Source organism: Petaurus breviceps, unplaced genomic scaffold (genome assembly GCF_028583685.1).
Source record: "Petaurus breviceps papuanus isolate PSGF00001 unplaced genomic scaffold, PetGlider_PUasm1.0 216, whole genome shotgun sequence".
Taxonomy (NCBI): Eukaryota; Metazoa; Chordata; class Mammalia; order Diprotodontia; family Petauridae; genus Petaurus; species Petaurus breviceps.
The window spans coordinates 8,980,209-9,120,559 of record NW_027185867.1 but is presented as its reverse complement, the minus strand read 5'-3'; the positions used below and the strand labels follow the sequence as shown (position 1 = coordinate 9,120,559).

General features: G+C 40.5%; 3 protein-coding genes across 14 annotated transcripts in view; 2 read left to right on the top strand and 1 right to left on the bottom strand.

Annotated features, from left to right (window-relative positions):
- Positions 1-21,974, top strand: part of LOC138165827 (maestro heat-like repeat-containing protein family member 1) — a 79,910-nt gene extending 57,936 nt beyond the window's left edge. The window contains exons 34-40 of the mRNA XM_069094175.1: positions 527-667; positions 2,730-2,903; positions 9,781-9,939; positions 10,297-10,419; positions 11,285-11,390; positions 11,942-12,007; positions 21,297-21,974. Coding sequence (XP_068950276.1) covers positions 527-667; positions 2,730-2,903; positions 9,781-9,939; positions 10,297-10,419; positions 11,285-11,390; positions 11,942-12,007; positions 21,297-21,694 — 1,167 coding nt within the window. The 3' untranslated portion in view covers positions 21,695-21,974. The remainder of the gene's footprint in view (positions 1-526; positions 668-2,729; positions 2,904-9,780; positions 9,940-10,296; positions 10,420-11,284; positions 11,391-11,941; positions 12,008-21,296) is intronic.
- A 1,002-nt stretch (positions 21,975-22,976) lies between these two features.
- On the top strand, positions 22,977-99,781 carry DDX11 (DEAD/H-box helicase 11). 9 transcript variants are annotated; one of them, XM_069094376.1, is made up of 28 exons: positions 22,977-23,127; positions 29,236-29,380; positions 29,949-30,194; positions 30,784-30,870; positions 31,596-31,750; positions 35,120-35,168; positions 41,787-41,894; positions 42,188-42,275; positions 45,256-45,461; positions 46,474-46,626; positions 49,109-49,155; positions 49,535-49,614; positions 50,058-50,102; positions 50,204-50,271; positions 54,272-54,310; positions 54,674-54,788; positions 54,910-55,044; positions 55,641-55,753; positions 56,313-56,385; positions 56,815-56,918; positions 58,044-58,193; positions 58,691-58,759; positions 58,979-59,079; positions 59,632-59,716; positions 60,167-60,230; positions 60,445-60,599; positions 95,656-95,688; positions 95,744-99,781. In XM_069094376.1, exons 2-27 carry the CDS (start codon positions 29,240-29,242, stop codon positions 95,662-95,664), a joined length of 2,685 nt encoding a protein of 894 aa, XP_068950477.1. In that variant the 5' UTR covers positions 22,977-23,127; positions 29,236-29,239; the 3' UTR covers positions 95,665-95,688; positions 95,744-99,781. The 9 variants fall into 9 exon arrangements, with proteins under 9 accessions (XP_068950477.1, XP_068950475.1, XP_068950476.1 ...); XM_069094374.1 differs by having other exon boundaries at positions 95,653-95,688; XM_069094375.1 differs by having other exon boundaries at positions 95,656-99,781.
- WASHC1 (WASH complex subunit 1) lies at positions 61,782-77,029 on the bottom strand. 4 transcript variants are annotated; one of them, XM_069094379.1, is made up of 11 exons: positions 76,675-77,029; positions 75,003-75,156; positions 66,287-66,398; positions 65,893-66,039; positions 65,422-65,558; positions 65,082-65,214; positions 64,601-64,802; positions 64,363-64,524; positions 63,761-63,919; positions 62,312-62,380; positions 61,782-62,171 (listed from the first exon to the last, which is right to left on the bottom strand). In XM_069094379.1, exons 1-11 carry the CDS (start codon positions 77,012-77,014, stop codon positions 62,032-62,034), a joined length of 1,755 nt encoding a protein of 584 aa, XP_068950480.1. In that variant the 5' UTR covers positions 77,015-77,029; the 3' UTR covers positions 61,782-62,031. The 4 variants fall into 4 exon arrangements, with proteins under 4 accessions (XP_068950480.1, XP_068950481.1, XP_068950483.1 ...); XM_069094380.1 differs by having other exon boundaries at positions 63,761-63,916; XM_069094382.1 differs by lacking the exon at positions 76,675-77,029 and adding an exon at positions 76,330-76,634.
- Positions 99,782-140,351: the final 40,570 nt, after the last annotated feature.

The window sequence follows — 140,351 nt, the reverse complement described above, 5'->3', positions numbered from 1 at the left end:
TTGTTTGTTCAGGTAAAAGGCAGAGAGGATGGGCTGGGGTGGGGGAGAGGAGGGAGAGACAATCTGGTCTTTTGTGGGGGAAACTTTGGTCCCAGAATCTGGGAAGGTCTTCATGACCACCTGGCTCCTTAGTACCATTTTCTGACCTAAACATGGGCTCTACCCTTACCTTGCTCTCTGACTTGTTACTAAGCTAGGATCCCATATGTTCTCATTTCAACATTTTGGTTCCATTCTCTCAAGGTGTTCCTTGTCCTTTTATTTCTTGTACCCGTTTCCCATTTCTCTACACAGACCCTAGTAAAACTAGATTTCCTGTTTCTTGGTTGCAGGGGGAGGGAAGGAAAAGGGAATTAGGATATCTACATGGAGGTTCCCTTCTCCTGAACTTCAGGAGTATAGCTTGAGGAGGCAGGGGAAAGGGACATACAATTCCAATCTGAATACCGAGCCAGAGACATGGTTGTGCTTAATTATTACTGTCTTCTCCCTCTCACTCCCATCCCCACCTGTTTTTCTTTCACAGCTCCTCTGGCACCGGTCAGTGGCCCAGACCTTGGGAGAAAACTTTCTGAGTCATCTAGTCAAGTGGGTCCATGAACCCAATCCCATCATGAAAGAAATTGGACTCCGGGGAATAAGTAACCTGGCACTGCACCCAGGGCAGGTGAGAAGAGAGGGTGGCAGCAGAGGAGATTCATTTTAAGGAGACTTCCCAGCTGTAAAAGCTTCTAGGTATGGAGTGGAAACAGAGCTACAAGTGGGAAGTGTCAATGGCATATGTGGGTATGATTCCCAATGACTGAGTAAAAGAGTCTGGATTAGGGTTTGGGGAACTCTGTTACTTAACCACTAGATAAAGAGTAAGTCAGTCTCCAGAAGGTGGAATCTAGTGGAAAAGGCAATTAGTAGGCCTTAGTTCTGAGTACAGCTCTTCTATTAACTAGTTGTATGAATTGTAGACACCAGGATATTATAGTAAAAACACTAGATTTGGAGTCAAGAGACTTGGGTCCAAATCCTGACTCTGACACTCACTACCCAAATGACCTTGGGTAAGTAATTTCTATTCTTTGGACCTCTGTTTCTCCATCTGTAAATGAGAGAATAAAATTAGATGAACTCTAAAGTTATTTTTTTATGATCTTAGAATCATCTCAGTTGCTTCATCCATAAAATAAGGGAATTGGAGTTGAGAAACTCTAAGATCCCTTCCAGGCCTACATGGTATGATTCTATGACTAATAATTAATTCCTAGTCCTTAAAAGGTCCATTTCTCTACTGCCATGACTCTTAACCTTTCAGGCTCCAAGTTTCCAGGTTCATTGTACAACATCTTCCATTCTTTATCTTATACATTCAGTTCTCAACTTTTTCATGGGTAAGGTTCCTAGAAAATGGCACAAAAGTAAAAAATATAAATGTTGATAACATTGAACCTATGGGAAAGAGGAGATTTGGTTCCCACAACCAACAAAAACTGTAATCTTTTGTTATAGATTGCTAAAAATATACTTTGATGCATGCAGTTCTTTACAACAAAACATAAAGCTGATAATGTGAACTTTTCTAACACAGTAACCATGAAATAGACCATAAAATGCAATACACAAAATAAAACTGGTGACATGCAAGACATTTTTTTCTCGCTAGTAATTCCTTGGAATTTTGTGTCATTTTGTGCTAGCATTTCAATAAAAAAAATATTTAAAAACCCATTGAATTTCAGACAAAATTCACTTTTCATAACACATGAAATCTATAGTACTCTAAATGTTGTTATTACTATATCATTTCGGTTGTGCCCTACTCTTGACCCCATTTGAGATGTTTTTGGCAAGGATACTGGAGTGATTTTTCATTTCCTTCTCCAGCTGATTTTACAAATGAGGAACTGAGGCAAATAGGGTAAAGTGACTTGTCCACCAGGGTTACACAGCTAGTAAAGGTCTGAGGCTGGATTTAAACTTAGATCCTTCTGATTCCATGACCTGGTGCTTTATCTACTGCACCACCCAGCTGTCCCTAGTACCATATCTACTGTACAGCAAATAAAATTCTTAAAATTAAAACATTTTTCAGCCTGAATCTTGCCTTCCACTGTATCAAATGGCAATGTATTATATACTATACTTCTGTAAATCTTTCTGCCTCGGCTGCCCTGTGAAAACCAAGGGAGAAGTTGCTGGGATTTTAGTAACTATTGTTGGAACATGCTGAGACTGTTGAGGTCTTGATATTACCTTAGAGCCCAAAGAGCTCACACTATGCTTTGAGGGCATAATTGTAACACAAAATGAGTTTTAATAAAGGTAAACAATGAAAATAGGAAACAAATGCACAGGAACTCTTCACAAGGGTAGGGTGCGCAAGACCAGCCTAGCAGGATACCAGCCATCCCACAAATTTATATGTATCACACTTCCCATTTTTTTCTCTCCACTCTCCATAGGGTTAATAGTTGGCAACAGGAAATTGAAAATGAGGTTACTAATAAAATCATGTAAATTCTTGAAATTATAAAAGTTAAATCCCAGAATTTTGCAAACTAGCTGTATTAATGAATCCTAAACTGTTGAACTCTTGTAGTCTATCACTTTCTCCAGCATCTAGTTGTTTTTGAGCTTCTACTAGTTCACTCTGAATTTTCTTCCTTGCAATCCCTGCTGCTGCTCTTGGAGAAGCCTATTCTCTTAGCAAATCATAACCTCTGTACTTTTCCTTCCAGGAAGGGACCCTTGCATCTCTACTTCCAGTCATTCAGAGCTTCCTGAAAGAGGAGGAGTTGGTGGCAGTGCAGGCAGTGAAGGGCCTACGCAACATCATTTGTTATACACAAGGAATTGTAATCCAGAGGGCCTTTTGCAGCATCTCCAATCAACTCCGACCCCTCATCAATGATGTATGTGTAACAGTTGTAGACTGTGTGACAAAGGACAAAGACGCCCACATATAACAAGAAATCATAGCTAGATTTGGAATGCCCCACTCCATAGCCAAGGGACACTAGAGTTCCATCTTTGTGGGAGTTAAGAGGATAGCTATGGCAGGGCATTCACTCCCTTACTCTCCTACCCTCAAGAGAAATATAGGACTTGAAATTATATCCCTTTTTCACATATAAGATGTTTGTAGTCTAGAGGTATGATCATTACTGGGGGTTTAGGATAAAAGCCACTTTGGTCACTAAGGGCAGGGAAAGTAATTCCACTCTAGACTTAGAGGGTAATTTTATCTCACCTGGTTTAACTTCTCCTTCCACCATATGCTTGTTACAGATAAGATAATCACAAAGAGAGAGAAAAAGTATTTATCAAAAGAAGCAGTATAATAGTTATTGGGGAAGTCATGCAGATTAGTTTGAACAATAGAATACACAAGAGTCAGAAGACTAGAAGAGAGATGAAATCTCAACTCAATGGGAGAAAATACCCAATAATATATTATTTTAAAAATGTTTTTATATCTCTTTTTTAAACATCATTGTAGTTTCCCCCAGGGTCTCTCACTCTTCTTCTCCCACAGAGCCCTTTCATATAACAAGTAGAATTTTTAAAAGACGAAAAAGAGGGAAAAATCAGCATAATTGATCAAAAAAGTCGAAAATATGTGCAGCATACAACGCTGTGGAGGTGAACCTCCCTCCTCTACAAAGCAGTAGGGTGGGAGTGGTTTCTCACAGCTGTTGTTTTGAGTTATGCCTATTCTTTATAATTTGGCAATATGTATTTTAGATTTTTTTTGGAGTATGTGATTATTCTGTCCATATTCATTGTTATAGTAATTGTATATTGTTTTCTTGGCTCTGCTTACTTCACTCTGCATCAGTTTATGTAGATCTTTCTGTTCCTGTATGTATTCATCACAGTTTTCATTTATTATATCACAGAAATATTCATTAAATGCATATATCACATTTTCTTTACCCATTCCCTGACCAATGGATATCTACTTTATTTCTAATTCTTTGCTATCACAAAAAAATGTTGTAAATATATTGGTGTATAGGGGGACTTTTTTCTTATCACAGGTTTCCTTGAAACATAATCATAGTAATGGAATCTCTGGGTCAAAGAATGTGGGCATTTTCGTCACTTTATTTGCGTAATTCCAAATTGCTCTCCAATATAGTTGTACTGATTCACCAATGTATTAATGGGCCTATCTTCCTAAAATCCATCTAACATTGATTATTGCCATTTTTCTAGTCATCTTTAACAATTTGCTAGATGTGAGGTCCATATTTTTTCATTAATGCTGAAGTTCAGATTTGAAGGACAGAAAATCTTGAGTTGCAGCCTGAGTTCCTTTGCTCCTTAGAATATATTATACCATTCCCTCCTGTGGTTTCTGTTGTATGCATAACAGTCTTCTATAATTTGAATTTACTTTTCTTTATATTTGAAGATATTTTTCCTGGTTACTTGCAGAATTTATTGTTTGTCAGTGGAATTGTTGAATCTAATTACTATGTATCTTGGAGTTTTCAGCATAGTTTTATTTTCTGGAGGCAATTTGTGATTTTTTTCAATTGGCAGTTTGTTTTCTATGTTCAGAGATTCTGGGCAGTTAAAAATTTATTTTTGCTCTTTTTTTCTTTTTGGAGGGGGGAAGGTAGGGCAATTGGGGTTAAGTGACTTGCCCAAGGTCACATGGCTAGTTTTGTGTTAAGTGTCTGAGGTTGGATTTGAACTCAACTCCTCCTGACTACAGGCCAGTGCTCTATTCCCTGCACCACCTAGCTGCCCCTAAATTTTTTTTATTGCGTTACAATGTTCAGGTTTCTTTATGCAATGTATTCTTTTGGGAGGCCTTGAATGGTCTCTAAGCATTCTGTCTTTAGATTAATCTATTTAGTTTGTATGGAGGTCATATTTTCTGGTAATGTTATTTCTTTTGCTTTTCTTCTTTCTAAATTTATTTGACCTATCATCCCCTTTAAAAAAATTACTCAGCACACTCCAGAAATCTATTTTTTAAATGATTTTTTAAAATTTGCATAATTTCAAAAAACATAATATACATATTTTTAAATGACACATCTTAAATGTAATAATTTATTGTAAATAAAGTTTTTCTACATTCGAATTTTGATGACACATTATTGTGTCATGTAACTGTATAGTATCATATTGTAAACAAGTTATTACATACACATATTCCTACTGATGCATCCTGGACTTCCTGATAATGCATGACATGCTCACAAGGTCTTGTTAAAACCTGTCAGTGGACTTGACCACTGATCAGTTATAACTTACATTTTGTGTGTTTATTTGGAAAATGATGTAATCACTACAACTTTAACTCTGTTACACAACAGAGTTAAACACGTGAAACACATACAAATGGTTTTTCAAAATTTTCTTCTCTTCTTTCCTTATGCTTCCACTACCCCCTTATTTTTATTCAATGTCCCCCAATTGCACCTGAGGCTACTACCACCCTCCTAAATTGTTTCAGTGCTCCTCAGGGGGCTATATCACCCATTTTGGGAACATGTGTATCTAGACTGCCTTTTACTTCAGTATTTGCATTTCCAATCAGTTATTTTCTCTTTTGTTTCTCTGATTAGACTTGACACTCAAGATTCATTTTTTTTCCTACCAGTTATTCTTGTTGTGCATACCATAAATATCATAAGTATTTCACAATATTTATTCCTGTGTTAAATCATTTAGAAACATCCTGCTTTGGTTCTAGGCTATCTGGGGAATCTACAGAGTCCTCAGTCTCATCATGTGTTGATTTATTTTCCTTTATTTTGTAATATTTATTCATTGATGTCTGGCCTCTTTCATCTTATCTGGAGGTCATATGCTCTTCTATTAGTAATATATTCTATATTGGTTTATTTGCTTATGGTCAAGGTCTTTAATGGAAGTTTTTTCTTCCTGACATTATTGGAAATTTTAATATTAAAAAATATTCCCCCCTATTGCTCACTTTCTGACTTCTTCCCTTTTGATGGTGGTTTCCCTGGGAGTTGGTCCTCAAAATCACTTCAGCCTTCTACTATGTTTGGAAATTCATATTTCACAAGCCTAAGTTTATTCCCTAAGACTTCTTGGGGAATGGAACTGGCCTCAACAGGATGCTGGATTCTTTCCCTCAAGTTTAGTGGGGTGACACAGCCATTTATATGTTGTGTCCCAGTTTCCTCCGTTACTCAGTTCTCTGGCTGAGTTCTGTTGTAGCACAGAACACTGGGGTTCTGCTGTTCTATCTAGCCTGAGCAAGCTTCTGTCTTTTAACTTTCCATAGTTCCAGTTGGTTGGGTAGTTGGTTGTTGGTGGTGGTAAAGTTGAGTTCTGTTGCAAGCCCAAGGGTAGGTATGTGTGACTGGATCATGGTGGGAAGTGGATAAAGGGGTACTGAGAGAACTAGTTATGGGATAGAGAATTGCTTTCTCTGTTGTTAGTTCATTGAATAGTTATTTTAGGTTCTTGGTGTCCTAGACTATAAAGAAAGCTGAAATTGCTTTATCTCTTCTGAATAATCCCTATTTTGGAGAAGTTTGAGAGATTATGAGGGTCAGAACAAACGTCTAGTCCTTCATCCTGTTGGTCACATAACCTTAAAGTTCACCCAAGTAATCCACTCTTAATCTTTGGGCAAATAGGCACTAGGAATCCAAGGACATTTTGAGGTACCATCTCCTTTCCACATGTCTTTGGCTCCAGGAGTCTCCTATCTACCAAACAAAATCTATGCCTTGCTTTGCTTTTTGCTCCATCTTTCTCTGATACTTCTCAGAAAGCTCTCATCCAATCAGGAGTCACATCTCCCTACACCTCCACAGAATCACAAGGCTGTCCTGTAGTGGAATGTCCTGGCTTTTTTTAGTGCAGGTAGGTGGGGGAAGGGTAACATATATATGAGTCTGAGGCCCCAGGTTGGGTCAGGAGCACTGGGGGACTAGGGACTGCAGACTGGCCCTGGGAACTGAATGGGGCTTCTAGGTTAGTCTCCAGACCATGGCAAATAAAGGGCTAAAGTTGGAGGCAAAGAACTAAGGAGGCTTGACTGGAAAGGCTAGGATGGACACAGGTAAGTAGAAGAGAAATTAAGTCTAGGAGAACTGGGTAGAGTGTGCCCCAATCCCCTTGCCCCTAACACAAGGTCCACATATACTTGAAGCTTCTTATTTCATATATTTAGAGCTGGAAGTGACTTTAGGGGTCATTTAGCTCAACTCCCACCTCATTTTACAGAGAAGACTCGGGATTTGAGAAATTAAGTGATTTGCCCAAGATTAGTAAGTAACAAAGGCAGGCTTTGTTGTAGTAATTGTTAAAAATTCAATTAGAAATAGAATAGATGCCAATTGAACAGGGAATGGGTAAAGAAAACGTGATATGTGAATTCAATGAATATTTTTGTGATGTAATAAATAACAGATGTGATGGCTACAGAGAGGAATGGAAAGCTCTACATGAACTGATGCAGAGTGAAGTGAGCAGAGCCCAGGAAACACTATACACAATTAACTACAACAATGAAAAATTCAGGTCCTCTGACTCTAAAGCATGTGTTTTTCCCCCAGTGCATCATGCATGTGAGTGAGGGGAGGGGAGGAGGTGACAGAGGAAGAGGCTACTTCCTGACCTACTATCCCTGGGGCTAATCTAATTTGGGAATAGAAATCCTGATCCTAGGAAAGTTTCTCCTGCAAGGGCAACTTGGAGTGACCTGGATTTGCCTTTTCATTTTTATAGCTCTACCCCTGCGGAGGGAGAGCATGGGGTTATGATAAAGGCATGGTCAAGGCACTGGAAGGAAGAGGGAGGTATCAGTAGAGAGGAAAGAATACTTGCAAGAGACACCCTTGGATGGATCATGTCACCCCTGTGGGCCTTGTTTTTTTTTTTTTTACCTGTAAGTCACTAGGGTGGAACTAGATGATCTCCTAGGTTTTTTCCTAGCTCTCGGAATTTGAGGGGTTTAGGTTGGGGATGAGGCAGCTAGGTGGCACAGTAGAGTGTCACAGTAGAGTGTCAGGCCTAGAGTCAGGAAGACCTGAGCTAAAATCTGGCTTCAGATACTTACTGGCTGTGTAACCCTGGTGGGCAAATCACTTAACCCTGTTTGCCTCAGTTTCCTCATCTTTAAAACTAGCTAGAGAAGGAAATGGTAAACTAGTCTAGTATCTTTGCCAATCTGACTCTCATGAAGAGTGAAAATGATGGAACAACAACAAAAAGGAGAGAGTGGGGAAAAGTCCCCAAATCCCTAATCAGAATTTTTTAGGCCACGGCTATGTACCCCATGTTCATTCCCCTTCATTAACTCTGTCATGTTCATATAATTATAATACATAATTATATATTATATTATATTATATTACATTACATTATATTATATTATACTATATTATATTACATAACATTACATTACATTATATTATATTATATTATATATGACTATATGTAATATATGATTTTACAATTGTAATATAATTAAAGAGATAATTAAAAAAACTAATTTATTTGTAAGTTAAAGAGGCAGCTAGGTGGCACAGTGGATAAAAATGCTGGATTTAGAGTTAGGAAGACCTGAGTTCAAAATCTGCTTCAGGTGCTTTGTGACCCTCTCCCAGCCACAATTTCCTCATCTGTAAAATGGGGATAAAAATAAAATCTCTCACAAGGTTCTTGTGTGAATCGGAGAAAAATAACAAGTACAGTGCTTTGCAAACCTTAAAGTACTATATAAATGCTGGCTATTATCATTACTATTATTATTAAGTTGTACCGTATTCTTTATTTAGTAACATAGAAAAGTACTACATTATTTATAAATCTTTCTCTCTAGGAACTCAATAGGTGACCTTCCCCTACACCAAACCTTTTGGGCAGCTTTCAAACTCCCAAGTCATACTATGAAACCCTTCATTCCTTTGTTCTCAAGAAAATGTAATAGAATTAAATCTTTGTGAGGTTTAAGATTTAAACAACAGTGGTACAATTAGATTAGTGTTATAAACTTAAATCAAACATGCAACTTAAGGTTGAGAACCCTGGGCTCACTAATAAGTGGTTAATGGAGCAGCTGCTGGCATTCAGGGAAACAATTCCTGGTTCAGTCACCTATTAGTCTTGTGAACTCTGGCAAGATACCTTTCATTCCCTCCTCTGTAAGTGGGGATGATAATACACACATTTATAAACCATAAAGCTTATGTTTAGTATAAGCTTAGGCTAATAATAATAGTAAAACATATTCAATATGCTCAGTGTTGTTGTAGGCCCTTGATCATAGATTAAGAGCTAAGAGAGCTGCCTTAGAGACCATCTATTAATCCCCCTACTTGGTCTAAGACAGTATCTAAGGCAAACTGACAGCATTATGTAGAGTAAAATATAGAGTGCTGACATTTGTTATCAAATGAAGAGAATACTACTGACCCACCAAGACAGCAAGAGACACACTCCAAATAGTCGTAGTATGTTTATTTCCTATTTACTGATCCATTCCCTGTTATTCTCTCTCCTTTGTGAGTATGTAGCCACTTACAGCTAGATGACTGAGCAAGGTTAAAGATAGTCTGTAGCTAATAGTCCCTAAGGGAACTGAGACCATTTGCCCTATGCTCTAATTAACTGAATAATTAGCCATAGAAATATTGAATACATGGGTAATGTTCACTATTTGCATTATATACACATGACAGGGACCAGTATATTTTTGAGGGATAGCTGTGAGAGTTTTGTACCTGCATGGGGCAGGGCCATAGGGAACCATCACCTGGACATTTCCATTCTGTTACTCAATGGCAGGAGAGGGACCAGGTACGGATTTCAGCCACCTCTGCCCTTAGCCACATGCTACATCAAATCTACAAGTTCAGGCCAGGCACTAAAACCCGAAAGGAGCTCTATAGTTTCCTGGTCCCACTACTGATCAGCATTCAAGATAATAACCTGGAGGTGAACAAGGTAAGTTTGATCTTTCCTCTTTTGGACTACAGGCCACTGTGCCCTTCTTTCCCTGTTCCTGACTGTGGAAAAGTCAAAGGTGTCTGGCTTGGCTATTTATCTCATGCTATGACATGAGACATGGCTATGTATATATGACACTATACTCAAGGCCTACACCCATCACATCCAGCTTTACCTCAGTGCCCATAGCCTTTATAAAGTCCTTTATACTTAGTGCTCTGAAGCTTTTGCTCCATTATCCCCTTTTGTTCCAAGTTCTTTGACCTACTGCCTTAGCTATGAAGGAATATGGGCGGGGCGGGGGGGAGGTTTCCTTTGGAAAGTATTTTTCTATCTCCTTTTTCTATCTCACAGGTCTGTGGAAGGGCCTTGACTGAATGGGCTATTGGGATTGGCTGGACATCACTCAAACATACATTCCAAAATACAGTCATAACTGACCATGTTAAGATACTGGAAGAAACATGCAAATGCCTGGTGAGTAAAAAAGTCCCTTAGAAACCATAGTTACTGTACTGGACTCTGAGATATACTAGGATAGGAGAAATAGGGAAAGAGATGGCATGTAGGGGATAAAGCCCCCCCCCCAAATACCATTTTGTTTAGTCCTATGCTCTTCAAAGTTCTATTATTCCATTCCTCCACTTCTTAACTTCCCATCCTCCATTATCCATAAACTTTGGGTTCATAGAAGTTCATGGCCTATAATGTAGCTGGTCCTTCAGTGTTAGCTCCTGAGCTTCCTCAGCTTGTAGACCCTGATTATAAAGGTCAGACAGTGTTGTATTAAGTGTATAGGTAGCAGTATGGCAGAGGTCACCTGGGAATGGTATCCAGAGAATCAGGCACTAACTAGAAGTCACTAAACTGGGGACTAGGGACTTATATTTACCAGAAGTCAAGAGCATACAAGAGAGCAGGAAGTCAGGTATTAGATAATGTTTGGAAGAACAGGCAAGTATTAGCAATCTGGGAAAACAAAGACTAGAAGTCTTATGGTCAGGTAAGGCTGAGGGAAGCATTTAGAACCCAGAGTCTTGAATACAGGTAAATGGATTGAAGTACCAGTAATCAAAACATGAGAATGTGAATTTAATATTAAGAGGAAGTATGACAGAGCCAAGAGCTTCTAATGTACTTCTTGCCAAGGTAGCCCCAGTTTCAAGGTATGAGTGAGCATTGGCTTAAAGGTATGAGTAGTAGGTGAGGAATAGGAAAACCAATGTTGGTTGGTTCTTGTGTTGATTGGAGAAAAGAAGACAGGACTGTGGTCACAGATAAATTTTGAAAAGCAGCTTCCCCTGCAGATCAGGGTCAGCATCAATTCTTGCTGCTTCCACAGGTTGGCACAAATCAAAACTATTTGGTGGGAAAGTTACTGTTCCAGAGTTTTGGCTTCCTGAAGAGCCCACGGCCCTTCATTAGAGCTGCAGCAATCACGTTCATAGGTAAAGCCAACTTACTTTCTTGGACTCCACTTTCCAGAACTTTTCTCTGCCACCCCTCCTTTCCTTTATCCTGTTTCCTTCTGCAATGTGAATAATAGAGAACAGTATTATGGTTTGGTTGACCTCATCTTTTCCTGGATTTTTCCCAATTTACAAAAATCATCCTATTTCCAGGAAAACTTGACCTTCAACTTTCTCATCTGCAAAATAAGGATTGTAGGATTATAGATACAAATCTGAAAGTGATCTTCAGAGGTCATCTTCTTCACTTTTCAACAAATATTGAGCTTGATGGTCTTTAAAGGCCTCTCCCACTATAACCTCCTGTGAATGAATGCCCATGAATCTAAATGTCTTACATCATGCCTTTTCTTTAGGGAGTTGTAGGGAGGAACAGTCTTTTAGTTAGACCACTGAAATTTTGGCTTCTGAACATCTCTCAGGCATCTTCCTTGCTGATTGTTTTGAATTTTTCACAGGGTATAAGGGAAGGGGCAGATGGGTGGGGCAAGTACAGGAGCAATTTTGGTTTGCTTTTGCTTTATTTTTAGGGCAAACTGTTATGAAGCTAAATGTGAACGAAATACATGAAGATGATGTGCAGCTGTTACTGAATGGTGAGACGTGCCAAAGTGATCTAGAATTGTTAGCCTGGGGGCTGCGTAGAACAGATATTGTCTGTGACTTGTCAGAGTAACAACTCACATTTCTATATCACTTTATAATTGATCAAGTTTTTCCCTTACCATCCCTCCTATGAGAAACAAAGCACAAGCTGTATTACCCTGATTTTACAGATGAGGACACCGATACTAATACGGGTGACATGACAGTTGTGTCATCACCAGGAGGGGTCTTTGGCCTCCATTTCACCACTCTTTTCACTACATCACAGTTTTTTCCAGGGTAGAAAGAGAGATAGAAAAAATAACTCAAGCAAATATTTTAAATGTCTTCCCACAGCAATATTAAAAAGATTTGGCAAAGCATGGATGCTCCATAGATACCACTGACTAATTGATAGGAATTAGATGCAAATTGTTATTTCAAATCTTATTAGCTCATGAAACTTGAATTTTGCTCCTAGGTCTCTCTACATGAAAATCAAATAATTCTGGAGCTGGAAAGGGATTCTAGGACTTCTCTAGTCCAGTCTTAGTCTCCTCCTGTCATTTTATAGATGAAAGAAATGATGTCCAAAGAGGTCTAGCAGCTAGTAAGCAACTAAAACCCAAGTCTTATGACTCCCAGGTTAGGGATTTTTCCTATTGCATCTAACTACAGAGAGTCTGTCAGTCAACTCATATTTAATAAGTACCTACTATGTGCCAGCCACTATGCTAAGCATGAGGGATACTGTTGTGCAGAGAATAAGAGTGAGCTGAGACTTGGGTTCAAGGTAAATTTCGGTGTGGATTTATTGATTAAGCACATGACTGCCTGGAGAATAAACTCAAATAAGGCAGCCCCGAATTGGGGTACACACAGTGCTTATAAAGGCTAAAACCACACAAACCACTATTGGGGAGGGGAGCTAGCATAAGCAATGACGTACAGAAGCCAAGAATTGCCATTGGTTAGATCTATAGCTCAAGGCTAATGATTCGAGGGAACAAGGGTGCAACTTTTCTTGGAAGGGGGCGTCCCTCCCAGAACAGGGTGGAGGGTCATTGGGTAATGGGGACAGGCTAGGATCATGTTCTGAGTACAGGGTGGTCTCTTCTTAAGATAAACTTTAGATAAACTTGTACCATAACCCCAGGACTGATCCTTGTATATAGAGATGATATACAGAATGCTAATTCAGGAAGTAGGGGGTTAGGGGACTACGCCTTGGGAAATACCCAAGACTATGTCTTAAGCTGTTTCAAGCTATTACAGGGTGTAGGATAGAGACAAAGACAAATATAAAGGGGCTTAATTATGGGCTCCAAATTAGGTGTCATGTGATTTGGGTTTGGGCACAACAATACGAAGAAAGGCAAAAAAACAGCGTCTGTTCACAGGGAGCTCCCGGTCTAATGAAGGAGATCCCATGCCAACAAGAGATATATCCAGGATACCATGGGTAAGCAAGATATATACAGGATAAATTGGAGACAATCTCAGAGGGAAGGTACTAAGATGAAGAAGGTACTAAGATTAAAATTTCTTAGAGCAGGTAGACTTTAGTTGAGACTTGAAGGAAGCCAGTGAAGTGAAGAAGATAGAGAAGAGAGGAGAGAGAGTTCAGGGTGCCCAGAGTCAGGAGATGAAGTGTCATGTGCCAGGAACAACAGAGATGCCAGTGTTACTGGATCACAGAGCAAAGGGAGGGAGTATGGGAAGACTAGAAAGGTAGGAGAGGGCCAGGTTACAAAGGCCTTTAAAAGCCAAACAAAAGATTTGTATATACTCCCTTCAGGTAGGAGGGAGTCACTAGAGTCTATTGAATAGGGAGAAGGCATGGTCATATCTGAGCTTTAAGATCTTTTTGACAACTGAGAAGAGAAGAGAACTGGAGTGGGGAGAGACTTTAGACAGAGAGACCAACCAGTAGCCTATTCCAAAAGTCCAGGCATGTTATGATCAGGGCCTGTAACAGGGTGGTAGCTGTGATAGAGGAGAGAAGGGTTGTATACAAAAGATGTTGTAAAACTGAGGTGTCAAAGACACCAACCAGGGCTGCATCAGACCCACAATACTACCAAGTTCCAAGATTAAAATGTAATTGAGAAGTATTTAACAAAATAAATATACAACAAAACATAGATAACACTCCAAGTTCCAAGATTAAAATGTAATTGGGAGGTATTTAACAAAATAAGTATATGTATATATGTAATATAATATTATAATATAATACAACATAAATATTTAACAAAATAAAACAGAGAAAACACTTTAAAACTAAGTCAATATGCAGCTTACAGGGATCTTTATAAACAACTTAGTGGCTTCCTGTTTCTATTTGATTTTGACACCACGGCTTAAGTGCTCTAGCCCCACACTGTGTTCCTGTAAAGAGATGACAACTTCTAGCTGCTAGAGAAGAGAAATTCCTCTGGCATCCTCCATGTCTTCTGCCTCGGTGATGGAATTCATGGATGCCTGGTGTTCAAAGCCTTTCAGAACCTAGCCCTGTACTACCTTTGTAGTCTTCTTATACCTTCCTCCACAATGAGTACTCTCCTATCCATTGACACTGGCCTTCTTTTGGCTATTCCACGAACACGATATTCCATATCTTGGTTCTAGCTATTTTCTCGGGCTGTCCTCCATCCCTCCTCTGCTCTGACTACTGATATCCCTGGCTTCCTTTAAGTTACAACTAAAATCCCACATTCTACAGGAAGCCTTTCCTAACCCTTCTTAATTCCTATGTTTTCTTTCTCAATTATTTCTTCATTTATCTTGCATATTGCTTGCTTTGTATATATTTATTTGCAAGTTGTCTTTCCTGTTAGATTTTAAACTCCTTGAGGGCAAGGAATTTTTCCTCTTTTTATATGCCCAGTTCTTAGTACAGTGCCTGGCACATAGTAGGCACTCAATAAATGCTTAGTGTTTGACTGATTAATGAAGGGAGAGAGTGGAGAAAGAGCTTTACAGCAGGTCTTTAGCTTTCTCTGGCTCTTCAGCTTTCTCTGGTTCTACTAGGGGGTAAACCTCACACCTGTGTTGTAAAGTTAGAATAGACAGAACTTGTGCTTCAGACCCTATGTAGTCTAGCCATACTATTCCTGAACTTATCATGATGTTTTCTAATCCTATCTATCTGCACAGGCTGTATCCTGTGCCTGAAATGCATTCCCTCTTCATCTCTGCCTTTCAGAATCCTTATCTTCCTCCAAGGCTCTCCCATCTGGTGCTTGTGCCTCTGGGAAGCCTTTTCTGCATCCTCCTCACCATAAGTATTCTCTCCCTCCTCTGGAAAGACTATTTAAATCACACTGACCTTTCTTCTAGGAAATCCTGTAGAGTTTACTGCATAACCTATACATTTTGGGACTTCATAATACATTGCCTTATATTAGTTCTTAACTTTTTCATTTGCATTTATCTCATCTTCCTCTGAAAACCACATATGACTCAACTGCAAGGACCAAACCATGAAAGTGGGGTGTGGGAAACAGTGTTGGAATTGGAGTGAGGAGACCTGGGTTACCTCATTCTGACGTTTTCTGGCTGGGTGACCATGAGCAAATCACTTTATCTCCTTTCTTTGTCTGTAAACTGGAAATAATAATATGGATACTGTCTTCTTCAGACAGTTGTTATAGAGAAATTGCTTTTCTTTTTAAAATTTTAAAACACTACAATAAAACTGTTACCTTTCATTTTTTAAACTTTTGCCCTTAAGTGTCTACATAGTGATGAGTACTTAGTGATTGCTGTAAAGGTAGTTACGAGCTTGATTGTGAAGGGCCTGAAATGCCAGGCTAAGTTATTTATTTTTTTTATTATATCCTAGAGGCAACAGAGGACCATTGAAAGTTTTAGGAGAAAAATAACATGTTCAAACTTGTGCCTTTGGAAGGTTGTTTTGGCAGGCAGCTATTTGAAGAATAGTAGATTGGGGAAGCTGTGGGGTTAACTAATGGAGACTGGAGGTGGGAACATAGGTAACAGATTATTAAGATCTGCACTAGATTAGTGGGTACTCCAATGGCAAGAAAGGGAAGGATGCAAGAGATGTTATGGTATAAAGAATTTATAGGACTGGTTGGATTGGGAGAAGGGATAACAAAGAGGGAAAATGGGAAAATTATTTAGGTTTCCAACTTGGATGGCTGGGAGGACAGTGGTACCATCAAAGAAACAGTGAAATTGATGATGAGCAGGAGTCAGAGGGAAGCTTCCACCTTCTCACAAGTTGAATTGGAAGTTTCACCAGGATGTTCAGGTGGAAATGTCCAGTGGGACATTTGTGAGCCTAGACTCCAGGGAAGAGATTAGGCATGTATGTGCAGATTTGGGTGTCATTCATATAGATGTATTGATTGAATTTATAGAAACAGATGAAATCACCAAGCAAGAAAGTGTAGAAAGAAGAGCAGAAGGTATAGAAAGAAAAAGAAGCCTGGAGACATTCTCGAGTTAGGAGGTGAGAGAAAAAAGATGAAACAGTAAAGGAGATAGAGAAGGAGTTATCAGTCAGGAAAAAAGAGACAGGAGAGAGCAGTATCATAATAAACCAAGGTATCTAGGAGTAGGGGGATGACCTAGAGTAGTGGAAAGCCCTCTGGATTCTCCTGTAATAAGGTGTCTGGGAATTCATCTTGCCTTCCCCATTGGACCTTAAGGAAACTTTGGAGTTAGAGGATTGTGGTTGCTGCTATCTGTTGGCTAGTTGAATTAAGAAGTGATTTAGCCTTTCTAGGCCTCAGTTTCTTCATCTATAAAATGAAGGGGTTGAATTAAATATTCTCTAAGGTCTTTTCCAGCCCCCAAATCTTACGATCCTTCTCAGGAAAGAGATTCTGTCCTCTCTAGCAATATCTAACAAACCTTGGAGTTAGGAAATTTTGCATTTCTAATCTAGTCCTTCCCAATGTAGTTAGTCAGTCAATCAATAAGCATTTATTAAGCACTTAATATGTACCAGGAACTGTACTAAGTGTTGGCTATACAAAGAAAGGCAAAAGCTATTCTTGCTCTCAAGATAACTTATAAATAAAAAAGCACATACAAGATATAGAGAGAGTAGATAAAAGGTAATTGCAGAGGGGAAAACCACTAGCAGCTGCTGGGGGGGAGTTGCTGCAAAAGGTAGATTTTACATGAGACCTGAAGGAAGCCAGGGAAACAAAGAGGCAGAGGTGAGGATGAAAAGAATTTCAGATATGGGGGAAGTTGTTGTTGTTATTATTGTTGAGTTGTGTTCAACTTTTCATGACCCAATGGACTATAGCACACCAGGCCCTTCTATCCTCCACTATGTTTCAAAGTCTGCCGAATTTATGTTTCTTGTTTCCATGACACTATCTATCCATGTCATCCTCTGCCATCCTCTTTTCCTTTTGTCTTCAATCTTTCCCAACACCAGAGGCTTTTCCAGGGAGTCCCATCTTCTAATTATGGTGGTTAAAGTATTTAAGCTTCAGTTTCAATATTTGACCTTCTATAGTGAATAGCCTGAATTAATTTACTTAAGTATTGACTGATTTGATTTGCTTGTTATCCAAGGGACTCAGAAATCTTCTCCAGTACTACAATTCAAAAGTGTCAATTCAGCAGTGCTCAACTTTCTTCATAGTCCAAATTTTACAGTCATACATTACTACTGAAAAAACCAAAGCTTTGACTATATGGACCTTTGTCAGAAAGATAGTTTTTCCGTTTTTTAGTATGCTGTCCAGATTTGCTATAGCTTTCCTTCTAAGGAGCAAGAATCTTTTAATTTTATGGCTGCAGTAACCATCTGTGGTGATGTTTGAATCAAGAATATAAAATCTGACACTGCTTCCATTTCTTCCCCCTCTATTTGCTAGGGAAAGACATGACCAGTTTTAAAGGTCTTGGTTGCTTTTTTATGTTGTTTCAAGCTAGCTTTTACACTGTCTTCTTTCACCCTCATCAAGAGGCTTAAGTCCTCTTTACTTTCTGCCATCAACGTGGTATTATCTGAACATCTGAGATTGTTGGTTTTTCTCCTGACAACTTTAATTCTGGCTTTTGATTCCTCTAGCATGACATTTTGCATGATGTACTCTGCATATTTTAAAATAATAAGGCAACAGGCATATTGTCATACTCATAGCCCCATCATACTCCTTTTCCAATAGTTCCAACTGTTGTTTCTTGACCCATATAGGTTCATCAGGAGACAAATAAGATGATCTGACACTTCTATCTCTTTAAGGATTTGCCACATTTTGTTATTATCCTCACAGTCAGAGGCTTTGGTATAGTCAATGAAGCAGGAGATGTTTTTCTGGCATTCCCTTGCTTTCTCCATAACCCAGCAAATGTTGGCTATTTGGTCTCTAGTTCTTCTGCCTCTTTAAAAACCAGCCTGATTTTTTGGTAATTCTTGGTTTACATATTTCTGAAGCCTAGTTTGCAGAATCTTAATCTTAATATTAACATAGCTGGTGTGTGAAATGAGTGTGATTGTTCAGTATTTCGAGTTTTCCTTGGCATTGCCTATCTTTAGGAAGGGGATGCAAACTGATCTTTTCTAATCCAGTAGCCACTGTTGAGTTTTCCAAATTTGCTGACATATTGAATTCAGCATTTAAAGTATCATCTTTTAGGATTTTAAATAGCTCAACTGGAATTCTGTCACTTCCACTAGCCTTATTAATATCAATGCTTCGTAAGGCCCATTTGACTTCATTCTCTAGGAGGTATGGCTCTAGATCAGTAACCAGGTCATTGTGGTTATATGGTGATATTAAGATCTTTCTTGTATAGAGCTTTTGTGTATTCTTGCCACTTCTTTTTAATCTCTTTTACTTTTGTTAAGTCTCTACCAGTTTTGTCTTTTATCATGCCCATTTTTTTTTTGTGTGTAAAATGTTCCCTTGATATCTCTAATTTTTTTGAAGAGATCTCTGGTTTTTCCCATTCTATGGTTTTCTTCTATTTCTTTGCATTGCTCATTTAAGAAAACTTTCTTATCTCTCCTTGATATTCTCTGGAATTCTGAACTTAGTTGGGTATATCTTTCCCTTTCTTCTTTCCTTTTACTTTCTTTCTTCAGCTATTTGTAAAGCCTCATTAGACAAGCTTTTTGCTTTTTTACTTTTTCTTTGGAATGTTTTTTGTTACTGCATACTGTACAATATTATGAACTTCTATCCATGGTTCTTCAGATACTCTATCTATAAGATTTAATTCCTTAAAACTATTCATCCCTCCACTTCATATTCATAAGGGATGCTATAGAGTTTATTTCTATATGATCTGATGGTTTTCCATAGTTTCTTTAATTGAAGTCTGAATTTTGCAATAAGAAGCTCATGATCTGTGCCACAATCAATTCCAGGTCTTGTTTTAACTGACTGTATAGAGCTTCTCCACCTTTGGCAGCAAAGCATATAATCAATCTGATTTCTATATTGAACATCTGGTGATGTCCACATGTAGAGTTGCCTTTTGGGCTGTTGAAAAAGAGTGCTATGACTAGCAAGTAATATTGACAAAACTCTTATTAGTTTCTGCCCTGCTTCATTTTGTATTCCAAGGTCAAACTTGTCTGTTATTCCAATTATCTTTTGATTTCCTACTTTAGCATTCCAATCTCCTGTGATAAATGTGACATCTTTTTTGGGTGTTATTTCTAGAAGATGTTATAGATCTTCATAGAACCAATCCATTTTGGCCTCTTCAGCATCAGTGACTGGAGCATAGACTTGTATTACTGTGATATTAAATGGTTTGTCCTGGGTTTGAACAGATATTATTCAGTCATTTTTGAGATTGTACTCCAGTACTGCTTTCTTCACCCCTTTATTGACTATGATCAGCTACAGTTGGATACACTGAAACTTGACTCGAGCATAGTGATGTCATTTTGGTCCTCTTTGAGAATGAAGGACAATAACCAACCATTGACTATGAGGGCTACTGCATTTCTTCTAAGGGATTCACCCATTCCTGTCCATTTAAATTCACTGACACCCAAGATGTTGATGTTTCATCTTTCCATCTCCTTTTTGACCACATCTAGCTTACCTTGGTTCATAGATCTTATATTCTAGGCTCCTATGCAATATTGGTCTTTACAGCATCAGATTTTCCTTTCATTGCCAGATACATCCATAGCTGAGCTTCCTTTTGGCTTTGGCCCAACTTCTTCATTAGTACTAGAGTTACTTGTAGTTGTTCTCCATTCTTCCCCACTTTCGGATCTGAAGGGCTTATCTTCTGATGTTATCTCTTTTATCATTTCAGTATTGTCCATGGGTTTTTCTTGGCAAAGGTACTGGAGTAGTTTGCCATTTCCTTCTCTAGTGGATCACCGTTTTTTTTTTTTATCACTTTTTGTCAGATCTCTCCATTGTGACCTGTCCTTGGGTAACCCTGCATGGGATAGCTCACAGTTTCATTGCCCTGTGTAAGCCCCTCCTCCATGAGAAGGCAGTGGTCCAGGCAGGGCAGACATGGGGGATATCACAAAGATGAGAGTTTGGTGGTATTTGTGTGGGACATTAAATAGGCTGGTGTAGTTGTATTATAGTGTATGAAAGGCCATAAAATGTAAGAAACCTGGAAAAGTAAGGAGGGGTCAGATTATGAAAAGCTTTAAATGGCAAACAGGGGGGTTTCTATTTGGAGCCATTGGAATTTAAGTTGGGAGAATGCAATGTGTTCAGACATAGGCTTTAGAAAAATCACTTTAGTAGTTAAGTGGAAGGTGTATTGGAGTGGGTTAAGATTTAAGGCAAGAAGTTAAAAGGCTATTGCATTGGTTTAGATGAGAGCTACAGAGGGCCTGAAATTGGTGGCTGTGTGAGTAGAGAAGTAGACATAATTGAGAGATTTTGTGAAGGTAGAAATGACAGAATTTGGCAATGGATTGTATATGTAGTATGAATGAGGAATTGAAGATGATAACAAGTTTGGGAGACTGGGGGCCTGGGAGGGTTTGGTAACCCAGAGACTTCATAGGGAAATTCGTAAGAGAGAGGATTTTGTGGGAAGAGATGACAAATTCTGTTTAGGCTATTTCCCTTTTGTGTTCACATGCAGATGAAGAACATGCTATGTAGACTTTGACAGTGATTGAAGACCACTGTTAAGTCCTCATGAGGTTCTTTTTATCTTGTCAGGCTCCTTGCAACTTTTCCTCAGAGACTTTACATTTAAATGTTATGCAGTAATGATATAAGAACAGTAGAAGAAGGAATGGTAGGGTTCAGGAAGATAGTCCTTAGGACAACAAAGTTTTCCCCAACCATCACTTTCTTCTGTTTTCAGCCCTTCAAGATCTAAAGAATGATCCTGTGGATTCTATACAGGGTTTGGTCTCCATCACAATCAAGAAAATGGAAACAGCTTATGTGAAGAGTTCAATCAGTTCTGGGCTACAGCTGAGGCATAATTTTAGTGTCCCTGGTTTTGGTACCAAGAAGCGGCTCTTTAAGAGCATAAAATCCAGGGATGAAAGCAAAAAGAGCGTATCAAACTGGTCTAAGCTTTGCCATTGGCAACTATTGTCCATTTGTCGCAGTTCTGAAGATAGCACAAGGCAAGGGGATTCCCCAAGAACTCTTCAAAAGTTTCCCAGAAGAATACTTCCCCAAAAATATCTCATGAACACAAAAGATTTGGATAAGTCTCTGTACCAAGTCCAGAAAGAGCTCAAAATCTCCTGAGCCTTGATCCCTTGTTTTTGGAGTTTGGGACTGGCCTTTTTTCCAGCTGTTTGCTCTGCAGCTGGAGGTTTGTTATAGATATTTCTTCCTGGTTTTGTACAAATGAATGTACCCATACCCAGCATCCTCTTCCTTTCCTTCTTCTCCCTAATTCCCCCACACTCCAGGGTTAAGAAGAAATCCTAAAGGATATGGTTCTGGCCTCCAGGAAATACTGTTGTCTATTCTACCCTTCATTTCAGAGCTTCTGGTTCCCTGTATAACTTTTGTCAATAAAACTTCTTTCCATTTTGAGACAAGGTGGCATTCATCTCACAGTTTTTATTGGCGGTGGGGAGGAAGGATGGAAGGAGGGAAGATATTTGTATGTAACTTCCCAACCAGGAACAGTTCAAAGTTTTACATCTCAAGCAGGAGACTTAATTGTCTTTTTTCACTTTTCTTCAAACATGAACATTTTTGTCTTAATCTTCCTTTCGCTGCTACATTTGTCCAATGACTAGCTGGACTCAGGACCTCCTTTCTCTTACTACCCATTCTCTCCTTAATTCCGTAAGAGTTCTGTAACTCTTAACTGCCAAATTCCCAGAAACCTTTAGTGGCTAAGCAAAGAAACAAAGACGAATAAGTGAATGACTGATTGCCTGGATGAAAAAATAAAAAAACAGGACCTCCCCCCACCCCAGCTTCTTATCCTGAACATCAAACTAACATTTCCTGCCTTATCAGTTATACTTTTTCTATATTAAGAGGTAGTAAGGTTGATGCAGAGTCAAGTGAGCAGAACCAGGAGAGTATTGTACGCGGTAACAGTCAACATTGTGAGACGATCAACCATGAATAATTTTAGAAAGTTTTCTCATCAATTACAATGTTCCAAGGCAGTTCCAAAAGGCTCGTGATGGAAAATGCTATCCACATCCAGAGGAAGAACTATGGAGTGTGAATGCAATCAAAGCATACTATTTTCACTTTATTTTTCCCCCTTTCACCCTGTTTCTTTCACGACATGATTAATGTGGAAATGTTTTATATGATTGCACGTATATAACATCTAATGGTTTATCATCTTAGGGGGGGAGAGGTGGAGGAGGGAACTCAAAACTTTTACAAAATGAACATTAGAATTTGTCCTTACATGTAATTGGGAAAAATAAAATACTATTTTTAAAAACGTGGGATCAGAAATCTGCGTAAAAGCAGCATTCGCGTGTTCTTAAGTACTTCTCTGTCAGAATAAGCATGAGCAGTACGCGCATGCGCAAAGTCCTGGAAACACACGAGGGTGGGGGCGGCGTACCCGCTCTTTAGCCGCCTCTCCTTTCGCGGTGGGGATTAGCTCCGCCGTGGAGGCGTTCGTGCGTACGTGAGGACGTAGTTACGTCCCGCCTGAGGCCGGCGCTATCCGAGGGAAGCGGCGGTTTCAAAACGAGGTAAGCTTGGCTGATGCAGGCACCGGCTTCAGCGGAAAGGGAGAAAGCTAGGCGAGCACCGACCAAAGTTGAGGCTCGGAATCGAAAAAGAGCGTGGGTGGAGTGGGACTAAGAAGAAAACGAAGCCTTTCACCCGCATTGGCGGAAGTGGGCGGGGACAAGAAGGGTCGTGTGGCAGACCCGGATGAGGGGGCCGGGCGGAAGACCCGGATGAGGGGGCCGAAAGAGCGACCCTTCGTAGAGGGTGTAGATCCCGAGTTTTGGAATAGCGCAGTTCGCTTTGACTAATTATGGAGACATCTAGTTTTTCGCAGATGGAAAGATTGAGGCCCAGAGGACTCGGGAATTAACTTGCCCAAAGTCATAGGTGCCGTAGTGGATTGTGCTGGATCTGGAGTCATGAGAGACCCCAGTAACTTTACCAGCCACGTGACCTCGGGCAAGTCACACATTGCGCCTTCAGGTGACTTTCTGAAAATTGGGTAGAATAACGCGGTTGTGGGCAGTTGTGAGGAGACCTTAAAAACGCCAAATAAGTGCTCAGTTTTGGGGGCCCCTCCCTTTTTTGAGGTGAGCACGGAGTTACAGAAATACACATTCTCATTTAGCCTTATATGCTCAGTGGTAGAACCCAGAGCCTCTCAGCGTCAAACGGAAGTCCCTTCATCACAGAACGGTGTATGGATGCCCGTTGTTAATCCTGCCCCGGTCACGCTGCCAGGTTGATACCCGTAAAGACTCGGCATTCCCCGTGCCGCACCAGGGCTCCCCAGACCGCAGTGATTCGGTTAAAACGCACGTTCTTGTCTTTGGCCTTTTGAAGCCCTTCACAGTCTGACTCTTTCCAAGCTGAATGGACGTTGCAATCCCTCTGTACGATTGTTCCAGCTGCTACCTCTGCCATTGCAGACTCTGCTCCTTTGAAACCCTTAGTTTCCACCAAGGCTTAAGCTTCAGGAAGCCTTTCCTAGTTACTCCCGTTGTTAGTCTTCGATTGCTCCCAATATATGCTTTACTTGATATGCATTTTTAAATTGCTTATTTATGGATATGTTGTAGCCTCCTGGCAGGATCTGAGCTCCTTGAGAACAAGGATTTTGTCTTTGCAAAGGGCCTGACTTAGGTGCTTAATCAGTGCTTATTATCTGTTTTACAGGAGCTATTTCTTATTCATGCATGCCCATCATTTGTTTTGGAGGTGATTTTTAAAATTCAAGGATAGAACTTTACACTTATCCTAACTGAATTTCATCTTACTAGATTAGACATGAAACTTTAGGCTTCTGCCAGAACCTAAGAAGACCTTGACACTACCCTTCAACTTGTTTAGCAATGCCTTCTAGCTTTGTGTCATCTTGAGATTTGACAAGTATACCATTTATGGCTCCATCTAAGGCATTGATTAAAAATATTAAACAGTACAGGGCCAAGAACAAGATCCTCCAATTCCACCTAAAAGGTACTCCTGTTTAGCCCAGAAATCTCCATCCTAACGACAGGCTTGACATGAAAGAGTTAAGTGCTTTGCTAAATCCTCAGCATTCTAGCCTCAAAACATTCCCCTGATTTACTACCCTGTCAGAAAAGTAAATGAGGTGATTTTGGAATTTCTTTCCTCCTTTTTTTTTCTTCCACCCCTCTTCTGTTATCCTTTATTTGACCTAAATCCACTCTACTAAACTATTCTATTTTTTTTTTTAAGTTTTATTGGTGTGTTTTGATTTTACATTACAGACATTTATAGTTGTTTTCATTTACATTATTGTCGTCATCTTGTAAATCGTTCTGCTTCTGAGTATTTCACTCTCCATCAATACATACAAATCTACCTGGGTTCCTCAGAATTTGTCATGTCTTACGGTAAAATAATATTCTACCATGTTTATGTAGTATAGCCTTTCCCCTGTTAGTGTGCACTCAACAAATATTTTTGTGCATATGGTCCCTTTCCTTCCATTTCTTGGGGTATCTGCATAGTACTGCTTTTAAAAAAGGAGAATTAATGAAAAATTATTTATTGTATTTACAGTTGGTTCCATGTTGTGCTAAGTGCTAGGGATACAGATAGAAAGTCAAGTTACTCCCAGCTGTCAAAGAGCTCACTTTCTAATGGGAGAAACAGCACAAAAAGGAGAGTTCAGCTGTAGGGTAGTCAGTCAGCAAGCATGTATTAAGTACTTCTTATGTTCCAGGCCACTGTAAAGATGGAAAGACTGAGTGGACCTTAGGTATACTAGCAAGACGGATGGTGATGCATTTTCTTTACTATCATGTCCCACTGAAAAAGTCATGTATATTTCTAAATTTGAAAACTTTATTTTCTGGATCTTATTTAGTTGTGCTCACTGAGGTGGCTACTGCAGTACCTACAGACTAACAACTGGGGTAAGTAGGAAAGGCTTCCTGAAGTTTAACTACCTTCAGTAGTTACTGAAGGGGATATAGAGGTGTTCCTCTGGACTATAGCTGTAAGAGAGTGGATTGTAGTAGAGAGAGAGAGAACCCTGGAAGCAGGGTTCATGATCTGGGGGGACCTGCTATTTCTGGGGTCCTAAGGCCAGGGACTGCCTAGTACATACTGCCTTCCTGTCTCTCCTTTAGCACACATTTCTGCTTTGGCTAGGTATTGATTTCTTCAACAATCATTTTTTCATTTCAATCCACAACCATTTTTAAAGAACATCTTATGTGTGACAAGGCACTGGTAAACACTAAGAAAAGTTGGAAATGGTTCTTGCTGTCTAAGAGCTTACACTTTAATGGGGGAAATTACATATATAAATAAGTTTATATAAGATACATTCAGAGGAAATAGGTATAAGGCTATCATAAGAAAGGGAAGCAAAGGGGACCAGGAAAGGCTGCCTGTAGAAGGTAGAGTTTAAGCTGCTTTTGTTGTTGTTTTTTGTAGGCAGTCAGGCTTAACTGTCTTGCCCAGGTTCATATAGCTAGTAAGTATCTGAGGCTAGATTTGAACTCAGGTCCTCCTGACTGCAGGGCTGGTACTCTATCCCTCAAGTCACATTGCTACCCTTAAGCTGTCTTTTAAAGTTTTTTTATTCTGAATTTGATAAATATCAATAAACATTATGATTTCCTCAAAGAACAAAAAAATTGTATATGATTGTAAATTTCTATTATGTGCAGCTTGTAATAAAGGCATGTTACATTTAATATGGTAGTTCCAGCATTACCCTTTATAGGGGTTGTTCCTGCTCCTTCTCTTCCTATTCATTTAATGTATGAGATTCAAATTAGATACGTTTTTTCTAAAGCTAATTGCTTTAGGATTGTATGAGTGTAAAAACCTGTTTTTGTTTTTTTTTTGCCGGGCAGTCGGGGTTAAGTAACTTGCCCAGGGTCACACAGCTAGTGTTGTGTGTGTGTGTGTGTGTGTGTGTGTGTGTGTGTGTGTGTGTTAAGTGGCCAAGGCTGGAACTGAACTCAGGTCCTCCCGACTCTGGGGCAGGTGCTTTACTCACTGAGCCACCTAGCTGCCCCATACCTGTTGTTTTTAATGAATTTGTATTCAGTGATTTTGTATGAAGTATAGCCACATGTGCTAAAGGAAGGTCAAGTGATTGTTAGTCCCTTGCTTAGGGCAAGAACAAGTTTATACTAAGTAATAGAAAATGCTATTCTGTATTTACTGTCCATGTAAGCTTCTTAGATGTGTAAGTTGTTAGATTTTTAGTTTTGGTTTATAAAACCATAAAAATATATCGTTTATAAAGAATGATAGTATTCATTTGTTTTTCTGGAGTGTTAAGTGAACGCTTTAAAGTTTTCATTGACCAATATTTTGTGGTTTGACAAGGAGCTCTATTTCTGGTTGTCCTGGACCAGAAATACTTCTGTCCACAAGTATTTCTCTTCTCTTTCCCTATTGTATGTATGTATATCGTATGTACCTCCAGGTACAGTAGTTTAAGTTGTTTTGTGAAGGAAATGGGTAGCTTTTATTTCCTCTTTATCTTTTCATTTTCCAAAAAATCATGACTTAAAAGTTTGTTGATATCCAATTAAAACAATTCTATATGTGAAAACTTCGGTCTGCCTTGAGACTTTATAAACAATTATTTGAACACACCCAAAGACAATTACTAAAATATATCCTGGTCTGTGTATTTAGGCATTTGTATGGCTAGGCATTTGGGAATATTTAAATGCACCTGAAAGAAATTCTGTTCTCCTATGTAGTAGTTCCCTATTACCTCCAGGACAAAATATGTAATTTAGAACTATCATCTTTACTTTGCCTTTTGTTGTTCTTAATTAAAAAAACAAACAACATTTGGAAGCCAGTTGCATACATTCTAATTCTCACAGGGAAACAGACTAATCTTGTTGCTTCCCTAAAGGGAAGTTTACTATGTTATTTAAAAATTAAGATTTTTATATCTTTAGCACATTATGTTTTTTTATCATATTTCTCTCTCCCTTCCCCTCCCCCCCCGATGATATATATTATCCTCAGATCATTCAGAAAGAATGAAATACTTTAAGGACCTAATCTTTTACATGAATATACATCTATGTATATATGTATATCTGTCTGTCTGTCTGTCTATCTATTTAAACTATTAGTAAGGGGATGGCAAGCCTAAAAGCTGATTCTCTTAGTTGCATAGATTAGGAAGTTGAAACAAATAGGGGCCACAAATTCAGAGTAAAAATAAAAACAGTAATGTCCTTTATACTTGCATTCCATTATAGTTATTCAGAGATGTGTGAGTATTATAACAAGATTCATTATTAAAAAAAAAACTTTATAGTTCACCTTTAATAGTTGTCAAGATTTGCTATGAAAGGAAGGAAAGATATAGTTGTAACAATAGTGCGACTTTCTTCAGAATGGAGCTTTTAAGCACAGACTGATTTATCATAGATATAATTCCCTTAGCTCTAATTTCAAGTAAAAGTCATAAAAACCTTTTAAAACAATCATCATACAACAGAATGCCATATTATTCACAGGTTATCATAGCCAGGCATAGGATTAACCAGATGAGAAAGTTTCTTGTTCAGAAAAGAAATAGAATGGTGTGGAAACTGATTCATGAGGATCCTGCGATTAGTTTTATAAGGCCTTCTTCTTAACCTCAGTTATTTAGATCCTCCAGTAATCTTTCTCAGATAACACTTCCTTTGTGTGATTCATGGCATTTCCCCTGAATGGTAGAATACTGGATTAATAATAATAGTTATACCTTACTTCATTCAGAGCAAATCAAATTACAGTACCGAGGGATTTTGCTTCATACAGCATATTTCACTAATCACAGTTTAGGACAGGATACAGTTCTTTTTTTTTTTTCCAATATCATTTAACAATAAATAAAAACATTTATCCTCAATACTTACTAAGTACCTAAAAGGATTTTCCAAAAAATTTCATTCAATATCTTTCTTTTATAATTTAACCACATCCTAGCGGAAAAATCTAACACTAGAAGTTAAGAATTATCATATTCTGGAGCTCCAGACAATCAGTGTGATCTGTGATAGTTCACTCAAAACCTAGAACAGCACTGGCCACTGTAAGCCTTCAGATTCCTAAATCCATATCTTAAGTTATTACATGTTAACTCCCAAGACAAAAATAAAATCTTTAAAACTGAAGTCTGTCAATACCAAGTTGGCTCAAAAATGTAACAAAGATCAGAGAAAATGTTTAATTTACCATCTTGCTGCTCATGTGACCCAGAAGCCCTTTATGTTATCTAAAATGCTTCTTCTAATAACCCTTCAAGGTAGGTGTTACTCAGGTAGCATTGAAATCATCAAAGAGCCTTCTTTTTAGGGTCTGCCCTTGGCTGCATGTTATCACAGTGGTCATCAGCAGATGTATGTGGAATGCCAGCAGCTTTTCCCACAAGACTTCTTTCATCTGCCTGTTTGTCTCCACTAGTTGTTCTTCTCACCCTACTTCAGAATTTTGCCACCATGAGAGTTTTACCAAGCATTGCCTGAGACTTCAAAAATTTTACATTGTAAGTAGAGTTAGGTAGTCTATAAGGAAGCTACCCTTAGGGACTGCTCTATAGATCATTGCCTTTTTCTTATTTCATGCGAAATTAACTCCAAGTAATGACTTATCTTTTTAAGGAATATGGCAGATCAGATCCAGGAAGGAAACATACATTTCCCTTTCCCCTACACTCCTTACTCTATCCAGAAGGACTTCATGGCAGAACTATACCGTGTTTTGGAGGCTGGAAAGATTGGAATATTTGAGAGTCCAACTGGCACCGTAAGTATGAACTTAAAAGGACTAAGAAGGAATCTGGGAGGGAATATGGCTATTGAAGCTTGGAGAAAGAATTGCTTGATTCTTCTATTTGCTCTTTCATTTTGATTATCAAAATAAAAATAAAAAACCAAAGGACTATAACATGAAATATCAGTTAGTGTCTTCTGTGACAGAATACCCCTCTGTTTTGATAACTGTATTTTCCAGTGGTTTTCATAGTTTGAGTTTAGGCAAAGTTGTTTGCCTCTGTTTCTTTTTTCACTCTTACAGCTGTGAACATGGGCACAGGCCCATGAAGTAAAAAATTTATTCTTTGGGCAAGCATGATCTTGGATGAAATTCAGATTTGTGAATCATAGCACTGAGAATCTTTGTCTAGAATTCTTATGCTTTTTTCAGCATTGTTAATGATGCTGGGATGCATATAAGAAAGATTGGACTTTATAGGCTACTAAAAATATTTTGTAACAAAACTTTCAACTAGAACTTTCAAGCCTTCATTAAAGGGGAGAAAAGCTGGAAGGGGGTTTTGCCGTCTCTTCCTAAAATTTAATTTTTCTCTCTTTAGGGTAAATCCTTAAGTCTCATTTGTGGGGCCCTTTCTTGGCTCCGTGACTTTGAGCAGAAGAAGCAGCAAGAAGAAGCTCGTCTTCTGGATACAGGAATTTCCCTACCAGATCACTTGGAAGAATCTTCACCTCACGTGTCTACTAGGCAGGGGGCTCCAGATACCTCAAAGCCTGCTGGGGACCCTGATTGGATTGCCCAGTTTGTGCAAAAGAAAGAAGAAAAGGATATGATAGACAGACTGAGGGTAAGAAATTTGGGGATAGGAAGAAAAGTGAACACTAACGAAGGTATCGTTAGAATGGAATTACTCTAGGCCAGAAAGGATTTCATCTTAGTCTTTAGTTTTGTCTGTTGGCTCCAAGACCTAGGTTTTAGTTGATCCTTTTTTGAATTCATAATACTTCTTAGCTCTCCCATCCTCTGCCATTAATTAACTATAATTCTCCATTGCTGTGATTTGTAGGGTAGTTGTCACTGAATAGTAGCACATGGTCTTTTTCCAGGTAAGATTTTAATAGTGCCCCATCTGGGAAATGATCTATCCATTTTCCTTGGCAGCGTGACTCATCGGCCATAACCTTAATTAAGGAGTAAATCAATTAAGAGGATATGGTTGGGGAGAGCAAATGCTGGTAGTTCTTATCATGGATAGCAGAGCTAGAGCTTTGAGAGGTTCAGGAAAGAGTTATATCAGTCTAGCAATTCCAAGTATATATCCGAAGAGATAGAGGAGGAGAGAGAGCTTCTTGTGAAGATGACAATGACAAGCTCACAGAGAAAGGCCAAATGTAAGACTCTATAGGAGCTTCTGTTAGACTTTTCTTATTCTTCAGGATGAACAGATCAAGAGGAAGAAGCGAGAGGAGCGTCTCCAACAGATGTGCCACAATTCACAGTTAAAATATGCAGCCAAAAGAATGGTGAGTTTAACATCTTGAAATGGCTTAACTCTAGGATTTTGACCTTGTGACTTGTGGGAACTGTATATTTTGTTAAGTGGGAGTGGCCAAGATATCAGCTGCTTTCTCATGTCTAAATTGCTGGGTGGTTTACAATCAAAGACACTGCCTTCTCCTGACAAGACTTAGATGGAACTCTTTGTGGGCATTCAATAGAAATCTATCAGTATTTGGGGTGGCACTGGCCCTGGAGTCAGGAGGACCTGAGTTCAAATTGGGCCTCAGACACTTAACACTTACTAGCTGTGTGACCTTGGGCAAGTCACTTAACCCCAATTGCCCTGCCTTCCCCTCTCTAAAAGGCAAAAAAAGAAAAGAAAAGAAATCTGTCAGTATTTGACAACTAGTGGCTAAAACTTGCCCTCAGAACAATAGATTCCCTTTGTCCCTGCTAGAAGGTTGTCCTTCCCTCTGTATGTCACACAGGTGTGTTGCTGTATTCCTAGCAGAGACTATATAGAGTCATCACAGTGGGATAATGGGACCTGTTTCAAGGGACACATAGATTTTGACTTTGGTACCCAGCCATACCAGAGGCAGAATAGAATTTAAAGAGCTAAAAAAAAAATAAAACCAGAGCCAGAATGCTAAAACCAAACCCCAAATGCCAAGACTGATTGAGTTAGTGGAAGAATGAACTTCTCTCTTATTGCTGAAGGTTCCTTCCTCTAATACTTATGATGCAGAGACAAGAAGAAGAAGAGATGGAGCGCCTGTTACGCCTCAGCAAGGAGATGCTAGCAGCAGCAGGGAGTACACAGCCAGAGGAAGAACTTGGCAGGGAAGAAGAGCTGGTTCTTGCTGAATATGACAGTGATGAGGAGAAAAAAACAGTCAGTGGGTAAGATACTGTTCCCTCACCTTCAATTACTTGTTACTCATAGGAACTAGGCACTCATAGGGCCCCAGCTCTTTTAACTCTCATCTGACCTTTGTCTTTTAGCTCCTTCTTCAACTCTTATGGATATTGGGACAAGTAGCTACCAATGCTGTCTCGAAGAAAAAAAAAATTATATTTCCTTCCAGTTTATTTTCTTATCCATCTTTTCTTTGTTCCCTGCCACATACTTTACAAAGAAGAAGGAAAGTGGTGAAGGAGAAGGAATGTGATTATAAAATTAGCAATCTATAATTGAATCTGTTCCCATGCCATTATCCCTTCTCTCTTCACTACCTCTGAGGTAGAAATTTGCATTGTGTCTAGCTCCAGCTCAAACATCCCTGTTATATACCCTTCTCTGCCCGCCCCCAAACCCCACCATTGTCCCTTCATGTTTTCCTGTTGAGTTTTCTATATTTCTACACCAAACACTGCATGTTCAACCCTCCTTTGTCCAGTTCAGATTAAAGTGAATTTCATATGACTCTTGCCTCTCCCCTTTCCTCCTTGTATAGTCTTTTTTTTGTTTACTCCCATTCTGTGAGAGGGTAGGTTCAACCCCTTCTCCTTTCTCCCCTAGTGTGTTCTTTCCCTCCTTCCATTTCTTAAAACCAGCAAAACCAAGAGAAAAAAAAAAAACCTTTAGGCCCTGTGGTAGTCTTTAGCTCTCTCTCTGACCCTTGAAAACATTGGAGTTATGAAAGGGACATTTGTCTCTTCTCCCCCAATTATGAATAAAAAGCACTATTAATTGCTTATCATATGCAAAGCATTGCACTGACTACTGGGGAAATGTATAAAAAAGCAAGACAATCCCTTATTTCAAATGACTCACATTAGGATTCAGGCAGTTAAGTCAACATTTAGTCTCTTCCAATTAGTCATGTATTTACTTTTCTGTGTTTCTCTTGGCTTCTGTGTGTGCACTTCATTGTTTGCTTAGTTCTGATCTTATTAGGAATGTTTGAAAGACCTCTCATCTCTTAAAGGTTCATATTTTCTCTGTAGGATTATATTAAGTCGTATAGGTCAAGTTTATCCTTGATGTTTTGTAATATGATATGCCTTTTCTTTATTTCTATGCTTTCTCATTTGGTGATCTCATCAGCTTTCATTGGTTCAGTTACCATCTCTCCATAGATAATGCCCAGATCTATCTGTCTAGCTGTAGTCTCTTTACTGAACTCTTGTCCTGCTCTCACTGACTACCTGTTAAACATGTTGAATTTGTAGACTTCAAACTCATCATGTTCAAAACAGAGTTCACTGTCACTGTCAGTGAGACTTCCATCATCTCCCCTCCTTCCATATCCAGTCAGTTGCCACATTTTGTAGTTTCTCTAAAACTTCTCTCTAATGCATCCTCTCATTTTTTATTCACACAGCCACCAGCCACATTCAGGCCTTTATCATCACCAACTTATACTACTATAGAAGCCTTACAGTGGATTCCCTGCCTCCAGTCTCCCCACTCCATTTTGTCCTTCATATGGCTGCCATGTGAGATCTTGGAGAGCAGGGACTAGTTTTGCATAGTGGTTGGTGCTTAATAAATGCTCATAGAGTCTTCTGTGTGGTTTGAGTCCCAGACTATTGGGTAAAGCCAGAATAATAGTCCATTAGTGTCTATGACATCAGTTTTACAAATGGCTACATTTTCACTAGCCCTGAACAATTTTATCATTGCTATGAGGTTAAGGCTAATTTCTTTAATTCTGTTCTTTGTTTAACTCCTATCTAAAGTGATTATAAAAGGAATTTTTACTTAATAGCTCATACTTATACAGGATTTTATAGTTTATACAGAGTACTTTCCTTACAACAGCTTTATGACATTAATAGTAGAAGTGTTATTCCCATTTTAGAGATGAAGAAACTGAAGCTATAGTCACATGACTAGTAATTGTCAGAGCCAGGGTTTATGACTCCCAAGCCCAATGTTGATGCTGTACAGTGTACCCACTACTTGTGTCAGAGAATTTTCTTTTAATGACCAATGTGTGGAATGACATACAGTGAAGTTTTCCCATTCTGAATATCATATATACATTCTTATTACTTCCTTGTATTTTGTAACCAAGTTCAGTATTGTTTCCCCATATATATGTAAGTCATTGTATATTTCAAGGTAATGTAAGAGCTATTGAGTGTTAATACAATTGATTGGATTAACTATTGAGACCAAATTAGAGGTGTTTCTAGATTGGGGAGTGTGGGGAAAGGAATGGTAGTGTGAAAGGTAACAAAGGGTTAAGTTTCTACAGAACTGCAAGAATTGCTGAACAAGACTACTGATAAAAAGTAACAGGCAGTAGCCTAGTATCCTTGGGAGGAAGTTGAGTTCCTGGTCCTTGGGGGAGTTGAGGCAGTAGCATTGGAAGGGAGTTGAGTTCCCAGAGAACTCCTAGATAATACTAAAATGAAACGATGTAGAACGGAAGGAACTGACAGCCACAGGTGGATTTGACCAATCAGGGAACAGGCAGTGGCCTTGGGGCACCCTTGCCCAGATAAGGATGTATCTAGGTTAGACTGAAGGGGGCACAGTATTCTGAGGTTGTTACTGCGCTTGCGTAGTGGACCTCATGTATTATGTATGTTATGTAATAAGATTAGAGCCTCATTAGTAATAATTAGGTTAATGTTTGGGAGGGGCGTGTAACCTTTGCGTATTTAACCCAGCTTTGGCTTCTGTACCTCGGCCTCCTCTCTCTGGGTGTTGTCCCAGAGACTGGACTGCCTGCTTCTTGTGAGATTCTAATAAATCTTTCTACCTTCATTTTGAGAGTTCTCCAAGTAGTCAGTTTGGGTTAGGGTCTCTGTATCCCACATACCAAGAATACAGTTGTGCTCTGAGGAAACATTGAGAGGGTTTTTACTTCCTCATTGATTGGGATAACTAAAGTGAATAGGAATGTTGTTTATTCTCAAGGTCCAAAGAATTGAACCTAAGTATATTTTAACTTCCAGTTTAGGAGGTAGATTATGCCCTACACCTTTGTACAAAGTGTCACAGTATTTTCTCATTTTCATTTTTTTCCAATGCTGAGGTGTGGAGGTCAAATTTAGTGAAAAAAATTGAAGTTTGTCTACCTTGGTGTGCTTCTTAATCAGAACAGAGTTGTTCCCTGATGGGTCCTTTGTATTATAAAGTGTATTTTTACCTCCTTTCACCCAGTACTTAGCCAGCTGACTTTGTCTTCTGAAGCAGAGTTGCACCTACATTTTCCCTCCTTAGGCCTTTCTAATGTCCATCTAGGCAAACCTGGGTTTTATCAAGGAAAGAATATTTCACTCTTTTTGTGTATATTTTTTCCCTCTGTTATTCAGAGCTTATGAAGAGGATGATGAAAACCTGGAAGAGGAACATGTAACCAAGGTGAGACCCAGTTACATCTTGGAGATTTTTTTGTAAGTAGTATTGATTCCCAGCACCCAACTGGGAAGATTTTATTGCTCTCTTTTGTTTTTACATTACTTTCATTTCCCATTATATCCATCCCCTACTCAGAGAGCCAACCACTATAAGAAAAATATATGAGAGGATAAACAATATGTTAAACAGAATGGACCAACATATCAACTGACACAGTCTGTTCAAGGGTCTATACTTAGTGCTTCCCATTCCTCCAAAAAAGGCAGAGAGGTATATTTTTATTTCAGTTAACAAGCATTTATTTTCTCTTTTTCCCAGTGCTTCTTGCCTTTCCCCCCCAACCCATTGTAAGAAAGAAAAATAAAACCCTTATAACAAATATGATACATAGTCAAGCAAAACAGATTTTCACTCTGGCTCTGTCCAAAAATGTATATATCATTTTGAATTTTGAGTCCGTCACACATCTCTGTCAGGAATTCAGTAGCATTCTATATTGGTCCTCTGGAATAATGTTTAGTCATTTCTTTTCCTTTGTGTATCCCATTACCTTTATGTGCCACAGTTTGTTTTGTTATTGGACATCTACTTTCTTTCTAGTTCTTTACTACTGCAAAAAAATGTTGCTAAAAATATTTTTGTTACACCTGGCCGTGTAACCTTGAGCAAGTTACTTAACCCCAATTGCTTAGGGGTGGCCAGGTGGCGCAGTGAGTAAGAGATCTGGCCCCAAAGTTGGGAGACCTGGGATCGAATCTGGGCTCAGATACTTAGCACCACACCCAGAAATAACTGGCTGTGTAACCTTGAGCAAGTTACTTAACCCCAGTTGCTTTAAAAAAAATTTTTTTTGTTTATATGGGGACATTCTTTCTGTTTTTTACTCCTTGGCCTACCTAGTAGTAGGCTCTCTGGGTCAGTTTAGTCTCTTTTCTTTCATAATTCCATGGTTGGACCAATTCAGAGTTCCACCAGCAGTGTGTTTCCACAGCTCCTCCAACAATGATTTTGTCATCTTCACCAGTTTTCTGTATGTGAGTTCAAACCTCGGAGTTGTTTTGATTTGCATTTCCCTTATTTTCATATGGTTATTAATAATTATAGTTCTTTTCAGAACTTTTTGTTCCTATCCTTATTCTTTGTTCTTATCCTTCGAACTACTTATCTCTTTAAGGCAGGTCTCTTGGGTTTTTATTTTTGTGTTAATGCACTATTAGACATTCTTACTCCCATTTTACATATAAATATAACAAGTCTGAGACAGGTGAAATGACTTGCTCTTTCTGAGGTAAGATTCAGATTCTGGACTTTTGACTTCAAGTCTGACACTATTCACTGCTTACTCTTGATATTTGATCTGAATATTTTTTCCCGTTACATTATTTCCCTTCTTATCAGAGTTGCATGTCACAGTTCTTATCATAGTTTGTTCATGCAAAAGAGCTTCAATTTCATGTAGTTGAAATTAACTTGTATTTTTTTGTGATTGCTTCTTTTGTTTGATTAGCATTCTTCCCCCTAAGCTATAATTGTGGAAGGTAACTGTTCCTTCTTACTTTTTATTGTGTGACCCTTAATATTCAGATAGTGTTTGAAATGTCCAAAATCTTATACAGTGGAACAGATGAATGGAACAGAATTATGGTTCTCACAAGAAGGGGATGCCCCATGCTGAAATGCACGAACCTGCTGATACAAGTAGAGCAAGCCTTTAGAGGGTTAACTTATCAAATGTCTCTCCCTTCCAGGTCGGGATTGGTTCAGACCCTTCCAGGTTACAGTCTCCCATATATTCCCATTACACAGTGCTCCTTCTCCTGTTCATGGGGTGCGTGTTTGAATAATGAGGCTCAAATTCTCTGTCGGGTGTGTCAGTTAATATACATGAAGTTTATTAAGCAAGTGGAGTTAAGGAAACACTGTGACCTAATCTTCACCCTGTGATTTAGCAAGTCTCCTGGTAAGGCAGGACCTTGAATGTTTCTTTTTCTAGGACTTTCTCCTAATTGTATGACTACTAGATTTTTTTTTTTTAAAGCAGTCGGGGTTAAGTAACTTGCTCAAGGTTACACGGCCAGTTATTTCTGGGTGTGGTGCTGAGTATCTGAGTCCAGATTTGATCCAAGTCATCCCGACACTGGAGCCGGTGCTCTTACTCACTGAGCCACCTGGCTGCCGCTAAGCAACTGGGGTTAAGTAACTTGCTCACGGTTACATGGCCAGGTGTTTCTGGGTGGGTGCTAAGTGTCTGAGCCTGGGATTCGATCTCCAGGTCTTCTCAACACTGGAGCCAGTGCTCTTACTCGCTGTGCTACCTGGCTGCCCCTAGATGTTTCTTTTTATGGAGGTCAAACTTTATCTCTTTCTAACAGATAGCATATCTGTTTTGAACATAATTATTGTGGCATATGTTAGTCTAAATCTAATTTCTTTCAGATTATTTTTCAATTTTTTATTAGTCTTTGTTAGATAGGAAGTCCTTGAACTTTAGGCTAAATTATAAAGGATCTTATGTGTCAAACAAAGGATTGTATTTTTGATCCTAGAGGTAATAGGGAACCACTGGAATTTATTGAATAAAGGGAGTGATGTCACATCTGTGCTTTAGGAAAATCACTTTGATATCCGATTCTAGCATGGCTACAAGTGGAGAAAGATATAAGACAAGGAGACTGACCTGAGAGCTATTACAATAGTCCTGGTGTGAAGTGATGAGAGCTTATATCATTATGACAGCTATGTGAGTAGAGATAATGGGACATGGATTAGAGATTTTTTTGAAGATAATGATAAGACTTGACAACAGATATCATATCCTTGAGTAAAAAGTCAAGGATGACACTGGAGGTGTGAGCTTCAGGGACTGGGAAAATAGTGATACTTTTTTTTTTGCTTTTTGGAGGGGGGAAGGTAGGGCAATTGGGGGTAAGTGACTTGCCCAAGATCATATGGTAGTAAGTGTTAATTAAGTGTCTGAGGCTAGATTTGAACTCAGGTCCTCCTGACTCCAGGGCTGGTGCTCTATTCACTGTGCCACCTAGCTTCCGCCCTAATAGTGATACTTTCAACACTGATGGCTAAGTTAGGAAGACAGAAAGGTGGGGCACTGGGAAGAGGAGATAATAGTTTTGTTTTGGTCATGTTGAATTACAGATGTCCAAGAGGCAGTCAGTGATGTGTAACTGTAGCTCAGGAAAGAGACTCCTGCTGGATAAAAAAATCTGGGAATTATTTCCATAGAGATGATAATTGTACCCATTGGAGCTGCTGACATTACCAAGTGAGAGAGCAGAAAAGATCCAAGATAGAACCTTGGGGGACACACTCGGTTAATGCATAAGAACAAAAGGGATATAGTGAGAGTAATACAAGGTTGTGATTTGGAAAAGTATAAATGATGGGTCAGGAGATTTGAACATAAAAGTGTAGAGTTGAATTGATTTACTAAGGGAAGGAAACCAATGCAGGGATGATGGTTTGGGAAAGATTTGAAAGATGAAGGGAAATTGGAGGTCATGTTGAGGAAGAAGGACAAGATTAGGGGGCATAATTCATTCACTTTTTATATTTTTAATCATTGTTCTTTCTTTTTACATTATTGTAATCACTGTATATTATTTTCCTTGATCTGTTTACTTCACCTTACAGAATTTATAAGTCTTTCTGTTTGTCTCTTTAATATCCAAAATTCTTTTTGCACAGTAATATTTACTCACATTTATGTATCACAGTTTAGCCATTCTTTAGTCAATGGCTGTCTAGTTTGTTTCTAATTTTTTGTTAATGCAAAAAATGCTACTATAAACATTTTCATATATATTTGGTTCTCACATGAGATTTTTTTTGTGACATGACATTTACAATCAGGTCACATACTCATTTTGAGCTTTTTGTGGTACATTGTGTAAGGTGTTGTTCTAATCTAAACCCAATTTCTGCATTCCAGATTGCTTTTCAGTTTTCCCAGATATTCTTGTCATATGGGCTGTTTTTCCTCAAGAGTTTTTGTTTTGGTGTTATTAACACTGAATTACTTATAATTGTTTCTGATTTTTTTTTTATCCTGACCATTGATCTGTTTTTCTATAAATGGTGCCAAATAGTTTTGGTGATCACTGCTTTATAATAAAATTTGAGGTCTGAAATCACTATTCTCCATCATGCTTACTTTTTCTTTGATATTTTCCTTGAATTTTTTGTTCTTCTAAATGAATTTTGTTATTATTTTGTCTCTTTAGGAAGGGTCCTTTTGGTAATTTGATTGTAATAGTACAAAATCTCTTCATTTAGATAGTATTATGTGACTTAAGATGTTTTTATTAGGATTAGCTACATTCTTTTCTTTTCTTTTCTTTTTTTTTTGCATTTTGGAGGGCAATTGGGGTTAAGTAACTTGCCCAACGTCACACGGCTAGTTTTTGTGTGTGTGTGTGTGTGTGTGTTCAGTGTCTGAGGCCAGATCCAAACTCAGGTCCTCCTGACTCCAGGGCTGTCACTCTACTCACTGCGCCACCTAGCCACCCCTACATTATTTTCTTAATGTTAAACATCACAAGTTGATCAGAGTAAATATTTTTTTTTTTGATATATTGCTGTAGTCTTTTTGTGAAGATTTTATTTAAATTTTTGAATTGGTATTTTTTATCTATATTTGTCTCATAAAGGAAGTTTTGTAAAGTGTTTTCTTGTTCAGTTTCTAAGAATGAATTGTGGAATATGGGTGTTAATTGTTCTTTGAAAGTTTTGTAGAGTTTACCTGTAAATTCATCTAGATCAGGGTTTTTCCTGCCTTTTGTAGTTCCTTCAGTAGCTTAGTTTTATTATATGGCACATACTAAGCACTTACTAAATGCTTGGCTTTTTCTGAAATTGGATTGTTTTGAGATTTTAATTTCATGTTCTGCTAATTTGGGTATGTTATACATTTTGAATTCTCAGTTTTGTTAGCGTATAGTGATGTATTATAGGTTCTTTATCAGAACACGATTTTTATTTCTTCTCTCGTTTTTTTTTTTGCTAATTTTTTTTCTTGTTAATTTTTAAAATTTTGTTAATTTGATTTTCTTCCTTCGTCTTCTTTTAATTAGGTTAGTCAAAAGTTTATTTTTTGGTGAGTTTTTTTTTGTTAGTCTTAAAAAACAGTAAGTTTTAAGTTTTGCTTATTAATGCCATAATCATTTTTGTTTCCAGTTTATGTCTTTTTTTCCTGCAGGTTTTTTTTTTATTTGCTTTTTGGAGGGAGAAGGCAGGCAATTGGGGTTAAGTGACTTGCCCAAGGTCACACTGTTAGTAAGTGTTAAGTGTCTGAGGCTGGGTTTGAACTCAGGTCCTCCAGACTCCAGGGCCAGTACTCCATTCGCTGCACCCCTTAGCCTCCCCTTTTCTGCAGTTTTAAAGATTTCTTCTTTTGGGGGCAGCCAGGTGGGGCAGTAAGTCAGAGCACCAGTCCCAGAATCGGGATGACCTGAGATCGAATCCGGGCTCACTTAGCACCACACCCAGAAATAACTGCCCGTGTAACCTTGAGCAAGTTACTCAACTCCAATTGCTTTAAAAAAAAAAAAGATTTCCTCTTTTGTTCCTGTTTTGGGTTTGTCCATAGGTTAATTTTTCTAATTTTTAAAATTGAATATTTAGTTCATTAATCCTTTCTTTTCTGATTTGATAATGCATGTTCCCAGATATAATATTTCCTCTGAGGACTTGTTTAACTTCTTTTACTGAGACTTTCTAAAATCTCAGAGATTTTGTTTTCTAATATCCTTATTATTCTTTTTCGCATAGTTATTGTTGCTGTGGTTTTTTTCTTTGATCCATTCATGTCAGTATTTATTTAGGTCTGTATCTTTTGCTTATGTTTCCTAGTATCAATTACTGTTTTTATTATGTCTTTAAAGGATGTGTTTAGTACGTTTGCTTTTTAAAATTCATTTTAAATTTCTGCTGGGTCTGAATGCTGAATTTAGGGAAATTTGTATTCTCATTAAAAGTGGCAGAGTGACTTTTTGCTAAAGGTTTTTATAGAATTGTAGGATCAAAGATTTAGTGTTAGAAGGACCTTTGTCGTTCAGTTGTTTCTATTATGTATGATTCTTCATGACCACATTTGGGGTTTTCTTGGAAAAGATACCGTAATGGTTTGCCATATCCTTCTCCAGTTCATTTTACAGATGAGGAAACTAGGCAAACAGGGTTAAGTGACTTGCCCAGGGTCACATGACTAGTAACTGTCTGAGGCCAGATTTGAACTCAGGAATATGAGTTTTCCTGACTTCAAGCCCAGTACTCTATCCACTGCACCATCTAGCAGCCCAGAAGGACCTTTGAAAATTATCTGATTGAACCCCTTCACTTTACAGATGTAGAAATTGAGGTACTAAAAGGTCAAATAACTGCTCAGCATTGCTTAGTAGTAAGTAGCAGATCAGAGTTTCAAGCGCAGGCCCTTCAACTCTTCAGCCGTTGCTCTTCCTATGGCATAATGCACCTTCTTTGTGGGCAGGTCCTTTCCTTTTTTATTCCTTTATATATCCAGGCTCCCTGCTTTATGTTTTAATTATTGAAAAATTTGCTTGTCGTGTCACAGCCAGTTCTTTGAAATTCATCCTTCTCTCCAATTAGATTTATTACTGCAGCCGAACACATTCTCAGCTGATGCAGTTTGTGCATGAGGTACAGAAGAGCCCCTTTGGTAAAGAGACTCGACTTATCTCCCTCGGTTCACGGCAGGTGGGTGAGAGCTGAGACATTGGCGTTCATTGTTTTACAGTACATTGTTGCTTGACCTTTGACAAGTAATCTCTCTCCTAGAATCTTATCTGCCACCCAATTCACTGTGGGAATTAGGGCCTGAGCTTTAAGAGAAAGTTATGTGAAATTAAGAAATTGACTTTTGGTATTTTCTGCACCTTTCTCAGATACCCAGTGACTCTCTCAGGTTTGAGAGTCCTTCATTCAGTCCTTTCTGCCAAAGAATATATGAGTCCTTATGAGTGATGTTTACCTTTGCTTCTGTCTTGTAGAGCCTTTGTGTAAATGAAGAAGTAAAACGCCTGGGGTCAGTCCACCTCATCAATGACCGCTGTTTGGAGATGCAGAAAAACAAGCATGGTAGTGCCTCCTGTGACCTATGGGATAAGACATGATATAGATAAAATACTTTGCAAACAGGACTGTGATTGAAACTAGAAAAAGAGATAGAGATGAGCAGATAACTTAAGGAATGAAGAAGAAGGTGTGTGGCAAGGTTGGTCTGGGAATTCTAGGAACAGCAACAAAAGAGCCCTAATAGAAATATGGTGGGGCACCTGGGTGGTGCAACCAGTGGTACGCCAGCCCAGGAGTAAGGACGACCTCCGTTCAAATTCAGTCCCAGACACTTGGCACTTACTAGCTGTGTGACCCTGGGAAAGTAAGTCACTTATCCCCTATTGCCTCCCAGTCTCCCCCTACCTCCTATGAACCTCCCACCCCATAACCCCCCCTTCCCAAAAAAAAAAAAAAGGGAAATATGGCCAGATAACATCCCTTCTCCTATACTGGTCATCCCTGGGTACCATTGAACATCCTCTCTAGGAAAATGTGTCTGGGTGGGTCCAAGTCAACAAAAATTTATTAAATGCTTACTGCATGCCAAGCACTATGCTACATGTTGGAGATTCAAAGAAATAAAAAACAAACAAACAGTCCTTGTCTCAGGGAATTCACATTCTAATGGTGGGAGATGGCATGAAGATAACTAGGCATATACAGTATAAATACAGAATAGCTTTGAATTAATCTAGCAGCTGGAGGGATTGGGAAAAGCCTCCTGCCAAAAGTGGGATTTGAATTGAATTTTGAAGGAAGCCAGGGAAATTAAGAGGTAAAGGTGAGGGGACAAAACATTCCAGACATGGGGGGAAATCAAAGCAAAGGTAGAAGACAAGAGGTAGAGTTTATTTGAGAGGTGCATTCAGGAACTGTAAGTAGGCCAGTGTTGCTGAATTGTAGATTATGTGAAGGGAAATAAGGTAGGAAGGGGCCAGGTTATAAACAGCTTTAAATACCCAACAGGACTTTATGTTTGATCCTGTAGATAATAGGGAGCCACTGGAGCTCTTTGAGCAGGGGGCTGAAGTTGTCAGACATGTGCTTTAGGAAAGAGTCATCGTGGCCGCTGGGTGGATGATGGATTGGAATGAGGAGAGATTTGACACAGGAGACTAGTTTAAAAGGCTATTGCAGTAGCCCAGGTGAGATGTGATGAGGGCCTGAAGTAGGGTTGTGGCCATTTGAAGGGAGAGAAGTAGATACAAATGAGAGACATGGTGACAGAATTTTGGGGAGAAAGTTAATGAGTTCTGTTCGGGCCATGTTGAGTTTGAGATGCTTATGAGAATCCAGTTTGAGATGTCTGAGGAACCATTGGAAATGTGTGACTAGTTCAGCAGAGAGACTAAGGCTGGGAGATGCAGCTCTGGGAATTATCTGCCTAGAAATGATCATTGGACCCATAGATGCTGATAAGATTGCCAATTGAGATAGTATAGAATAAAAAGAAAATGAGGCACAGGACAGAGCCATGGGGGACATTAGTGATATGTAGGCACGAGATGAAGAATCAGCAAAGAAGATGAAGGAGAGGTAGGAGTAGCGAGAGAACAAAATCCTGGAAACCTAGAGAGGAGAGAGTATCCAGGAGAATAGAGTGACCACAGTGTCACATGCTAGTGACATCAAGGAGGGATGAAGAGTGAGAAAGATAAGACATAGATAGATTTTTGGGAACTGCAAAGGAGGGAATTTGTTTGGTTTAATTACAGGCAGTTCTTGCTTTACATAAATTTGTATTGCAAATTCAACTTTATGTAAATAATTCTGAAAGAAATCCACATTCAAAAAAAACCCCTGAGTTAACTTTACTATACAGTACTGTGTGTTTTCTCTCCACTCCTACCCCTCAGCTCAGTGCTTTGCAGCTTCTCAAACACTCCTCACCCCCCCCCAAAAACCCTAAAAAACCCCACCCTCCAAGTGAATGCAAAAGAACAAGCATAAGAGAAGACTACCACTAATACCACCAGCTGGATCTGGGCTTGGCTTGAGACATCTGGCAGGTCCCGAGAGAGAAGACCTTTGCCCTCCTCTGCCCACCTGCCCATGTGTCTGGCCACTGTATCTTGTCTTCCTGTCTCTGCACTTTGGTACCATGTAGCTTATCCTGGACCACTCATGGCACTTATACTTCCTGTCTGTTTCCATGTCCAGCCCCCAATGTGGCTGCTCCCCCCATAATCCTTGTCGTATTCTTGTTTCTCTGTCCCTGGCCCCCCTCCTTCCACAGGCAAATGCACAGCCCCTTTCCTGTCTCGTTTCCTCCTTCTCTCCCCTCCCCATTTCTGTGGGCAAATTAGAATTATATAAAAATTATTTTACATAGAGTTCTGCAAAAGTCTGCTTATCACTTTGTGTAGACATCTGTAGAATGGTCCACTTCTGTAAAGTGAGAGCTATCTGGATACACATTTGTTAAAAGGGCTTTCTTTTTTCTAGTGGGAGTGGAGAGGAAGGATTGGGAACGGGTAGAGTTACAGAAAAAAAAGAAAAGAGAGGGTCATTGAGGAAGCTTTAAAAAAAATGTAGAGAAAGAAACAGAAGCATTGCCTGAAAGAAACACAGACAAGCCAATAGCTTTGGAAGCTACAGATTGAATTTATCACGTACTTAAAAAACAAGCTGTAGAGAAAGGAGATCTACATTTTCTTTAACAGCTCTCTTTTTCTGTTTTCCCTCATGTATGAAAATGCTTATTTTGTTTGGTACTTGTTAAGTTCAGAATAACAGCAGATTTAAAACAAACAGAAACGCTCTAAATCCAACTTCACATTGTGTTGCTACACTTTTTGAATGACCTTGAAATCGCTACTGTTCTTTGCATTGGCTTTTCTCTGAGTCCAGGGATGTAGCAGAGCTGTGAAGCCCCATCAGGCAAGAACTGGAGAAGTTCTTCTAGATCTTCCATAGAAGAGCCTGCTGTGCTCTCTTCTTAAGCTTGGTTGTCCACTTCTCTTTCTGACTTTGTTGCCCTTCTTGTCTTTCCCCTATTCAGAGAAGAAAAATAAAGAGGAAGAAAGGGCAAAGAAAAGGAAAACGGAAACTCGTACTTCCTGTCCCTTCTACAACTATGAGCAGATGCAGTTTCTTCGTGATGAGGTTCTCATGGAAGTGAAAGACATTGAGCAGCTGGTGGCCCTAGGGAAGGAGACCCAAGCCTGTCCCTACTATGGAAGCCGTTTCGCCGTTCCTTCAGCCCAGGTGAGCACTCCTTGAGGATGAGGCTCAGACTGTTCCTCTTTCCCTTTCCTGCCTTTGACTTTAGCCCAGGCCACACGGAGTCCCCACAGCTATGGGCTTGCCTTTCCCATTTAGTTTTCACTAACTTGCTGGTTTTCATCTATGTTTTTGTCACATGCCTTTTGGATTAGGCATTTTCATGATTGAGAAAATTTGAGAAAAATAGACAGTATTATCACAGTCCAGATATAGATTATGCCAGCATGGATTGGACTCACACTTACCAGTGTACCTATGGATTATTCCTCTCTGAATCTGTTTCCTGTGAAACAGGAAACGGCCCATACAGCAGTCTCCAGCACTTTGACTGTCTTCATTTTCAGAGGAGTCCAAGTATTTCTTGTGTAAAAGCCAGTGTTTCTAAAAAAAAAATACTTATTAAATAATAATTATTTTTAAAAATCCTGTCTTGCATAGCTAGATATAATTTTTTTTGTTTGTTTGCTTTTTGGAGGGGGAAAGGCAGGACAGTTGGGGTTAAGTGAGTTACCTAAGGTCACATGGCTAGTGTTAAGTGTCTGAGGTCAGATTTGAACTCCGGTCCTTCTGATTCCAGGGCTGGTGCTCTATTCACTGCACCATCTGGCTGCACTCACCCATACATACTTTTTGAAGCACCAGTATTACCTATCTCATTGTGTCTAATAATACTCAGATAAGTAGGAGAGGTTATTATTTTCCCACACTCTGCATATAGGGAATTTGAATTTAAACTTAAAAGTTTAAGTGGTTTCTTTAATGCCTTATAGCACATTAGTAGTAGAACCAGGATTAAAATAGCCCTTTTGATTCTTTGCTCACTCACTTTCTATTGTTAGCCCACTTAGAGCTTTTGCCACTACAAGGCTCAGGAGATAATACACATGAAAACATTCCTAACTGAGAAAAGAAAAGTGGTTCATTTACTTGCTGGCCTTGCATTTGAATGAATTCCACTGACTGCTAACATAGTCTTTACCTCTCTAACCTATAGCTGGTGGTTCTCCCTTACCAAATGCTGCTGCATGCAGCAACCCGTCATGCTGCTGGCATTAAACTTCAGGGACAAGTGGTGATCATTGATGAAGCCCACAATCTGATTGATTCTATCACGAGCATCCATAGTGCTGAGGTTAATGGTTCCCAGGTGAGTTATTAAATGGCAGTGCCATAAAGATGTGTGCCTTTCTCAGAAGTGTGAGGAAGGGACCGGGGGCAAACATTTGGCAAAGGGAGAGGTGTTCTGTCTGTCCACATAGTGTTGTTTGTAATTTGAATTTAAAAAATATCAGTATTCTCACACTAGGTTTAGGTTCTTTGACCTTATTCAAAGCCAAGCTATGACTCAGAGAAATATTGGTCCATGGTCATAGAGCAGATGAATTATCATTTTACCTTGTTTCATCTGTACTGCCCATTATTAATTTGACCCACTCTAACTTTAGGGAGCTCTTAAATTCTTCCTTACCACATAGGAAATGTTACATTATTGCAAGCAGAAAATGTCTTGTTTGACCTGTGTTGTGGGAAGAGTTTAGAGGGCATCTTGACTGAGAACTACCTTCTGTATCTCATATAATAACTGACGTAAGAGCAGGATGTCTTCAGCCTAGAGTGTGTACCTTCTAGGGACCACCATACATTTTCCTGAACAAGCATTAAGTTATCAGGGAGTGCAGCTATCCTCTTGGGCCCCAGATTCTTGGTTTTGAAGCTAATTCAAGTCAATAAGCATTATTTACATTCCTACTATGTACAAAAGCATTGTCCTGGGTGCTAGGGATATGAAGACTAAACAAAAAAAAATCCTGCCCTCAAGAAGCTTACATTTTATTGGGAAGATACAACCTGTAAATGCATAAGTAGTTTCATGGTAATTTAACAGAAAAGAGAATATTAAAAACTAACGGTCTTAGGTGGACATTCCTTTCAGTAGAAAATCTTTAATTTAAGACTTACTGAGGGAGGGAGGAAACAAGGGGACATGCATTTATTGAGCATCAATTATGTATCAAGCACTTTAAAAACATTCTTTCATTTGATCGTCATGACCCTGGGAGTAGGTGCTGTTATTATCATCCCCATTTTATGGATTTTTTTTTTGAAGGAGAAGGCAGGGCAGTTGGGGTTAAGTGACTTGCCCAAGATCACACAGCTAGTAAATGTGCCAAGTATCCGAGTCTGGATTTGAACTCAGGTCCTTCTGACTCCAGGGCTGGGGCTCTATTCACTGTGCCACCTAGCTGCTCCCTTTTATCTCTATTTTATAGTTGAGAAAACACAGGCAAGTTAAGTCACACAGATAGTAAATGTCTAAGTCCAGATCTGAACTCGGGTTTTCCTGATTCCAGGCTCTGCATTCTATCCATTGTGCCCCCTAGTTCCACAGGATACTATATTTGTAGTCGTTTCTATAGTCACTTGGTGATCTCATGAGCTCTCAGTGTTTAATTATCATTTCCATGCAATTGGGTCCTACATCCAGTCCCTCTTTCTCTCTTCTGAGCTCCATTCCTATATCACCAACTGTCTGTTAGACATTTTGAACTTTATGTCTTGTAGACATCTCTAACTCAGCACGTACAAAAAAAAAAAACATAACTCGTTATCTTTCTCCAAAAGCCTATACCTCTTCCAAATTTCTTTCTTACTCTTTAGGACAGCACTCTCCTTCTAGTCACTCATGTTCACAACCTTGGTGGAATCTCCAGTTTCTTACTTTCATTCCATTTAACTAATCACTTGCTAAATATTGCAGCTTCTTTCTCTGTGACATCTTTCCTATATTTTCCCTTATCTCAACTTAGACAGATACCACCTTAGTTCATATTCTTATCACCTCTTGCCTGGACCACTGAAATAACCTTTTAATTGGACTCTATGCCTCAGGTCGTTCTGTGTTCCAATCCATTCTCCATTCAGTTATCAGTCATTTTCCTAAAGTGCAGGTCTTACCATGTTACTCAGTAAACTTCCTGTTACTTCTAGAATCAATTATAAAGTCATTTGTTTAGCATTTAAAGCTCTTCACAACCTGACACCTTCATGGATTTTGGTCTATTATATATATTCCATGGTCTAGCTACACTGCTACTGTTCACAAATAACAGCCCAGCCCCCTTCTTCATGCCTTTGCACTTGGTTTCCCTTGTGCCTGGAATGTTCTCCCTCTTCATTTCTGCCTCTTAGAATCCTCTGTGTTCTTCAAGACTCAACCACCTGCCACCTCTTCCAAGAGGCCTTTCCCAGTGCCTACCTCTTATTGCCTTCCCTGCTTAGGCAGCCTTTGATCTACTCTGCTCATATTATATGTACTTTTTGATGTCCATGTTTTCTTCTCCTTTAGAATGTAAGCCCCTTGAAGGCAGAGACTGTTCTGTTTTTTTTCATTAGCACTTAGCACAGTGCCTGGAAGATAGTAAGTGCTTAACAAATGGTTGTTGATTGATTTAGCCCATACTGCATCTATGCCTGGTGCTTTTCTTCCCTTTCCTTTACTCATGTGAGTCCTTAACTGCCATACTTAAGGGCGGGTTGGAAGTTTCACTTTTCTGTGAATGCTACCTCTACCCTGGGTAGCTCACTTTAGGACCAGGTTCTTTCTAGCCATTTTCTCTTTTCACTCCTAGCTGTGCCAGGCTCACTCCCAGCTGTCCCAATACATGGAGCGCTACAGGTGAGCTTCCTCTGGAGGTATAAATGGAGATAATGAAAAGATTCAGGCTGCTCCTAAGTCTTAGCTATCACAAGTTGAAAGACTTTTAAGTATATTTTCTCTTGTGCAGCCCTGAAGCAGAACCTTGACTGAGTTGATAGTGGCATGTGTCTCATCATAGGCCTGTAGGTTAATTTGAGCCTATGGTTCACCCCATTCCTAAGCTACTGATCAGTCAAGGCCTTAGACAGTGGGGGTCAGCTTTTTCTTTCGGGGCGCCCTCTAGTAGGTTGCCCACTTGTAAAGATTTCAGACAAGGAATTTGTTGAGCCAGAGAACCGGGGCTGAGGGTGTGGGTGTATTATTTTAAGGGTACTTGATGTTCATTGACTTTTTATAGGAAACTTTTGAAGGCCAAGAACCTGATGTACATCAAACAAATTTTGTATTTGCTGGAGAAATTTGTGACTGTTTTGGGTGGTAAGAGAAATTCTATTCTTATCTAATTCACTAAACTTCTAAACCAGCTGATCCCTTTTTTTCTTGTTTATTTGCCATGGCATATCCCTCATCATATAGGCCATATAAAGCTTGAGACAGGCATTCCACAGTCCTGGGTTCCATTAACTTTATAATGGACTCATTTTGTGGCCCCAGGGTTTGTTCTTTAGTTCTCCTTGTCCCTCTGTAAAATAATTCCCACTTTTCTCCCTGCCTCAAAGGTATGTAAAAAGAAGATGAAATTTAATAGTCTATGAATTTTATTGAACATGTCTTATTGTTCAGTGTGAATGTTTGTGCACATGCATGCTTACATGAATGCATGTGTATATTGGTTCCCTTTACTGTCACTGAGCATGTGGGTGAGTTGGAGCAGACTAGAGTAGCAATCTCCTCATTTCATGACTTGATTTTTTTTCCAGGAAATGTGAAACAGAATCCCAACACTCAAAACCTCTTTCAAACAGGTAAGAACATGTTTAGCTGAACTAGGTCTGAAGAGGATTCTGAAACTGAGATCTGCAGAACTCAGAAATAGTAGGAATCTTAATTTTTTTTTTACTCTTAGGGACTGAGTTGAAGACTATCAATGACTTCCTGTTTCAGAGCCAGATCGACAATATCAACCTATTCAAGGTAGAGTTTGTTTGTGTGCCAAGTGTGTCTATCTGTAGAATTTCTGTCATCTGTGAAGTTTTGTTCAGTCATTCAAAAACCTTTGATTAGTCCTCACTTATGCACAAATAGATCAGTGTTCTAAATTCTGTGGAAGAGATTCTATATTGAAGTAGTTTGAGGTCTAGTTGAGAAGACATCATAAATATTTTTTAAATGGATTAAGAACACTTAAAAGCAGCATATCAGAAAATGCAAAATATATGAATCAAGAATGCCTAAGTTATATAAAAGTGTGATCATAGATAGCTATGAAGGCATCTTCTGTATTTAAAGATCTCATTTGGAACCAAGAGGTTAATAAGAGCCAAGTCATAGCCCATCACTAAAATGGATCAGAATGCTGATAAAGGATCATCTAGAGGTCTTCTCTACTATTCCTTTCCTATGTTAACCCCTAATGAACCCACTTCCCTTCTGGTTTCCATATTGCCTTAGATTTCTTCCTATTTAGGTCTCTTATTTGTAGTTTTCTATTGGATATTTCTATTAGACAACTTCTTGGTGCCTCAAATGTAGTATGTCTAAACCAGATTTATAATCCCTCCCAAATCACTTCTTTCCCCTTACTTCCCTGTTTCTGCTAATGGTACCACCTTTTTCCTATTTACTCTGGCTGGAAACCTCAGAGTTACCTTTGTCTTCTTCCTTTCCTGATGTCCAATCAGCTGTTGAGACCTGTCCATTATAGAGGGAATTCCTGTGGATTGGACTAGATGATTTTTGAGGTTTCTTCTAATGCTGAGATTTTATGGTTCTGTACTTCTTCCTGTGCAATGTCTTAATTTTTTTCCTTGGGAAAGACATCCTATACCAACCTTTAACATCCCAGTTCAGGCTTTTGTTAGTTACAAACACCAAACTTATTTGACCATAAACTTAATATTTAAAATAAACTACATTTAATTAAAAATTGACCCAAATAAAGGGTAATTTTCTAAACAGTAATTTCTAAGGGTAATTTTTCTAACTCTTCCTATTTGAACCATTTACATCTTAAATTATATGTGTAAAAATAAAAAAGGAAAAACAAAAATACACATTTGTACTGTTGTGACTTTCTGAATGGGGCCTTGAAACCCCTTTAATTCTATTTCCTTTGACTTTAGAAAATATAATTGCATTCATTGTGTAGCACGTGGTCTGATTGATGTTCTTCTGACCTGAAGTTTGTAGGCTCCTCCTGGCCTTGTTTTGGGGTCAGAGTGACATAGCTAGGTGTCCCTGGCTTACCTTTGTTCATGTACCAGAAGGCTTCAATGTGCTAGGCCCTTGGGTCCACATTCTTTTTGGGGTCAACTTCTTCCCTAGTGTTTATAGACTTCTGGCTGTCTGTGTAAACTAGACCTGGAAAAAGACACCCCGAAGACTTTCAAGCATTTTTGATGAAAAAACCAGAGTTGAATAGAAAATTTGACATTCAGATACAAGAAGCAAGAGAAGCATGAGAAAGTAAACAGGGAAAAGAAATCATAAGGAACTTATCAAAGTTGAACTATTTATATTCCTACATGGAAAAACAATAATTGTAACTTATGAAACTTTTCTCAGTATGAGAATAATTGAAGGGAATAGAAATGTGTGTGTGTGTGTATACACATATACACACACATATATAAGTCTATATAGGAGGGTATATGGGTGTATGAATACATATGTGAATATGTGTATAGGTATACATAGATAGAGGGCACAGGACCAATTTAATGGGAAGGGATGATACTTAAAAGGTGAAATTAAAGGAATATAATGAGAGGAGATGGGGAGAGACAGAATGAGGTAAACTATATCATATAGAAGAGGCGAGGGAAAATGGTTACAATGGAGGGGAAGAACAGGAAGGCAAAAGGGAATGGGTCAACCTTATTCTCATTGAATTTGGCTTAGGGAGGGAATGACATACACACTAAATAGGGTATCTCACCCTACAGGAGAGTAGGGGGGAAGGAGATGAGAGGGGGGATGATGGAAAGGAGGGCAGGTTGGTGGGGAGGGAAGTTGGAAGCACCCACTTTTGAAAAGGGACAGGATCAAAGTAGAGAATAGAACAAGTGGGAGGTGGGATAGGAGGAGGGAAATATAGTCAGTCTTTCACAATATATCTACTATGGAAATGTTTTGTATTAGCTACACATGTACAACCTATATTGAATTGCTTATCTTCCCAGTAAAGGTGGGTGACAAGGGAAGAAGGGAATGAATCTGGAATTCAAAGTTTTAAAATCAAATGTTTAAAATTTATGTGTGTATATGTATATATGTGTGTGTGTGTGTATATACTATTATCAATATTACTTTATATGTAACTGGGAAATAAGATATACAGGCACTGGGTCATAGAGATCCACCGTGCCCTACTGGAAAGTCAGAGAGGGTATGGGAGAAGATGTGGGAGAGAGCAGATTGGAGGAGGGGATATCCAGTGGGATTACTATTTTGGGGTGGTAGGTAGGGAAAAAACTGGGAGAAAAATTGTAATTCAAAATCTTGCAGAAATGAATGATGTAAACTAGAAGTTAATAAAGCATTTGATTAAAAAAAAATGAAGAAAAAGAAAAAGACACCCCTCTGATTTCTTGAAAGCAATTGCCTCTGAAGGATTGGGTGTCATTGGGCTGCAACACTGAAAAATTTTAATGAAGGACAAGACTAAAGGACAAGACTTACCTAGATAGCCTGAGTTCTCCATTGATATCCTTAATGTATTGGGAGAAAGTGAGCAAGGTCTCTAATCTGCTGATTGGGTAAACTCTGTGATGAATTGGAGAGGGTGTGGACATGAGTAGTACCGGATAGGCGGGTCAAGGGATTGGATGAGAAATACCCAATTCCCTGAGATCATAGTCTGAGTATTTGAGTTTTTTCTACTTTGTTCATGCTATCTACAATTTTGTCTTGACCAGAAATTTTTAGCTTATGTTCCAATTCTTCTTACTTATTTCTGTAAAATTTGTCTTCCTAAAATATACTTCCTTTGATCAAAAGCCTTGAATAGGCTCCTATTACCTCCCAGTAAAGTTCAAACTCCATATCTTGATGTGCAGAATCTATCACAGTTTGACTCTTAAGTTGCTTCCCAGCATTATCCTGTGCTAACTTCATTCTGTATGTCTTATATCCTGATTAAGCTTAGCTACTTACCCTGTGTTTTATCATATCTGCACCTTTCCAGAAGCGGTTCCTTCTGCTTGCAGTGTTCTGACCTTCATTAGTACGTACCATAATTTTCCAACACATCCTTCAAGACCCATTTCAAAATTTTTTTCTTCTAAGTACCCTTTCCTGAATCCTCAGGTGGAAGTGACCTCTTAATTCCTTAGAGCCCCTTATAAGCACTTTGTACCATTTGTGGCACTTAATAATGTCCTGCCTTGTGTGTTATTGGTGTACTTTGTACCTAAGATGCCTTGAAGTGGTAGGTGCATAATATTTATTGAATTAAATTAGGACAGTCAGTAGGAAGAAAATCAGGGGTGAGGAAGATGGGGGTTGGTTCCTAAATAGCAAAGACACAGGAGGTTTCTACATGTACAAATCCAAATAATAAGCATATTAAGTCCTAGAATTGTGTTGAAGTTGACACCTTTCATTTAAGCGTGGTATGTGTGGGACTCTTCGTACCTACCCTGAAGAGAAAAGTATGTTTTTTGGCTTGGGTGTTTTGGTGTGAGAAGGTGAATTGACCATAATCAATTTGATGATTAATTACCCAGGTGTTTTCTTTTTATTTCTTCAGCCATTTATTTGGCTGTTTCACTACTGGGTTGAACCTTCACTAGAATGAACAGAAGGGAATCTATTTGTCATTTGTCAGTAACCCTGAGAACAGTTTAACATGAAAGATTGAACTTCCTGGTTAAAACAAGACATTTATATTCTTGGGGATGTCAGTAGTCTGTGCTACTGTTATCCTTCACTAGTATTATCATTTGGGCCTTGGTACTAGTTCCTTTTTTTACAGGTACAGCGGTATTTTGAGAAGAGCATGGTCAGCAGAAAGGTAAATACCTTCTCTATTTATGGACATCTTCCAATTTAGATGGGCTTTATTGACCAGGTTTGGGGCACAAGGAAATGGTATTCACTTCCCTGACTAGTTAGTATCTTGTTTATCCTTTGGAAATGCATTTTGAAATTGTTCCTTTCCATTCAGAAGACTTTACTAGGTAGGTCTACACCTTCCTTCCCCACCCCTCCTTCCTTTTTTTAGGCAGTCGCCTCTAGTGTTGTACTTGGAATCATAAGACTCTAGTTATGCCACTTCCCTAGCTGTATGGTCTTATGCAATGTTTTTAACCTTCCCTTAGCACCACTTTCTTGATCTGTAAAATAGGTATAATATTTGTAATTTGCCCCAATACAGCTGTTTGGGTTCACCAAAGAGTATGGTGGTGTCTCTATCATTCCACCTTCTAAAGAGCAATCCAAGATGACTGGTTTCCAACACTTCTTGCAGAGCCTTAAGCCTGGAACTGGAGGTGAGTCAGGGAAGGATGGGAAGAAGCCAGGTTCCAAATCCTGGGGCAGAAGAAATGGTTAACAACTTCAGGAAGGGTTTTTTTCTTCCTTCATTGTAGATACCTTCTTTCTGTTTTGCAGCAGCTCAGTCATCTCCTTCTGGAGAGGATGAGAGCAGACCACCATGGCTTGGCTCTCCATTGATGCAGATTGAAGGCTTCCTTGCAGCTCTCACCACTGCCAACCAAGATGGCAGGATAATTGTGAACAGACAAGGTAATCCCGCCTCCAAGCCTAGGCCTCTTGTAGCTAGGGTTCACTCTCTGAGGACCCAGTGGAATACATCAGTAAGGACTTCTTCCCTTGAGGTAGTAAAGAGGTAAGGTGAGTCTCATGTGTTCTTCAGGGAATGGAAATTATATCTAAAAGAAGAGAGGGAATGATGTTAGAAGGGAGTAACAGAACGGACATTTTCAAGCCCCTGTTAGTTTTTTCACCTTGGAAAATATAAATGAGCCCTGGAAGGAAAGTTAAAAACAATGGGATCCTGGAAAAGGGTGATGATTTGTAGGATCATAGCTCTCAAAGTGGAAAGGACCTTAAGGTACATATATTCAACTCCCTTATTTCACAGCTGAGCAAAGTTAGGGAAGTTAAGTGACTTGCCCAAGGTCACAAAGGTAGTAAATGGGAGAGGTAGAATTAGAACCTAGAGTTAGCATTGTTTCTCATGTGGAATATCCTCAGACCCCATAGTGGGGAAAATGTCTGTTTTCTGTGTCCAGCTTTGTTGCTGTAGTCAAGGAAGAGGTGTCTACAGCACTGAACACTCCCTATTCTCATGAAACTCTGTTCCCATCTCCTTTCTTTAGGCAGTCTCAGTCAGAGCAGCCTCCGATTTCTGCTCCTGAATCCTTCAGTGCACTTTGCCCAGGTGGTAAAGGAATGTCGGGCAGTGATCATTGCTGGGGGCACCATGCAGCCGGTGAGAATTGTGGGCACATCTTAGGTTTAGTTGCCTCTTCTGGCCCAGGTGGGTGGTAACCCCAGTCCTGGGAAAGGCTTTGTCCACAAGGTGGCAGTACTCCCCTGCCCTTCATCACACCTCTTAGCTTGTCTGCCCTTGCTGCCTCTTGTGGATGCCTCAGCAACCTGTGGACCCTGACTTTCTGAGAAATCACCTGTTTTTGTGCTTCCTCACTCTTGCTTCTTGACCCACCACGCTGCTCTTCCGTAACAACTGTAGAGTATTCAACCTATTTTTGCCCAATAAAGTCAGAGGAGTTATATTCAAATTTCAGCTCTTTTTTCTTTTTACTAGCACAGTGACTTTGGAGAAGTTGCTCTTCAGATCTCCTTCCTCATCTGTAAAATGCCAGGGTTAGACTAGATGATCTTCCAGTTCTCTCCAGGTTCTCCCTTCATGCCTCTACACAAACATTTCCATTCTTCTTCCATTGCCATTCTACACAACTCAGCCTCATAGTTCTTTCTCCTGTCCCCATTGTCTCCCCTTAGCATTTTGTATCTTGATTTTTATTTAGGTGGCTGATTTTCGGGAACAGTTGCTAGAATGTGCTGGGGTTGGAACAGAGCGTGTGGTTGAGTTTTCCTGTGGTGAGTATTCATGCCCAAGATGAGGGGTGTTTACCCACTGGCCATGACTTTACATTTTGGGACTGTGCAGTTTGAGGGCTCTATGACTCAGGGTCCTTAATTGCTTCCTCTTTGACCTTGTGTCCTACTTCCCAGGTCTGGCTCTGATATGGATTAAAAACTCTGACCTCACCCTAACTGTGCTGGACACAGGTGATTGGTTCATCCTTGGCTGATTTTCTCCAGATTATAAATTCTAAGGCCCATGCTTCTGTATTCCTCTTCTCTACCTATGTTTTTATAGTTCATAGATTTGAATATTCCCCCAGAAGAGAAAGATTTAATCTTCCATGTTGTCATCCTAGATCCCCTCTGGAAGGACAAGGATAATTTTGCTTAAATTCTGCCTCTTTGGTCTTCATCTCAGTCTTTATTTCTGGTTTTTTTCAGGTCATGTAATCCCACCAGACAATATACTGCCCATTGTCCTTTGCAGTGGGCCCTCTAATCAGCAATTGGAGTTCATCTATCAGAAGAGAGAGCTGCCTCAAATGGTCAGTATCATTCCACTTGTTGTAGGAGAAAGATTATTGTTGAGTGGAGGGAGTAAAACCATTTTGACCCAAGAAAGGGAGAGGGTGAAATGCCATGCACTGTGCTAAGTGCTTATCATTTCATTTGGTTCTCAGAACAACCCTGCAAGGTAGGTGCTGTTATTATTCCTTATTTTACAGTTGAGGAAACTGAGGCAAGGTTTAATGACTTGCCCAAGGTCACACAGCACTAGTGTCTGAGACCACATTTGAAATCGGGAATTTCTGACTGCAGGCCCAGCCCTGCATCCGCTGTGCCACATATCTGCCTCAAGAAGAGAGATGAGTTTAGAATTTTATCGTTCTTTTAGGGTCTGGCATTGAGTCCCTCCATTGCTCAAGTAGATGGATGATGTATACCAAGTGGGGAAGGGATGGGAGGGGACCTTTTCTCCTCTCTTTGAAGAAACTCTAAACTCTGAAATATATTTTTTTGTGTGAAGCAAGTAACAAAACTGTCTTTGAAACCTACCCTTTCTGTGGGCATTTTTTTTTTCCTTTTAGAGGGCAATTGGGGTTAAGTAACTTGCCCAAGGTTACACGGCTAGGTTTTTTGTGTGGGTGTTAAGTATCTGAGGCCGGAACTGAACTCTGGTCCTCCTGACTTCCGGGCCTCCTGACTCCAGGGCCACGCTTTACTTACTGCACCACCTAGCCGCCCCGAAACCTACCCTTTCTGGCTTCTTTATCACATACTTAAAACTAATCCTGCTTGTGACACAGTAAAATTGATAGAATATCTAATGCTTTATCTAATATGTGTTTTAATTATTGCTGGAAGGTCCAAAGCAAGTAAAGGTGGAATGGGAGAAGACTCATCAGCATATTTTAAACATGTTATATCTTTGTCAGCATTTTAAAGTTGTCGATACTTTACCACTTACTAAAATGAAATGTACCACTTAAGATGGTAACCTGTGCTTTTTTTTGCCCTAGTATGGTTATCTTCTCCCACAGTTTCTCTTACAGAATCCCAGATTTCTCTGAGTACAGTAGTTTTAGCCTGTTTGTTTAAAATCCCGGTTTGGATGGCATCTCATCCAGCTATGGGCTGTCAGGGTGAACTTCTTGTTTCTCCCTTTTCAGATGGATGAAATTGGTCGCATCCTCTGCAACCTATGCAATGTGGTCCCTGGGGGTGTGGTCTGCTTTTTCTCCTCCTATGAGTACTTGCACAAGGTACAGGCACACTGGGAGCAGAGTGGTCTGCTGACACGTCTGGCAGTAAAGAAGAAGGTGAGTCTATCACTAGTCTGGCCACACAGTTAAAACAAAAGCATCTACCTAATACGTGGCCTTCCAAAGAGATGCTTGCAAATATCAGACCTCTGTTTTAGGTCTTGGTATAGGTCTACAGGGGTGGGGAACCTGTGGCCTTCTAGGTCCTTTGACTGAGTCCTGCTATAAAGCCTTTTATTAAGGGGGATTTGTTTTGTGAAGTTTGGATTCAACCAAAGGGCCACACTTGACTTAAAGGGTTACATGTCTCCACCCCTGGATAGAAATTTGTTTTTTCCCAAGGCTACTTTTCTTTAACTCTTCAGCCAGTCTACTAACTCTCCTGTCATTCCTGTTTGTAATTTCCTTGGAAGCATCTACATGTCTAAAGGATCATACTTATGAGTGAATAACACCCATAAAATGTTATTTCAGAACACAGGGCTGGGGAGCTGGACTAGGAATCCTGTGATTCTTTAGCCCCCTTTTTAGTGGCTTATATATATTTGTCCCAGATATTTCAGGAGCCTAACAGAGCAAACCAGGTGGAACAGGTGCTGACTGAATACTCCAAGTGCATTAAGGTAAGAGGTATAGTTGTGAAATTATAGGGCAAGGTTATGTGGATATATATAAGTGCCCCCTAATAGTTGATTGTGAGTAACATTTGTATTCCTTCAGGGCAGGAACTCTGTGCCTATATCCCACAATGCCTGGCACATAGTAAACAATACATTGTTTTTGCGTGATTTATTGAACTGATGTCTAATTAAGCAGCTTCTTCATCTGGGATGTTTTTTCAGCGATGCAGCCAAATGAAAGGTGTGATGACTGGGGCCCTTCTCCTTTCCGTTGTTGGAGGGAAGATGAGTGAAGGGATCAACTTCTCTGATGACTTAGGGCGGTGAGTCTGAGCTCTGGTCCTTCCTCCTTTCCTTTTCCCCCTGCTCTCCAGGAGCTGAGAACCCAGGCCCATGGTCTGGTTGTCATGGCTGGCAACAGATCTTTAAGCCCAGTGCCACCAACTCCCTTTTGCCTAAAATTGTCCATTGGTGGTAGAAGGGCCTGAGGCAGTGAGATTGGATAAGGTGGTGTGGAAGGGTGAAAGCTGGACTAGGTGTCTGTGTCTGGATTCACTCCACTGAGACCAGGGTTATTAGGAGGCTATTAAATATAATTTAACAGGAGGGACTGTTAGGGTGTCAGCCAGATCCTTCCTCATTTTAGGCTTGGAGAACTAGGCTGGAACTTCCTTCACATAGTGTAACAAGTGGGATGGGTGGACTTTGATTCAGGAGGCATGTGGACTCAGATTCCATCTCTGACACTTACTTGTTTGTGGTCATGAGCAAGTCACTTAACCTCACCAAGCCTGTTTCCTTCTCTGTAAATGAGGATAATGCATGTTGTGCAGTGCTTAGCAAACCTTAAAGTGCTAGGTCTAATCCCTCTGAAGGTGTGTGGTTATGGTGGGCATGCCCTACCCCAACATCAAATCCCTGGAGCTGCAAGAGAAGATGGCGTATCTGGATCAGACCCGTGTGAGTGTCTCTTCTTGTCATTGTTACTAATTGTTTTCCCAAGCTCACGTCCTTCTCAAATTCACTTTGATTTGGGCTGGATGGGGCTATGAGGCTATGTTGGCAGCAAAGAGTTGGGTTGTTCCTGTGAACAGACTCAGTGAAGTTCCCTAAACCTGAGCAAGATTATCTTGAGTCTATCACCATTTTTATGCTTTACAGCCATGACCTTCCTAGTGCCACTTTAAAGCTCTAATTAGGAATAAGAATAACACAGACACTTCTCTTGGTCTCTTTTCTGTGTCATAGGGTCACACGTATGGGCATAGCATCTGTGTGGATCTTGAACTATTTTGCAGTTTTAGTTATGGAAGTATCATTTTTCTTAGGGATACTGAAGCCACTGGTATAAGGAGCAGGGTGGGTTCCTTGTTTAAAAACAGTACTAAGAGCTCCTTTCCATTTCCCCAGCCCAATAGCCCAGGGAAATCCTTGATTGAAAACCTGTGTATGAAAGCTGTCAACCAGTCTATAGGTAAGCCTGGCATGAGTCCTGGATACCAGGATTTAGCATGGGTGGTAGGTAGTGAAGGAAATGAGGGTGGGAGGAATTTAGCTTTACCTGTTTACCCTCACTTACATTAGGGTGGTGGTTCAGTGATTCATTAGAAACATATTTGGTTCAGTGGAGGACAAATGAGACTGCAGAGCTCTTCCCCGCTCTGAGCCCCAGTCTTTGCCCAATTCAGGACGGGCCATTCGGCATAAGCAGGACTTTGCCAGCATCCTGCTCCTGGACCAGCGTTATTCCCGGCCATCCATTCTGGCCAAACTGCCTAGCTGGATCCGAGACCAGGTAGAAATCAAAGCCACATTTGGACCAGCCTTTGCTGCTTTGCGGAAGGTAAGTCCTCTCCTTTTCTTTCCTCCCTGCAGCACCTCACTAGAACAAACGATTCTCAAAGACTTTTGGTATGTTTTTCCAGTTTCACCGGGAGAAATCTGATCCTTCCTGATAGATGAGCATCACTCCCTACTACATGCCTAAGCCTGCTGCATTTGTTAGTACATCTACAGGAGTTGTGGCTGCAAAGATGACAAAACACAGGATACGGGTGGGATTTAGCCCCTGTTCTTTCTGTCTTGTTCCCTGGTATGAGGACTGGAGGAGCCAGTTTTATGTTGGTGAAAAATATTTGGACAGCAAAATTTCCAGGACCTACCTTGAAGGTAGAAGTTAGAAGAGAAACTGGGATTTGGAGCAGAAGATTATGAGTTAACAGGTTATGGTGTTGTAGGTTTTGTGTTGTGGTTCTGAGCGGATATGTTCTCAGATGAGATGGACAGAGAAGTTACACTATGAGGAAGATGTAAGTTGAATTTAATTTTTGTAAAAGTAGAAAGAAAAATTTGAGGTTATTTGGAAGAAGCATGGGAGAATGGATATTTTACACTTGGTTTTACTGTTAGTTGTTGCCTCCCTTCCTGCTGCTTTGTTGTGAAAACACTGTCCAGACCCAATATGAATCTGCCACTAAACAGTCATAAGGTTGGATCATCACAAAATTTCCTGAAGCATGTCTATCTTCTTTGAGGATTTATGAAGAAATTTAGCCCCAGCCTTCTGCCATCTATCCACCACCTCTTTTGAGCTTATTTAGCCCCTTTTTTCTCACAAAGAAAATTCTTAGTTCATGGTTTCACTACTTTTGCTCCCTGGACATCTCCTTACTCCCTGCCTCCTGAAAAGTGGCTGGGGTTTAAAGGAACACAGTTCTATATAGGTGGCTTGGTACCCATTCCCCTTCCAAAGCCAAGGGAAATCACAGTGCCTTCTTTCATCGATATTAGCATTTATATGTTAGAAGCTATTGGGCTCCCAGTATGACCGTTTTAAACCACCTCATGTCTGTTTCTGTGTCTTTGCTGTGTGGATATCTCCCCTGTGGTATCTGAATCTCCCCTCTACTGCTTACCCATTCCCCAAAGAAAAGGACCCCATCTACTCTAATAATGGTGAAAAGGAGGGCTTACCCTTACTGTCATGGATTAACATTGCTATTTGGTACCTTAATTAAAATGCACATTTGGTTCATGCAGCTGTGATTCATGTTAATTTTAGCTCAATGGAAGAGTGAAACATGCCAGTAAAGGGGAGGGAGCCTTAGAGCAGAGGTAAATATAAATAAACAATGTGTTCCATCCCCCATCTCCAGGATGAGGGGAGGAACCTTTAATATAACAACTAAATAAAGGTTAAACTGTAAGGATGTCCATGTTTCATCTGACTTGGGGCAACAGCTCAGGTGTGGCTTCCAGCGAAAGCAGGGGCCTTCCTATGACTCCCATTCATCCTCATCTTCCTCTCCAGGTGGTTGTTGCAGCATTGGTAAGGGTGGAATTGAGTCTGACATTCGGGCAAAGGCTCCCCCAGGGCCTTCCCCAGTGCTTGCCCCAGGTCCTTTCCCTGAGATTCCTGAAAGTAAAAATTTACCAAAGTGAGGGAAGGTTGGGCTGTTTCAGTTCCACAGAATTAGAAGTAAGAGGCACATAGATGGATGAATCACGACTAGGGCCCTGGAAGGAGGTACCAGGGCCCCAATACAACTGCCTTACCTTTGCGCCTCATGACTAGTTTGTTGAAGAGGTCTGACATTAGGTCACCACCTTGGCTTGTGGCTCTCACTGTAACAAAAAAATCATGGTTAGGATCGTGGGGAGAAAGATAGGAAATTTCACAGGGTTATACTTTTATGATTATCACCACTCCTTTTAGTCTTCTAAAGGATTATTAGAACTTCAGTCTGGCAGTGGACAGCTAGCACCAACAAGCAATAAACACAGCACTCTATCCTAAGTGATTTGTAATAATTAAGTAAAGAAAGTGGTAAAGAAGAATACTTGGGCTTCATATAAGGAAAGTTTTTCCAACATTTCAGAGCTGCCTTGGGAGGGTATTCCTTCGTCTGCAAGCTGGGTGACCATTAGGAGCTAGAGTATAGAAAGAGATTCCTATGCAGCCTCAACCTGATGGCCTCTGAGGTCCCTTCTGAGTCTGATGAAATGAAAATAATTTTTATAGCATTTGTAAAATTAGCTTATTTCTACAAGCTTTTGAAATGAGTAAGAAGAGCAAGCTGAGGACAGGTCACCCCAAGGTGCGACTAGGAGCACTGCTATCAACTTGGGAGAGGCGGCCACAACATGCGGGTCTTGTTTTTCATCTTTCACCCTCTAACAATTTCCCACTACTTCTCCTTATCACTGGCTTCATAAAAGAAAGCTATCCCCAGGCTCCTCAACTCTCTCCTAAATCTGTGTCCTGCTCTATCCCTTTCCACCATGCTTCCTAGAATCTTTGTTCCATACTGAACAAATTTCCCTTTATCCCAGACCTCCATCCTCACTTGGTAAGAGCTGGCTCCCCACTAATGACTGTTTTTCCTTGGCTCTCTTCTCCAGCTATGTCTTCAGCCTGACAAATTGCTTGAATTGGAAGGCTCCTTGCTCCCACTACCATTTCCAGACTCAGCCTTACCACCATCACTCTCCTCTTCTAGTATTCAAAGTATCAACATTTTCTATTGACTCTGGGTAACAATGGCTGTTGTATACTGGTCCTTAGGGCATCTCTCTTTCCTCAAGAACTCCAATGTCATCCTTTCCTCCTGAACTCTTGCCCTTAGGAGGCAAAATCACCATTCATGCCGATACACCCTCAAGCACATAGGATCTCACCATGTCCAGAAATGTTCTATTCCCACCATTTCTCTGTGTGCCCTACCTTTCTTTCATTCTCTCTCTCCTTATGTCTCAGCCCTGCTAAACTAGCAGGAAGCAAGTCTGGAGGATGAAGAGTCTGCTAAAGGGTGTTTCCATACAGTGAGTCCTGGCTAACAAGCAGCACTCCATAAAGCATGGATGGGCAAAGGCATCACTCTTTCAACAGTTCTGGGCTAGGGGATGACCCAGCATTCTTTACTGGGCCCTGTGCTGCTAAACAGAAAGAAGCAATGGCCTTGAGGGCTCTCTACCTTTTGTAGCAGGAGTGAGGGCAGGCCTTACCTTGTTCCTGTTCCTTCTGCTTCTTTTTCTCCAGCTTTCGCTCCTTCACACTGCGTAGCTTGGCCTTGCCAATACCTCCAGCCTGGCGGATTGACTCTAGCAGGGTTGCCCGTCCACTGGAAGGATCCACTACTTCCTTGGGGGGCACATGAACTGCTACTGAAGGAAGGGGAGAGAAGACAAACTTGAGAATGGGTCAGCCAAACTGGGCAGGGACTTCAGCTTCTAACTACTTGCTTATAGCCTAACCTGTGAAGGAATTTCCCTCTCCCTTTTGCCACCTAGCAAATGAAGCTGAAAGCCCTGTTGACAAACAGATTGATTCCTAGTTCGTCAAAAATGGATTTACTGAAAACTTATATTCAGTAAGTGTGCTCAGAGATACATTAAATTATATTCTCCCCTCCCCCAATTACATTTAGAAGAGGTAATGTTTGTAAAAAGAAACAGTAGTGAATGTGTGTACTTTGAGGCCACTGGATCACATGATCAGAGACTACCCTTCAAATAAAGTGTCCAAGGTACCTGTGAGTTTGACCTTGGCAGGCCTCCAACTCCCCCTTCCCATCCCAACTGCCAGCATTAGAGACACTTCTTGGTACCTGAAGGAGACATGCTGCTGTCCTCCCTGGCTGGCTGGGCTGAGGTGAGCTGCGGCAGAGGTGGGGGTGGAGGGGCACTGACCAATACTGCAGGAGCTGGTGGAGGAGGGGGAGGCGGAGGTGGAGGTGGTGGGGGTGCTACTGGTGTGTCACCATCTAGTTCTGAAAAGAAAATACATTTATACATCTGTTGGGGCCAGAGAAATAATGCATGAATAACAACTTGTCCTCAGAATACCTGGCTTAAATGGCTCAGCAAGCTCAGTGTTGAAGGTGGGTAGTTCAGGAATGGTGCCAGGGGCAGAAGGTGCTATGCCAGGGCCTAGGTCAGCGCTGTACATGAGGTCATCAGCAATGCCAGGAAGGTCAGGAAGGTAGGATGGCACATCGATCTCAGGCACCTGGCCCAGATCTGGTACATAAAAGTAATTCTCTGCTACCTAAAAGAGCAAGCAGGAGGTGGGGAAACGGATTAGGGCTTTGGTGGGGTGGGATATACCTGGGCCAGGTTATTCCAGGCTGGGATTGAATAAACAGTTAGAATAGGCTAGGTGGGATCCCCTTCCTCCCACCAAAAGAAAGCATAGTAGTAGTAGTAGTATAAGTTTATCCATAGTGCTGAACAGTTTACAAAGCACTTGCTCCGTAGATGCGCTCAGATAGTTCCTAGGCTCTGAGGCCTCACCTCCAGGGCTATGCCCACCTCTGACACACATTACCTGCTGCTCCAGTTGCTCCCTTTTGCTGATAGATAAGGGGGCATCAAATAACTTCTCAGTCTCTGTGCCTAGTGTCACATGAGTCTTTGTCACAGCCCCAGCCAGAGGGTCCAGAAAGACATACTTTTTGTACCTATGGGATAGAGAGCAGGCATAGTTGGCAGTCACCTGAATGTAGGGTAGGGTTATCTCCCTGCTTTGCTTCCTCTAGGGTTGGTTTAAAGCTAGGAAAGGGAAGTACAGAGAAATGAGGTCCTATTGGCTCCCCAAAGCTTCCTTGTCATCCCCCCATCCCTCCAGACATTAGTCCTGCCCCCCTTTGCTCTCCGGTCAGTCATACAGGTTCTCAGTGGTGTTGAAGAGCAGCAAGGAGCTGAGGGAGTTGATGTTGCTGGGAAGGCCCCCAAGTCCCTCCTCAGCCTCATCTTCAGGCTGGGGCCTGGTGCTCACACACACAGGGAAGTACTTCAGTTTTTCCTGAGGATGAAGGGGTGGTGAGAGAAGAAAACAAGCATAAGTCAACCTGCTTTCTTATTGCTGAGACAGTGCACAGTGACAGACGGCACTGGGGTTAGGCATGAACTCTTTTATTAACAGCATGTTTATACGGCATTTTAAACTTTACAAAGTATTTCTGGCACATTAATCCCATATAAGCATATTTTCTGTTTGTAGATAAGAGAATGAAGGGGCAGTGGACTTAAGTGGGCCACCTTCATAGTTGTTTGGGCACTCTTCCCACCAAACTTGGCTAGCCCATCATCTCCCTGCTCTCATCCCAGTAGGCCTCTTCCCTCCTGGGAGTCCAGACCTGCAGGGCCCTTTCATCTAGGGGTCGGTGTTTGCTCTGGATCTTGTGTCGGATGCGCCTTTGAGACCCAGGATCCTGGGCTCCTGCGAAGATGGAGCTGTACTCCTGCAGTCTATCTGGGGCTGGATACTTGGCACTAGAGAACACCTGTGGGGAAGCAGAGGGGACAGGAACTTTCAGGGATGGAAGACTATCTCTGTGGAAAAAATCTAAAATGTCCTAGAAGTGGTGAGGAACACCTTTCAAGGAAGACTTATGGTGGTTATGAAGTACTGTACCCTAGGTAAAAGCAGCAACATGAAATAGGCTGGGCCCAGGGTTTGCCTGAAAGGAGTCAGGATGGCTAGACTGATAGCTGGGGCTCAGGGAGGAGAGACACTGTGGTGCCTATTACCTTGATTGCTTTCTTGCTGCCCTTGATCTTCTCAATCTTGGCCTGAGCCAAAGAGACTCTCTCTCCAATGACCTGCAGCTGGCTCCGGCTCATTTCTACTCGTTGGGAAATCCTGCCACAAAGACCAACACCTATGAGTGAGGTGCCACTCCAAATGTTCTTTGTCCCAAACCCTTTTCTGCCCTGATGTCCACATGATAGGTCTGTGAGACATGGTGCAGGGAATGAAGGAGTGTATTCTTTGAGGAAAGCAATGTGCTTCCCTGGGCTGGCATGGTGTTGCAGATGACCTGTGAAGGGTCTGTATAGACTTGAAAGCTGCCATCTGCTAGGGGTTGTATAAAAGGATTTGAACAGACTTACAGAAATAACTCGTTCTGCAGAACAGACATACTACAAATGGACAGAAAGACCAGAACCTTCCCTGTACCTAAAAGATGTCTAACTTTAATACACTTAAGTAGTAAAAATCATAACTACTGCTGGTCTCACAAGGTTTTCACACTATTTTACAAAAGGTAGCTTTTTCTACCCACAGAGCTTGAAGTGACCCTAACAGCTTTCAGCACGTCTTTATACCAGTCCAACAGAAGTTCAAACATAATTGTTAAGTGTCTACTAGGTACAAGGTCCTTCCTCTGATTCAACAAGGATCCCTTGATGTGTATGTTCATTATTATCAGAAATATTTCGTAGAAAAGTAAAATAGGTATGGGTTAGTTACTGACATTTTCTTGGTTATCACTTGGGGCAGAGGGAGGTTTTAAAAGTCTAGGGTTTTTTCTGAGTGTGATATCCTCTCCATTTATACTAAGAATCCTGTCTAAGGCTTCAAAATTTTGTCACCAAAAGATCAGTATTTAAAGGACTATCATGTAAACTTCTCTCGACAGTACCAGGAGGAAATGGGGGAAGCTGTCTTTGAGAAACTTTGCTCTCTGTAATACCACAATGTGGCACCAGGATAAGACTTTTAGGAGGATTGGTGATGGTATTATTTGAAATACTACCTTAATGAAATTTTATTAAAATGCAGATTTTTTTTACTTTTGTGTATTCTCCAGTACAGCATAGGTTTGTTAAGGGTTGAGGCTGTTTATTTTTTGTCTTTATATCACCAGTGCCTTGCTCATACTAGGTTTTTATTAAATGTTTAAAGAATTAAATTGAATAACTTTTAACTAACTAGTCAACCTATTGTTTTTCAGCTGTTACTTTAATTTTCCTTAGCACAGATTTTATAGATGAGGAAATTGAGACTCAAACAGATTAAGTGTATCAGCTATACTTACACAGCTAATAAGGACTAGACCCAGGACTTGAATCCAAGTCTTTTAACTCTTTCTTTCTACTGTATTCCCATTTAGAAAGGATTTCACGAATTAGGGGAAAAGATTGGAACTAAAATATTTCTAAGATCCCTTCTAACTCCAATATTCTATTATTGTAAGCTTTAGTGTTTGTTAAAAACTCTGATTATAGTCAAACCTCATCTGTCAAGATAGAAATCAGGGTCAAAACCCAGGTATTCTGACTCCAACAGAAATAACCCTTTCTAGCCCTACTCTCTTAAAAGAAGTTTGCCATCCCTAGACCCATGCACTGTATCCTTCTGGGCCTGATCTCTATTGAGACTGCCTTCCACATTAAAGATGTCCCAGAATGAACTGTGCGATCTCTTCAGCATGTAAGTTAACCAAAGCCAATTCCTGTTCTGGTGCTCCCAAAAAGGCCCTTGACTTTTAATCACTGGCTTTTCTTCTTTCCACCCTTCCCATTTTGTTCTTTCCTATCCCCAGGCAAAGAAAAACTTGAACCTAAGCTCTCTTCACCTTCCCCTCCTTAGCTCTTGGGATAATTAAGAACAATCTGCTAATTATGCAAGCAGCTGATTGAGTGTTCTGTAACCTGGTGTACTCCCAGGTGCCAATCACTGGAGAGAGGCAGAAAAAGGTAGGCGGTAGAAGAAGGGGGGAAGAGGAGAGGAAGAAAATGAAAGGAAGGAAAGTTATTTGGCAATGCTAACTCTTCCTTCTTGCATGTCCCCCAATTTCCCTAGAGAAAGTGGCTGCTCCCTCTCAAGTAAAGCTATCAGGTAGGGGTGAGAGAAGGAATAGTATATGCATCAGCTGTACTGAAGCCGTATACCAGAGAAGTTATCTCTTCCCTAACCCCTAATACATACATCCCTTATTACATCAAGTTCTACAAGGCTTATGGAAAACGAGGGACCATAGGTTTAGTCCTAGTTTCTCTCAAGTGAAACTGGCAGGGGGAGGGAGCTGGATGAAGAGAGGAAGATATTATAGTCAGGACAAAGAAAAGGTTGGAGAAAAGCAGAAATCTGTTGAGAGATACTTGTAATTCTTTCAGTCTCTGTGAAAATCTCTGCTGTCACATTCTCTTGGCTCCAATTCACCTGGTTGCAATGGGGCCAGAGCAGAGAGAGAGAATTCCTATCTAGTGTAGAGAAGGGGAAATATAATATCAGAGGTAGAAGACAGATGTTAAGATGGGGTGAGAAAATTAATTTGGCTCAAAAATTCTCTCCCTCCCTTCCACCTGTCTTTGTCCTCATAACCACCGAGTCCTAGGAGCTTGGGGCCTAGAAATTGGGAACAGCTTGTCTGTTAAGATAATAAGGGCATGTGGGGAGGGCACTGACAGATGATCAGGGAAAATCTCCACACCTCAAAAAATGTTTATAAACATTCAGATCCATGTTATCTTCTTTGAAAATAGATGTGATATCTTACTCCCTGGTAATCATAGGATTGTAGATTTAAAGCTAAATTAGAGATCATCAATTGCCAACCCCCTCATTTTATAGACGGGTAAAATGAAAGGTTAAAGTGAATTGTAGAGCTGGGAATAAAATAAAGGTCTTCTGACTCCTGGTCTGTATTTGTGTGTTTTGTCTTTCTAACTCGATTGGAAGAGAAAGTATCTTATACTTTTCTTTTATATACCTGACCACACCTGCCAAAGTGCTGGACACACAGCAAGTACAAAATAAATATTTGTTGAGTTGACCTGACTGCAGAATTTGTCAGTTCTGGACAGACAAGGGTCTGGTGTTTGAGTTTGCTCTCTGACGGCAGGAATTTTTTCATTTTTGTTTTCATTCAGCACCCAGAACAATGCCTGGTACAAAGTTGGCGCGTAACAAGTGATTGTTAATTGACTGGACTAGGTACAGAGTTAAAAAAAAAAAAGTACCTAAATACCTGGATTGAAACCACAACAACAGCCTAAAGATTCTATAGGAATCAAATGTCTCCTTTACAAGATGACAAACATCAAGTCATTGGACAGGTTTTTTCCCTAACATTCATTTAATGTCCATCTCCATTCCTGGAACTGAAAGCTCCATGACAGCAAGGCTCATGTTCCTCTCCTCACTTGATAGGATTTAGAAGAGAGAAAGTGGAGGCACTGAGCATGGATGTCTTTTTCAGGAAATTCTGTTGTGCAGGGAAGGAGAGATGAAAAACATGAGCTAGCAGGGATGGTAGGATCTCATCAGGATTTTTTTTAAGTTTGCAGGCAGCAGAAAAGGACCAGATGCTATGAAGAGATTGAAGACTAAAGACAATGGGAGGATGATAGTGAGGGCAATCTGCAGGACCACAGCTTAAAAGATGACAGGCTCCTGGTCAGGGATAGAGTATACCTAAAAAAAAAAAAACCTTTTGCCTGGTGACTTGAAATTCTAACTGAATTTTCATATACACCAAGCTAGATATAACGAATAGCTGCAATAAAGGAAGAAGAAACAGCAGTTCCAGGAAGTTCTAGGAAACCAAAATTCAAGAATGAAGTGTTCTTAATGCAAAGCGGCAAATCTGACCTTATCATTGAGACTCTGATGGGAAAAAAATAGAGTATGATTCTGGATGAATATGCCTTTTGTGGGATGAATGGAAGGAAAGAAGAATGGCAGAAATTACTGGGTGAAAAAACAGTGGAGGGAGAATTGGAAGCAGTTTTTTCATAAGAGAATACCTAATGATAATCAGAGACCACCTGTAAAGCAAGTAGAAATGAATGATGCAACAAGGAAACAAATCAAACCCAGCACTAAGAAATAATATATGTGGCAACTAGGTGGCACAGTGGATAGAGAGAGCAAAGGGCTTAAAATCGGGAAGATCTGGGTTCAAATGCAGCCTTGGACACTTACTAGCTGTGTTACCCTGGGCAAATCATTTAACCCCTATTTGCCTCAGTTCCCCATCTGTAAAATGGGAACACAATGGAGAGGAAAATGGTAAACCAACCCAGTAGTCTTGCCAAGTGTTGGACATGACTAAAGGACCAAACAACAACAATAGAGAGAACTTCAATCACCCAGACGTCTGTTCTCTCTGCCAAAACAGAGCAACTAATAAGTTCTTAGTTTGCTTATTCAAGGCAAGGATGACAATTTCATCCTTCCAGCAATAAAGGAACCAATAAGGGGAAATTCTTATCTAAATCTGATTCTCACTAACACTACTTTGCCATCAGTACTACAATGCCTGGCACATAGTAGGTGCTTGCTGATTAAGTGAAGGTCAGGGAGTAGAAGATGAATATAAAAAAGTTGTGTGGTACTGTAAGTGAGAACCTAACAAGGGGAAACTGGTTGCTGGGATAAAGATGATGGGAATCTTGTGACCTCTTACAGTCTGTGACAAAGAAGAGGAAACCTAGGTACAGTCTGACATGGACTCTTGATTCTGAGAAGGAAAATTTCAAGTTTCAGAGGAAATAAGAGACAGAATTCCTGAACTAAATTTCTACAGAGGAAGTCATCCCAGAAGGGATAACTTTCAAGAATGAAATTCTTTTTTTTTCTTTTCTTTTTTTTTTTTTAAAGCAATTGGGGTTAAGTAACTTGCTCAAGGTTACATGGCCAGTTATTTCTGGGTGTGGTGCTGAGTATCTGAGCCCGGATTTGATCCAGGTCATCCCGACACTGGAGCCGGTGCTCTTACTCGCTGTGCTACCTGGCCGCCCCAAGAATGAAATTCTTAAGACACAAATGGAAAAATTCCAAGAAGGGAAAATGGGAGTTGTCTGAAGAGATGGATATAGAATCAGAGATTCCCAAACTTATTTGTCCTATTGCCCTTAAAAAAAAATTACTTAGTGTTCTCCCCTCACCCCAAATCTACTTTCTTTAACCCTTTAACGTTTTTTTTTTTAATTTTGCATCATCTCTAACTACTACGCCCCCGTGGATCGTTCCAACATCCTTCAGGGGGGAACCCACTCTGGGAACCTATTATAGATACACAGAGATCTTGCCAACCAAAAGATGTGTATAAAAAACAAAAGGCCTATTGCCTCTAGGATAAAATATAAACTCTTATGTTTAACTTGGAAAGCTTTTCATGACCTGGCCCTGATCTATCTTTTCAGGCTTACTATATATTAGTCCTTTTCCTAAATGCTGCACGTCAGTCTGGAAGTAGAGTAGGGAGTAGAAGATAAATATTAAGAAGATGCATGGTGCTGCAAGAATGGTATCATCAGGACAACAGCTCAGAATGAGCTGAAGCTGTCAAGGAAAGGAAAGGAAAACAGAAAGGATGATTTTTTTTAAAAAGCTCTATCAGGGGAAAGAAGAGAATCCAAGAAGGGATAGGGCTCTTGCTCAGGATGACTGGGCTGATGATCAGTAACAAGAGATATAAGGCAGAACTGCTCCACTCTGTTTTTTTCTGTCAAGGAGTGGCCTTTGGAGGGGAAAGGACACAAAAAAGGGTAAGAGGGAGATGATATCCAAGATTATTAAAGAATATTACCTAGCTGAAGAAGGCGTGGGTACTAAAAGAACTGGGGGATTGATTCATGAGTCTCCAGCAGTCACATGAAATATCATGGAGAAAGGAAAGGTACCAAAGGTCTGAAATACATGTTTGACCAAGTTACTTTCTTCCTCAATAAACTCTTGTGGTTCCCTATTACTCTCAGGGTCAAATATAAATTCCTTTGAAATGTAAAGCCCTTCACAACCTGGCTCCAATTTACCTTTTTAGCCATTCAAACCAAAGTTCAAATTTTCTTTCTTGTGCTTATTACATGGGTTACCTTGGACAACTCCCCACATCCTGGGGCCTCAGTTCCTTACTTGTAAATTGAGAGGGTTTGGACTAAATAGACTCTAAGATCCCTTAAAGTTCTCTATCGACCACTGTGTCTCCCCTGACAAGGCAGATTTGACTTTAGTTTCTGTATCCCCAGTGCCTAGCAGAGAGAAGGTGCTTAATAAATGTTTGTTGGTTGACTGACTAGAGAAGGACAAAGGTCCTAATTTTCGAGAAAGGGAATAAAGTCTGTAAACTGCAGGGCTGTGAACTTGACTCCAATTCCTGGAAAAATTCTAAAATTGATTATTAAAGAGATGGACAATGAACAGACTGATCTTATTTCCTTTCCTGATAGAGTAACTAAGCTAATGGTTCAGGAAATGTTGTAGATATAATTTGCCCATATTTTAAGCCAAGCATTTGATAAGGTATCTCATGCTATTCTTATGGAAAAGATGAGTGACATGGGCTAGATGATAGTACAATTACATAGACTCAGAACTGGTTGAATGGCAGTGGTTCGATGTCAGCTTGGTAGCTTATCTGCAGTGATGTGCCCCAGGGATCTATGCTTGTCCCTGTTCTGCTGGACATTTTTATCAATGACAGAAAGTCACAGATGGCATGCTTATCAAATTTTCATATGACACAAGGCTGGGGGAGATAGCTAACCTGTTGAATGCCAAAGTTTGGATTCAGAAGGATCTTGACAGGTTAGAATACTGAGCTTAATCTAATAATATGCAATTTAACAAGGCTAAATAGAAAGCCTTACACTTGGGTTAAAAAAAACAACACCCCAACTTCATAAGATAAAGAACTATGGTCAGACAATAGTTTCTGAAAAAGATTTGTGAGTTTTAGTGGACTTCAAGCTCATCATCCAATCAGCTGTCAAGTCTTGTCTGTTCTACTTCAAAATATATCTTATAAAAATTTTTACAACTAGTGTATCTGATTTCTAGAATATACAGAGAACAGAATCAAATTTACAAGAATACAAATCATTCCCCAATTGGTAAATGGTCAAAGGATACAGACAGGTAGTTTTCAGGCGAAGAAATTAAAGCTATCTATAGTGATATGAAAAAATGCTCTAAATCACTATTGATTAGAGAGATGCAAATCAAAACAACTCTGAGGTATCATATGACATTGATCAGATTGGCTAACATGAAAAAACAGGAAAATGTTAAATGTTGGAGAAGATGTGGGAAAGTTGGAACACTAATTCATTGTTGGTGGAGTTGTAGGCTGATCCAACCATTCTGGAGAGCAATTTGGAACTATGCCCAAAGGGCTATAAAAAAGTGCATACCCTTTGACCCTGCAATACCACTTCTGGGGCTATATCCCAAAGAGATCATAAAAATAGGAAAAGGACCCACATGTACAAAAATGTTTATAGCAGCTCTTTTTGTGGTGGCCAGGAATTGGAAATTGAGGGGATGTCCATCAATTGGGGAATGGTTGAACAAGTTGTAGTATATGAATGTAATGGAATATGGCTCTAAGAAATGATGAACAGCCAGATTTTAGAAAAAGCTGGAAAGACTTATATGAGCTGATGGCGAGTGAAATGAGCAGAACCAGAACACTGTACATAGTAACAGCCAGTATACAATGACTGGCTTCCATAGACTTAGCCCTTCTCAGCAGTGCAAGGACCTAAAACAATGCCAAAGGACTCAGGATGGAAAATGCCATTCATATCCAGAGAAAGAACTATGGAGTCTGAATGCAGAGCAAATCAGACTATTTTCTTTTTTGCTTTTTTCTTTCTCATGGTTCCTCCTATTCATTCTGGTTCTTCTAAACAACATGACTAATGTGAAAGTATGTTTAATAGGAATGTATGTGTAGAGCCTATATCGGATTGCATAGTGTCTTGGGGAGGGAGAAGGGAGAGAAAATTTAACACTTATGGAAGTGAATGTTGAAAACTAAAAAAAAAAAAATAAACTTAAAAAAACCATATCTTATACTCATTCCCTTCTCTCCAAATACAGAGTGACCAGACTAGTTTAGGTCCTCATCACCTCTTACCTGAACAACAGCAACTGCCTCCCATTGGTGTTACAGACTGTCCTCTTTCCAATCCATTCTCCAATAGCTGCCGAAGTGAAACTCTTTAGGCACATCTATGACCATATCACCCCTGCTCAAGAAGCTCAGATGCTCCCTCTTGCCTCCAGGACTAAATACAGATTCCCGTTTGGCATTTAAAACCTTTCATACCATGACTCCAGGCTACTTTCTCAGGCTTATGGCACATTACTTTTATTCATACACTCTGTGGTGCAGAAAAGCCTATTTATTGTTCTCCATATGGACTATTCCATCTTCTGTCTCTATGCCTTTACAGAGGCTCTCTCTCATGCCTGGAAAATACTCTCTTCTCACCTTTATCTTCTAGAATTCCTCCCTTCCTTCAAGGGTTGGTTCAAGTGCTGCCTTCTACCCAATGCCTGTTATGATCTTCCCCCGGTTCCTTTTTTTTTAATCAGGTGGTGGGCAAAGCATTTCCTTTGAACCCCACTCCCCAAGTTCTAGTGTCCTCTCCTCCTTGGGGAAATTAATTTACTTTGCATATAGTTCATGTATTTGTCTGTGTTCACTGTAGCCTGAGCCATGCCTACCTGCTGAAGATGTCACCAGAGACCTTCTGGAGGTACTGTAAGGCATCTGCCACCTGCTGGATAGCCTCTTCTCTTCGAAGATCTGGCTGGATCAAGGGCACAGAGTAGGCCTGGCCCTCCACATAATGTGACTGCGCCATGGTCGTCATGGTGCCTGTGGGAGAGGGGGAAAGTCAGGTGTGCTCCACTCCCTCTGAAGTTCCTCCCCTTGATCCTGGCCATATACACACAAGTTGGAGTCCAGGTGTGCAGTGCATAAGAGGAGGCAAGACCTCAGACCTCTGAGATGCTGCTGAGAGGGAGAGACTGGGGAGGAGGCAGACGGAAGAAGGAAAAACTGGAGGGGAAAGGGGGGAGAGAAGGGACCAGGGGATGGGGTTAGAGTACAAAAGAGAATGAAACAGGGGGAGAAGACTGAGGTGAGGGAAGGGACGTCCAGGAAAGAAAACCAAGGGGCACGTGGAGAGGCATCCCCAAATCCACGGGCACTCATCGCGACTGAGCTTTTGCGTTCCCTTCCTGGCCTAGCCCCTGGCAGACTGACTGGGTGCAGCGCAGGTATGGCCTGGAGACGGGAAAGTAGGCTGAGGGTATGTCTGGATGGGAGGGGGAGGAGGGGGAGAGGAGAGGCAGAAGGGGAGAAACACTTCAGCAAATTGCAAGGCAAGGGCAGAGTCTATTTATACTTGGTTTAATTAACTCGGCTCCCTGGTGCCACTAAAGCACAATCACACTGCAGACAGTACTGATTTGATTGGCAAGAGAAGTGCCAAGCGGAATATTAAGGCGAGAACCCCTATAAATAGGCCTAATCACGGTCCCTGCACTGAAAAGTGGTGAGGAGGGCATTAATCAGCCCTGGCGCCGGGGTTCCCAGCCCCTACTCTGGGATGTGAGATCACAATTAATGGTGGCCTCAACGAGGCAAGGTCCTGCCTGGAAGGGGCCGTGCTGGGTGACCACTCGAGGCCGCTTGCCCTCTCTGAACCTCCATCACTGCCCATTTCCCCACACTGCGGAATGAGGGAGGCCAAAAGGGTGGGGGTAGTTCTTTCTTCCTTTCACACAGTCTAGGTGGAAGAGGCTTCCTGGGCTCGGGTCCGGCAGCACCGGCTTAGCCGGGCCCCCTCCAAGCCCCCACTCCTCCACTGAGCAGGGCCTGCGGCTGCCCTCCCGCCCTGCCCGCGGCCACTCTGGGAGAGGGTTACGCGCTTCTCCCCCGGCACCCCAGCCTTGTTCTGCCTCCCGCCCCGACCCCCGGGGGCTCAAAGCTCCAGCCCAAGAGGAGAGAGGGAGGGGAGAAGGGGGGGTCCCCACAGCACATTACGTCACTAGAGCCGGACCAGTAGGGCACCCCCACCCTGCGCGTTCCAAGGTAGGGGTGGGGTTGGCCGTCTGAGGACACCGTAGTTACAGGCCTAGTGGGACCACAGTAAACGTGCCCCGACGGGGTCGGGGTGGAGTCTGCAGAGTCACGTGAAAGCCCGGACGGCGCGGGGCAGGCTTCCTGGAGCGGGGGCGGTCCTTCCTCTCCTCCTTAGGCCGCAGTTCCCGGCTGCTCCTGCTAGGCCAAGCTTTGGTCCTGCCTGGTCTCTGCGTTCTCTGGCCTGTCTCGTGCCCCTCTCCCCACAAAGGAACCCCCTTCCCGCCCCCGGGCCGCTGACCCACTCACCCCCCCCTTCCCCCAGCTTGGCCCAGGCGCGCGGCCTCTCCTCTGGACTTGGACGCCCGGGGCCGGCCCAGCCGCCGGGCGGGAGTCTGACGTCCGCCGTTTCCGCCTCCCTCCCTCTCTTCCAGCTGCCGGGTCCTAGCGCCCTGCATTCACTGCTGGGTGAGCCTGGGAGCCTCCCCGCGAGCCATACTCCCGAGCAGCCTCCGGGCCCTTCTCTCTGCGGAGATGCAGTCTGGGGTCTCTCGGGTCTTGGTCGCTCTCTGCCCCCTCCTTCGCTTTGGGTCCTCTCCCTCCTTTCCCCGATCGCTCTCGGGTCCAACCATCTCCCTGCCCTTGGCATCCGTCCTGCCTGCGGTGACTTCCCCTTCCCCCGCTCCCCCTGCCCAACCCCCGGAACCACTGGCCCATGGCATCCCTTCGTGGGGAGCCCACTAGAGCCAGCACGACTACAGAAACCCTAACGACCTCCTTAAATCACAGAATTTGAGTTGGAAGCCTAGGGGTTCTTATCTCCATTTGGTCCAACTTTTATGCGGATGAAGCCCCCCTCTGGTCAAGCGGCCATCCAGTCTGTTTGGAGACCGCCGAGGAAGCGACCCCTGTGCTGACATCCCGGCCTCTTTTAATCTTCGGGCTTTGTTTTTAAGAGAGAAAGGTTGATTAAGGGAATCCCGGGTGGATTTGCTAAGTTCCGGGAGCAGCCACTAGAGATCAATCAGTGGGCGAGTACTCAGTGTCTACTACACGAGTTCTTAACCTTGTGTGTCATAGACCCTTCTGGCAGTTTCCTCCTAGTGCTTTAAAATAGTAATAGTAGCATTCACACGGTCACTGCCAGGAGCTGTACAAGCATCTCACTTGATCCTAGCAGTCCTATGAAGCAGGTGCTATTATCGTTCTCACTTCACAGCCGAGGACACGGAGTGTCCAGCGTCACTCAGCAATCTGTCAGATTTGAACGGGGTCTCCCTCACTCCAGGCCCAGTGCTCCATCCACTGTGCAGTCTTTTTTGGATGCATTAAATAAAACTAGGTTTACAGAGGAAACTGATTACATAGAAATTATAAAATCCTAGATTAAGAACCCCTCGTCTACTCTGTGCCGGGTGCTAGGCGGGGAAAAAGCAAAAATCAAAGTCCCAGAGGTACTAGCTGCTAAGGGGAGGATCCCGAAAGGCCTAGAGTAGTAGGGTTTGTAGGAAGCCGGAGTTCAAGGGGGCTGCATTCCAGGCCGAACGTGGTTGAAGACGGGAGTGTTAGGGAGGAGCACCAACAAAAAGTCAACATTGTTTAACCTCCTGCTCAGCGTCAGGCATGCTGACTACTAGGGATTCAAAAGTGGAGATAATCTAAAGGGGAAGACACTAAAATTAAGGAGGGCTGGGAAAGGTGGAACCAGGGAGCCCAGGAGGTGGAGATGAGGAGGGAAAGAGGTCCAGATATGGGAGACAGCCCGTGAAAATTCACGGAGTTGGCAAATGTTTGAGGTCATTGTTACTGGGTTACAGAGTACGTGGTGGGGGCAGGGTAGTGGGGGAGCAAAGTATAAGAGGAGTGGAAAGGTAGGAAGAGACCGGGTTATAAGAGGTGTAACGGGATTTATGATTCTCGTGTTAATGATGTGTGCAGTGAATATTCTAATAATTTAGATTTCTCAGAGCTCCCATTTCCCTGGCAGGTTCTGTCTTGAGCGTTAGAAACTCACAATGCAACTTAAAGCTATCAATCGACCATGACAGTTCTCACATTGGTATGCTCCTATACCTTAAGTGAACCGAATCCTATTCCTGTCACAGAACTCTGGCTCTGAACCCCACCAAGAAATCAGGACCCCCAACATTTGAAACAAGAATTGTTCCCACAGGACTGGAGAACACCTGTATTGTCCTGCATTTGTGGGTTTGCCATGAGAAGCTGCTCAAGACCTAGAAATGATTGTGTTGTAATACTCCTTCCCTCTCCTCCCCACTTGTGATTTATGTATAAAAACTTTGCCTGTATTCCAATATGAGGAGCTTGTCTCCTGCCATCTCTTTGAGGGATGCATGATTGCTGGCATGCCTGTCTCTGACCTGCTCTGTTTTGCCTCCTGCCATTCCCAGGTTACAGACTGGTACAGTAAAATTCTGTGAACATAGGCTTTAAAAACCAAACAAGATTTCATGTTTGATCCTGGGGAGGTGGGGGTGGGGATTTGAAGTAAGAGGATCTAAGTTTGAATCTTGATTCTATTACTACCTCTATGACCTTGGGCAAATCACTTAATCTTTGTAGGTTTCATTTTCATCAAAAATTTGTATAAAACACCATTATAAAATAAGATGATTGGACTAGATCTTGAAGCCCCCCCCAGCTCTAAATCCTATTATCCTATTAAAAAAAGCACTAGATCTCTAAGCACAAAGCACTTCAAGAACTTCTCTTGGCCCCAAGCCTTAGATACACATCATACAATATACATTCTTGGGGCTGTTCCTTTCCTAGCTATTAGGGCCTATATCATCATTATCAAAACCCACTTTTCAAAGCATTAATCTACAAGTAGGTAAAAACCTTCTTCCTGGAACTTCACATATTTTTCTTTGCAGTTCTCTAATAAATGCCAGTTATTGTTATTGGTGATAGTGGTGGTATGAAATTATGGACTATTATATATGTGTAGATTAGTGCATTGACCTGCAGTACCCTTTTCCCTACTTTTCCCTCTTCTGCCAGAATGGCATCTAGAATACCTAAATCCCATTTGTATGGAAGCCAGGAAAGCAGGGCAGTGGGATTAATCTCTAGAATGGATTAACTCAGGCTCTATTTGCTCTTAAGCAACAATGCCCTGGGAAGAAGGAAAGCTATAGGAACAGACAGATAGTATCAGGGTGGTAGACAAGGACAGAGGAGTTGCTGAAAACAGGAAAAAGACTGGAGCATAGAGTATAGGAAAGGTGGGGTGAGGATGTTATGGAGAACCTGGGGATTATAGGGGGTGGGGCTTGCTCACAGAAGGGGACTGTAATGGGAATGCAAATTTGGAAGATCTTCCCTGCCCCTAGGCTAAAATGTACCTGAAGCCTGGGGAGGGAGGCTTGTTTTTCAGTAGATACTTCTTGATTGGCCAGTGAGTCAATAAGGTTGTTACATTCTCTGAGCCAGGAGAAGGCTATATAAGCCCTGATGTGTAGCTTTGTTTTTGGGACTCACTTTGAGAAATGTTCTGTGATTTGATCTGAATTCTGGGAAGCCGTTGTTGAGAGTCCCCCGGCTTTGAAAAACCCAGAATGTGGAAACCCAGATGTTGACTGGGTATGGATGTAATGGTTGGACAGTTTGGAAATCTGTCTACTTGATGTTTCTGTCTTGATAATTCTGTCTGTATGTTCTGAAGTTCGGGGTGCTGATCTTTTTCCCCTGAACTAGGTAAATGATATACATCTGACTGATTAAAGTAAGCTTGTTAACCCATTTTGAGTTGCTTTCCTTTAACAAAGCAGATCCAAGAACCTGTGGTAGCTGCAAACCCTGAGGACGCTTGGGGTGCTTGCTGCTACAGGGACACAGAAGAGTAGTCGGTCAAATTTATGTAGTACTTTACAGTTTATATATAGAGTGCTTTCTTCACAGCAACCCAGTAAGAGAGGTAATGCAAATGCTTTTATTCCTATTTTGCAGATGAAGGAACATGCTCAGAGAGAATGTGACAATGTCACTCAGCTAGTAAATTTGAAGCCAAGAATTTACTAATTCTTCTGGCCCCAAATACAGTTCTATTCCCAACACTTTATCCTATGAAGGTAGAAATTTTCCATTTCCCTGCTCATTTAATGCTGAAATCAGGACATGTAGATTTTTTCATTAGATATTTGTTTCTAATCATTAGAGGGACACAAACAAGGGCATATTATGAAGTCATCGCAGTCTTAAAAACTGGTCTTCTGTAGTGAAATAGGCTTTATTCTTAATTCCCTAGTGTGTTATAGTGTAAAAAATGCTAGATTTAACACCTAAAATCATCTCTCCCTGATATTCTTTTCATTCTGTGCTGTCTTCCTCAATTTTGACTCTCATGGGTTTAATTATTTTCTTTATACACATGACTATGCAGATGATTCTCATATTTATTTATTCATCCGAACTCTGGTCCCTCATTGACAACATCTCTAATTGGATGTCCCATTGGCATTTCAAACTTATGTCCAAAACAGAATTTATCTTCTTTCTCGCTAAATCTTTCCCTCCTCCAAACTTCTTTTATTTCTGTTAAGGAAGTTTCTTAGCCATCCAGTTTTTTAAGCTTGAAATGCTCCTTGACTCTTCCCTCTCCTTTACCCACACATTTAACCAGTTGCCAAATATTGTGGATTCTACCTCCATAATATATCTTGCATCCAGCACTTTCTCTACACTCATTTGGCCACCACGAGAACCTCATCACTTCTCACCTAGACTATTGTAATATCCTCTTAATTGGTCTCCATACTTCTGGTTTCTTACCTCTCCAATTCGTACTCCATGTTGTTGCCAAAACAATCTTTCTAAAGCACAGCTCTGACTATGTCAACTGCCCTGCCCAAAAGCCTTCAGTGGCTTTCTGCTGACTCTGTGATAAAATACAAACTGTTTAGCTTAGGGTTTAATTATCTCCACAATCTGGTTACAACCTACCTTTCCAGCCATATCTCGAATTTTCTGTTTTTTTAACCTCTACATTTTAACCAGTTACTAGCTGTTCGCCAACCTTGATGTAACACTACTTCTGGAGTACTCCAACATTCTGCACTCACACTCTGGATCTCCAGAGGGGTGATTACCCTAAAGTAACTTCACCCTATGGGTAATTGCTTCTTCTACTGTAGCACAGAAGCCCCCACTAATTTGCTTCATATTAATAATCAGTAATTTAATTAGCTCTTTAGCAAAAGCATTTACTTTAGAGTTGTTTTATAGGAAGGACAGAGGGTACAAAAACTTCCCCTCATAAACCTAGCATTCCCCCTTTCTCCCTTTGGAAGAATGGGCTTAGAGTACATCATTAGTAAAGCATGTGTGTAGGACTCACATGTAGCAAATCATCACTCCCAACTTAGTTCTTTCTCTTTGTAGAGTTCTCATGCAGCTCTCCTCAGGTGTAGCACCTCAACGAGGAAGGATGCTCTGCTAATCTCCCAGGGTTTGCTCCTTTTTTGAGTCAATATCTTTTAAAATTTCAATATTCTTCTCTACTGCAATGGGTCACTCTCCTTGACATTGTCTCCTCCTTCCTTGTGTTTGTGTCTGCCCTAAAGTGTGTTTCTATTCCCTGATTGATGCATTGACTCCAACTGGTCCAGTAACTCTGATGGCCTGAAAGATGGAGAGAGAGGGCAGGTAGTAGGAAGGAGAGAAAACCCCCTTTATGTAGGGCTCCCTAACAGGCTTCTGAGTCTGGACTTGTCTCAACTCTTGAACTAGAACTATTAAATTCATGGAGCTATTTAAAGCCCCCCCTCCCCCAAGTATGGCTAGCTTATTCAGCAGATCTCACTTTCTTCTTTGCCCCAATCAAGGAGGTTGAAACTTCATAAAAATATCATAGGGAAGAGATTCATCTTGTTTACAATTAAAACTTCATTATGTGTGACTGCACTCTTTGATTACATCAGCTGAGCTGGGGAAGGGGATCAATCTCCTTTCTTTTTACATTGATATTCCATCTTCTACTTCTGTATTTTTATATGACTCATTCTGCATATCTGTAATGTACTCTCTCTTCATCTCCACCTCTCAAAATCATTATCTCTTTTCAAAGTTCAGCTCAGGTATCACCTTCTCCATGAAACTTTCCTTAATTTCTCATTGGTTAATGTTCTCTTTTTTTTTTTTTAAAGCAATTGGGGTTAAGTAACTTGCTCAAGGTTACATGGCCAGTTATTTCTGGGTGGGTGCTAAGTATCTGAGCCCGGATTCAATCCCAGGTCTCCTGACTCTGGGGCCAGCACTCTTACTGTACCACCTGGCCACCCCTATTCTATTCTTTTTCTGAGAGGCGTTATGGGATGGTATTTAGTGTGCTTGACTTGGAGACCTGAGTTCAAATTTTCCCTTCAACGTTTACTAGCTTATATGATCCTGGGCCAATCTCTTAACTTCTCTGAGACTCAGTTTCCTCAGCTGGACAATAGAGGTAAAACTATACTATAGTTCTTACTTCATAAGGTTGTTGTGAAGCTTAATGAAATAAAGTTTGCAAAGCACTTTGTAAACTTTAAAGCCATGCAAGCTATTATTCTTCTGCTCAAATGACTTTGTATTCATCTCTGTATATGTAATATCCCTTTCTCCCAATGGAATGCAAGTTTATTGAGGTCAGGTGCTATTTAAATTTTTAAAGTTCCCAGTGCCAAGCAAAGTGTCATTAAACAGTGTGTTTATTGAATTGCAGAAGTTTTCATTAAATGGCAAGATATATTTTAGAACCTTTCAGTGTTCTAGGAGATATGGCATTTAGAAAGACCCCAGCTCACAAAGATATTCCAGGTTTAAGGGTCCCAAATCCACTAATAGCTCATGACTCCTACTGATAAATTTACCTTGAACATGAAGTGGTTATCATTATTTCAAAGCAAAGGCATTCAATAAAATGGCATATTAAAAATAGTAAAGCATTTCCCCTATAAATTATTAAACGTTGTTCCACAAATACATGTACCATCGCTTAAAAGAATGAACACATACAGGAAACACACATGGAATAACACACTCATAGGGAACGTATATGGCCAGGGAGTATGTATAGAGGAACAACTTATACCTCTGATGTTGCAAGGCTACTGAGAATTTCTAGAAATGCTATGTCAGTGATCCCACTGGTAGATTCTACCATAATGTAGTCAACACTGGATGCTTCTTCTCTGGAAACAAACTCCACCAGATGCTTCCTAATTGGACACTGCTATGTTGGTCATGTAGTTGTTGCTAGACAAAACTAGGCAAAGCTCTGGCTATGAACTTCTTTCTGATTCTAGCTTTTGCCTTCATTTAAAGTCTTTGGCTATCTCTCCTTTATGAGAAGCATGAGCTCTCTGCTTTGTTCTTGTAGTTCAGAAGCCAGAGACTTTTAAAATAGCATTTTACAGTGAGATATTTCACATTGCCTTCTATTTTTTTCATTTGTTTGGATCTGTTTAATAGTATCTTGATTTCTCATAAAGTCACTAGCTTCCATTTGCTCCATTATAATTCTGAAGGAATTATTCTCTTCAATGAGCTTTTGAAATTTTTTTTCCATCTGGCAAATTTGGCTTTTTAAAGCATTCTTCTCCTCATTGGCTTTTTGGACCTCTTTTGCCATTTGAGTCAATCTATTTTTTAAGGTATTATTTTCTTCAGTAAGATTGTTGACTCTCTTTTCATGATTTTCTTGCATCATTCTCATTCCTCCTCCCAATTTTTCCTCCACTTCTCTTACTTGATTTTCAAAATCCTTCTTGAGCTCCTCTATGGCCTGTAACCAATTCATATTTTTCTTGGAAGCTTTTGGTACAGGAGTTCTGACTTTGTTGTCTTCTTCCTGTTTCATGCTTTCATCCTTTTTGTCTCCAAAATAGGAATCTAAGGTTTGATTGCTGTGCTTGCTTTACTTCCTTTGCTTGATCATATTGCCAGTCAATTACTTGACTTTTGAGCTTTTTGACACAGTAGAACTCTGCTTCCAGAGAGGAGAACTTTGTTCCAAATTGCTGGGGTTTTCGCAGCTGCCAGAGCTATTAGTTGGCTTCCCTCTCTGAAGCCTCCACCATCTCTGGCACCTGGTCACACACCCCAGGACCTCCACCCTAGACAGCAATCGAGATCCAAGCAGGTTAAAGCAAGAGCAATTACCCCTCAGAATAGTTGCTTGGTCCCCCTACAATCTGCAGGCCAGGAGCTCTGAAGCAGCCATGAGCAGTGGCTGTATGGCTATGGTGCCTCAGCCACTTCTCCCTCTAGGGGCAAAGGCTGAACAGCACTCCTGGACCCCCTGTTCCCAAAGTCTACACTGACCTCTCATTCTGTCTTTGGCATCTATGGGTTGATAAGTCTGGAAACCGCCACAGCTGCTGGTGATCTGCTCTTCCAACCACCACAGCTGCTGATGATCTGCTCTTCCGAAGTCTCTTCAGCTGTGGCTGGTGGGGGGCACCCTGAGGCTAAAACCATGGGCTCATGTGGGGCTGGTCTCTGCTCCCAGTGTGCTGCGATGGACCCTTCCTGTACACCTGCTGGGGCATCTTCAGCGGGAGATTTGTTTCTCTCTGTCACTTTGTGGGTTCTGTAGCTCTAAAGTTTGTTTACAGTCATAGTTTATAGGTATTTGAGGTGGTTATGGGGGGAGCACATGGAGTTTTCCTGCTTCTAAGCCACCATCTTGGCTCTGCCTTAAAATAGTTTTTTAAAGAAAAGTGGCCGCCCTTGCCTCAGCCAGCAGTCTTTCCTAAGGGGATAGGGAAAAACCTTCCTAACTTTCTTTATGGCTTGCTAGATCACCCCTACTGGTAATCTTGGCACAAAGTTCTCCATGGCTTTAACTCATAGTCAGTGGGAATTACCCCCAGTACCAGAAACTGAGGACGAACAATACAGAGTAGAAACAAACACTCCCATACCCATTTCTTAAAGCTAGGGTAAAAGAGGGAGAACTGAGAGAAGTTCAGCTGAAAAGATGGCAGAAAGACAGTGACCAGTTTGTTCTCACCAGTTTTAAAGATGCAGATAGTCAGTCAAGGAGGCAACCTGCACTCACATGATAGAGGATGTAGGCAATTCCATGTTGGGCAAACCAAACATGCTCATGTGTATGTGTGTACGTGTATGTATATGTGTATGTATGCATGTGTGTTATATACACATATGATATATAGACACATATCTGTGTATACATATATGGTTGGTCCTTATCATTTGCAGATTCCATATTTGGGAATTCTCCTACTCACTAAAACCCCAGATCAATACTCAGATTCTCAGACATACACAATGCAGCAAAAAATTTGAGTCATTCAATATGCACAATCTTAGTTGAGGTCAAACAAGGTATCTTTTTGTCTTAGCTCTCATACTGTAAACAAGCATCCTTTTTGTTCACATTTTTGTACGTATTATCAATATAGTACAACCAGAAAAAGGAAGAGGAAATTCACTGATCTGTATGTGAGGCCACTCTGAAAAATGCTAAAGCAAATTTTGTGACCAGAGGCTTGAAGTAACCTAACCATGCAGGAGCAATGGTTCAGTATTAGTTAATTCAGTATTCACAGTAACTTTATAGAGCATAACTACAGTGAATGATGGGAACTGACTGTATATACCCACATATATATCATATATAATAGCATTCTTAGATTTTTTGGGGGAAAGTTATGGGCTCCAGCATGAAAGTGGACACTTTGGCCCCAGTCCCTGGAATATCTAATTCCAGCCAGTCTTTTTAAATTTCTGCATTTGTGATCAAATTGAGCCTATTCAGAGAATTAGTGGAGTGAGCAATAACTGAACATCTTGACTATCTATGTGTCTTTAGGCAGATGCTTAGAGGAAGAAAAGAGAGAATTAGAAAAGAGGACAAGGGGTCACAGCTTCGTGGTGAGGTCAGGGTGGAGCAGGAGAGGTTCTACTTTGGACATCTTTTGGTGGAAGAAACTCATCATAAGGGTTGAAGTGCTTTCACTGCATGAGTGGGACATGGAATATAGACACAATCTACTTCCACAACATTCTTAGAGTTGTTCAAAAAGTTAACTCTAGAGAAGGACCTCAAGAGACTTTAAAGATACGTCACCAATGGGATTATCAGAGTTCTTTCATTGTCATGTATTACCTGTATGATGATACAGGGTAAGATTGCATACTCATGGTATTAGGAAAGATGTTGAAAGATCCCAGGTAGACTACTGAAGATATTAAGCTGACTAGAGGCTGCAATTAAAGCTGTCAATTCACTAAATGCTCATTCTGCTCAGCCTCTATCAAGTTCATAGTATAGCCATAGGCACATGGTATAGCCACCTCTTGCTCAACCAAACCTTCCTGGACACTAACAGAGTGTGTATGTGGGTCTCAGGGATGGACCATGTGGTTAAAGTTCAAGCTCTTAAGGTTCTAGGGGCAACCCTATTTTGGTGGTATATTTTCTCACTACTCTCACTACTCTGAATCATGAGCCCCTACAGATGTGTTTCTACAAAAGTCAGTCACTATAACACTATTAAGTCTTAAACATAGAACACTTAATGATAAGACAAAAGCATACTATCATAATATAATAATCATATTATTATAGTTACCAATTATGCAGTAAATAAAGTAACAATGAATACTTTATAGTCCACACTTTCCCACCATTAGGAGTATCCACTGGAAAAAATGGACATACAAAGAAAAAATAGTAAAGAAGCACATGAATGAATAAAATCTATGCACTTGACACAACTCAGAACTCTGGACTAATCAAAACTCAGGAATAATCTGCATCACATAAAGCCACTGCTTTTCTAACTGCTTCCCTTCTGTTCCTCACCATTTTCTTACTAGTTAAACCTACTTTTCTTCTACTTTCAAAATGATGAAACAATAACAAACTCTTTTAATTCATAATCTCCCTTGTCACTGAGATAGTGACAAGCTGTTCTCTGAAGTCAGAGAAATACAAAACTCATTGCATACAAGCCTAGCCAGCTCTTTACTCAACAGGATTCTGCATCATCCAATCAGCTCTCAACAATTTGTTACAGCAAAATTTAGCTCACAGCAACATAGAGCCTACAGCACCTCTCTTCACTATCTGCTTTTCCCTTTCAAACCAGGGGGAGCAGAAAAGAGCTCTGAAGCACTTCCGAGAAGTTTCCTCTTTCTCATACTGCAGATGGTGCTAAAGGGCAATAGCTGAGACTTCAGCAGAGTTCAGCTCTCTTCCAGTTGTCAAGCTCCCATTCTTTTCTTCAGCCAATACACAAAGAAATGCTTCTATTCCAATCACAGGCTGCCAAGTACAGCTGCTAAAGCTGATCTGTCAGCTTATCTGTATCTGACAGTCCTTATTTAATTTTCCATAGTCTACAAAATATTATTTAACTTTGTGAATTTTAACCTGTCAAGCTCTAAAAACAATGTCATGCAAATCAGTCAAGGGATCAAAATGTTCTGCACCCCCAGTCATTCCTCTTCCCTCAAATAAGTCTTCTCAGTTCTCTTTACGGTCCTCCTCATGAACTGTGTTTAGGAAAGTTATTCCTTTACACATGGATTCTTGTGAATCTTTCATGCACAAAAGGTTTTTTTTTTCCCCATATTTCTTCCAGTCACCAAACTGTTCACATATGAAAGGGTAATACTTTCCATCTTTCATAATTTGATTTAATCTGATTTCTTTATACAACAGTGCCCCTTTCAACAACCCAACTATTCACATTATCTTAGAAGACAGAAGCCTTCTCCCTTATGGCTCTCAGAACTTCTGTCTTCTCACTTAGCCACAGCCACATCTCTGTTCATGAGCTAGTGACCCAGAGAAAGTAACAAAAGAGAAGATACAAAGCAGTTTTGGTAAGACAGGTAAGCATGGTAAGCAGGAAAAGATGTTTATTAAAACAAAGGCTACTTAAATTATTTCAAAGGAAAGAAGTGGTATCCTTGTTAGTACAGCCATTTACACTAGACCAAAGAAAAGAATAACTTCTTTATCAGTCAATAAGTATGTGTTGGGGCGGCTAGGTGGTGCAGTGAATAGAGCACTGGCCCTGGAGTCAGGAGGACCTGAGTTCAAATCCAGCCTCAGACACTTAACACAAAAACTAGCCGTGTGACCTTGGGCAAGTCACTTAACCCCAATTGCCCTCCAAAAAGCAAAAAAAAAGTATGTGTTAAGGGCTCATTATGTGCTTTATCAGATATGATAAAGAGATGGTTTCAACTTACTTGAGCTATTATGGTTCTCTGCTTTTCTTTTATAATCATAAAACAGTTAGGGGGAAGGAAGGGAAAGACATTTTGTTGAGATCACATAGCGAAAAAATGGCAAATATAGAACAAAATCATATATCTACTTTTACCAGATCACTTTTAGCTCTTAAAATTCCCTTTTAACACTTTGTAACCAAAAACAAAAAAAAAAAAACCCAAAACCAAAAAACAAGGGGCAGCTAGGTGGTGCAGGGAATAGAGTGCCAGTTCTGGAGTCAGGAGGACCTGAGTTCAAATTTGACCTCAGACACTTGACACATTTACTAGCTATGTGACCTTGGGCAAGTCACTTAACCCCAATTGCTTTGCCTTCTTCCCTTCACAAAAAAAACAAACAAACAAACCAAAAAACAAAACACTTTGTATGATCAGACCAGGTTTCTCTCTTCTTTTGCAACTTAGGTTTGGCTAGTTTTTCCCTGAAAGGCACCACATCTATTCCCAGGTCTCAATTGGCCCAGAGGCCAAAGCTTAACCTGTACCTACCTTGATGTAGCTTCTTTGAGGCCTGGTATCCTCTAGGTGTATTAATGTGTTGATCCTAGTCACCTAAGGGCACAAAATGTCCCATTCACATGGAGTCAGGGCCCTTTAGACTTCGTGGATGTTGCTGTACCACACAACTCACCATACCTCATCTGCTGAGAGTCTTGGTGGCTGTCTGAACGCCAATACTGTGTTTGAAGGTGACGCTCTCCCATCCAGAAACTGCAGAGGCAAGATTTCCCCTGTTCCCAGCTATCCAAGTCTGCGATGCCCAGATCACCTCATGGCTGCAGCAGGTGCCCTTAGGTAGGGTCTGCCCTACTTGACAATGATTGATGGGGAAGAACATCATACTCCTCTTTTTCTGTCTGTGAATATAGTGAGTCACTCAGGATGAATAGGTATTTACAAGTTGTGATCTGCACTGAAGATCTCATTACTCTATCATTTTCAAACCTGATCCTCTTCCAAACCTTCCTATTTCTGTTGAGAATGCTACCTTCCTGCCCATCACCAAAATTTACAACTTCGGTTTCTTCCTGAAGACATTCTCCCTCCCTAACCCCATGTATTCAATAAGTTAACATGCTTTTTCTATTCTATTTCCACAACATCTCTTGCACCCATATCCTTCTCTCCACTCACACAGCAACCGCTTTAGCGATCATCCCATCTTGCTGAAACTATTGCAATAGCCTCCTAATTATTCTCCCTTTCTCAGGTCTCTCTCCACTCCAATCTATCATAGCTGCTCAATTTATATTCCTAAAGTGTAAACCTGCCCATGTTGCTTCTCTACTCAATAAACTACAGTGGATTTGTATTGACTCTGGGATCAAATGTTATTTCTTTCTTATCTCACCCTTTTCTATTTTTAATGAAAATGTTATACATAATTATTAGTACAGCAATATACTTGTATGATTTATAATTATGTGTCCATGTATTTAGACATATATTTTATAAACAGGGAGCCATGACTGTAAAGGCGGCCAGGGGTGCTGCCCTTTGTAGCAGTGCCAGGCCTAGAGTCAGGAAGACCTGAGTTCAAATACGACTTCAGATACTAACTGTGTGACCCTGGGCAAGTTGCTTAACTCTGCCTCATTTATATAGTCATCTATATAATGAGCTAGAGAAGGAAATGACAAACCACTCCAATATTTTTGCCAAGAAAACCCCAAATGGGGTCACGACGAGTTGAGCATGACTGAAACAAGTAACCAATGACAACATGGCCATAAAAGTTCATATACCATTGGGCTAATGGATGTAAACTGAATCTAAGATGAGATTCAGGAAGGTTAAATGTAAAGCCTTGCATTTTGTGTTTTTTTTTTAAAGCTTTACACTTGGGTTAAAAAAATCAACTTCACAAGTACAAGATGGGGTAGACAGAGAGAGCAGGTTGTCTGAAAAAAAAATCTGGAGGTTTTATTGGACTGCAAATTCAATGAGTCATCAGGGTGATATGGTAGCCAAAAAAAACAATGCAATCTGGGACTGCATCAAGAGAGACACAGCTTCCAGATATAAGGAGGTGACAGTCCCTCTATACTCTCCCCTGGTCAGACTATATCTGACATACTCTATTTAGTTGTGAAATGCCAGGGAGGGGAAGAGACTTGAATCTAGGTCATATGAGGATGAGTTAAAGGAACTAGGGATCTTTAACCTGGAGGGGAAAAAAGATTGGGGGTGGGGTGGGAACGGACATAATGCCTGGGTACAAGCATCTGAAGAGCTATCACGGGGAAGAGTGATTAAATTCATTCTCTTTGACCCCAAAAGGCAGATCTAGGAGCAACAGGTGGAAGTTGCAAGGAGAATAATTTAAGTTTTAATTTAAGCAAAAAAAATCTACTTAAAAATTAGAGGTATCTACTAGAATGGGCTGCCTAAAGAAGTCATGGGTTTTTAGTCATTAAGGTTGAATTCAAGGGGAAGCTGGATGACCTTCTGTTGTAGTAGAGATTTCTTTTTCCATTCTGATTATTGTCAGATATTCTAACTCTAAACTATGAATCTGAACACTGATCCTATGATACCTGTCATGTTCCGACTCCAGCCCAAATAACACATAAATATAAAACAAAAATATAAGTGATTATAATAAGGAAGGAAAAGGGAGTGGCTTTCTAGTAATATTGATGCAGATGCATAGGAGATTCAGCCACCAATTTAGATTGGTTGGGGATAAATGCTAAGGACAATGAAAAGATCACACCAGAACATTAGGAAAGGATTGATACATGGAGGGGAGAGGATGACAATAACAGGCGATGAAGAGAAGTAAGAGCTAGTTAAACTAGTTCTTGTAGCCTAGATCAGGACTTCTTAAGCATTTTCTACTCATGACCCCTTTTCACCTGAAATTTTTACACAATCCCAGTTATATAGGTATATAAAATAGGTACACAAATAAAACATTTGCTTATAATAAATCATAAAGAAATTTCTTTTAAGACAATTCTTTGGTATAAATATAATTTTACCATTTATTAAAGATGAAAGCAAATGTGCATACTAACGAGATGGACATGCATATTTATTTTTACTTACAGAATTAAATCTTGGCAGAATATTTGATACTGTAGGACATATACCATCTTCAACATTTTTCAGAGTTGATCAATATTTTGATTTTATAATCATTAATGCTGAGAATGTCCCTTCACATAAATATGTAGTACAAAATGGAAGAAGTATGTTTAGGGCCATTTCAGAAATTGTTGGACATTCTGTCCTAACATCAAGCCAAAATTCATTTAATGACTTTTTAGGAAACTCAAGTTTTGAACCTGTGTCTCTTGATAACTGAGCAAATTCTTTTTTTTTGGAAGGGGGAAGGCAAGGCAGTTGGGGTTAAATGACTTGCCCAAGGTCACACAGCTAGTAAGTGTGTCAAGTACCTGAGGTTGGATTTGAACTCAGGTCCTCCTGACTCCAGGGCTGGTGCTCTATTCACTACATCACCTAGCTGCCCCTTTTCCTGAACTTTTAATAGCAGATGACTTATTTCAATTGAATATGGTTTATGAACCCAACTTAGTTTTTTAGAATAAAAATTTGAAGGGAAGTATTTCTGAAACTCTGTCTCCAGGCACTTAAGATGGTCAATTATAAGTCTTACAATTAAATCTTTGGGAAGGCTATTTTCAATTATAAAATCATCTATAGCTATAAACATTTCTAAGGAACCATTTCCTACCCTATTCTTCCATATGTTAACATTTTTAGTAAAACTTTCAATTTTATCTTTTAACCTAAATATGTTAACAATTTTTTCCTTAAAGTGACATGTTTAAATCATTGGGTTTTTGGAAAATAACTGACAAATAACAGAGTTTTGAAAGCCATAAGTCATTATGGAAAAAAATGAACAAAATAAGATTCCTGCTCAATCAAAAATATAACAGCTTCCTTTCAATTTTAATAATCTTTTTCAACTTCACCCTCTTGAGAGCCACCTTACCTTTGCATGTAGTAATAAGATTTTGTAATCGGAGTCTATGCCTTTCCAAAGGCTTGAAAACAAATGACTGTTAAAGGCTCAGCTTTTAATGACATTAATGATTTTGATAGTATTGCAAAGCACAACATTTAACTCTGTTGATATTTTTTTAGTATGAGTGCAGTGAATAAAAGTGATATGTTTGTTGCTACCAGCTTTAACTTTTGCTACAAATCTAACATTCTCACCCATCATTGTTTCAGCATTGTACAGATATAGACTCCAGCATAATTTTTCTACTGTAAACCTTCATTTGTGAAAAACTGATTGGCTTTAAGATATGATTTTCCCCCCTTGTGTGCCATTCCAAAAAAGGACAAAACAATAATTCCTCCTGTATGCTTCTTTCATAAACATCTTACATAAAGGAACAACTGTATCATGTTAGAAATATCAGTTGTTTCATCTAACCGAATTGCAAACTTGGGCTGCCCTTAAGCCTGGTAATAAGCTGCTGGAATTGATCAATACTAATTTCAGAAGTTCTTTTGAAAATAGTATTATTCAATAAAGAAATTTTATGAGAATTTTATCCCCCATACATATTATATCCCTGTACTTTTCCCCATGAACTATTTCTGACATTTTAATAGCAGGAGGCAACACAAGATATTCTGCTATCTGCAGAGCTTTTTAGTTTTTGCAATTAAATAAGAATTTTTATAAGATGCAAGTAAATACCTTTCATTGACAGTAACAAATTTCTCAAAATGTTGTTTTTCTTTATTTAAATATTTTAAAAGTCATTCAAAACATTCCTTTGGTTTATTGCAGTACATTGCATACTTGATATTAAGATGTTGTTTTAGTTTGGTTGGTTTCGTGCTCTCCACAATCAAAACTTCATCACAGATTAAGCAAAGAGGTTTCCCCACACCATTTATCACTATCAGAAATAAACCCATATTGAAAAAATAATTCGACATATTTTTTTTTGTCAATTTAAGTGTACTACAACCTGGTGGTGAAGTGTGGTAACATTGTCATCAGTATTTTTACCTCTTCTGTCTAAATTTAGACACTTATCCATAACCAAAAATTGTTTTTGTCCTAAAATATAAATAAATATTGCTGTTTCTCAAATAAATACAAGCTTTAGCTTATGAAATTACATTTGTTTGTGCTTAATTAAAAATTGATGTTTACACTTACATACATATACAGAGGTTATGATGCAGAAATATTATTAAAGGGCTTTTGTCTTTACTTGCTGAAATTAAATACTTATGTTTTTATAAAAGAAGGAGATATCAGCAATTTTTAAAATCAAACATTCTAACAAGATCCAAAGATAATACTATTTTGATACTTACAGGCTGAGGAATGATGGTAGGAAAATATAAATGGTCTTTTTTTTTTGCTTTTTGGAGGGGGAAGACAGATTAAGTGACTTGCCCAAGGTCACATGGCTAGTTAAGTGTTAAGTGTCTGAGCCAGATTTGAACTCAGGTCCTCCTGACTCCAGGGCCGGTGCTCTGTTCACTGAGCCACCTAGCTGCCCCCAAAATTTTCCATAATTAAACTATTATGTTTCTGTAAGAACAGAAAACTTTGTATGTACAGTAAAAACACTGTAATCCATAACATATAATAGTCTCACATCTGAGCCAAGGTGTTTTTGCAACATTCATTGGCGTTGAGTGGTGTCATGGCATGCACAGTGAAAAACTGTATGTTGTATGTTGAGAACTAAGGCTACACTGAAGTCGTGTGATACAACATGGACAAATGCTGCCAGAAACACCTCAGATTCATTACATGTTTGATTCTGAATTAATTTTTGGTTGCTGTGTGTTCAGAAACCTTTTCCTGTTGCCAATTTTTTTGTGATCCCAATTCAGTTAGTGACCCCATATGGAGTTGCAACCCACAGTTTAAGAAGCTTTGGTCTGGATAGACTATATCCCAGAAAAAAAAATAGTGGTAAGATTGGTAAGCTGCTGTCAGTGATGTTGAAACAATAGCAGACTCAGGAAAGGTTCCATAGGGCTGAAGAAAGGCAAATGTTATTCCAGTTTCAAAAAAAAATAGAACAAAGTAATCTTCAAACTATATAAACCAGTAAGTCTGAATTGGAATTGTGGCAAATTTCAGAAATATATTGTTAAAGGGATGGTTTGTGGCAGTTTATAAAGGGAAATGGTGGTCCCTAAAAGTGGCTCGTCAAGAACAAGTCATGCCAGGTGGCTATTTTCCTTTTATTTTTGGAGAAATGGTTGTATGCTTGTATTTCAGCAAAGCATTTAATCAGTCTTTCATGCTATCCTTGTGGAAAAAGATGAGAGATGTGCCCTAAATAATGGTAGTAACTCAAAACTCTATATAACATCTTAGATGATAGTGTGTTTATATAGATTTGGAATTGGTTAAATGATTACAGATAAAGAGTTGTTACTAAGAAATTGTTGTATAGATATCCTAGAAGCTGGAGCTATAGGGATCTTAAAGGTCATGGGGTCCAATTTCATAAATTCACAGGGAAGGAAATTGAGTATTGAGAGTTTATTTTCCTCAGTCACACAGGTGGGAAAGCTAGCATTTGAACCCAAGTTGTCCAGCTCCAAATCTGGTTCTTCCCATTGTGCTACAAGGATGGAGGAATAGTTTAAAATAGAGAATGGGAGGAATATTTGGAAATAAAAGCAAATTATAACTTCTGCCTGAAAGTGGGCATCTGGTCCTAAGTAAACTGAGAAGGTAAAGAAAACAGTGCGGGAGGATAGTCATACATATCTTTAAAAGCAGTAAAATTTAAATCAGAAAGTTTGCCTTATGAAAATTATATTATGTTAAAGATAACTTACCTATTTGGAATTCAGTTATAAGGCATACTCACATAACTAGTACATAGCCAAATACCTATAAACAAGTTGTAAAATGACGATAATATCCATAGTACCTATCACAAAGTGATGTGAGACTCAAAGGAGACAATAAATATAAACTCTAAATTTTGAAGTACTCCATAAATTTCAGTTAATAACATTAGCAATGTTATTATTATGTATTAGCAGAAACAATAATAGTAGAGGAAGAAGATGGAGGAGAAGGAAGAAAAAGGAGGAGGAAGAAGATGAAAAGGAAGAGGAATAAGAGGAGGAGGAAGAGGATGATGATGAAGAAGATGGAAGAAGAAGGAGAAAAGGAGAAGGAGGAAGAGGAAGAGAAGGAGTGTCCTGAACAATTCCATCCTAAGATACATAAAAAGCATCGGAAAAGAACAAACACAAAGAGGGAGAGGCAACCATATGCTCATAGTCACCATAGCCAGGTGGGAGATAGGGAAGTGCCTTTCCCCTGCTCTCTGGTAAGCAGCTCAAAGTAGTTCTACTTCCTTGTTTCCAAAAGGAAAGTCATGAAGGGGCAGTTCACTCCTATTTTGTGTCCACTGAATTCTGGCTCAGCAACTCCTGAATCATCAGTTCTTCAAGATTCAGCATCCAGTTAGAGGACTCTTCATTATCACATGATACAAACCACTGAGTTGTTGACCAGAAGCAGACTCACTCCAAGCTTTCATGTAGCCACTTGTATTTGAATCAGGCAGGGAATATCAGCTCATTCTCCATCAACTGGCTCCTCTTAGGCCAGTCCACTTCTATTCAATAGACAAAAAGGCTTCTCTAAGTAGGAAAATAAATAGCAAAGTCCATGCATTAGAGCGTCCATACTTTTTGCACTAAGTGCCTATTGTCTGCAGGAACAAAGAAGAAAAATAAGACATGGCCCCTCAATCACAGCAACTTCTTGGTAGAGGAGATAAGACAAAAATAACTGTAATGTAGGGAAAGTGAAAAGGATGGGGTTTATCTTGGAAATTCTGACCCATTTAATAAGTTCCCCAATCAATTTGATGAAGTCCCAAGATATGATTGTTTGGAGACACCCAAAAGCCGTCTCTCCATGCATGAACATGCATTGTACTGACTGGGTTTCAGGGACTGGGGTTTACCTTCTGATGAGTAGCTTCCTGAAAATCAGCTACCTCTCTCCTCTCATGCTACCCTGGACAAACACAAACAGTTTGCCATGTGATTCTGCTCTTTTTTCACGTGGGCAGAGTTGCTCCCACATGCTCCTTCCCCCTTTTCCCAGCACACACAATGAAGGTACAAAGGAAGTCTGAAAAAAGAGCACATGACTTGCTTTTATAGACCACATGGGAGGGGAAGATAATTCTCAGTGGAGTCAATCATTAGCATCTAGTCTCTGAAGCCTAATCAGAATCAGTGTCAGGGAGCATACTCACATCCTATGGGGAAATGCCCTTTAGATGTCTCTAAACAAAGGGTCATTCCCTGAAATCTTGTCAATATTGAAAAATACATCTAATTGAGCATAGACTTCCCTGATTGACCACCCTTAGCTGACATGACCCTCATGGTTTGGACCCCAGGATTGTACCTATGTGAGACTGGGGTACTTGGGGGTGCCTGGGCCATAGGCTTTTACATACTGGGGGCTCATCCAGAATTTTTTGGCTTATTTAGGATCCATTCACACTTGATTTCCAATCAATCCCAAGTGCTTGATCTCTTTTGGGTAACTTCTTACATCTTGAAGGCATGTTCATTTTGTTTTTTGAGTAGATCTAGACTGACATGGACCCAGATATCTTGTCTGGAATTGTTATGGATTCCAGGTTCACAAGAATAGGGTTGCCTGGTGACCTAAAAATTCTAAGTATTTTTTTTCTGAAGGGGAGATTGATTGATAGGTTGTTATTATTGCTGCTGCTGCTTTTGCTACTACTACTACTACTACTACTACTACTAATTACTACTATTCCTCCAGATAATTAATTGACTAAATCTTAACTGCTTCTGCCCCTAAAAAGTGGGTCTTCTAAATTAGCATTTTGCATTTCACTTTAGCTCTACCCTATCTAAACAACTCCCTTCACATCCATTTCTCATGGCAAGCCAGGCTAGTAATTAAGCTACTTCTTGTTGGTGATCATTCTTTTCAATCCAACACAAAATTCCACTTGATGTTAGTTACATAGGACTTCTCAAATCCACAGAGTTGCCTACAAGAGTGGACACATCCATCTCACTCTAGATATTTGCTCACTTACGGTCAGGTAAAGACACAATGCAGAAGAGACAGTAAGAACCCAAGGCCCTGGCTCAGCCTGCCTGAATCCACATAAGTGCTTTAGTTGGCAAATGTTTAAAATTTGTTATTTCTTGGAGATTTTGGAAAAGGGCACCATACCTAACTCCCTCACTGGATATCTAAAAAGGGAGAGTTATTTGCTGCAAGGGAAAGTAGAAGAAGGAGAGTGAACTGGAATCTGTTTTTCTTCTTTAAACAGACATAACTCCTCCCTGACACTATTATTGGAGTTAAGGAACGGACAGGGGGATTGATTTGTCATTACAAAGCACCAGATTCTGTCAGTACTGAACCACTGAAGATCAACCAGAATCAGGCAGAGAAACTGTGCATGCTCCAGGGATACAATTCTGATTATAGATAGAAATTACCCATCCTTTAAAAAAAGTTACATTTTTTCCATTATCAAAAATGTATTTTCTTTCCCTTCCACAACTCCCACCACTGAAACATAAAAACAAACCCCTTATAACAGATATGCATAGTTAAGCAAAACTGATTCCCATATTGCTTATGTGTATCCTGAGTCTACCATTTCTTTGTCAGGAGTTGATATAGTTTATCAATGGGTCTTCTGGAATTATAATTAATTAATACTTTTATCAAAGCCCGTAAGTCTCTTAAAATTGTTTGTCTTTACAATGTCGTCATTATATAAATTGTTCTCCTGCTTCTACTCACTTCACTTTGCATCAGTTCATATAAGTCTTCCTAGGTTTTTGTGAAACTGTTCCCTTCATAATTTCTTATGCATAATATTATTCCATTACATTTGTATACCATAATTTATTCAGACATTCCCTAGTTGATTAGTGTATCAGCAATGCCATATTCACAATGCCTATAGAGATTACAAATATGCTGATATAATTATCCATCACATTGCCATATGGGGAAATAAACTAGAAAATTTATTAAGATACCAAAAGACTGAGTCCCAAAACCAGAAAGTGAAAGCCATCAGAGTAGTTATGATATTGGCACAGGTAGATAAAGTAGAAAGCACCCACATTCTCAAGCCTTTAAAACAGAACAGGCTACCTCAGGCAAAGGTCCTCCTCTCCCCACTCACAGCAACCACCCAGCGTCCTGGAAGCACGCTCCTAGCAGCTCCGGCCCCTGGCAGTCCTCAGCAGGAGTCCTAACTCAAAAAAAAAAAAAAAAAAGGCAACCGCCACCAACTGCCAACCGCAGGACCGTTAGCTCGGCTTTTCACTTTCTCTTGCTCTGCTATGTCAGCACGTCCATGGGGCATGGGAGATCTTTAAATCCCATAACCCTTACAATTAGTACTCCCTTAGTTTCCAGTTCTTTGCCACCACAAGAAGAATTACTAAAAATTTTTGTACATAAAGGTTTTTCCCCTCTTTCCTTGATGTCTTTAGGGTATAGGCCTAGCAGTAATATTATCAGGTTAAAGGGTATGAATAGTTTAGTAACTTTTGGGGCACAGTTCCAAATTGCTTTTCTAGAATGGCTGGACCAATTCATAGCACCATCAGCAAAATATAGAGTAATATGCACTTATGTGTCTATTTTCCCCCAGAACCTCTGATATTTGTCATTTTACATTTTTTTAGTCAACTGTTAATCTGATTGACATGAAGTAGAAACTCAGAGTCACTTCAATTGGCACTTTTCTGATTGTTAGTGATTTGGATAATTTTAAAATGACTATTGATGACTTGACTTTCTTCCTCTGAAAACTGCCTTCCATATTCTTTGACTGACTATCAATTGGTAAATGTTGATGAGCAATCTTTTTAATCTTGTCACTTCACTACTCTGTTTCACAAAAGATCCCTTATCTGAGCCAAGCTGATTGGCTAACAGTTTCTGGAATATACTAAGTACATTTCCATATTCATTCTTTTGCTTATGCCTTTAAAATTTTTTTAATTTGTGGGATAAAACATGTCTATAACATAGTATAATAAAAATGATTGTACATGAAACTGCAAATCTATTATGTACAACTTGTTATTCCTTATAAATACATAATAAAGTTATCCTGTAAATTTTTCCTTTTTTTCATTCCCTCTCTCTTTTCCACTTCCTGTAATGCCCCCTCTCCATTATCTGCCATATTTTTTTTCTTCAAGGTCCACTTCAGGCCCCTCTTCTTCAAGTGACTGCTGATCATTTTACCCTTCAGAGATCTTTCTCTTCTCTGGATTTATAGCACTTAGAAATGTATGAGATTTAGAACTAGAAGGAAACTTAGAAGTCACTTATTTCAATACTATCATTTTACAGATGAGGAAATAATGGCTAGCATTTATGTATGTAACACAGTGGAGCTTTTACAAAGAGGAATATATTTACTGTAGAAGATATTATAACAAATATATAAACATATTCTCCCTACATGCCAACATGTAGGAGGCATAATCCTCCTACCCCCTATACCACTTCAATTCCTAAGGAAGGGAAGGATTAGGTTCATAGCTTAGCTTGGTTCCCATAGAGCACAGTCTCAGTCCTAAATCCAAACCCCAAGGGGCCCGAGTCCCAGGCCCCTGACTCCTCAAGGTTTCTGTGCCAGGCTGACTACACCACCCTGCCTGTAATTCTGGCTCCAAGATCACCATGTCTTGAGGTCCATGAAGATCACCTTTGGCACCTGACACTAAAGAGGACAACACAAAATAGAAACAAACACTTCCCCTCCCAGGCCTGCTCCTCAGAGTAAAAGAGGCAGAGTGGGGGAAGGACAAGTCTCTTTCCCCTCTCATGTATTCAGTTCACCATGTCCATGTTGGGTGTAGCAGCTAGGAGTACAGCTGAAAAGATGGTGGAAAAAGGAGTGAACAGCTCCAGGGCCCTACTTTTAAAGATGCTGATAGATCAGGGATCAGGTGAGTGAGACAAACTGAGCATGCTCAAAATCCAGGTTACATATAGGTGCAAGATGATACCGTGAGATAGGTCTTATTATTAGCCCCATTTTACAGATGAAGAAACCAAGAGGTTGCAATTTCCCCATAGTTACGCAAAGATAGGGGCGGAGGCAGGATTTAAACTCCAGTCATCTTTCCTCCACTCCCAGTGCTTTATACACTCTCCTACCAAATATCTAAGCTCAGAGACATTAAGTGACTTACTTATTCAAAGGTAGTAAGCAACAGAGCTGAGGTTCAAAACCATATGCTATAGTTACTATGATTTATTTGTTGCTTAACCATGCCCTGTGATACCTTAAATGTTAACTATTACTATTCATTATTGTTATTATATCTTCTAGTATTAACTATATTTTCTTATTTCTGTATCATGTCCCCTCTACTATATTATCTTGTGTTTATATGCCTTTATATACTCCCATAGTACCTTACGCAGGGCAACATACATTATAGGAATCATTTCCTATATGTATAAAGGAAGGAACCAGTGAAGGAATAAATCAATTGTATTGAATATGCCTGGAAGACTGTAGAAGATGGTAAATAGATTTATTTGGTTGGAAAAGAGTTTGAACCAAGGAGTAATAGTAGATAAGAGGATTCAGATAAGGGCAGCTAAACATTGATGAGGGACCCCGAGAACTATGATGACAAACTGGGGTGAAGAGAAGCTACTATTAGTTATTTTTACTGTGAATTGAGGGTCCTGACCTGGCATCCTTGGGGAATCCAAGAATAAGGGCTTGGTGGCTGAGCACTTTGCTTGCAGATTCAGGGTATTATTAATAGATCCACCTCTCTCACATCCTCTAAGAGAACCATAGGTGCCATCTCACATCCCCATGTGCTGTGTCACCCTGGATAAAATTTCTTCTGCAAATTATCTCACTTTAGCATTTGAACCCAATATGACCAAATCATCTCATTTTGGCATATTTTACTCATGCATATTTGCTTATTTGGTCCAAGTACTTTGGGGGTAGAGGGACTTGCAAGAGTGGATTGGTTTGAAGCAGAGTATAAATGAAAGTATAACCCAGTGTAACACACACACACATATACCCATATGCATATATATATATAATATACATACGTACATATATATATATAGCAGATACAAAACTTAGAAACTTACAAAGTGCTTTCCTTATGAAAAGTCTTTTGGGTATTAGTATAGATAAAGACATTGAGTCCAAGAGAGGTTAAATAGCTTGCTTTAGGTTACACAAAAACTAAATGAGAGAACCAGGGCCTTCAATCCAGGTTCTCTGACTCCATATCCAGCACTCTTTCTGGTACACCTTACTGCATCAATGTCTGAGCAAGGAGAAGATCTATAGTGTAAAAACCACTGGATGCTATGAAAGCCTCTGCAAAACATCCAGAAGGAATCTCCAGCGGTCATTTGATCTATCACCCTGTCTCTGATCAGGACGACAGCCAACTTGTTCCAGATGGAGGGAGTTTATTTCAGCCCACACATACTTTTTCATAATTTTGGATGTAGAATTCTGCAATCTGTGTTTTTTTTTTTTAAATCAGGCAGTGTGCCTAAAAGAAGTGCAATGAACTATATTTTTGTGTTAAGAGTATTGATCAAGGGGAGACACTTAGCATGCATTTAGTATTTAGTAATCAGCTAAATTTTTTGTTGAATTGTTATTTAGCACCCAGGACTAACTACCTAGAACTGGAGCGATATCTTCTCTACAGACAAGTTATGGTGCATCTTTTCTGACAAATGATTAGGATAGTAGCTCTTTTTCAGACAACAGCTACTGCTCTAAGAATAGTCCATAAGGGCAGCTTCAGGCCCCACCACACCCAATCACTAAGCAGCCTAGGAAGGAAGGCAATGCACTCCTCAAGAGTTGGAATCCTTTTTTCAAGGAGAACCTTCTTGTTCTCCTTATGGTTATGGGAATTCTGGCTGGTAGTTAACACCAGGGAACCAAGATTCCTGGTTTTCCTGGATGATTGCAAATCTGACTTTGGCTGAACTGCTCTGCCTACACTCTTTCATCCACATTTACTCATAACTCTGATAACAAACACAGTATTACCTTAAGCTCTCTCTTGGAACAAGAATCTGGAGATACAGTGGGGGTGCTGGGGAGATACAAAGAGTAAGGCAGAGAATTTTGGAGTTTAATTCACACTTAGGACATGTCTTAAGACTGTGGACTGGAAGGTGTTACATGATGTGTGTGCAAAATAATTGTCAAAGACACAGCTTATTCTTTCTCAGAGAAAGAGAATACAGCAGTCTCTTCCTCTGAAATGGGTATTCTAGGGCAGTGGCCAGCCATTTATGGTTCAATTGGAATCCCCAGAACAAGGGGGTGCCTGGAGAGAGGGCTTTGATTTATTCAATTGCTCAAAAAAATGGATTGAATGCTCAGTGTGAGCAAAAGCCCCAAATCAAGTATTCCTGAGAGTAAGAAGAGCAAATAAAGAAAGGGGAGTCATAGTTACTGATCTCAGAAATATTAAATTAATAGTGGGGTGCAGCTCCTATAAATGAGACAGACATAAGACCACATATCCCCAAAACATAACCAGCACAATCTAACTCCAATTGCATAGACCAATGTGGCACATGTATGCTGAAAAGATACTGTAGGACACAGTAGCACTGAGACTTTTGTAAATAATCATGGAAGGCTTAATGGAGAAAGAGTTCAAGGTCATTTTTCGGTGCCAGCAATTCCTTCCCTCTTCCCCGTCTCTGTCTACCAACATCCTATCTATCCTTCAAGCTCTAGCTCAAAAGTCCCCTCTTCTGTGACTCCTTTTTGATTGTCCTAGTTGGAAGGTAAGATATTATAGAATTCTGAACACATTTTATTTGCATGTATGTGTTTATGGTCCCATCTGATTACTTCTATTGTATTGTTAACATTTTGAGATAAGAACAATGATTTCCTTATCTTTGTGTCCCCAGCACTTTAGATCATCCACTGAACACAGTTGTGTGGTTTGTCCTTCATTCTTGAAGAGGACCATGACATCAGGCAGATGATACCATGGTTTGCAAGTGAATTGGATTTAAGTGAGGGAAGGCTGTGCAAAGTCACAAGCTTCACTTTCTCCTCCAGAGCTATCTGGGTCCAGTGGCAAGATATAGATTAGGACAACTGGAGATGGTCCAGGATGCCGTGGGAGACCTGGGCCTTTTTAAGCTAAGGTCTTTTCCAGGTCTCACTTTGACTAAGGCAACACCCATTCAGTGATAAAGGTTGTTTTAAAAGTCATTCAAGGGACAGCCCCTTTAATTAAAAAAAAAATCACACTGGGAGGGGAGGACTCTCAGGGTTGTTTCTGACCAAAAGAGAAACAATTACTATTTACACTCATTCTGAGCCATTTAGTGTCCAAAAAATAACCATTAAGTGGTGCTTGGGTAGGATCCCATTGGTGACCAATCAAATGAGAGCCAGAGTGCATTATGTTTAAAGTATGGTCTTTAAGAAAGAAATCTAGCCAGTAAACCCCAAGATATCAAGGTAGGTTTCAGCCATTGTTTACCTTCCTTTGGGCAGAGCACCCTCAGGTAAGGACATGATACCCCATGTGGAGAAAGGAGAGAAAAGGAAAGGAGGAACCGACTTGCCCAACTGGAACTGGCCAGTTGGGTCTCCAGTGGGGCAGCTCAGGTTGTACACAGTAGGTGCTTCTTAAATATTGAATGAAGGCTTAAAGACATGAATGAGAAAGGTTTAAAGAAAAGAGACATGAGACTTGGTAGAGAATATGTCTCTATAAGGGTAATAAAAACTGAAAACATGCAGATGATATGATGGTATACTTAGAGAATCCTAGAGAATCAATTTAAAAAATAACTTGAAATAATTAACAACTCTAGCAAAGTTGCAGGATACAAAATAAACCCACACAAATCATCAGCATTTCTATAAATTACCAACAAAGCCCAACAGCAAGAGATAGAAAGAGAAATTTCATTTAAAATAACTGTAGACAATAAAAAATACTTGAGGGTCTACCTGCCAAGACAAACCTAATTACAAAATACTTTTCACACAAATGAAATCAGATCTAAACAATTGGAAAAATATCAATTGCTCATGGGTAGACTAAGCCAATCTAATAAAAATGACAATTCTACCTAAATTATTTTACGTATTCAGTGCCATACTAACCAAACTACCAAAGACCTATTTTAAATAGCTGGAAAAAATAATAACAAAATTCATCTGGAAGAACAAAAGATCAAGAATATCAAGGGAATCGATGGGGAAAAAAATCAAAAGTAAGGTGGTCTAGCCTACCAGATCTCAAACTACATTATAAAGTAGCAATTATCAAAACTACCTAAGTACTAGGCACTGCCTAAGAAATAGAATGGTGGCTAAGTCGAAAAGTACATAAGACACAGTAGAAAATGGTCACAGGGACCTACTGTTTGTTAAACCCAAAGACCCCAGCTTCTGGGACAAGAACACAGTATTTGATAAAAGCTGCTAGGAAAACTGGAAAATAGCATGACGGAAACTAGGGATAGAGCCATGTCTTACACCATCTACCAAGATAAGGCCAATATGCGCACATGATTTAGACGTGAAGGGTGTTAGCACGAGGGCTTCTGGACCCTCTTTAAAAGGAGGCTTTGGGAAGAGTTTTATATTCCACCTTCCAGCCATCGGATTAGAGGGACAGAAGCAGCTGAGGGTACTAATGTAGTACCAAAGCTGAAGCTGTCTCTGGGATGATGAGTTTTCTGGTGGTGAACTTCTGGTTGGGGCAGACGGAATGAGGAGACCAGATGATGATGGAGTTGAAACCAAGCAGTGAGGTCAGTGGGGAATGAATCCACTATGTGACAAGCGCTGTGCTAGGTGCTAGAGATACAAATCCCAAAGAGACACAGCTCTTGTCCTCAAGGAGCTTACAGACTAACGGGAGGGCACAAAACATAGCGAAGCGTGGTGGCAGGCCAGGGAGCTTTCAAGTCCAAAGTGGGTGGATGGACGGATGGACCTGAAGCATCATCTGGTGACAGCTAGACATATCAGGTAAGGTGAATTTCCACTGGTTCAGTCATTAGGGCCAATCAGCTACAGGGCTGGAATTCCACAACTGAGTGAATTAACTTCCCCGGGGAAAGGAGGGGAGGCAGGGCCAATCAATCATTCAATCAACAAATATTTGTTAAGTGCCTATTATGTGCAGGGAACTATGCTGGGCACTGGAAAAAACAAAGATTAAAAAAAGAGAAGAAAAGAAAAGGGAAAACAGTCCTCGCCCTTGAAGAGCTTACATTCTACCGGCAGGTAATACAAACTCACCCATCACCAATAGGAAAAGGGCTTAGAATGATTTCACTGAATCTCAGTTGAAAGGAACCTAAAAAGTCATCTGACCAAAGTCAGACCTGAGCAGGAATCACCTTTACAGCATAACTGACAAATATCCAATATCTCCTTGAACACATCAAATACTAGAGAACCCAGTACCTCTTAAAAGCAGCCCATTACTTTTTGGGGGCAGCTCTAATTTGTTAGGAAGTTTTGTTTCTGTTTTTACTTTGAAATGAAAGCTCCCTATCTGTCATTTCCATCCATTACTGCTAATTTTTCCCAATGGAGCTGAGCAGAATTAATCAAATATCTTCTCCAAATGACAATGCTTCAAAGGTCTCTTTCCGTTCTAAATCTGTGATTCTATGCCCCTGTCAAGTATCATTTCTTCAAATGATCTTTGCGTAATGGGGATGGTGCCCCTCAGAGCATGGGTAGAGGTGTCCTGCTTGTTTCCAGCTGACTATATGTTGCTTCTTCAGTACTGAAGAAGTCAGGCACTTTGGAATAATGAAGTAATCCTCTTATGATAGTGTTGAGGTAGAGGATTCATTAGTTTAAAGAGAGCCAGCTTCTGATTCACTCTCTACTTTCTATTCTCCCATGTGGCAAATAGCTCCCTTTCTTTAGACTTCTCGTGAGGGGGTGGAGATAATGTTTTTTCTCCCAATATTGAAAAAAAAAAAACCAAACTTCAATCACATGGTAGCTAAAGCTTGTGCGAGCTTAGGCAAGTTGAGCCTGAGCCTTTGGCCCTGGAATGTCCCTTCCACTTGGTGTTTCTCTGCTTGATCATAAGCCAGCGGGTAGCAATCCCGAGAAAGGTGAATCCACCTCTGTGGTCAGTTTTCTGAGTTTGAGAGTTCCAGAGATACTGGCCCTGTTAGTAGGAGTTGACTGATGTCAGGGGGAGTTTCTGCATGGCAGAGCATTGACACTTGGCCTGGTTTCCCAGAAGCCTGGGACCTGGAGGGAGTTGTTTGGACAGTGCAGAGCCAAAGTGAAATAGGAAATGCCAATGTGGTAGTCCCTCAGAATATTTCATGTTTTAATGGTGTTAAGTTTCAGCTGCCTAGGGAGTATAAAGGTAATTATAAGTTACTATCTGGTTGTAAGTCTTTGTTAATGAATGTGTGCAAAAAGATTTTGTTTTTAGTATTTCTTTTGAATGGAGGAAATATGTGATTCATATTATACATTAAGTACCTTTCTACTTTCTATTTTGGGTAAATCCCAGTCATGAGTCAAAACTTAAGCATTAAATAATTTTCCTTGAAGTTCTCTGATTGAGTATAAGGAGCCAAAAAGTTGGGGGGTGGGTAACCTAATTCCAGTCATTAGAGATCAATCTCCCTCCCAGGTCTGAACTAAATCACGGTGAGTGGGATCTTTGCATAGACAGAGAGGGTACAGTTCCTCAGCCTTATGGCCTAGCAATAGTTCTTATTGTTACTCCTCATTTTTGAGCATTCCCATAAGTTCTTCTTACTGTATTGTATGCTTGCTGCTTCTAATCTATATCCTTTCCTTCTCAAAACTTTGTCCAAAACTTTCCCTAAATTTTTCAAGACTTCCTGTTTTGTCTTTTCCCTTTCCTGCTACCTTCCTTAGGTTGCAAGGTCCATGTCCTTTTGATGCCTCCCATTCATCACATTTAGTCCAGGGTTCTGAACCAATTAGGTGTTCATTATTTTTGTGGATGGTTGTGTATGTGATTTGTTGTCCTGAGGAGATAAAGCTCAAGCAGATCTTACTGTCCTTTCTTTCAATTCAATTTTAAAAAGAACTTACTAGATGCTGATGGATACCAGGCACCAATCTATCCTTAGTTTTATAAATGTGGTAATATACGAGTGCCATCTGCTAGTAGAAAGATCAAAGGGATTACAATCAGATTTGGATTTCTCTCTTTCTCTCTGTCTCTGTCTCTCTTCCACTTATTTGATGCAGAAAAATTCTTGGGGGGAAAGGGCGTAGAATTAGAGATCAAGGAAAACTTAATGACTTCTTTGAGTAAATCACTTTTGTAACACATGACCACCCTGGCCCCCATCACCTTATAAGGTCAAGGTGGTTCTCTTTCATTTTCCCCTCAGGTTGTCTAGCACTCTTACTTTTGCTTTTTGGAGGGGGGAAGGCAGGGCAGTTGGGGTTAAGTGACTTGCCCAAAGTCGCACAGCTAGTAAGTGTTAAATGTTTGAGGTTGGATTTGAACTCAGGTCTTCCTGACTCCAGGGCCGGTACTCTATTCGCTGCACCACCTAGCCGCCCCAATTGTCTATTACTCTTAACAGAATTGGGGTGTCTACCTATTCTCTCTGTAAAGAGCTCCAGCCCCAACTCATGTTATTTTCTCAATTGTAGGGGAGGGTGCCCTGATCCCAGTTCCATTAGCCGCTAATGGCCAGATTAGCTTTTACACAGAAATATTTACTTCAAAAATTAATCACACATGTGTAAACTTATTCCCCCCATCACAGGAGGCATAATCCTCCTACATTCTTTCACCACCTCAGTTTCTGGGGAGGGGAAGAGTATTAGGTTCATGCCTTAGCTCAGTTCCTAAAAATCACAGTCCCAATTCCAAGTCCCCTCTTCTCCCACCCCCACTTGAGTGCCAGGCACCCTGGCTTCTCAGGACTTCTGTGCTAGGCTGGTTAGTAGAATCACCCTCCTGCAGTATGGACTCCAAGGTGGCCAGGATTGGTACTCCTGAGTCCTGTGGGAATTGCCTTGGCACCTGAAACTGAGGAGGATAAAAAAACAGAACAGAAACAAACACCCCAGACCCATCTTTGAGAATTAAAGGAGAAGAAGCAAGGGAAGGATTCTTCTCCTCTCACAGGTTCCCTTCATGGAATCCTCACTGCAGGTGCATCCTTTAGATGCACCAGAAAAGAGTTGCCAACAAGAGCCCAGCAGAGAGTGAACATCTCAGTCTCTCCAGTTTTAAAGATACAGACAGTAAGTCAGAAGAGGCTATGTTCATCCATGGGGACACAAAGCATTGGACCTGTTAGACAAACTGGGTGTGCTCAAAAGGCCCCTCAAGGGTATCTCCATGTCAGGAGAATTGGGTATGCCCATAGAAGTGTGGGTTACACTTTATTACTCAGACCTTCAGTATCCTCATCTGTAAAATGGGGCCTTTATTACTGTGAGCCTCAATTTCTCCATATGTAAAATAGTACATACACTATTTAATTCGCATTGTTGGTATGAGGAAAGCACTTTGTAAAGTATGCACTTCTGTCTGAGTTATCTTTGTGTATAATTATGGGTGCTTCATGGGCCACAACATTACAGAATCTTAGAATGAGAAGAAGTTTCAGATGTTTTCTAGTCAAATCAGATAGAACAAGAACATGGACATCCCCCTAAAATGGTTGTCCATATTCTATCTGAAGATCTCTAGCTTCGGAGAACTCCCAGCCTTTTGAGGAAAAACATTTCATTCCTGGAAAAAGTTATTTTTTTCTTATGTTGAGCTGAAATCTATATCTTGACACCTTCTACCCAGAGATTTCTGCCCTCTGGCATCTCTGCCATATGACAGCCCTTGCAATATTTAAATAGAGCCATCATGTCTCCCTTAAGACTTCTCATTTATGTCACAAGCATTTATTAAGCACCTACTATATACAAGGCACAGTGCGATCTGCTGGGGACACAGAGATGCCCCTGCTGTTAAGAAGCTTACATTGCATTGGTGTGGAATAGTTTGTACGCAGACAAATAAATACAAAGTAAATATATATGCAAGGTAAGTACAAGGTAATTTGAGGCAAAGGGTAGAGAAAGAAGGAAAGGCACTAACAACTGAAAACTTTGGAACAACTCTCTATCTTAGATTGGGGGGGAGGGGAGATCATAATTATGTAAATGTGACTCTAGTCTTCATCAGACACCTATAGAGTGCTGGGCTCGGAGTCATGAAGATCTGAGTTCAAATTCAGTATCAGACACTTAGGAGTTGTGTGACCCTAGGCAAGTCACTTAACCTGTTTACCGCAGTTTTCTCAACTGTAAAATGGGGATAATAATAGCAACTCGAAGGGTAACTGTGACGATCAAATGATATAATATTTGTAAAGTAAAGGCACAGAGCCTGGCCCTTAGTAGATAAATGCTTATTTTTGTCCCTTCATCATTGTGTTCTCTACCAATTAGGACAAAAATAGTAAAGTTAATAATAAGAAAACAATCCTCTCTGCACAAACACAAAGGAGTACAATTTTCCACAGACTTCAAAGTGACTGATGGAAGAAGAAATAGTGTCTGGAGAAACTGTTCAGAATTCCTCTCATAGATTTGTTTCTCAGCAACCAGAGGTTCATAGCTGCTTTACTCTGCCTCCAAAGCTCCTCTTCCTCTCTGTCTCTAAAACGATCACTTGCTAGGCTATTTCTGTCATATGCTGTACTATGTTGTTTCTTCTCCCCGAGATGCTCCACTTGTTCTCTGGTGGCTGATTTCTTTTTCAAAGAGAGTACTGTTGCTCTTATGTGAGACTTCCCAGTCAACTTGCCCGAGGCCAATCAACACATCTTTTTTGACTCTTTTATTTTGGCTCTTTTTTTTTTTTTGTCTCACTAAGAGGGACTTAGTTACAACCAAATGAAGCACAAAATGGCCCCTGAAGTCAGTCTCTCACTCCTTTGTGGTAATCTTCCTTCCCCCAAAGGGCCATTTCCTAGTCTTCCTAGTTATTCATATTATGATAAGTGATTCCTTTCAATTTAGCTAGTACCAAAGCCTTGTAAATTATGCTAAAGTGTTTATAAATCTCAAGGAGGCACTTAGCAAAATTAATTGTGGGACTAATGCTCCTCATTGCTGACACCAAGGCTAAATCCCAATCCCTGTCTACCAGTTCCTTCCCATAACCTTATTGTACTCCCCAATTGGAGGGAGTTTGCAACTAGTTTTTCAAGTATAGTCACAGTATCTCTGTAAGTTAACAGATTCTCTTTAAGATTTACTATGGTAGGGGCGGCCAGGTGGCTCAGCGAGTAAGAGCACCGGCTCCAGTGTTGGGATGACCTGGGGATCAAATCCAGGCTCAGATACTTAGCACCACACCCAGAAATAACTGGCTGTGTAACCTTGAGCAAGCTACTTAACCCTGGTTGCTTTAAAAAAAAAGATTTACTATGGCCAACAAATTAATCATCCTATACCTAAACAGGTGATATGCCTTTCTGAACTTAGCTAGCCTAGTTCTCAATGTATACACTCTCTACAGAAGTCCATTCATGGAGGCTTTTCAGATTGATGATACCCAAAAGTGCTAGTGATGAATGAATGAAAAATCATTTGTTAGGGTTTTCTACACATCAGGCACTGTGCTAAGTATTGGACATACAAATACAAATGTGAGACAGGTCCTGCCCACAAGATGATGACATTCTTAATGGAATAAACTGCCTTGTTTTTATATTTGTGTTCTGGACACTTAACTTAGCCCAGCGCATGTTTCATTCATTTGTTCAGTCAAGAACAAATCCAAAACTTTTAAAAGAGTTTTTAAAGAAAAAAATTTTATTGTCTTTTGGCAGAGTGGAGAGCTAAGAAATTTGTGACCAGCTCCCCTCTCAGTCTTTGTGAGTTTTACATTACATAAAATTCAAACAAAGGTGAAATGGCAAACAGCTGAGTGGCCTACACTAGGCAGTTTCCAAAAAAGGGCAGTTTCCAGATAAGGCACTTTGGTTGTTTGAAATGTATATCATCAGGTAAGTCTAAACATTCAATAAAATTTTGGCAAAGCCAAAACAAAAGCTTTTGGGTAAGGTTCCAACACAAGATCGGGGTGGCATCCAAGTATTCCTTGAAGTAATCTCTAGATCCCCTGCAGGGTCTCTGGGCTCAGTATTACCTATACATCCTGTACTTCCTGGGTTAAGCAATCTAGGCATACAAAGCTAGATTCAAATAATATGATAAAAAATAAAGTTTTTCCATACCAGAGAAAGGAGTTGATACCTTTCTTGAAGCAATGTCAGTATCAACTTGATTACTTTTTCCCAGAATAGGAGATGTAATGCAGAGCAGCAGGACAGATTGTAATATGGTCTGGGTAGGCGCTGGAAGGGATGTGAAGCGTGATCTTGTTTTCAGATCAGCTAGATATAGTGGGCTAGGTGAGTTAGCATATCCTCACCAAACAGGGCAACTCAGCCTCAGGGCAGGTGCTCCCAAACTGAGAACATTAACTGTCCCTGGGGTTATGGTAAGATTTCAAGTACTCTACTCCTACAGTGTTGAAGAATACCACAATAAGGCCATGGAGAAGGACTTTATTAGAGGTTGAATGAATGAATATCCAGTGTCCAGCAGGAAAAAAAAATACTGGGATGGCCTTCTGGAAATGTTCTAGCATGTTCTAGACACATGCTTAGTCAGCAGGTATTTAAATTCTTGTTTAATTTAAATTTGTGAATGAAAGACACTTAATAATGAATAAAATCCTGGACTGGAAGCTACAGAAAACCTGGGTTCAAATCTTACTTTTGACACTTTGGACAATTCACTTAACTTCTCAGTGCCTCAAGCAACTCCCTGGACTTTATCTACTAAGTAATAGTTGGGTCACATTTAGTGGAGAGAGTTCATACACTGGGGTTTCCTCAGGCTTATGAAATCACAGCTTCATCAAGTATAGGCCCAATGTTGTGCTATGCCTTTACATCTAAAAAGAAGTCTCATTTCCTTGGCTGTGAAAGGAGAAGGTTGCGCTTGATTTCTCTATGTTCCCTTCAAGATAAAATATTCTATGATTCCAAGTAAAAGACATGATCTCCACCTTTAAAGGACTCTTAATCATTACCTCATATCTATTAGATTGGTTAATAATAATATAGAAAACTATAAATGACAAACAGGGGGGATGTGAGAAAAGTGAAACCTTAATGCACTGTTGGTGGAGTTGTGAACTGATTCAACCATACTGTAGAGCAATTTGGAACTATGCCCAAAGGGTTATAAAACTGTGTATACACTTTGACCTTAGTAATACCACTACTAGACCTGTATCCCAAAAGAGAGAAGAAAACAAAAAAGAAAAGGATATATATGTACAAAAATATTTATAGCAGCTCTTTTCTGGGGGTGAAGAATTAAAAGTTGAGGGGAAGCCCATCAATTGGGAAATGAGTAAACAAGTTGTAGCATATGATTATGATGGAATACTATTGTACTATGAGAAATGATGAGCAGGATGCTCTCAGAAAATCCTGGAAAGACTTGCATGGGCTGATGCAAAGCGAAATGTACTTAGTACAAAGTAAAAGCAATATTATAAGATGATCAGCTGTGAATGACAGCTTTTCTCAGCAGTACAATGATCCAAGACAACTCTGAAGGACTTATGATGAAAAATGCTATCCATCCCCAGGGAAAGAATTGATGGTGTCTGAATCCAGATTGAAGCATATATTTTTTTAAAAAAAACCTGATTTTCTTTATTTTTATTGAGCTATTTTTTGTCTGTTTTCTTTCAAAGGTGACTGTTATGGCTATGTTTTGCACAATTATATCAAATATATATGTGTGTATATACACACACACATATAAAACTTATATTGAATTGTTTGCCATCTGAATGTAGGGAGGAAGGAAAGGAGAGAATTTGGAACTCAGAGTTTTAAAAATGAATGTTAAAAATTGTTTTTATATGTAACTGGGGAAAAAACAAAATACTAAATAATATATTTTTTAAAAAGAACCATAGAATAATGGGGAGGGGAGGGAGGAATGGAGAACTCTTAATCAAGGAGTGGTAAGAGAACTAAATTGAGAACTAGGGGATCTAGGTACTAGTCTTGACTCCATTACTGACTGGTTATGTGGCCTTGGACAAGATGTTCGCCCATCTCTCATCCATAAAATTAAAATTTAAAATTTAGATGGAAAAAGTTGAATTAACTAGGTAATCTTCTAAGATCTCTTCTAGTTCTAACATTCTGAGAATATTAGAGTTTACCTTTTGTCATGCAAAATGGAAGAGAGGTAACACTTCCTCTCTTGGGACAGGCATATATAACTGTTGGATGGATATTGGCTTCAAGGTTTTCCTTAATCCTATTATTTGTTCCTTTTCTTGAGTTATAAAATGTCCACAGAGTCTTGAGGAAAGAAGAGGGGTATTTGAAGTTGAGTTCTGAAAAGAACATTATCAAAGTTAAAGAAGAAAAGATTGAGGGGAAGTTTAATATAGCCTTCTTCAGTTTTTAGGAAGGATATAGAAGAAATTTATCCTCAGCAGAAGGGAAAATTCATTCAAATCACAGTGGGGAGTGTGTGTGCGTAGAAAAGGGACAACTTAAGATAGATGCCAACAAGAAGTCACCACAGGTATCGGTTGTTAATCAGTGAAACAGCTAACCAGGCCAATGAATTGGATCTTTTTTTTCCTGGAGGTACTTAAGATGTCTATGATGGTTTTACAAAAAGTCAGCCTCAACACCAGGGAACAGATGGGGTTACAACATGGTCCATTTCTCCTTCCCCCCTGTCATTTTATACCACTCTCCTTCTTTCACTTACTCCATCTTTTCTGTTTCATTCTATTTTCTTTTAATTGCCGTCCCTCTTCGGTCCTTTTCCCTCTTTCCTTCTTTCCTCCCCATTCACCTCCTCTTTTTCCTCTTTCAGTCACATTACTTTTTCCAAACCTTTTTTTCTTTCTTTTGTTTACTTCATTTCCCTCTTTTTCTCTCCTTAGGTCTATACAAGCCTGTCTCTTATCTTTAGATCATTTATAAATTCTATGTCATCTATAATCATCTATAAATTCTCTCGGTTTCCTCTCCTGCCTCTTCCTTTCCCTTTCCAGCTTTGCCCTCCAGAAAGCCTATCCTCCTCAGAGAGATGGGTGGGTTTGGGGCCGGAGCCCCTCCCCTTTTGATGCGTGAGTGTGTGTGTGTGTGTGTGTGTGTGTGCGTGTGCGCGCGCGTGTGTGTGTCCATGACGCGGCAGTGATGGGGAGGGAGGAAGGACAGGGAGGGGAGGGGCGCATTCTACCCCGGCTCCTCCGCTCCCCGCACTCCTTCGCTCTGCACCGCCACTGAGGCGCAGGCTGGGCGCAGGCGGTGGCGGGCCGGCATGGAGAGCCTGTTGGAGAACCCGGTGCGTGCTGTCCTCTATCTGAAAGAGCTCACGGCCATCGTACAGAACCAGCAAAGCCTCATCCACACCCAGCGCCAGCGCATAGACGAACTGGAAAAGCGGCTGGACGAGTTGAGCGCTGAGAACCGCAGCCTGTGGGAACAGCAGCAGCTTCTGCAAAACCATCCTCCGCCTGGGCTGGTCCCCCAGTCGCAAACCCCACTCCAGGCTTCTGCTACGGCCAGTTCCCCAGAGCCTCCCCAGAACCAGGGACAGCTCTCTACCATCGCCCCACTGCCACCGCTGGCAGTGGCTGCGCCGCCGCAGCAACAACCACCGCCGCCGCTGCAGCAGCCAACTCAGCACCACGGACAGCTCGCAACACAGCCCCAGCCGGGCCCCAGCAGAGCTTTAACACCCCAAACACCCCACCAGCATACCGCGGTCTCCGGAGCCGCTGGCGATAAGGAGAAGGAGCGCCCCCCTTGTTGCGCTGCTGCTGGAACCCTCCTCCCCCACAAACCCCCTGCCGCCCTCGGCAAGGGCGTCCTAGGCAGGAGACCTGAGTGAGTGGAGAAGAGGGGACCAGGGCCACTGGGGAGGGGGACAGTATGAGGAAGGAGAGTCAAGGGAAAAAACGGGGGGCAGTGAAGAAAATGGGGAGCTTAGTGAGGGGAAGCTGGAGACCCAGGAGAAATTTGAAGTGAAGGGGGAAAGATGGGTGTTTGGTGGTTGAAGTAGGTAGGAGTGTCTCAAGGGGATTTGGGGTGAAGAAAAAAGATGTTAGTCTTCGAAAGAAATGTAGCTATTAGTGTTAGATTAAGTTGAGATGAGGAGAACGAAACGGTAGAGTCACCAGTGGTTTAAGGGTATTGATAGATAGTTGGGTTGAAGGGGCAAGGTTAATTCTGTAGTTGGCAAAAGACAGGGTGTAGTTGGGGGCATAATCTTGGGGGAAGAGGATCAATGTTAAGGGATTTAGAATTTAGGCAGAAAGATTTAGAAAAAGGTTGGGGCCATAAAGGAGTCTGATTATGAGAATGGTTTTTGGTGAAGAGGTAAAGTGTAAGACATTAGCAGGGGGCTAAGGAAAGTAGAATTGGGACATAATAGAGAATGGAATAAAAAGAAGATAGGGAAGGATATGAGAAGAGAAAAAGAGAATATTGGCAAACAAGAAGAATGTGCTAAGGTAAAGGAGTTGAGAACAGTGGAAAATGAAGGAAGCAAGCAGGAATTCTCCCAAAAGGGAAAAAAAATCAGCTTTCAGACTGATGCAGGGAGAGCAAGAGCAGGCAGCTACTCCAGTAGTAGTCAAATCCTTTCCCCTGATTGTGTTGGCACCTTGCCCCAGGGGAAAAAAAAACAATAGCCCTCAAAAGAAGCTAAAGAAATCAGCCCACCAAGCCATTTGTAAAGCTGTTCTAGTTTTAGCGGATTATTGCCAACCCAGGGAGACTCCCTTTGCTGATGAAGGAAAGATGTTGAGGGAGAGATCTGACAATCAAGGCTGACTTTTGCTGGTTATGCTTATCTGTGTAGTTGGCAGCTACGAATCTTGGTTTCCTCAATTTGAGTTTTCAGGCCAGAGATGGTTTCAGAGATTAAAGTAATGAAGGCTACAAGCTCTTTCTCTGTCCCATTCAAGGTACCCAGGAATTTCTCTAACATCCCACTTAGAAAAGACATGAGAAAAGGAAGCAATTTATTCTCTCTTCTCTGTTATGAGGAAGGTACCAGGGCACCATCTTCCCTCTACTGAGTTAGGCAATAGGAGGACTTTATGGAAGGCACATGCGGTGGGGGGGAGGGGGGAGGGCTTAGCGTTTGATCTTTCTCAATAGTGATGCTGAGAGAGTTTGTGTATGTGAATATGTGTGCGGAGGTCAGGGAAGGGATACAGTAATTCCATTTGTGTTCTGGTTAGATGCAAGCACTTGGTGGCCAGGAGAATTTGAGGGACTCGATGTGTATTTTCCTCCCATTCTTGCTCTAAAGTTAGGACAGTTGGGGTTTCACACAGAATCACAGGATTATTGCATCACAGAATGTCAGAGTTGAAAAGGAAATCAGAAACCATATAGTCCTATTCCATTTTATAGATGAGGAAACTCAGGACTTTGAGAGATTAAAAAAAGTTGCCAAAGGTTTCATAGGTAGTAAGTAATGGCATCAGAATTTCAATCCAGGTCTTTCTATTTTAAATCCAGGGATTCAATTTAGATCTAAAGGTTTAAGAGGGAAGACCTTTCTGGAAGTAGTGAGTATTAAGGAGTAAGGGAGGTAAAGGCAGGTGAAGGGTCAATGTAAGCTATCCTAAGGCCCCAAAATGATGAGAAATAAATGGGCAAGAGGAAAGGTGAAACAGGAGAGGAAGAAAGGGAGAAGAACATTTGGTGTGGAAAGGACTTCAGGCTTTGCAGTTCTGGGGCACACCGTTTTCTAAGGCAGCCCACTCCACTCTGGGACAGCTCTAGTTTTCAGGAAAATTTTCTTTGCATTTAGTTAAACCTTACTCCCTGTAACTTCTGACCATTTCTCCTAGCTCTTTTGCCTAAGGCAATTCATTTTTGAGACAGACACCTAGTCCATTCTTGTCTGTTGGAAGCAGACAAGCCTAGGAAATCTCAGTAACATGGAAGGCTGAGCAATCTGAAGAATTCTGCTCAAGTCCTCGATAGACTCAATTTTCTGCCTCTTATTTCCCTTCCTCTCTCCCTTGCCCTGGCCTTTCAGTTTCTCCTGTGTCTTTCCTTTTCCATAAGTAGTGAAAAGTTTGGTAGAATGGTTTCTTCTCCACATTCATGGCTTGTCAGAATGTTCTTTTTAGAGGAGGCTCTATAAGCCAGTCCTGAGGCAGAGTGGGGGAAGGGAATTAATAGGGGTTTGACATGCTTTACTGATTGATTTCTTGTCCCTGACAGTTGTTATAGCTCCTTGGTGATTTTAATTCTTGGCTCTGTCTTCTCTCCTTACCTCTGTCTCTTATTGTCAGCCCCAGTTTCCACTTCCTTCTCCCATCCTACTTCTGGGTGTCAGGAAGAACTCAGAGTCAGTGGCTTCCTTGGATTGAGGATCTTACTGTTTATGTCTAGTAGCTAGTTACCTAGATAGTACAGGAAGCCCAAATTCTTCTACCCAGACACTCTTGCTAGAAACCCAGGGCTATGGAGAAGCTTCCTATTCTATGTTCATGTCACCCACCAAGAAAAGAAAAATAATATAACAATTTCATTGAATCTCCTTTCCTTTCCAGTTTTGAAACAAGAGGTGAGTAGGGAGGAGACTCATTGTAAATCACTTCCACTTAGGAAGCTGCCATAGTTTTCTCTAGGAGATAGGGCACTTTTCCAGCTGGCCATGTATCCATTTCTGCCCCAAATCAGCCCATCTTCACATAAACCTCAAAATTACTATTTTTAAAAACTATTCTGCAAGTCTCTCAAGGTTCCCATCCTAGTCCCTCTATAATCCTCTTCTCGGTTTTAGCATTCTACATCTTATTTTGTCCAAATGTCCATGCCCAATGTTAATTTAGGAAAGAGAAGAGTGTGTGTATGTGTGTGTGTGTGTGTGTGTGTGTGTGTGCGCGTGTGTGTGTGTGTTTCCCCTCTCTCTGAGGTTCTTCCCTGTGGAGCTCTCTGCTGTTGGGATGGTGAAAGGAAGCAGAGGCAAGTTTGGCCATATTTTTCTTTTCTTCTTGCCATCCTTGCTATCTTCTCCTTATCCCTGTTGCAGTTCCATTGGCCTTTGTGGAGGAGAATGTTGGTTAGGAAGCTGAGAGAGTTTGGGAGACAAAACTCAAAATGCAACTTATCTAACCCCTCCCCAGGTTTCCCCTACCTTCTATAGAGGCAGGAACATAGGGAAGCCAGTGACTGGGGAAGATAAAGGGCTTTTCTTTTTCCAACTGACTAATCACCCCCTGATCTGTATTAACATGCAGCTTGAGCTTTCTCTTTCCTTCCTTCCTTTGACTGTTGGAGAAACAAAGGAATAAGTCTTGGGGAATCAGGCACACAACATTTTAAGATGTAAGAGAGTAGAATGATGGGAGAAAGCAGAGGAGAGATGTCATGGAAGGATAGAAGAAGGTAAGAGGGAGATCTATAGGGCACAGAGTTCTTTCCTTATGCCTTCTGGTTATGGCTCCCACTGTTACAGGCCTCTTAACTAAAGCATGAAACATAGTTTGATCATTTTTATTTTTTCAGTCAAGATTCCTCACATCCATAGAATTGATTATTTTTTCTTTTCCGGCTGGAATCAGAATCACAGCCTGACATGGCAAACCTCTCCTTGCCCACTGAACTAAAAGACGGCGGCTTGTGGAAGTTGCAAATTCTCCTGCCCTGTCTGCCTTGGGCACTATCATGTCTAGGTGTGCACATAGCATCCATGAAAACCAGGGCAGGCCTAGATTATAAAGTAAGCAGGGTACTAGACTAGAGATAATAAAATAGTCATGTAATTTGAAGAAATGAAGAAGATTTACTTATCCTATTCTTTTCCCCCCTCTTCTCTCTATTTTGTTCTTCCTTTTCCCTCTTTCTTCTCTCTTCTACATTGGTTTTTCTCTTCCTCTAGCTCCTCTTTTATCTCTCCCTCCCTTTCTCTTTCCCTTCTTTTTTCTATCTTGCTCCATTTTTCTCCCTCCCTTTTCTTCCCTTGCCCTTTCTCCTTTTCTCTCCCTCCTTTACTCCCTTATTTCTTTTTTCTTGTCTTCTCTTTATTTTCTCTTCTTCCTCATCTTTTTCTTTTATTCTTTCCTTCCTTTCCCATGACACTTTCTCTTTTTCTTTTAAAATATTTTTATTCATGCCTTTTGTCTCTACAACATTGTCATTTCTGGAAAAAGACCACATCTCTCTAAACTCTAGCCCCAGAATGAATCCTCCTTAATAACAAGAAAAATAATTAAACAAAGCCATCTGTAAGTCTAGTATATATGTTCCTCTTATGACAATAATAGAACTCCATGGAAGGTAGTTTCTACATTTAATATACACTGATGTATGTGAGTAATACAAGTGATAGAAATGGGAAGGATGATGATGAGTGAGGGGGGAGAGGGGAATCCCTCATTCTATAAATGTCCTCACTCATAAGCAAGTTGCTGAATGGCGAAGTAGATATATGGAAGTGACAATATGTATATCAACAAAAGAATGTAAAATGAGACTTATGTAGTTCCCACAGAAAGCAACTGCTTGCTCCTTTATTATGGGTTGACTGTCTTCTGCCCCAATGGATTCTTCTTCTCTAGTCTAGGGAGTTTTTGATTAACTAAAAGTTATTAATCTTTCTCCATTTACATTCTTTTCTTTAAATCCGTTTCAAGCTGGCTAATGAATGTAGTTACAGAATGAACAAAATAGTTTGTGATCTCCAGAGAAGAAATCATTACTATGTCAACATCCCTTGATCCCTCTCACTAGAGGCTGGATGTGTCTCTCACTTTTCTCAGACTGACCAGTTTCCTCAACTTCTATCTAAAATGTTAGTGTTGATTATGCAACAAGGGTTAGTGACCACTAATACATGCATACACACATAAATAAACAAACATATTTATAACTGTACTATATATGATACACATATATACAAATATATGAATATATTTTACTATAACAATGAAGGAGAGAGCAAAAGATTGAAGGGGTACCATTTATTGTGTATAAAGTGCCTAGTACCAGGCATTTCTGATCACAGGGACAGAAACGGGCATTTCTGCATGGATTCCTTCCTTTTCGTGGGAAAGAGGCAGAGATAGACCTCAGAATAATTGTTCAGTTGGAAGAGTCCATCAGTCAACAAGCACTTATCGTGTTTCAAGGATTGTGCTAAGCGCTGGGAATACAAAGAGAGGCAAAATCATTGTTCCTGCTTTCAAGGAGCTCGTATTGGAAAGGAGGAGAAACATGGGGGAAATGTATTTGCTAAATGTATATCATGCTAATGGAAGATAAGGGGGAACTCTCTTTGTCTGACTCAGAGACTAAGGAAGGGTAATATTTCTGAAAGGTGCTTAGGTCATCTCACCAATCTTTGTCCTTATCAGCACAGTAAACATCTTCATTGTCTGCAATTTATAATAATCTCTCTAGTTGAAGAGATGGGAGTGGGGGGGGGAGTCAAATTCCTGTGTACCCATATCTCCCCACATGGTACCAAGACAGAGGATGCCACACTAACTCCAGGCTTGCTTCTTTCCTTTCTTCTTTCCAGTGGCTTTCTTCCAGAATTTTCTGAGTAAAGTCCCATAATCCCCTCATTGTATATAAGTGCTGGAGGATTCTGGAGAAGTGTCTCTCATCTCCATGGCAATTCTGATGCATGATTGCACACTCAATACAGTGATCATATCTGTCAAGATAACATTCTGCTCTCATAGCCCACCACCTCTCCCCATCAGAGCAGAAGGGTTTTTTTTTCAGTTACTCCGTGCTGGGATTCCTTTTTAGTTGGAGCCATCTCTAGTCACCCAGACCTATATCTTGCCACTGGACCCAGATGGCTCTGGAGGAAAAAGTGAGGCTGGTGACCTTGCACATCCAATTCACTTGCAAGCCACGGCATCATCTTTCTGATGTCCTGGTCCTCTTTGAGAACAAAGGATGAACAACAACAATCCTTTTAGTAATTTTTCAATTAACGCTGCTGTAGTCATTGTGTAGACAGTGCCTCTCTTCTGGTTCTTCACATTTCACTGCGTGTCGAGTCATCCTATGTTTCTCTGATGTTCTCATATTCATAATCTCTTACTATACAAAAACATTCCATTACTTTCCGTTCCATTCTATTAATAAACCAAAGTTTTTCTATCCACTTAACGGTAGACAGGTGCCCACTTTCTTTCCAGTTCTTTGCTAAAATGAAAAGGGCTGCTGTCATTATTTGTATATACTGGACATTTGTTCTAGTCTGTGACTTTGATGGGGGCATATGCCTCGTAGTGAGATCAATGAGTAAAGGAAATGGACAATTTACTAATTTTTCTTATATAATTTCAAGTTGATATCCAGAATGATAGGACCAATTTACAGTGCTACCAACAGTGTATAAGTGTGTCTTTCTTGCTTGCCACATCCCCTCTGAAATATACTATTCTAATTGGGGCTTTTTTGGTCACTTTGCCAATATACAAAGTGGCAGGTGAAACCTCAGAGTTGTTTAAATTTACATTTGTCTTATTATTAATGACTTAGAGCATGGTTTCCAAATGATAATTTATAATGAGATAGTGGTGTGGGATAGGCACACACTTGATGGATGTCCCAGTATTGTAACAGTAATAATTGTCCACACCTGGCTCATTTATCAACTTTCTGCAACCTTAGTTAATTAGGCAGGTAGGTGGGTGGGAGGTTGTTGATGGTATTGAATATAATTTGGCCACAATGTGGCACTATCCTCAAATCATTACCCAAATGGTTTTGTCCTAGGGCGTTCTGTGTTTGTGCACTGACAGATAAATGGCACAATGGACAGGACTTAGAGTCAGGGAGATCTGAGTATGAATCCTGCTCAAACACTTACTAGCTATGTGACCCTGGGCAAGTCACTTAACTTATCTATGCTTTGTTTTCCTCTTCTGTAAAATGGGTCTAATAGTAGCACAATAGCACAGGGTTGTTGTGACAATTAAATGAGTTAACAAATGTGAACCTTTTCAAACCTTAAAACACACAAAAAAGGCTAGAGTATTCCCACTGCTCATCAGAGGGTTCTCAATTTGTAAACTCTTAGACAATTCCCTTGCCCTTCTACCTCACTAAACTTACTGGGCCTATGGCACAGTATTGGCCACATCCAAAATTGATCTAAGGGTAAGGAAATAAGAAAGTTGAAAATCACTCTGAAATGTTAAAATTAAAAAATTTTTGATTTGGCTCTGAGCCCCCATTCTACCTTTGGGAAATCTTCTGCTTCATGATTGCCAAATGATTTATGAAAACATAGTAAAATGAATAACTGTAAAAGAACTGTACATTAAAAATTGTAAAGAAATGACTTCACCTTCCTAATAATCTTTCTTACAGCTTTCATTTCTCCTGGGGAACATGGAGGACTAGAGGAGAAGTTATGTGATGGGAACTCATCCAGATTAGCCTTGCAAACAGTTGAAGAAAATAGGGGGGATCTCTCCTAGCTGGAAGTCATTTGCCAGCCCCATCTCACAAGTGACTGAGGTCTCACAGTGGCACTGTTTTTCTTCTGTTGGTGCTGCCTTGCTCCTTTGTAACAACAGTGCCCCAGTCCCATCTCCATCGCAGGTTTCCATATTTTCCACTGCAGCCATCCAGGATTTGGCTCAGCTCACTCTCCACCCAGATAGGGCTAGAATGACCCTGGAGCTGAACCAAGCAATAAGGAGCCTCTCTACCTCTAGCTTCATGGAAAGAATAGCATGGAATGGAATGGTGGATCAGTAATTTCTCTCCAGAGCAAATATGTCCAAACATTCAAAAGAGGGAAGGACTGAGTTAAAAATTTACGAGAAAATTATCTTCAGATATTTGACCTATCATGATACCCCCCTCCCCCCAGTCCAATTCTTAATTCACACTGGTGTGGTCATTGTAGGTACTGCTGCAGTAGTTTATTCAAGTGCAAGCCTGTTTGGACTTCAGCCAAGCTGAAGATTAGAAGGGGCAAAAGACCAAGAGGTAATGAAATATGAAGGGAGGCATTTTCAGATGTAAAAGAAGCACTGCATGCTTAAAAGGGGGGTGAGGACCAGATAGCTCAATTGCATAAAGAAAGGCGAGCAGAGACAATGAACTTGCCTCCCAGGATATTAGCTGGCTCTATTTCTCCCTCTCTGGGGCAGCTACAGTGGATAAGAGTGCAGGGCCTGAAATCAGGAAGACTCATCTTTCTGCGTTCAAATCGGGCCTCAGACACATACTAGCTGTGTGACCCTAGGCAAGTCACTTGACCCTGTTTGCCTCAGTTTCTCATCTGTAAAATGAACTGGAGAAGGAAATGGCAAATCACTCTCGTAGGCACTCTAACCATGGTGCCACTTAGTGGCCCTCAATATAACATACCATCTATCAAACTGGGGCATATTCTCTTACCAATACACACATAGTGCCTACTGGGGAGAGTTGTCATAAATTTAAAAGTAACATGAAAATGAGACACAAATGTAGGGAACACATATGCCCAGAGGATTCCATACCTCTGGAATGTAGGTGATTATGTTTTTTCTTTCCCTCGGAAAGAGTTCACACATAAATCTATTGATGGATGTGGCTTGGGTGTTGGATAGCTTGTTCTGCTTCTAAGATGCTAGATGGCTGCTCTGCTAATCTGACTGAACTACTCCACCACTAAACTAGCTACCTCTCTGTTGGGCTGGAAAACTCTTCACTGCTGAAGTGGAGTGAAAGGATCATGGACTTCTCTGACCTGGCTGAGTGTTACGGTGCCATTTTCAGTTGCAGTGTTACAGTGCTCCTTTTAGCTGAATTACTACTATGCACTTATAATTATTTCAGCTGGGGTGCTCTTTCAGAAAGGACAGAGACCTTTAGAATGGGATTTGTTGACCCTTGGTGGGACTCTGGTTTCATACTCCTAGGCAGCAGGTGGCTCTTTCACCAGGCTCTGAAGTCTTTTTTAGACCTACTTTACTGATCCAAAACTGGACCTTGTCATTGAGAAATCTTGCTTCTAACTCATAGTGATAAAATTCTCATTTCTGCCAACTGAGCCATAACTAGATAATATGCAATTGTCCAATAATCACAAAAACAGTTCTGAGATTCATAATTTCCCAGCTATCAATACCAAAGTCCTCCAATCAGTTCTATTCGCATTAGATGCTGGGTAATAGAACACGGTGGCCATCTTTACCTTGGATCTCTGTGAGTCCTTTTTTCAAATATACAAGTTTCACATTTTTAAACATTAAAAATCTGAAAGGGACACCTCTTAAAATTTCAATCTCTTTTTTTGACTTTCCCTCTCCTTTTATGTTTCATTCTTCCTTTTTTTCTTCTGTTCCCTCACCCCTTTCATTCTCCCCTTTTTCCTCTTCCTCTATTTTTCTTCTTTCACTATTATTCCTATTTCCTTTCATTTCTTTTCCTCTCTTTCCATGTCTCCCTTTCCTCTCTTCTTTATCTCATTTTCTTATTTCTTTCTTCTTCTCTTACTTCTCCACACCCTCTTTCTCTGTGTTCTTATTTCTTCCCCTTCCTACCTCTCCTTATTACTTCCCCTATTCTTTCTCTTTCTTCTTTCTCTTTTTTACTCCTTTCTTCCTTTACCACTTTCCTTCTCTTCCTCCTTTAATTCATTCTACAAGGGTAAGAGTATTCTCCTCTTGATTCCCCAATCCCTTAAGAATGAGCTTTAGACAGTTCTTTGAACTCCTTGGTCTAATTCTGAATAGAGAAAGAAAGGGTAAAAAGTTGAAGGGAAAGGAAGAAAGGGAACCAGCATTTATATAGTATCTACTATATGCCATTCACTGTGCTAACTGCTTTTTACAAACATTGTCTCATTTGATTAAATGAATTAGAGAAGAACTGGAGTTCCTTTTTGAACCCAAGGAGTTCAAGATTCTTGATGCAATAAATGTCTATCTCTGCTGAATTAATATTAATTATTAACACAAAGTCCCTCAAAATAGGCACTGCAGGTAGACTCCGACTGATTTATCTTGGGGACAGGGTGCATCAAAGCAGCTATTATAGCTGTATGCAGGTCATTCTGTCAGTCAGTCCTATGTTTTGAGTGCCCATTATGTATAAAAATCTGGACTTGTTATTGCAGGTTATGGTCCTAGAAAATTCATGTTTAATGGAGAAAACAAAAGAAGCATACACATAAACATAGAAGAAATGGTCCTTGCCCTCCAGAAACATATAAACTTAGTGTGACTTTATCACAGACACAGATTACTCTATGGCATGCTTACCTGTCATGATTTTGAAGTAGAGCTGTGAAAATCACGCACAGCAGAAGTAGAAGATGGGGCCCATTACCCTACTCCAGAGGCATTGACTCTAGAGACAGTCCTGCCAAACAACATAGGACATCCTCACAAATCTGGCCCTTAGAGCCACATACTCTCTTGATCAATCAATCAATCAACAAGTATTTACTAGGCCTACTGTGTGCCAGACACTGGGAATACAAAGACAAAACTTAAGTCGTCCTTACCCTCATGAAGCTTATGCTCTTTCAAAGGAGACAATAAGTAGACACACACACATAATAAATACAAAGAGGGTGCAAGTAGTTATGGGGATCAAGAAGGGCTTTGTATAGGAGTTGGCACTTGAGCTATGTCTTAGAGGATTTAAGGAATTCTATACTACTTCAAAACCTGGCTCCACCATATCTTTCCAGCCTCTTTGTACATTATTCACCTTTCAGCACTCTGTGATCAAACCAAATTGGAATGAATTTCTTTTCCTCATACACTACACTTTATCTGCCCTCTCATTGCCTTTTCAATGTCCATCCTCCAATGAACTAGCAATGCACTACCTCCTCACCTCTGCCTCACAAAATTCTTCTCTTCCTTCAAGTATAGCCTTCTATAAGGAGACTTTCCTAATCTCTCACAACTGCTAGCACCCTCCCATATTCATATTTAATAATATATTCATATATGTATACAAATATATGTGTATAGAAGTGCATATACATATATGATACATGTTTGTTTGCATGCACTTGTGTCTTCTCTCTGTTAGAGTGTAAGCTCCTTGAGAGTAAGAGTTGTTTCATTCTTTGTATTTGCATTCCCCAGTGCCTAGCATTTAGTGATTGTTCAATAAATGCTTGTTGATTGATTGGTATGAAGCAAATGTGAGGGGAGAGAGAATTCTAGGCATGAAGGAATGATGGGCAAAGGCCCAGAGAGGGAAGATGAAACTTTGGGCACAAAGAACAGTAAAAGAGTCCAATGTGACTAAATAATAAGAGAAGAAAGAAGAAGAATAAATAACACGACTATAAAGGTAGTTTGGAGCCAGGTTATGAAGGGCTTTAAAAATCAAACAGAGGAGTTTTTATTTTATCCTAGAGGAAATAGGTAGCCATTGGAATTTACAGTCTGGGAGAACCCAACATGAGGTTAGAGCTTAAGAAAAATCACTTGGGCAGTTTTTGTTGGTAGATGGGGGCAGGGAGAGACTTGAGGTAGGGAAAGAAATTTGGAGGTTATTGCAATACTCCAGGAAAGAAGTGATGAGGGCCTAAAATAAGGTCTTGGCTTTATAAGTAGAAAGAAAAGATTGAGGGAGAGGGGGATGGGAATAGACATTTATACAGCACCTACTATGCCAGGCACTGGGCTAAGAGCTTTACAAATATCTCATTTGATCTTTACATCACTATGAGGCAGGTGATAATATTATCCCCATTTTACAGTTGAGTAAAATGAGGCAAATTGAAGTCAAATGACTTGCTTAGGTTCACACAGCTAGTAAGTGTTGGAGACTGAATTTGAACTTAGATCTTCCTGACTCCAGATCTAGTGTTCTATCCATTGACATCTAGCTTGGATTCAAGAGATATTATAGAAATAGAAATGGCAAGATTGGGCAACTGATTGGATATATGGGATTTAGGAGAGTGGAGAGTCAAGAATGGTCTTTAGTTTGTAATCCTGGGAGACTGAAGGGATTGTGATACTACTGAAAAAAATAGTTTAAAAATGGAGAAGCATCTAGGTGGTTCAGTGGACAGAGCACTGGCCCTGGAGCCAGGAGGACCTAAGTTCAAATCTGGCCTCAGATAATAGTTGTGTGACTCTGGGCAAGTCACTTAACCCTGATTGCTTCCAAAAAGAAAAAAGAAGTAGGGTGGATTTTTAAAGAAAGAAATCATTTCTATTTTGTACATGTGTCTGTGGGACAGTTTGAAATGTCCAATAGACAGTTGGTAATGAGGGACTAGAACTCAGGAGAGAGATGGGGCTAGATATATAGGTCTGGAAATCATGTGTATAAAGACGACATTTCAATCTCTGGGAGCTGATGAGATCATAAGATGAGAAAGAATGGAGAAGACCCAGAGAGAGACTTGTGGGAGCAGTTGGGGAGTGGGAAAGGAGACTGAGAAGGAGGGAGTTAGACTACCAAGAGGAAGGTAGTATTACAAAAACCCAGAGAAGAAAAGTTATACCAGAGAGGTGGGTCACAAGTGTCAAATGCTGCGAAGAGGGCAAGAAGCGTGTCAAATTTGATATTTAAGAGATCATTAGTAATTCCAGAGAGAATAGTTTTCATTTGAGTAATGAGGTGAGAAGGTACAAAAGGTTGAGAAGTAAGTGAGAGGAAAGGAAATGGAGGTGGTGGGTGTTTTGTTAGCTTTTTCCTAGGAGTCTAGGAAAGAGAAGAGAGAAAAAGGCATAATAACTTGAGGGGATGGTAGGATAGAGTGAAGATTTCTTAACAATGGAGGAAATATGGGCATATTTATAGTAGCAAGAAAGGAACAAGTATATAGAGAGAGCCTGAAGATTAGAAAGAGACAGGAATGGTTGAAGGACCAATCTTCTGGAGAAGATAGGAGGGCATGGGAGCAAGAGTACTTGTAGAAGCATAAGCCTAAAACAAGGAGAATTAACTTGCCTCAGTTCACAGTTAGTTAACGATTCCTAGCCTAGGGTTCTTTTTACCACTTTTATCAAGTGAAAGTAGCTCAGGACTTTCTCAATATGTGAACAGCTTAGCCCTATAGGTTAGTAGTTGCCAGTGTAGTATGGATTTTTTTTTTGGTGGGGGGTATTTAAAAAAACCCCATTTTTACAGACTATAACAAGGAGGAAAAAGTAAGCAATGATGAGAAGGGGTTTTGAGATGAACTTTGGAGACAAAGGAGAGCCCATGGTGAATGGCTTGCATTTTCTCAGTAAAGTATGAGGTGAGGTCCTTAGCAGAGAGGGGAGGGAGAGGTTTGAAGAGGGTGATAGAGAATCATTTAAGAACCAGTAAAATGATTGCCTTGCTTCAGTGAGTGATCAGTTGAGGTTAGGTAATATAAATTTGTAGTGGGCCCAGTCAGCTCCATTGGGTGACTTCCCTTAAAGGCTCCATTCAGCAGTATGTGAGGGGGAGGCAGATGGTAGAAGTAATCCAGCATTGGGGTTTTGTTAAGTATGAACGGTGATAAGACAAGGACACAACAGATTTGGGCATAGAAGACAATGCAGAGTTGAACTGGTTCTGCCTCTGCCACATTGGTTATCATATTAGGCATATCCAAAAATATGTCTCATTCTGCATGTTAGCCCATTGTCTCTTGGTCAGGAGGTAGGTGGCATTCTTCATCACTGGTACTGTGGAATCATAGTTGATTATTTTATTGATTAGAATTCTTAAGTTGTTCAACACTACTCATTTTTACATTGTTGTTATAGTATAAATTGGTCTCTGGGTTGAGGTCATTTCACTCTGCATCCATTCACACAAATCTCCCTGGGTTTCCTTGAAATTATCCCTTTGATCATTATTTATGGTCTAATAGTATTCTGTTATATTTATATACCATGCTTTCTTCAGCCATTGCCCAATTAATGAGTACCCCCTTAGTTTCCAGTTCTTTCCTATCACAAGAAGCACTCCATATATATATACTGTGTTTCCCCGATAATAAGACACTGTCTTATTAATTTTTTTGGAAAGAAAAACACCAGAGGGCTTATTTTCAGGGGAGGGCTTATGTTGTCCTGCCTCAGCTCTTCTCCGTGGTACTGCTCTCAATGGCGCCAGCAAGCAAATCACTGGGGAAGAACAGGATGACATGCTCACTGCTGCAGCTCTGATTGGATGCAGCTCGGAGCGCGGCGTGCATTTCACCTGGGGGGGGGGGACGGTGCATACAGAGGGTACTGTAATGTAGCGTGTAGCACAGGGGATCACCTTCACTACAGTAGCAATCTCAATAGGGCTTATTTTCGGGGGAGGGCTTATTTTAGAGGAATCTTACACAGTAAGGGGAGGGCTTATTTTCGGGATAGGTCTTATTATCGAGGAAACACGAGATATATATATATAAGCAATCAGGGTTAAATAACTTGCTCAAGGTTACATGGCCAATTATTTCTGGGTGTGGTGCTGAGTATCGGAGCCCAGATTTGATCCCCAGGTCATCCTGACACTGGAGCCGGTGCTCTTACTTGCTGAGCCACCTGGCTGCCCCTAAGCAATTGGGGTTAAGTAACTTGCTCAAGGTTACACGGCCAGGTGTTTCTGGGTGGGTGCTAAGTGTCTGAGCCCGGGATTCGATCTCCAGGTCATCCTGACACTGGAGCCAGTGCTCTTACTCGCTGTGCTACCTGGCCGCCCCCATAAATATTTCTGTACATATAGGAACTTTTCATCTTTCTTTGCTCTCTTTCCAACCCCCACACTTAACAGACTGGCAATAATGAGACCCAGAAGAGGGAATTAACTTGCCTAAGTTCACAAAGTTAGTTAATGATTCCTAGCCTAGCATTCCTTTTTCCACTTTTATCAAGTGAAATAGCTCAGGACTTTCTCAATATGTGAGCAGGTTAGCCTTATAGGTTAGCAGTTGCCAGTGTAGTATGGGTTTTGGGGCGGTATTTTAAAGAAATCCTTCCCACTGGTTCACTAACACCCCAACTCCAACATTAAAGTTTCTTTCAGAGGCAGATATTATAGAAGTTGAGATGTGGGAAAGATGGGTGTAGACTTGTAGAAGCATACTTCAGGATAGCTATATAAAAGGGCTTGTCTTCCAATTCCAGGAAGTAAAAGTAACTGTGCAAAGGCCCTCAGGAATGAGTTAAACACTGTCTCCTTTCTAGAATTTTTACAGCAGTTTTTTATAACACTTTTCCCCCCTTGGGGACATTTCATGAGACTTTGTCGAGGCTTGAGGTAGAATGCATGCTTGCTACCAGTGGAGGCTGTTGATCTATGATGCAATGAGATTAGGGAGGAAGAATCCCAGGATGACAAGGAAAAGAAGCTGGTGGACCCCTCTACTTCATATTGTTCTAGTGCCTGCACTGTATCTCCGAGTACCCAGCTCAAGGGGAAGCTTGTTGGAGTATAAAGAAGTAAAGTCGCTGGGTCTGGGGTCCTGAGCCCATTAATTGTTGGTGAAAGATTTAGAGAAGTTGTCATCTCAGAGTTGAGGAAAGTCATGGTGGAGACCCTGGGGAGTGATGACAAAGTAGGAAACTCTGAGTCCTGACTTACCTCACCAGGCTCCAAGGGGATGTAATAGTTGAGGTGGTTGTTGTTTGATCTACCTGGCACATGCAGCCTTCTATCTCTCCCTCAGATGTCTAGCTTTTTTCAACCAGGGTGGCTTGCCTGCCCCTGGTGTGAAGTTGCTGGTGATGGGGATGATGGGCCCCTGCCCTGCCCTGGCATAATATTTGCCCCTCTAGATTGTGACTTTCCAGGGTCAGGTGGCAAGCAGCACTGTTGTTCTGGGAAGGCGCTGCTATTCCCTATTAACTGTTTTAAATAGAATGTAAGATGATAGCATAAGAAAGGATATGTAGACCAATAGTAATGCCCCTTTTTATTTTGTACTGATTTTCCACTCCTGGTCTGGGTTCAAGAGTCTTGGGCTCTCATTTGCTCTCTGTCCCTAACTTACTAAGAAATTCTAGACAAGTACATTTTAAATCTAAAAATCTCAAAAATCAGAGCCCAGAGCTGATGAAGAAAAGAAGTATTAACATTGTAAAGACAACTTTGAAAAACTTGGGATCTTCGATAAATGCAATGACCAACTGTGATTCCAGAAGATTGATGATGATCTATGCTGTCCATATCCTGACAGAATTGATAACTCAAGGTTGAGAATAAGGCATAGATTTTTGGATATGGACAATGTGAGAATCTGTTTTGATTGAGTATGCATATTTGTTATAAGCTTTGTTTTTCTTTTAAATTGGAGTGGGGAGAGAGAAAATAAGCAATTATTAACTGAAAAACAAAATAAAGAAAAATAAGAAAAGAGGTAATATAAGGACACCCGAAGAGAGAAAATAGATTTAGATTGCAGTAAGAAAAAAAAATCTAGAAGAACTCCAAAACAGCCAGAACTACGAGATACCCAGAATTGATGACTAAGAGAGGCTTTGAACTCTCTTTTCCATTAAGAAGAGTGAAGCCATCTAGCCGGAACTTTAGCTTACTTCCTTCACTCCTGTAAAACCTCACCTCATTTCCTCCATTCAGAAGTGACCACTTTCTTGCAGTGGCTAATCCATCCACTTGTACCTTTTTCTATCCTTTCCTGCCTCCTCTGTGACCTTGCTCTTCTCTCTCTTGCATCATCAGTTTTTCCACTCTAATCTTGGCCCACGAGCATGTTTGGGTCTCCTCAATTCTAAAAGATACCTTCCCTTGACCCTGCTACTTACTGTAACTGTCATCCCATCTCCCTTCCTTCACTGCCAAAATCATAAAAAGAAGAGTCTACACTTGATCCATCTACTTCCTTACCACTCATTCCTCATCCCCTTTGTAATCTGTTTCCCACTCCCACCATTCTCTTTCCAAAGTCATTAATGACCCTATCACCAAATAATAAACCAAATTAATAAACATCATTAAACACAATGACTTCCTTTTAATATTTATCTTCTTTGACCTTTCTATAACACTTAGCACTATTGGCCTCCTTCTTAATTCTCTCCCTTCCTTTGTCTTTCATGATACATACTATACTTCACATGGCTCTTCGTCTCTAACTTCTTTTCTGTCTTTGCTGGTTCTTCATCTATTACTTTATTACTAAAACATCTACAAGTTTCTGTTCCTGGTTATATTATGTTATCTCACTACACTTTCTCCACTGAAAAACTCATCCAATCTAATAGCTTTAATGATTGGCTTTTTCAGATGAGCTTCAACATCTTTCCAGAGTCCCAGTCCTTATTTATTTTCAATAACCTCTCCCTATCTCCATTGACCTTTTCCCTTTTGTTTGCAAATTTTCTTATGTCTTTCACTTCCTTAAAAAATTTTCCTTTGACTTGAACATCCTCTCAAGCCATTATCTTATATGTCTCTTTTTAAATGCTCAGCTTATAGAAAGGGTAGTTTATATTTACTGTCTCTACTTCTGGCTCCTGACCTCACTACTCTACTGAAATGTCTCTTTCAAAGGTTGCCAAAGATTTAATTGCTAAATTTCATAGCCTTTTCTCAGGTCTCATCCTGAGAATTCTTGACCTTTCTCTAGTTTCAGACGCTGCTGGCAACCACTATTGACCAGGATATCATCTCCTCCCTTGACTTCCATGACACTGCTCTTTCCTGAATCTTCTCCTCTCTGTCTCTGCTTCTTAAGGTCCCCCTTGTTGTTTTCTCCTCTTCCTCTCATCTGCTAAGCACAAATGATGTCCAGGGCTCTGTCTGAACTCTCTTCTCTCCTCTCACTATACTATCTTGCTTGATGATCTCATGTGCTTCCACAGGTTAAATCACCAAGGCTATGGTGATCAGAGACAGTATGGCATAGTAGACAGAGAAAACACCTCAAAACTAGGAAAACATGGGCTCAGGTCTTGCCTCTGACACATATTGGCTGTGTGAGCTTGAACTCTAGGCAACTCTCTAAATCTGTAGGTGTAAAGGAAGTTTTTTTCTTTCTTTCTTTTTTCTTTCTGTAGGGGAGAGGGCAGGGCAATTGGGGTTAAGTGACTTGCCCAAAGTCATACTGCTAGTGTTAAGTGTCTGAGGCCGGATTTGAACTGAGGTTCTCCTGACTCCAGGGCTGGTGCTCTATTCACTGGGCCAGCTAGCCGCCCCAATGAGATAATATTTGTAAAGTGCTTAGCACAGGGCCTGGCATCTAATACATGCTGTTTCCTTCACTCCTGCTTCAAAACTTTCAGGGCTTCCCTAATTCCTTTTAGGACAGGAGTTCTTCTTTTTTTTTAAATCTTTTATTAATTTATTTTAGTTTACAACACTCAGTTTCACAATCCCTTGAGCTTCACATTTTCTCACCCCTCTCTCCTCCCCCCCACCCAATGGCGGCATGCAATCTGATATAGGATCTGCAAATACCTTCACATTAAACGTTAGGTTGTAAAGAAGAATTATAACCAATGGAATGAACAATGGGAAAGAGGAAACAAAACAAAACAAGAAAAAGAGAGCCAGCAGTTTGCTTCAATCTGCATTCAAACTCTGTAGTTCTTTCTCTGGATGTGGACATCTCTTTCCATCATGAGTCTTTTGAAAGTTGTCTTCTAACCTTGTATTGCTGAGAGGAAGCCAGTCTATCAAAGTTAGTTGTCACAGATACGATGTGTCTGTAATTGTGTACAAAGTTCTCCTGGTTCTGCTCTCTTCACTCCACATCAATTTATATAAGTCTCTCCAGGTTATTATGAAGTCCATCTGCTCCTCATTTCTTAAAGCACAATAGTATTCCATTACATTCATATACCACAACTTGTTCAGCCATTCCCCAATTGATAGGCATACCCTTGATTTCCAATTCTTTGCCACCACAAAAAGAGCTGCTATAAATATTTTTGTACATATGGAGATCAGGAGTTCTTAACCTGGGGTCTGTGAATTAAAAAAAAAAATTTGAAAACTGCATTCCATTAAAATTGTTTTCTTTGTAATTTTATGTATTTTATTTTGTACATTTAAAACATTTTTCTGAGAAAGGGTTCATAGGCTTTGCCAAAAAAGATTGCCAAAATCTCATAACCCAAAAAAGGTGCCGTAGGGGCACAGAGGCATTTGGCCCAGTATTCGAAGCCCTGCAGAATCTGTTTCCAATCTGCCTTTTCAGTTTTGCTTCATATTATATCCACTCAGGAGCTCCACATTCCAACTAAATTAGACTATTAGCTATTCCCTCAACTTTGAAGTGTGGTTTCCTTCTTCCCTTCTGTCCTCAAGTCTGTGTGAATTTCTCCATCTCTCAGAATGCTGATCTTCCTTTAAGGGTCAGCTCAGGTACCACTTCTTCCATGGAGCCTTCTTTGATTCCCCTTGTCTTAGAGTATTCTACCTCCTCTAATTTCCCCAGAACTCTTTGCCATCTTCAATCATTATCTACCTTGTATCAATACATATCTTTGTACATGTCATATCCTGATCCCTACCAGTTGATTAGAAGCCCCTTGAGAGCAATAATCTCATTATTTTTATCTTTGTATCTCCAGCACCTAGCAAAAGTGCCTTGCAAATATCAGGCTCTTAATGTTTATTGAATTGAATTGCCAAATGCTTGCTGGGGTCTTCTGCTTGCATGTCCCATTAGCACTTCAAAGTAAATATATTTTGAAGAGGGTATAGTCCTAATTTGTCCTGGTCAGACCACATCTGGAGTACTTCTTTCAGTTATGATGCCATATTTTAGGAAGGACATTCATGAGATGAAATATGCCCAGAGTGGGGGTAATCATGATAGCAAAAGGCCACAAATTCATGCCATTATGACGATTCATCAAAGAGAGCTGTGGATGTTTAACCTGGTGAAGACCATACTTGAAGGGGGTGAGAAGTAAAATGCTATCAGCTTGAAAAGAGATTAAAATTGCTTTGCTTGGTCCAAGGGGGCAGAACGAGGAGGATAGGGTAGCAGTAACTGAGAAGTAACATTTCCTAACACCTAGAACTATTTAGAAGAGGCATGAGCTGCTTCAGGAGAGTTTCCCTTCACTGGAGTCTTGAAACAAAGGTTGGATGACAAGTTGATGGGCATGATGTAAAGGGCATTTTTGTTCATAGATGGGCTAAACAAGATGGCTTCTGATGTCCTTTCCAGCTCTGAGATTCTGTGCTCCTATGGTAAATCTAAAATTGAAATCATCATCTTCCCTTAAAACTTGTACCTCCCTCTATCTTTTCTATTTCTGTTGATAGCACCTCCATCCTCCCAGTAATCCAGCCTAGGAACCTTGGAGTAAATTTTGACTCATCTCTTTTTCCTCTGCATTTCCGGTCAGTTGCCAAATCTTTTTAATTCTGTCTCTGAGGTATCTCTGGCATCTCTCCCTTCTTTTCTTCTCCCTAGTTTGGACCATCAGTCTGGGTTATTTAGATAGCTTTTTAACTAGTCTCTCTGACTTTAGTCTCTCCTTTCTTTAATCCATCTTTTATTACTGCCTAAATTATCTCCTTTACATTTCTTATATTGACATTTAAATCCGTCACAATCTGGTTTTGGCCTACCTTTCTAGCCTTATCTCACATTTCCCCTTCCCTCTATACCTTCTACATTCCCACCAACAAGTACACTTCTCCTTCTCTGATTTTTTTTTTCTGCCCTCTCCAATCTTCTGTGCCTTTTCTGAAATTACCTCTCAAGGATAGATTCTATTTTCCATTTTTATTAAAATCCTCTATTTCCTTCAAGACTTAACTTGGGTGGCAACTCATATGTGAAACTTTGCCTGATCACCTTCAGGTGAAAGTGATTTCTCCCTCCTCAAATTGAATATTGCCTGGATTTCTTCATATTTATCATAGCATATCTTTCATCATACTTGGTGTTTCATTCAGACTTGAGATTTCACTGATTTAGGAAACTGCCAATGAGGAAACCTCTACAAACACAGATTGGCAACTGTTCTGCAACATATAGTCTTCAACATATGTTTTTCTTAGGGACACTGAAACCCAGAATCTCATAGCCAATATGTGTCTGAGTGGCCCTTGAACCCTGATCTGCTTCCTCTTCATAATCATACTACTAAGTTCCTTGGAGATAGAGCCTGTATCTTATTTCCCTTTTGAATACCCAGTTCCTAGCACAGTGCCTTCTTTGCACATAGTAAGATCATAGGATAGTCATCAAATACATATTTATTGAATGAAAGGAATTTACTGAATTGAGAAGAGTGATACCATTTGTCTAGGATGAATGAACCAGCACTAACTCTGCCCTAGAAGAGGGGTTGGGAGTGTGGATGATCAGATGAATACTTCAGGACCCTTCCTATCATAGATATTTCAGATTTTATGGATTTTGTATTAGTTACAAAGGAACAACCTGATCCTTATCCAATCTAGTCTATTAATCTAATTAATAGATTAAGCTTCGGAGTGGAAAGGGGAAAGAAAGGACTATTTGATTCCATTCCCTTGTCCATGAAAGGGCTCCACACCTGTCCAGTCTCTTCTCTCACTCTTTCTCCTTTCCTCATTTGATGACCTAGCTTATGACTCAGAAAATACATTTCTGTCTGAGGAAAAACCTCTCTCCCCTGGACTTCATCCTAGCCCTGAAGGCTTTACAAGGGGGAGGGAAAGGAACGCTGTTCTGGGCAAAGCTGCTGACAGACTGCATGGATTCTCCCCAGCCCACTCGCTCCCCTCTCTCCCCTCCCCTCTCCGCTCTCTCTCTCTCCCCAAGATCCCTGGTTTGCGTGGGCAGGGGCAGGCAAACACCCAGAGCAGGGATGCCGGGCGAACGCAGACTGCAATCCTGTCTCCCGGCTGCTCATGCACCACGCACGCAGCACACGGACACACACACGCGCGCGCTCGTACACACACACACGCACACACACACACAGAGTGTCAAGGTGCTGAGTCACACTTAGCACTGCACAAAATTCTTAAGTCTTTCCCCCTCACTCTTATACATACATACATTCACACACACACACACACACTCCACACATCGTGCTTCTCTGCACACACATGCACGTGTGTGCACACTGGAGCTTACAAACATATAAAAAGCTCTCCACAATCCCAGTCCTAAAAGAATACAACCGTTCTGTTATTCATCCCACACCTCTCTCCCCCTTCTAGTCGCCTCCTGCCTGTCTCACACTCTCGCTGCTTCTCCCCAAAGCAGCCTGTCTCCATCACTTGACCCCCTCCTTTTCCTTTCTTGGTGTGTCTGTCTGTCCGTCTGGGCGTGTGTCTGCGTATCTGTCTGTCTGTCTGTCTCCCTCTCTCCTTCTCTTGCTCTCCCCGGGTCTGTCTCTGTCTCATTCCGCCCCCCTCCATGCCCCCGCCCCTCTCTGTTTTCTGAGCACAGCTTCTGGGAGATCCGCTCTGCTCTGCCGCCGCCTCCCACGCTCTGCTTAGAGGGATCCTGCGGGGGTTTCCACCCAGACTCACGACCTCACTGTTGCTGCTGCTCAGCAGCCAGACAGGAAGCCCACCTCGTGGGTGCCTTCCATCTTTGGACGAAGCCAGTCTCCTACCGCCCTGTCGTCTCTCCCTGCCTCCCCTTCCCCAGGACGCTCCATGCTCGAAGCATTCAGCCCTGAGAGTTGTGAATGAACATTCCCACTCCCAGTCTTTGCAGGGAGATAATAATAGCTGATGGTATCTCATTTACTTGTCTCAGCAACTCTGTGGGGGTAGGTATTGCAAGGACTATCGTGTCCATTTTACAGATGAGGAAGCTAAGGTTCAGGGAGGTCAATGCACACAGCTTTTAAGACCTAAGATTTGTAACCCGGGCTGACTTCGGATTGAGGCTGGTCTCTCCATAGGGAAAAGCAAAGTAGTGAAAGATCAAAGGGGGAAAATGAGTTGGAAGTCAGGGAGCAGTCCTAACCTGAACACATTAGTATGTATGGGAGTCAGCTATTGAGCCATCTTGGTTTTCCTTTTACTCAGTTAAATAACTCCAGTTTCTTTTGCCTTCCTTCTATTTTCCATAGACTTTTAAGGGACCTCAGAGGGAACAGCCCCAAACTACACAACACAAGGGATTTTAGACCCCCCTCACTTTACAGATAAGAAAACTGAGACCAAAGACTTTAAGAGGTCCCCCCCCCCACACACACACACACAAGTTGTAGGAGTCAGAGCTAGAATCTGAAGCCAAGTCCTGGAACTGCAAATTCAGTGCTCAGTCCATTCCATTGTGCTGAAATGCAGTCTCTGCTCTAATACCTTCAGTGAAGGGGAACTACCTGGTCATTAGGCAGCCCCCAGCTGCCCCCAGCTATTAAGGCATCTCACGGCTCTGTTTGCAAAGACGATTTTCTCTTATGCTGAGATGAAATCTGTCCCCAAATGTCTTTGACTCTTGCTTCTAGTTGTGGCCTCTGAATCTACATAAAAAACAAGATACTTCTTGTTAGAGCCCTTCACATTTTGAAGACAGCTATATTGGCTTTGGCTATAAGTTTGCAGTGAAGCAGGAAGGTAGACTAAGTCATATTATAATAGATATGGGAATCCAGAAGATGTGGTTTCTAGTTCTGATTCTACCAGTAACTAACTATGGGACCTTGGGCTGTTCAATCCACACTTCTGGGTTTTTCCCTTTGTGTGGAAAAAGGGGGAATTGGATGGATGGATTAGATGATCTTTAAGCTGTTTGGGGGGGCACCACCAGAGACAAGTACAATAGGGGAATAGGCACCCAGTCCCTCACTTTTCTCTATTTTCTCTTTATGGCCTGACTTGATCACACTGGCAAGTCAGAATTTCTAGACTGAGGTAACCAGGCTGTTTACTCTTATGGTTAGAGGTAACTCTGGTAAGGAGGATATACTCCTACTACTAACAACTGTAGTTTTTGCACTTCCCATTTAAAAAATCAGTCAAGATGACACCATCAATCCTTAATCAGAAGGCAAAGCAAGACTATTAAAAACATCACATTCCACCCATAACCCTGGGAAATACTCTCCCACCAAGGTGCAGTGTCTGAGTGGGAATGTGCCCATAGAATTATAGAACCATATCATGAACAGGGAACATACATGCTTGGAGAAACTCAACTCTCTAATGTGGGCCTTGGTGACTTATCTAATTCAGGGATGATCTGTACACTTCATTTGTGAGTCAATCCAATCTTCTTCTGGGTCTCTTTATTTTTTTCCTGTATGGAGCTGCTTCTTTACTGAATTTTCTTCTCCTGGGCTACCAAGACAGTGCTGTGCTCTTTCTGCAAACACTGTAATCCTAAGCCTTGGATCTGCAGAGCTTTTCCAGGTCTTCTCACTTGGCTGAGTACTGACAAGTTTCCACCACTTAGGCAGCAGGTGGCACTGAGTTCTGTTGCCAGACCCCAATAGGGGTCTCTCCCGATCTCCACTCAGAGAATTCATTTAGATCTATTCTGGCTGACTAAAAGATTTCTTCTTGACCAATTCTACTGCTCCATGGCAGGGTCTCTTGTGTGAAATGATCAGCCTCTTCCTCAAGGTAAAAACCCAAATCTACATTTCCTATCATCTATCTATCTATCTATCTATCTATCTATCTATCTATCTATCTATCTATCTATCTATCTATCTATCTATCCATCTCTCTCTCTCTCTCTCTCTCTCTCTCTCTCTCTCTCTCTCTCTCT

Bases quoted from the DNA above. Each gene is read 5' to 3' on its own strand.
- DDX11 (XM_069094369.1), top strand. From the start codon at position 29,240: ATGGCAGATCAGATCCAGGAAGGAAACATACATTTCCCTTTCCCCTAC. The intron at 41,895-42,187 runs GTGGGTGAGAGC...TCTGTCTTGTAG, and splicing joins TCTCCCTCGGTTCACGGCAG to AGCCTTTGTGTAAATGAAGA. The intron at 59,080-59,631 runs GTGAGTCTGAGC...ATCCCTCTGAAG, and splicing joins TTCTCTGATGACTTAGGGCG to GTGTGTGGTTATGGTGGGCA.
- WASHC1 (XM_069094379.1), bottom strand. From the start codon at position 77,014: ATGCCAAGGGCAGGGAGATGGTTGGACCCGAGAGCGATCGGGGAAAGG. The intron at 75,157-76,674 runs GTGAGTGGGTCA...CCTCTCCCACAG, and splicing joins CAAGCTGGGGGAAGGGGGGG to GCACCATGACGACCATGGCG. The intron at 65,215-65,421 runs GTATGACTGACC...TCTATCCCATAG, and splicing joins TTCAACACCACTGAGAACCT to GTACAAAAAGTATGTCTTTC.